General features: G+C 31.2%; 9 protein-coding genes and 5 pseudogenes across 22 annotated transcripts; 6 read left to right on the forward strand and 8 right to left on the reverse strand.

Annotated features, from left to right (window-relative positions):
• Positions 1-15,019: 15,019 nt before the first annotated feature.
• Positions 15,020-21,152, forward strand: LOC113861737 (probable galactinol--sucrose galactosyltransferase 2). The gene is made up of 14 exons (XM_027494739.1): positions 15,020-15,185; positions 16,265-16,472; positions 16,773-17,014; positions 17,348-17,438; positions 17,588-17,636; positions 17,734-17,825; positions 17,940-18,047; positions 18,227-18,349; positions 18,517-19,069; positions 19,190-19,257; positions 19,351-19,485; positions 19,580-19,797; positions 19,988-20,076; positions 20,175-21,152. Exons 2-14 carry the CDS (start codon positions 16,282-16,284, stop codon positions 20,535-20,537), a joined length of 2,322 nt encoding a protein of 773 aa, XP_027350540.1. The 5' UTR covers positions 15,020-15,185; positions 16,265-16,281; the 3' UTR covers positions 20,538-21,152.
• An 8,836-nt stretch (positions 21,153-29,988) lies between these two features.
• Positions 29,989-32,815, forward strand: LOC113863368 (polygalacturonase-like). The gene is made up of 9 exons (XM_027496925.1): positions 29,989-30,270; positions 30,411-30,536; positions 30,682-30,849; positions 30,959-30,979; positions 31,085-31,292; positions 31,891-31,972; positions 32,094-32,202; positions 32,322-32,441; positions 32,530-32,815. The coding sequence occupies exons 1-9, from the start codon at positions 29,989-29,991 to the stop codon at positions 32,809-32,811; spliced, it is 1,398 nt and encodes a 465-aa protein (XP_027352726.1). The 3' UTR covers positions 32,812-32,815.
• A 6,375-nt stretch (positions 32,816-39,190) lies between these two features.
• On the forward strand, positions 39,191-41,456 carry LOC113863774 (annotated as a pseudogene).
• A 2,533-nt stretch (positions 41,457-43,989) lies between these two features.
• On the forward strand, positions 43,990-56,156 carry LOC113862158. The gene is made up of 19 exons (XM_027495287.1): positions 43,990-44,136; positions 44,951-45,025; positions 46,021-46,136; positions 47,547-47,661; positions 47,801-47,929; positions 48,940-48,987; positions 50,707-50,909; positions 51,007-51,203; positions 51,318-51,610; positions 51,807-51,956; positions 52,056-52,481; positions 52,633-52,782; positions 53,558-53,630; positions 54,411-54,538; positions 54,761-54,961; positions 55,056-55,154; positions 55,279-55,407; positions 55,523-55,750; positions 55,992-56,156. Exons 1-19 carry the CDS (start codon positions 43,990-43,992, stop codon positions 56,154-56,156), a joined length of 3,072 nt encoding a protein of 1,023 aa, XP_027351088.1.
• A 2,501-nt stretch (positions 56,157-58,657) lies between these two features.
• Positions 58,658-60,994, forward strand: LOC113863484. The gene is made up of 3 exons (XM_027497083.1): positions 58,658-58,770; positions 60,162-60,269; positions 60,348-60,994. Exons 1-3 carry the CDS (start codon positions 58,662-58,664, stop codon positions 60,491-60,493), a joined length of 363 nt encoding a protein of 120 aa, XP_027352884.1. The 5' UTR covers positions 58,658-58,661; the 3' UTR covers positions 60,494-60,994.
• Positions 60,995-65,085: 4,091 nt separating this feature from the next.
• On the reverse strand, positions 65,086-69,483 carry LOC113861954 (leucine-rich repeat receptor-like tyrosine-protein kinase PXC3). Of its 3 annotated transcripts, none has more exons than XM_027495079.1 (3): positions 69,365-69,483; positions 65,890-68,540; positions 65,086-65,791 (listed from the first exon to the last, which is right to left on the reverse strand). In XM_027495079.1, the coding sequence occupies exons 2-3, from the start codon at positions 68,225-68,227 to the stop codon at positions 65,466-65,468; spliced, it is 2,664 nt and encodes an 887-aa protein (XP_027350880.1). In that variant the 5' UTR covers positions 68,228-68,540; positions 69,365-69,483; the 3' UTR covers positions 65,086-65,465. The 3 variants fall into 3 exon arrangements, with proteins under 3 accessions (XP_027350880.1, XP_027350882.1, XP_027350881.1); XM_027495081.1 differs by lacking the exon at positions 69,365-69,483 and adding an exon at positions 68,933-69,119; XM_027495080.1 differs by lacking the exon at positions 69,365-69,483 and adding an exon at positions 68,789-69,119.
• A 9,462-nt stretch (positions 69,484-78,945) lies between these two features.
• On the reverse strand, positions 78,946-81,511 carry LOC113862159 (annotated as a pseudogene).
• An 18,528-nt stretch (positions 81,512-100,039) lies between these two features.
• Positions 100,040-125,887, forward strand: LOC113861524 (insulin-degrading enzyme-like 1, peroxisomal). Of its 9 annotated transcripts, none has more exons than XM_027494393.1 (27): positions 100,170-100,456; positions 100,569-100,644; positions 101,121-101,188; positions 103,298-103,427; positions 103,682-103,773; positions 103,852-103,925; positions 104,018-104,061; positions 110,375-110,426; positions 111,122-111,244; positions 111,343-111,455; positions 111,546-111,708; positions 113,015-113,107; positions 113,377-113,462; positions 115,243-115,329; positions 115,426-115,529; positions 116,766-116,868; positions 117,034-117,129; positions 117,213-117,402; positions 117,518-117,579; positions 118,228-118,332; positions 120,955-121,156; positions 121,229-121,437; positions 122,099-122,223; positions 122,307-122,358; positions 122,444-122,530; positions 123,470-123,592; positions 123,779-125,887. In XM_027494393.1, the coding sequence occupies exons 6-27, from the start codon at positions 103,880-103,882 to the stop codon at positions 124,019-124,021; spliced, it is 2,508 nt and encodes an 835-aa protein (XP_027350194.1). In that variant the 5' UTR covers positions 100,170-100,456; positions 100,569-100,644; positions 101,121-101,188; positions 103,298-103,427; positions 103,682-103,773; positions 103,852-103,879; the 3' UTR covers positions 124,022-125,887. The 9 variants fall into 9 exon arrangements, with proteins under 9 accessions (XP_027350190.1, XP_027350194.1, XP_027350189.1 ...); XM_027494390.1 differs by lacking the exon at positions 103,298-103,427 and having other exon boundaries at positions 100,173-100,456; positions 123,779-124,035; positions 124,067-124,228; XM_027494394.1 differs by having other exon boundaries at positions 100,343-100,456; positions 103,291-103,427.
• A 1,761-nt stretch (positions 125,888-127,648) lies between these two features.
• LOC113862160 lies at positions 127,649-129,975 on the reverse strand (annotated as a pseudogene).
• LOC113863433 (disease resistance protein RGA2-like) lies at positions 129,549-133,165 on the reverse strand. Of its 4 annotated transcripts, XM_027497014.1 has the most exons (4): positions 130,476-133,141; positions 129,894-130,028; positions 129,739-129,806; positions 129,549-129,635 (listed from the first exon to the last, which is right to left on the reverse strand). In XM_027497014.1, exon 1 carries the CDS (start codon positions 133,139-133,141, stop codon positions 131,903-131,905), a length of 1,239 nt encoding a protein of 412 aa, XP_027352815.1. In that variant the 3' UTR covers positions 129,549-129,635; positions 129,739-129,806; positions 129,894-130,028; positions 130,476-131,902. The 4 variants fall into 4 exon arrangements, with proteins under 4 accessions (XP_027352815.1, XP_027352814.1, XP_027352816.1 ...); XM_027497013.1 differs by lacking the exon at positions 129,739-129,806 and having other exon boundaries at positions 129,577-129,635; XM_027497015.1 differs by having other exon boundaries at positions 129,603-129,635; positions 129,894-133,141.
• LOC113862161 (putative disease resistance protein At3g14460) lies at positions 130,472-131,845 on the reverse strand. Its single transcript, XM_027495288.1, has one exon. It carries the CDS (start codon positions 131,843-131,845, stop codon positions 130,472-130,474), a length of 1,374 nt encoding a protein of 457 aa, XP_027351089.1.
• A 1,006-nt stretch (positions 133,166-134,171) lies between the features above and the next one.
• On the reverse strand, positions 134,172-137,524 carry LOC113863572 (putative disease resistance protein RGA3). Its single transcript, XM_027497202.1, has 2 exons — positions 137,504-137,524; positions 134,172-137,175 (listed from the first exon to the last, which is right to left on the reverse strand). The coding sequence occupies exon 2, from the start codon at positions 136,850-136,852 to the stop codon at positions 134,567-134,569; it is 2,286 nt and encodes a 761-aa protein (XP_027353003.1). The 5' UTR covers positions 136,853-137,175; positions 137,504-137,524; the 3' UTR covers positions 134,172-134,566.
• Positions 137,525-141,522: 3,998 nt separating this feature from the next.
• LOC113862162 lies at positions 141,523-143,255 on the reverse strand (annotated as a pseudogene).
• Positions 143,256-143,842: 587 nt separating this feature from the next.
• Positions 143,843-144,179, reverse strand: part of LOC113862163 — a 2,635-nt pseudogene continuing 2,298 nt past the window's right edge.

A 144,179-nucleotide genomic window follows, 5' to 3' on the forward strand; every position in this document is an offset into this window, starting at 1 on the left:
AGAAAAAAATAAGACAATTGAAAAAGTTTGAGAAACAAAGAAAAAAAAATAAAGAGTCAGAAAATAAAGAAAAAGATGAGGAGAGAGGAAGGAATTAGAGAAAATTAAAGCTTTGAAGATACTTGGAGAGAGAGAGAAGATAGTTGTAGAAGAGCCAACATTATGAAGGTATTAAGAATTTTTAAAGCACATTTTTAAATCAATAAAAAAGAACAAATCTAAAAGATTGAAAAAGAGATCTAATCATGAATTCTAAATCATTATAGGAGTCTTATTATTATTTTTCTTCATTTTTGTTCTTGTTCTTCATTTGTTCATATAGAGATATAACATTTTTTAACCCTAAAAATCAAATCTTTTTTTTTTTAAACCCTAAAAAACTTAATTCAATTAAAATCTTCTCTTTTTTTAAACCCTAAAAGTTCTAATTTTTTCTAACTTAAAAAAAGTCATTGTTTTTTCAAACCTTAAAAAACTTAATTCAATAAAAATCCTTTTTTTTTTGTAAATCTAAAAAATTTTCTAAAAACCTAATTAATGCTAACTCTAAAGGTCTTTTTGTAAACCTAAAAATCTTTCATTTTTTTTGGTAACCTAGAATATCCCTAAAAAACCTAATTAATGCTAACCTTAAAGGTTTTTTTTTACAAACCTAAAAATCTTTCATTTTTCTGCAAACCTAAAAAATCCTTAAAAATCTAATTAATGCTAACTCTAAAAGTATTTTCACAAACCAAAATACCCTAATTTCCTTTTTAATTCTAAAAACTTAGCACTTTTTTAACCCTAAAAGCCCCCCCTTTTTTAGCAAATCCTTACAAACTTAAATTTTTCTAACTCTAAAAATCTTTTCTTTTTATAAAAGAAAAAAATATATGATTCCTTTTTTGTCCATTTTTTTTCTCAAAATATATACATATTTTATATTTTCTTAAGAGAATATTTTAGTCCATGCAATGGTCAAATGATGTTGATAAAGTGGTAAATCCATCTTTAATGTTGTTTGAATCGTAAGATTAATTGAATAACTGTGTGCTAACTTGAATCCTGTGCAAGGATGACTTGATTTTTACAATAAATTTTTTTTTAAATTTTTTGAATCCACAAAGTGACTAAGCAATACTGGCAGAATGATGGATTCATCTTTCACATTGTTTAAATCGTACGAGTTTATTCAAGTTAGCACACAACTACTCAATAAATCCTTATAATTCAAACAATATTGAAGATGAATTGTCTACTCTATCAAAATCGTTTAAAAAAAATGTATATATTTTGAGAAAAAAAATGAACAGAAAAAGAATCATATATTTTTTTAGAAAGAAAATATTTTTAAAGTTAGAAAAATTTAAGTTTTTAAAGATTTGCAAAAAAAGAGAAGTTTTTAAATCCTGAATCTTATTTAATATATATATATATATATATATATATTTATTTATTTATTTTTTAAAATTAGCTCTTATATGTTATCTTAATTTTCTAAAATATTTAATTATTTATTTTAAAAATTTTAAAATTTGTTTTATTATTTTGAAAAGAAACTCAAATAAGATTGATTATTCACAAATATGTAAAATGATTTTTTAACATTTAATAACATGCTTAGTGATAGATAATGATAACTCATTTGATATAAAATAATAAATTTTAATCAATTATGATCAGTATATATATATATATATATATATATATATTATAAAAATTTTAATTATATGACAGGAATTAAGCTGAAAAAATTGTAAAATAAAAAATATTAAAAAAAAGTATTGAAACATAATTGTTACCTAGGACCGCTGCTTGGTCTTCACTATCAAGCGACGTAAGCCGGAACCGGCACCTCAGAGAAAAAAAAAAGTTGATATTACTATCTCTAGACTCTAGTCCTTATTTAATTATTTTATGATAAATTTTTTTTATAATATTTAGTTATTCATAAATTTAAACAATAAATAATAATCATTTTATTAAAGAATATTAATTACACTTTTATATTTTATAAAATAAATATATTTTGATTGATTTTTTTTTTGCTTTTAATTATTTAATCTCCATCCTTAACATTTTTGTTTTAAAAAATATCTAAATATTAATTTATATATTTTTATTTTGTTGATTAATATAATATAATATATTAAAAACAATAAATAAAATTAATAAAGTTTATAATTAAATATGACGAATTTTTATTCAATTAATTAAATTACCTTTCTATCTTTAACATAAGCATACAATAATAGCAATAACAACACCAACAACACTCATAATAATAATATAATATTGTTTAATAAAATAAAAAATTTCAAATTCTCGTACTAAAGGATTCCTATGTTTAAATTAAGAATAGTATTAATTAGGATTTTGTTAATTAGTGTTTTAAAAATAATGTTATAAAACCAATAAATAAATATTTATTAAAATTCAAATGAACACATATTAATCCAAATTTAAAAGTATTTATCGTTGATTTATCTATAATTTAAGAAAACAATCTTTAAAAGTTTTTTTTTCTAAGTTTAAACATAAAAAATTATATTTTATAAAAAAATTATTATATTAAAAATTTAATACATAATTTCTGATTATCATATCTTTATTATTGAATATTTAAGTATTAAACTTTTAAGGTTAATATTTTCTAATTTAAGTTAGAATTGTACTTTCTCAAATCATTATGATCATTTTTATTTTGTTCATCATCAACTTAGGGTTCAACTATCACTCTATTTAATGCTAAATAAGTGAGAAGCATTTTACTTTCGGAGGAAGAAACGTTATCAAATTAATTTATTACATGATACAGAAAAGAATATTATATACATTGTATTGTGAAAAAGAGAAACTAAAACATAATTTTGGCCTTTTATTTAAAAAAAATTATTAAAATAGGTCAAATTCTAAACTAATTTTTTTTAAAGCAAGTATCTCCTCCTACTAAGTAATACTTGATTTGTGCTTCACACATATCTGAATAAGTATTGTTAAGGCAAATTTTTTTAAAGCAGCAACCCTTCATAAAGACGATATTGTCACTCTTATTATTCGTTCTAACAACATTTGGACAACTTATCTTTAAAATAATCTAATTTTTCATTCTTACGTGAAGTATTTGGGTATTAATTATTATTTTGTTCAATAATTTATGACACAAAACAAATTAAAAGTCTTATTCGATTCAATCATCAACTTGTTGATGTGATTTCATTAAACTTTTGTTAGAAACATCACAATTTTTCCAAATACAAGATTAATGTTGGAAGTTCACCATCTTTCGTGAACGTGTTAAAGTACTGTCCTAATACAGCATTATAATTCAAATTTATCTTACTATTAATTATTTTTAACTAATTACAGTACGCTATGTAAACTTAATAATTTGATATCAATATATACAAGTTTGTTCCTTCTATAACATGTAGAGAGAGAGAGAGACATATTCAACATGCTTCACTCTTGCATATTTGACGTATAATTACAAATTAAAAGAATAACACATTTTAAATATTAGTGTAGATGATCATCACTGACTTATCCTTTTAAATGACGCATATTAAAGTTACTTCACTCTAAGTGTGACATGTATATTTTCTAGAGTAAGTGACGCATTTTGGTCTTCATTTTATATGTAAAGCAACATTTCTTTCGTTTAAAATTATACTATTTCAGTAAATTGATTTTAGTTTATACCGGTCAAAAAGTCTCGTTTGTTTAACATTCACTTGTGGAAATAATATGATGCTGTTTACGGTAAAAAAATAATAATTTATAAATAAATAATTCAAGAATGATCTAGATTTAGGTTCTCTTGAATTCTTTTAAGTGTGTTGTTAACGTGATTCTCAAATCGGTGTTGTAAAATAGAGGGTTAAACAGAAATAGTAAATGATAATCACACGGAACTTAATCAAACGTAAAATTCTTTACAAAAATGTGCTTAAACAAGAACTGAAATTGTAGAAACAGAAACAAAAGCAAACAAACAAAGGAAATTGGAATTAAAATGTACAAACGTAAATATGCAGGTAAATAAACGTATGACTTTTCACAATAGCGAATAGCAGTTACCGTGTGTCTCTTAGTAGCTGTGTCTGACATGGTGCAGGGTTTCAACGTAGAGAATTTAGGTGCTGTGTCTGGGTGCAAAAAGTCGTCTATTTAGGCAGAAAGACCACTACCGTTCTCTTTCTTTTGCGGGTACTTCTTAGTAACTTCTTTCAATTGTTATCTATTATCCATGACTGGCTCTAATCGTGCTGTTGATTGTGGTTTCTTTTATAGCCGCTGTTGCCTATGATCTATTGACCTTTTGTCTAGCGGTAACTGCTGGTAACCACTAATAACTGCTTCTGAGCTTTGTGATATCTCTTGAGTCTTTTCATGTCTCTTATGGGTAGAATCTTTTCTTTTGTTTCCTATTTTTTCGATCAGTTTCTAAGAGAATTCTAGAAGGCTTATTTAGTATTATGGTCTTAAAACAATTTTTCCCTCGATATCTATTTTTCGACTAGTTTTGGAGAATTTGAGAGCTCTTTTTAGTCTCGTGGACTTGAAATATTTTCTCTGCTCATTCTTATTTTTCGAGCAATTGTGGAGGGAATCTAGAGCTCAACCAAGTTTGTAGACTTATAATTTTTTCTGACCCCCTTCTTGTTTTTTGAGCGATTTTGGAGAAAATCTAGAGCTTAACCAAGTTTGTGGACTTAGAATATTTTCTGACTACTTCCTATTCTTTGAGCAATTCTGGATGTTAGGAGCTTGAAAGTCTTCTAAAAACGCCTCGAAAGGCCTCTTGTCTTGTGGACTTGGCATAATTTCTTGTCAGTCCTATTTTTCGAGCAGTTTTAGGTGTAAGAGCTCTAAGACGCCTCGAAATACCTCCAGTCTTGTGGATTTAAAATAATTTCTTGTTAGTCTTATTTTGATCTATTTTAGCTATTTTTCGTCTAAGAGCTAAGAAAACCTAAAAAATGTCTCGAAAAGATCTTCAGTTCTATGGACTTAAAATAATTTTTCTACTACTCTTCTGTCTTTCAAGCAGTTTTGTAGGAAATCGGGAGCATAACAAAAACCTTTAAAATCACTCGAAATGTAGCTCTTTTGAACAACTTCTAACATTTCTTGAGTTCGTATCTACTTTTCAATAAAGGGTGAGGCTCCTTCTTTGACCCTACAAAACTTCTCAAAATATTATTTTTTTTGCTATAATTTTATAACTTAGAAAACTTTTTCTTACCCAAAATATATGCAAAATAATATGATAAAATCAATATTTGATCCAACTGAATATGGTACAAATTCGTCACATCATAGCATGAAAAGACAATTCCAAAAAAGTGAGGTAACAATTTTTAGAGAGAACAAAGTGGTTCAGCAAAAACAGGTGCAGGGGTTTACATAAAAAAGTAGTAAACTTCCAATATTATGGTTTATTTTGTTAGAACAAGTATGGACTTTTTAGTATATCTCTACACTAGTATGATATTGTCTACTTTGGACCTAAGTCCTCATAGTTTTGTTTTTGGACACCATCCAAAAGGCCTCATACTAATAGAGATTTACCATACTTATATGCCCTTGATTTTCTCCAATTTTAGTCAATATGAGACTTTGTTTGCACATCCCAATAATCTTCCCCTCGAATGAAGTCTTTTTAATACCGAGTCTCTAACACTAAAGCCCACCTAGGTGCCAAGCACCCTTCGCCCTCGCCGCACCAGGCCCTCCTCTGGCCTTAGTTGGGAGATTCATCACATGGGGTTCACCATCCATGTGGCACTACTTGAGACTGTGCATACTCACATCCGCATGACCACCAACATCCACATCCACATGGTAGTACTTGGGGATCCAGGCTCTGATACCAATTGTTAAAAGCTGAAATATAAAGTAAAGAAATATTGAAGGGAAAGTTCGTCTTATTCAATGGAATAACAATGGCTTATATAGCCTACATGAAATGCAAAAACAATACGTAAAATTTGTAACCCATGTTGCATGGTAACAAACCCCACGCTACATGATAACAAACTGAACAAAAAGGAAATTGATTCTAAAAACCAGGACTTCTTCAAAAACATGTTTAAACAAATTTTGACTTATGCTACTAACATTCCCTCCCTTAAGCTAGATGCATTTGCAGCTAGCTTACTTTAGTTACCTTCATTACTCCAAGCATGCTACGAAGCTTTTCAAACCTCTCAAGTTTTAAAGGTTTTGTCATTATGTCCGCAACTTGGTTCTCAGAACTGCAATAACTTAGTTTCACAACTTCATCCTTTACCAAATCTTTGAGAAAATGAAATCGTACTATAATGTCTTTGCTTTTTCCATGAAAGATTGGATTCTTAGACAGTTGAATAGTAGAATTATTGTCACATAATATCATTGTGTCAATTGCTTCCTTCTCTACAACTCCAAGTTGTTCTAGAATTCCTCTAATCCAAATACATTGGCAAGCACAGGATGCTACAGGAATGTACTCTGCCTCAGTGGTGGATAAGCTTACAATGAGTTTCTTTTTCGAGGCCCATGACACGGCTCCAGACCCAATAACAAGTACTAGACAAGAAGTGCTTTTGCGATCATCCAAGTTTCCTGCATAGTTGCTATTAATATAAGCTATAAGGCTTGCACTTTTTCTTCCAGTTTTGTAGAAAATCCCGTGCTTTGTAGTTCTTTTCACATATCTGAGAAGTCATTTTGTTGCTGCCCAATGAGATTCCTTTGGATTGGCCATTAACCTGCTGATCAAACTGACCCCAAACATTAAGTCAGGGCGAGTTACTGTTAGATACATGAGACTGTCCACTGCTTGTTTGAATTTTGTAGCATTTACTCTAGAGCCATCTTCATCCTTTGATAGATTAGTTCCTGGAACAATTAGGTTTCTTACCCGATTACAATCTGTTATGTTGAACCGTGCTAGTATTTCTTAAGCATATCTTCGCTGAAAGATGAAAATCCTAGCATCACTTTGAATTATGTCTATTCCAAGGAAATGTGTCATCCTTCCCAAATCAGACATATCAAACTCTAACATTATTGAGCCTTTAAATTGTTCACACATTCTCCTATTATTTCCAGTGAAAATCAGATCATCCACATAAAGGCTAACTATCAGAATGTTGCCTTCAATTTTCTTGGTAAACAAAGTATGCTCTATGGGACATTTTTCAAAATTCTCTTTAGCAAAATATGTCTCAATTTTGCTATACCAACCTCTTGGAGCTTGTTTAAGGCTGTGTAGTGCCTTTTTTAATTTGTAGACTTTGCCTTTATTTCCTTCTTTGATAAAACCTTCAGGCTTTTGTATGTATACTTCTTCCTTGAGCTCACCATGGAGAGAGACACTCTTGACGTCAAGTTGAAACACCTCCCATCCATGTTGAGCTGCTAAAGCTAACAATATCTGCACAGTGTCGAGCCTTGCTATTGGGGCAAACACTTCGGTGTACGCCATACTACTGTCCCTTGCCAATCCCAACACTTGTCTTCTTCGAAGATCACATCTTTGCTTATAATAATCCTTTTTGCTATAGGATCAAATAATTTGTTAGCTTTAGATTCATCACTGACTCCTAGAAAGACACATCATTTGCTTTTGCCATCGAGCTTGCTTCTCTTTTGATCTGGTACGTGAGCATGAGCTAAGCATCCAAAGACTCGAAAGTGATCCACCTTTGGCTTTTCACCACTCCATGCTTACTCTGAATTTTTTTGTTCAACTGCTGAAGTTGGACTCCTATTTTGTACATGGATGCACCATTTATCTCCTTCAGGCTAGAATGCTTTGGGGACTTGTCTCTCGTTCAGTGTTGCTCGTACTGCATCCATGAGTGTTTTATTTTTCCGTTTAGCAAACCCATTTTGCTGAGGCGTATAGGCAATGATTAATTGTTTGGAAATTCCTTGATCCCTGTAGAAGTTTTCAAACTCTATTGAGGTAAATTCACCTCCTCGATCGGATCTTAAACAAGTGATGAATGCACCAGCTTTCTTTTCAACGCAGGCTTTGAATCTTTTGAACATAGTAAATGCTTTTGAATTCTCTTGCAAAAAATAGACCCAGGTTTTACGAGAAAAATCATCAATAAAGTTTAATATATACCTCTTATTGTTGTTTGAGGATGGTGTTATGGGACCGCAAATATCAACGTGAATCAACTGAAATTGTCTTGAGGCCCTTCACAAACTTTTCTTTGGTATTGACTCTTGTTGCTGCTTGCCAGTGAGACAGGTAGTGCATATTCCTTTTGAGGACTTTAACAATAGAAGTCCAATGACCATCTTCTTGCATGCAATTGTATTTAGTCCTTTGTAGTTAAGGTGGCCAAAACGGTAGTGCCACAGGTGGGCTTCCTGCTCTGAGGTGGTATCGACTTGCATGCACATGGAATCTTTGGGTGCTGCAGTGGCTGTTACGTAAAATATCTGATTTCCCTTCATATTGGTGTGCATGCCCTTCTCTGGATGAAACACTTTGTAGCTACCATTTTGTATTAAGATGGATAACCCCCTTTTCTTGGAGTTGGCCTAAGCTCAGTAGATTGTTTTTAAGTTCAGGAACAAAGTAGACATCAGATATTACCTGTGTAATGCCATTAATTTGTACACGGATGTTTCCTTTGCCTACAACTGTCATTGTGGTATTGTTTCCAAGTTTCACAGTTCTGCACAATCCTTCTTCTATTTCTGCAAACCATTCCCTGTTTCCTGTCATGTGATTACTGCAGTCAGAGTCCAGGAACCATTCTTCTTCATGGATGGTTTGGTGCAACTCTTCATATGCCACAAGTAAGAGCTCTTTGTCTTCTTCTTCAAGCTCCACATAATTAGCCTTCTTCTCCCAATTTGGGCACTCATATTGAAAGTGACCCAGTTTGTGACACTTAAAGCACTCAATGATTGCTTTATTGAATGGTTGTCTGCCTCTGCCTCTTCCTCCTTTGCTGTTGCTTCCCTCTCTGAATGCACCCCTGCCTCCTCTACCTTTAGGAGGTTAATCATCATCGGTTATCTTCAAGACCTGTTCTTCTGTTTGGAATCCTTGCATGTGTTGCTCATGCACTAGAAGACTGCCATGCAATTCATCAATGCTTAAAATACCCAAATAATTTGATTCTTCTATTGAACATACAACATACTTGAACTTGGGTGTCAAGGATCTGAGTATTTTGCTAACAACTGTGCTTGCCTCCATTGTTTCACCATTTGATTTCATTTTGTTGACCACATGGAGAGTTCTACCCATGTAGTTATAAATGGTCTCCCCTTCTTTCATAGCGAGTGACTCAAGCTCTCGTCTCAGTGCCTAAAGTTGTGCCCGTTTCACCTTTGTGGACACCTGATACTTCCTCTGCATGGAGCTCCATATTGCCTTTAAAGTGCTCTTGTCAAGAATAGTTTCAAGAATTTCTCTGTCAATGGCTTGATACAAGAAATTCTTAACTTTTAGGTCTTTGAGCTTGGTCTCTTCGATACTCTTTCATTGTGCCTCAGTTGTTGTTCCAGTTGCAAGAGTTGGTATACCTTCTTCTATAATATGCCACATTTCTTTGCTTCGTAGGAAGTTCTCCATAGTCATTGACCAAAAGTCATAGTGGCCATCAAACTTTGGAATAGATGGTTGAACAAATTTTTCAGATGCAGACATATTTAACCTTTGAGATATTTCTCAAACTCACTTATGCACTGTGATTACGCAGGTTTCTTTCCTCATACTTGCTGTGCAAATTTTCTCTTCACACTTGCTCTTGCCTCACATGCGTTGAACAAATTTTTCATATGCGGACATATTTAACCTTTGGGATATTCTTCAAGCTCACTTATGCAAGTTGCTCACACTGCTCGGTGTCACACTTGTTCTTGCCTCTCTGCATACTGTATCAGGTTGCTCACATTGCTCGATTTTTTGCTCTTCTCTGCATACTGTATCAAGCCCTTTACAAAGTTCTGATACCACTTGTTAGAACAAGTACGGACTTTTTAGTACATCTACATACTAGTATGATATTGCCCACTTTAGGCCTAAGCTCTCATGATTTTATTTTTGGACACCATCCAAAAGGTATCATACTAATGAAAATCTACCATACTTATATGCTCTTGATCTTTTTCAATTTTAGTTAATGTGAGACTTTGTTCACACATCCTAACAATTTTATGTCGTCAGTTTATTTTAGATATTTACTTATCAATTTTATAAAAACATTAAATAAAATGTTCGACAATTCATGAATTTTGTAAATAAAAATTGTGTGAAAAACAGTGATTTTTATAATTTCTTCCAGTAGAAGTCATTCAAACGGTTAGATACTCGTTTGAATTTTTATTTAAATATTTATTAAATAATTTTTAAATAATAATTTATACAAAAAATTTAACAATAAAATTTCTTTAAAAAAAATTAAAAAATTATAAAAATATAAGCTATTTTTTTAAGTTGTTAAAAACGAATATAAAAAATATTTAAAACGTGTACGGCGTATGAATCACTCGGGTGAGGAGTGCCGTGAACAATGAATTCAACTTTTGTTTTTGGTGTTTTCTTTTTGTCGACGACTTGAACTTTTGATTCAAAGTCGATTTCAAATCAATGAGGTAGCGAAACGTACTGTTAGCCTAATGGGATCCACATAGTCTTTTACCAATTTTGTTTTCTTCTTCTTTACTAACAAACTTGTTCGGTCGTCCTATATATATAAATTTACTTTACTTAGTTATTAATGAAAAATTAATTAATCAATCAAAATATTAATTTTTATATTAAAAAATATTAACATTAATTTTTAAAATTGATTTTAAATATTTAATGATTATAATTTTTATTAAAATATAATAAATATTTTTAAATAAAGTTATGTTATTATTATATCCTTAAATACAACTTTTTTTTCAACAGGGCACACAAGAAAATTATCTAATCATTTTAGAAAGGTAAGAGTATGATTGATTTCATTTTTAAAAATAGTTTTAAGTTTTAAAAATAAAATGTAGATATCAGCAAAGGGAGGAGAGAATCTAAAATAAATTTCTTATCATGGACTTATAATATTCAATTTGTTAAAAAATTTGCATAGTAATTGATTTTCTTAAAAATATAATAAATGCTAACAATTCTAATATATTGAAATAGCTATTTGATCTCTTTAATTATAAGATACAATTTATGGCTATTAAAAATACAAGAACTAATTAAGAGAATAGCTAATTACGAATCTATTTGTACCAAAACTTCCTCAGTTAGAGTATAAACTAGCTTAAGACCTGTTAGAAGAGCCCACAACTCAACATTAATAACAAAATGAATTCAGCAACAAGATTTTCTTTTAATTATCTTGGACCAAACTTTCACAGGCTACCAATTCATTTCCTCCGTGAATAAAGGGGAGATTTCCAATCAACCAAAGTCTCATTCTTACAAGTCCCGTGAATATAAAGAAACAACACAAATTAAGAAATATATTTATATTGACAATTCATCTTTACCAAAATCTGATTTAAATTAGAGTTTTTTTTATTAAGAATCTACTCATTCCTAATTAGCCATAATTATCAAATAATAGTAACAAATTTAATATGCTAATAATTTATCCTGTTTACATGATTCTTCCTAAAATAAAAAATTAATCATTTAATTTAACTCAAGCTGAAGAAAAGAACCTACATATTAGTATTAAATAAACTATTCCAAACCTTAGAAACAAATTCACAACCAGGTATGCATAATAAATTCAAAACCATTATTACACTTCTCACACAAATTAGAATTAAAAATATTTTTTAGTTATGAAAAGCGAGGTGTTAAAAAACTATTTAAATTAATTATTTTTAAAACAACATAAATACTTTTAAATTTTTTAATATTAATTTTTATATAAGAAAATATTAAAAATAATTATCACAGTGAATTAGACTTTTGTTATCTACTTTATTATTTAATATAATTCAGTTCACCGCTAAATTTAAAAAAATAATATTTTTTAGGAAAAAAAAAAACATAACTAAGGCACCGTTGATGATATTGATATTGATATTGATGGTAGGTACACTAGTTGGTAGTTACTAGTGGGTTTGTGTGTTCGAGGACATTGATACTTTGATTCAATGCACTCGCCCACCACTCTTGAAAAGCTTAATAAATGATCGAAAACTAGTTTGTAAAGTTGCATAGCGATCGCACCCAACTTGGAATTCATAACATTCATAACAACAATTCTGAGGCACACTTGCGTCACCCTTTTACTTCAACTTCCCAACGATCTAAGCTTACCCAATAGTTTTGCGTGCCATTTCCTTCGCCTGTGGGTAAGCAAAATAATACCTTCTTATTAAAATAACACTTTTTTAATAAAATTTTTGTTAATATCAGCAGTTAATAATAATAAATTTTTATTAAAAAATATTTATTATATTTTTATAACTTCAATATAATAATTATATATTTTTTATACAATTTTTATTTATAAATACTTAAATTCAATTTTAAAAGTTAAGATTAACAAAATCTTTTTAATAAAATTTATTATATGCAATAGTAGTCGTTAATTGGATTGAGTTTCATTGGTTTTTAAATATATTTACACTGCAACACTAAAATTCAAAATCTATTTACGCCTATTTCCTCGTTATAATAATTGAATCATGTAACAAAGTGTGAAAAAAAAAGTTGTACCATGTGATAAGATTCTGTCAACTAGTCGTTAACAGACTAGGAGAGAAAAAATATTTTCTTTCTCTTTATCTAACTATTTTGTATTTTTTTTTTTAAATAAATCTAATTCTGCTCCATAGGTTCTTCAAATTTTCATTCATTAATAAATAATATGTAGTGTAATAATAAAATAATTTTAAAAAAGAGCAAATTGATATGGTTTTAGTGTGTTGATATATGTTAATCGATCTATTAGTAAAAAATTCTTTTTAAACTAAAAATATTATAAGAAATTATAGTAACAGTGTTTGGTCTTCAGAAATTTATTTAATTTTTAAAATTATGTTTTAAAAAATAATTTTCTAGCAACGTCAAAAATATATCTAGTATATTAAAATATATTATGAAAATATTAATATTTTTAAGAATATTTTTTCAAGTATTCCTTTAGTCTTTATCATAAATGTTAAGTTTTCTGCATTATTGATAATTTGTTTGTTTAAATTTGAGGGGATTTTTTTATTTAAAATTTTAAAAATTAAATTAAAATATAAAATAAACAAATATTAAAAATATTTATAATACAAAAAAATACTTGTGTGAACGGTGGGTTTGTCATACTGCCAGCTAAATTGAAACACGTAAGCAGTAATGAAATTTCAAATATAATAATTCTTCTACTAATATTCTATTCCAATGACAATGAATAAATAAAAGCTTTACATGAATAATGCAATTGTATAAAATAAAGGATAATACAAATTAAATTTAAGATTTAAAACATTAAAATGTATAGATTTTTTTTGTATAATTTTTAATACACTAAAAAGTTACCTTTACAAGGCGTTTGATATGTAGAATTTTTTTGGTTCCTTCCCAAAATTATATTTTATGAGAATTATATTTTTTTTAATAATATTATAAATATGTTTGATATATTTAAGCAAAATTAAAAATATTTTGGTGAGTATGTATAGCTAAAATCATTTCCCTTTTATGGGAATTTTTTGTTACTATTTCTCTTGTAGGAATCTTTTATTGAAAAACATAGTAAAAAAATATTTTGTAAGAATTTTTTTTAGAATATTTCTATTTATATCAAATATAAAATTCTAACATTTTTAACTTAACATTATTAAAATTTTAAAACAATTAATCTACTAAACAACTTCTTTATTTTAAAAAAAATTAAAATCTCACTCCTATAAAAATATTGTATTAAATAAAACTTTATTACATACGTTATTTTTTTAAAATATATTTTTCAAATGTGTATATCAAATATGAGAAATTTTGAATTGTTGCACTTATCGTTCCATACAAATATTTTTCTTTCATTTTAAATAAAACATATAAAAAAATATAATTTTTTTATAAAGTGCTAAGTCCGGCAAATTTATTATTTCCTGTAAATAATTTTAAAAAATGTATAAAAATATCTTTTTACGTAAAAGCATGTTTTTACCATCGATTATTTTCCCATCACATGACTTTTTATTTTCTCTCGTCCAATTTCTCGTCAAACAAAAAGTAAATTCATAATAAATGTACCATAAAGTTACAATTTGATCCATAAATTTCCTATAGCACTAGAAATATCTACAAAGGGAAACAAACAAATAAATAAAGAACATACTCTGACCAATGGAAGCTAAATTAATATAATTCCGATGGAATTTTTTTTCTTTCTTCATGAAACAAATGAATAATATATCCTCTGATACAATTTATGCAGCTCTTTTTTTTAAATGAAAAAAACAATACTAAAATACGAGATTTTTAAAAATTTATCGAAACATAATTTTTTTTTCAAAATTTTCAATAAAATTTTTTTATTTATGATGTTTTGTGATTTAAATTTTTTATTAATTTTTAAAAATTATCATTGATAATTTTTATTTTAAACCTTTATATTATTTTAAAAATGGTTAATAATTTTTAATTTTTTAAAAAACTTATTATAATATCTTATATTTTTTTGTAGTTGTTATACCTCTGTATTTATGTTTTTGTAATTTTTTAAAAATCTTATATTTTAGTATATATTATTTTTAAAATACATAATTAATTAGATAAAATCCATTTAATTTTGGTTCAACCTGTGGCATTTATGACAGAATTATCCTGATTTATTGAATGTTCCAAGAAACAAGCTTCAGCACTGACAACAACATGACAGTCACATGTACATTTTCAGAAAGATTTTCCTTATTCCGTGCCATTAGGTACAATAATTTAGGCCGGTGAAGGATCCATCGGCTGGCCACACTCCACGTGTCATAATCCAGAGGCACTGGAAGCCCGAAACTTGCTCGAGGTTTACCATCGGACACGCTATAAAACCCACCTTTCTGCGTTTCTTCCATTTCTCACACCAAAATTTCGTAATCGTAATCTTCAGCTTTGAGCGAAGTGTGTGTTGCTTCGTGCTTCCACCTTCCATTGGAGGACCATTTCCTCCTGGAATACACTTTTCTCGCTTCTAAATTACACTCTTTTCGTTCTCTCTCTCTCTCTCTCTCTGTTACGCGTCACGGTAAGTTCAGTTTCTCGCCGGTAGTAATTTTATGTTAAAACATTGTGGAGGAGAACAATAACAGAGTCGGGGACCGACATCTCTGGTGTTTTTCTTTTAAGTTGTTTTTTCGGTGCGTTTCAAGAGAAACTAACTACATACACGTTCCTCCCACTGCTCCCACATGATTTCTGATGTTACTAAGCACGAATTTTTCGGTCTTTAATATTGCTAACATATTAAATTTCATGATATTATGTTATATTTAATAAAAAAATGTTATACATATATTCTGAAAAGTCGTACTATTGACGAGTTTCTTTGGAGGCAACAAAACTTTCTGGAAAAACGTGAAAAGGAAACAGCACCGATTATGAAGTGGAGCCTATTGTAATAATATCATAAACGTACTTAACTCGATACATATTTTCGAATTTTTTTTAATTTAGATTTTGAAATCTATGTCGTAACTTTTTAAGAAACGCTCCTTCTCAAACTTTACAAGATTTTATTTCACGTGATTTTTCTTAAAAAATATATTCTTCCCTTTATTTCATATCTTGTACCCTTTATTTCATTGTAATGCAAAATTTCAGTTATTAACCAAAAGCAAGACTGGAACTGGGAAGAAGGGTCTCGTTACAAATGAAAGTAATAGTAATACAACAAACCACAAGGAAAAAACCAATAAGTTTATAGGTGGTGGTTTTTTTTTTTTTCCAATCTGGGGTAGGTTAAAACGATAATGCTAAGGACAACATCAACACAGTCATTAACGTGGATTCCTCCCTCCCGTGAACCACATCGCAGTCAATCTAACGTGTGCTTAACCTTTAGCATCCATCATCATAAGTCCCTAGGTCCATATTAAGAAACTCCTTAACAATTTTAGCCACTTTTCCCGTGATGTAATAATAACTTACACCTGTAGAAAAATTCGAAATTTACTTTCGAGTGTGTTTTGTTGCATTTTGAGTCTTAAAAACTTTCAGTAGTTGTAATATTTCATTACTATAGTTCAATGATACAGTGAATTTTATTGATTTATGATAACAGTAATAACTAATAACAAGTTTGTCTTGTTTGCTCTGATAACACAGCGGTGAAGTGTTCAAAGATGACGGTCACACCTAAGATCTCCGTTAACGATGGAAAGCTGGTTGTTCATGGCAAGACCATACTTACTGGAGTTCCTGACAACGTTGTGCTGAGTCCAGGATCAGGAAACGGCCTTGTGACTGGTGCTTTCGTTGGTGCCACAGCTTCCCACAGCAAAAGTCTCCACGTATTTCCTATGGGTGCCTTAGAGTAAGTTCTTCTAACTTTTACAGCGTCACATGCATTTTATTCTTATGTACCATGTTTTATTGTCATAGAAACTAATCAAATTGCTTTAATATACTATCCTAAGTTTATTTTACTGCTAAAGTTTAAATTATAGTTCTTTCAGCTTGCTCAAGTATATAATCTTAAAATTTGACTGTAGCAATGTGTTGATTTGTAAGCATGAGCATGAATAAGCTAAACAATGATTTCTTATGCAACTTAATTAGACTATTGGCTTGATGAATTGGTGTTTTTGTAATTTGTGATATACCTTATGAACAGGGGGCTCCGGTTCATGTGTTGTTTCCGGTTCAAGTTATGGTGGATGACTCAGAGAATGGGAACTTGTGGGAGGGATGTTCCTTTGGAGACCCAATTCATGCTTATAGAGAGCAAAGACAGTGAACTTGATGGGGAGAATTCTCCAACCATCTACACTGTCTTGCTTCCACTCCTAGAAGGTCAATTCCGAGCTGTTCTACAAGGCAATGACAAAAACGAGATAGAGATTTGCCTCGAGAGTGGTGAGTAACTCTTGGCCATGCAAAATGGTTTGGTGGTGAAGGCTACACATGAAAGTCTGCTATTATGTCTTAATTTAGTGGTGTGTCTGCTGTTAATTCAGTTCCTTCCCTTCAGCCGAATTTTGAAGGTCTTAACACCTGGTATTATGGGGTGGAGCTGTCATTATTGTGGATAGAATTGAGCTGGATTAAAACTCTCGATCACTATCAATCAATTTGAATCAAACAAATGGAGTTTATAGCTTTGGTCCTTTGGAGAAAATATTTATGTAGGTGGAGTCACAAAAAACCGAAACGACCCTTTTCCTTTTGGTATGTGGTTTGGTTTTGCAGGGGATAATGCTGTTGAGACTAACCAAGGCCTTCACCTAGTCTACATGCATGCTGGGACCAATCCCTTTGAAGTCATCAATCAAGCTGTCAAGTAAGGCACCCCCAATTCGAAACTGTTGAAAATAATATGTAAACTGACCTTTTTTGGATTATAGCAAAATTTATTTTTCATTTGGTGGACATTTGAATCTGTATATTGACAATTATAGTTTTACTGATTCCTTTTTCTGCTTTCTTCAGGGCTGTAGAAAAACACATGCAAACTTTTCTTCATCGTGAGAAGAAAAGAGTAAGAGTCACCCTCTTCCTTGTGGTGTTACCTATGGCTCTAAAAATATGACAAGTTCTAATGGGTCTTGTAACCTTGTTTTGTTTGTTTTATGCAGTTGCCATCTTTTCTAGACTGGTTTGGTTGGTGCACTTGGGATGCTTTTTATACTGATGTCACAGCTGAGGGTGTTGAGGAAGGCCTGAAAAGGTAATTAGTGTGAGAAATTGTGTATTGTGTTTCTGGTGAATTAAGATGACATGAATTTGGAAGATGATGTTTATTGTTTATCTAGACACTGAAATTTGTTCAATATAATTTCAGTCTATCAGAGGGAGGTGCTCCTCCTCGGTTCCTCATCATAGATGATGGTTGGCAACAGATTGAAAACAAATCAAAGGATGCTGATTGTGTTGTACAAGAAGGAGCACAGTAAGATTTCTCTATTTCTATAATTACTAACAACAAGTAACAGTTTGCCATTTTCAATTTTATATCTACTTCTCAATTAAGAATTCTAATACTCATATTCAGGAGAGTACTTTCTTTTTTGGTAATTAGTCTGATTAAAGAACTCATTCATGATATATACAAAATTGTGATGATTGCAGGTTTGCTACTAGGTTAACCGGTATTAAAGAGAATACTAAATTTCAAAAGAAATTACTGAACGACGAAAAGATGTCAGGTCTGAAGCATCTTGTAGATGGAGCAAAGCAACATCACAATGTGAAGTATGGCCATAGATCCTTAAATTTATTAATAAACGTTGTGCATTTCCTCCTCTTATGAGTGCTCTGTTCTATCTGAATTTGCATGACAGAAGCAATGTTTGAGAAGTAGCTGACCTAGTTAACTTTCTGAATTCTTAATGAATGATGATAATTCTGTTGATGGACAGAAATGTTTATGTATGGCATGCACTAGCTGGTTATTGGGGTGGTGTTAAGCCAGCAGCAACAGGCATGGAACATTATGACACTGCCTTGGCATACCCAGTGCAGTCACCAGGTGTACTAGGAAACCAACCAGACATTGTCATGGATAGCTTGGCTGTACATGGCCTTGGCCTAGTGCACCCAAAGAAGGTTTTCAATTTCTACAATGAGCTCCATGCTTACTTAGCTTCATGTGGAGTAGATGGAGTGAAGGTTGATGTGCAGAACATTATTGAGACCCTCGGCGCTGGACACGGTGGCAGAGTCTCACTCACACGCAGCTATCATCATGCGCTTGAGGCTTCCATTGCTCGTAACTTTACTGACAATGGATGCATTGCATGTATGTGTCACAACACTGACGGGCTTTATAGTGCTAAACAGACTGCTGTTGTGAGAGCATCTGATGATTTTTACCCTCGTGATCCTGCTTCCCACACCATCCATATTTCATCTGTTGCATACAACTCACTTTTCCTTGGAGAATTCATGCAACCTGACTGGGACATGTTTCATGTGAGTGGCAATGTCAATTGCTCTCCATTTATAATTTAGTTAGTGCCTGCGTTTACCCTTGGAAATTTTCAAGAGCTATAAATTTTCTCCATGTTAACAAAATGCTCTCTGTAATTTCAGAGTTTACACCCAGCAGCAGATTATCATGCTGCAGCTCGTGCAATTGGTGGATGTCCAATTTATGTTAGGTATAATGATGTTCAATGCAATTTTTTTCTTAGACATATACATAAAATTGGTACAACTGTGATGTGTACTTGGTATTTATGATGTTTTAATAGTGACAAGCCGGGCAACCACAATTTTGATCTTCTTAAGAAGCTGGTTCTCCCTGATGGTTCAGTTCTCCGTGCTCAGCTACCGGGCAGGCCCACTCGAGATTCTCTCTTTGCAGATCCAGCAAGAGACGGAACTAGGTTCTTTTACTTAAATCTAAAATCTGTGTTCTTTTTAAGGTTTTGTTCCATAGACATAAATTGACGACTCATTTAACTAAATTATAATTTTCAGCTTGCTCAAAATATGGAACCTAAACAAATGCGCTGGAGTAGTTGGTGTATTTAACTGCCAAGGTGCTGGGTGGTGCAAGAGAGAGAAGAAAACCCGCATCCATGATGCATCTCCTGGTACACTCACTACCTCTGTCTGTGCCTCTGATGTCGACCTCATCAGCCAAGTAGCAGGAGCTAAATGGCTTGGTGAGACCATTGTTTATGGTTACAGATCAGGTACTATTAATATTCTTTATGGCAATCAATTACCATTAGTTTTAATATGTGGAAGAGGATATGTAAAACAACATGAATTCATTTCTGACTTTCAATAAGTTAATATCTCTACTAGTTATAATATAATTTTGTTGGAGTTGACATTAGTACATGAAACGATGGTAAAATAACCCCCTCCTCCATATCTCAGGTGAGGTGATTCGGCTACCAAAAGGGGTTTCAGTTCCTGTGACACTAAAAGTTCTGGAGTATGAACTTTTCCATTTCTGTCCAATCCATGTAAGGATCCACTATAAGCTAATATGTTATTTAATTGGTTTTCATCTTTTCTGCCTTTGGTGTATACTTAACCACTGGTTTTCATATTTACTGGACAGGAAATAGCACCGACTATTTCATTTGCAGCAATAGGGCTACTGGATATGTTCAACATTGGAGGAGCTGTGGAGCAGGTTGAAATTCATAGTGCCTCTAACAACAAACCAGAATTATTTGATGGTGAGGTGGTGTCAGAGTTGACCACTTCACTCAGTTCTAACAGAGCAGCAACAGCAACTATTGCTTTGAGAGTCAGGGGAAGTGGGAGGTTTGGGGTGTACTCCTCACAGCACCCACTGAAGTGTGTGATAGATGGCAATGAAACTGACTTCTACTATAACTCGGAGACTGGTTTGACAACCCTCTCCATCCCAGTTCCTCAAGAGGAGATGTATAGATGGTCTATAGAGATCCAAGTTTGAGTCATTAAGACTTGGCATTCAATGAATTGTTGGGTCAGGAGAGGGGTTTTGTTGTAATTAACATTGGCGTTAAGGGAATTGTGGGGTCAAGCAGAGGTGTTTTTGTTGCAATAAGTACACACCTGGTAGTAGTATTGAGGGGAGGAGAAAATGGGTTTATGGTAATAACTAAAATAGACCATCTTGTAGTAGTGGGCATGGGGTTGGGGAAGAGGGTTTTGTTGTAATGCAAGTATTTGAGACTTGAGAGTAGCATGTCATCAGTGTGGGAGAGGAATGCTGTTCTCTGCCCTCGGATATTACATGTTTGTTTCTCGGAATAAAAAGTTTACATCTGTTTGAAAAATCTCTAGTGAATTTATCTCATTTCTTTAACTGGTATAATAATTAAGTTTTCGATATGTGTACTGTAATTGAAAAAATCATTGAGCAAGTGTGTGTATATCCAGTGTAGACATGTTACCATTCTAACTTTTAGATCCAGCAAGATGATGCTTTGTGGCTATATCCAGTTTAATGAAGTTGAAAGTCCTCAATTTGGACAGATTATCGGGGGAAAGGGAATTGATTTTCATCATGTACAAAATAACTAACAGAATAGTTTGTTTATTAGTGAAGCTAAATAGTTCACCTTTGAAAGACTAAATACATAGTCATGTTCATGTTGACAGATAACATTACTTAAATTTTATATTGTTATTTAATCATATTTTTATCACTTTACGTGTCTAACTACTATAATTATTACTATTATTATCCAAGTAATCTAATGATTTTTAAAATGTTACCGTGCATAATTTTATAAGACAACGGATCAAATAGAAATTTTTTTACAAAATATAACTATGTTAAGGTTTTTCTCCCCCTTCTATTGACACTCCCTTGCTCTTAAGCTCAAATTCACTAATGCATTTTGCCTGTGATGTTTAAACATTGCTACATGTACTAGGTAAAACTAACTTAATACCTGAGTAGACATTAGTTCCACTCAGAAAAAATGGCTAAGACCTTATCCAGCATACTGTTGAATGCTTTGGGGGTGGGGCTGCTGTTATATAAAGGGCCCAAACCAAGCTTGGCCCAATAATTAAGTGATCCAGCTCGAACTTCTATACTTTTTGGGTTAAGGATCTATACCCAGTTATCGTAGGTTTTTTCTATCACTTTTTCAAAAATTAATTTTGAAATTTTATTTTCAAAATTAATTAATATTTTATAATCTTTTTTGGAAAAAGACGGCAAGATTAAAAAGAAAATGGGAGTACATAAAGTAAAAACCGTTATCATATTATATGAGACCAAGATAGAAAAAGTTGGAAAGTTGGGACAAACACGTTACACCACCACCGCTACTTTTCTTCCCTTTCCACACAACAAACCAAAGAAAATAAGGTAATTGCAAGTAAATTATATTATTTTTATTTTAAAAATTACTTTCCTTAGGAAAATAGTGTTTTATTTTAGTCTATTTTAACGTGAATGAGTCTAATGATAATGAGCAATTACAAATGAATTCCCTATAGATGTTTTATTTTATCATAAAGTTCTAAGTACATCAACACTTGTATTATCATTTGATCAACAAGTGTATTATATCGACTTCGAAACTTTGCTCAAACTCTCGTTTTATCTTCGTAAGTTTTAAATTAGATAATAGAAAAAACTTATCAACAGAGGTTGATATGAATGTATGAATGGCAAGTGACTCAATATTATTTAATTAATATTTTGTATTCAAGTCCTTCTATATAAAAAAAGTGCTTGCTCTAGTGCTCTCACATTTAAAGTTATTAGATGTCTCTCTTATGTGACTTAATTTTATTGATTTAATTAAACTATAACTTATTTTTATTATATTTATTTTTTATTATAAAAAAATCTTTTAATATTTTTTTTATTATAGATATGTCTTTAAAGAAATAACAGAGAACTTAGAACTACTATTCTGTTCTTCTCTTTTCATTCAAGCTTTTGAATAAGTTTTTTTTTCTTTTTTATTATTGATTTTCTAGTTAAATTTCTTAAAGATGTTAAAATATAACTTAATTTTGTTGTTGCGCGGGTTTGGATTCGAAGTTTAAAGAGTCAAAAACTAAAAATGGAGAATAGGGTAATACCTTCAATGGTTTCTGCAAAACTTAATCCTTACAAAAGGTAAGTATTAATCAAAGCTTCAAAATTTTTCATAGTTTCAAGGATGAGAGGTTTTTGAATGAGGAACAATATGAGTGAGTCAAGGATTATTTCTATTTTTACCACCTCATTCAACCCTATCTCATGCCCCATTCTTTCTATATGCATTATGTGTTGAAATTGGAGAGCACCATAATAGAAAATATGCGTTGAAAGAGTTCCCTAGAAATGGAACTTTCCTCAAGAAAGTTGTGTATTATAAGTGCCGATTGTATAGAGTTAATTACAAGGATGGTGATTCTAAGGATTTAGATAGTAGTGAGATTCATGAGATTCTCCTCAATGATGATGATTTCAATATTAATTTAGTAAAGAGGAGAGTTAAATTGGAGGAATTAGTATCACAAAATAATGCGAAAGTCAAAGATGTTTCAGAGAAGGACTTTGCTGAAGTGAATTAGGAGGAATTTGTGGTTGATGTGTCTGTTTCAAGTGAATTGAATGATGAGTCATTAGGTAAAAATGATGAGGAAGAGAGAGACGATGATGGCATGGATGCTGATTCTTTGGGTGACTCCAGTGCAGGTTTTAGGGATAGGAATTCTAGGTCTAATGCTGAGACACTTCAACCTTTGCTTCCACCATTATAGTTGCCGTCGTCGTCTGTAACCATTGGTGTGCCTGAGCCATGTGTTTTACACCTATTTGCTGTTTATAGATTTTTGAGATCATTTAGCATTCGCTTGTTTCTACTACCTTTTATTTTGGATGAGTTTGTTGGTTGCCTTAATTATCAAATTTCAAACACTTTGTTTGATGCCATTCACGTTTCGCTATTACAGGCATTGCGACATTATTTTGAAACCATCTCGTCTAAAGGCTCTAAGCTTGCATCACAATGTCTTAGGTACTTATATTTATTCCTGTGTTGCTATAGGATTGTGTGAATAAGTAATTTGTTTATACTTAATTGTATTAATCTTTTTCAACAAGATCATTTATAGTTAAAATATATTATAGCTGATGTATTTGTAGGTGCAATGATTGGAGCTAGCTTGATACATTGACATGACCTATTTTTGTGATTCAAAATTTAGTAGTTAATGGATACAAATAGACCTGATTGAAAAAGATTTTATAATAGAGTTTTTAATGGCGAGTATTATTTGAATAAATTTGCCTTGTTACAAATAAATGTTTTAATTTTATATTTTTAATTTCTTTACCTTTAACTATTCTTTCAGCCGTAACTTTTTTTACAAATATAATTTTTGGCTGATTCCAATTACATTAGATTCTACACATCTAGGACTTCAAAATGCTTATATGAATAATTGGATTTAGAGTTATTTTTTATTTTTTATGATTTTTTGAATTTGAAGCAAATTTGTGAATATTGTTGCGAGATTGCATTTAGACCCTTTGTTATTAGATAATTGTATTTGGGCTATTTAGTTTACCCTAATCAGAATTTATAAATAAACTAATAAGATTCTGAATTAGGGTGTAATGAGACACTTGAAATTTTTGTGATTTGGCCATAATAAGAATCCTTATTTTTACCTTCTCTTAAATTCTCTTATTCTTCTCTCATTCTCACTTGGATTAAGTGCTTTGATGGAATGATAAACTTTTCATTCAATCCGCGGAATCCAGATGCTGTAAATTTGATTTGAGTTTTGGGTCGAATTACTCCGATTTTGTTCTTTTTTTTTTTAATATCAGATTTGTGTATTGCGATCGTGATTAAATTTTCTATGGTTAGAATTTAAATTAGGATTCGATTGATATTCTAATTTGATAATTAATTTGAGTTAGATTAAATGATAATTTGATTTAATCTATGATCTAGTTCAATTAGGTTATTCCATTGAATTTATAATTGAATTGAGTAATCATTCAAACATATATTAAAATCTTTAGACCTGTGATAATTGGAGTTACACGCATTTAGTATTATGTGAATTGATATTTTTTTAATCTATTTTTACTGAATTTAATTTTTATCATAATTTAATTTAATTAATTTAAAATTTTCAACTCTCCAAAATTCACTTTTAAAGAATCTAAAATTGACTTTTACTAAAAATATATCTCTATGAATCGGCCTAAATGGAGTTCTATACTTTAAAACTCTTAAAAAAATTTAATTTTTTTTACAGCGACTCAATATCTTCTGTCAACCACGCACAAACTAAATTCAATTTACATTCTTGGTTACATTCTTAGAACTCTTAATTCTATAAACTAATGACTTGTCAAGGGCAAACTCCTGTTATAGTTTGTTTAATGAGAAATTATAGATATATATTAGTAGAATCATGTAATTAATATATTAATAGTTAGTTTTATTAGTATGAAAAATTAACATATACCGTTTAGACATCGTATTGTTAATATATATTCATGGTATCTGTGTTATCTGTTTGATTCTCTTTAAATAAAGTTTATATCAACGAGAATAAACCAAACAACTAGCCGCCAGTTTAATCCATATATTTATCAACTACATCTAATATTATCTTTGTGGTGATTTATCTTAATTATTTCATTATTAATCAGTGAGGTGTGAATTGACAATTATCATTTGACAATAATTTGATACCACCATGTAATTATTGATAAATTTAGAAATTACAACGAAAAGAAAACCCATTTCTTCCAAACTCTTTCTGAAAAAAGAAATTAATGAATACCACTTAATAATCGGAATCTCAGCATTAATTAACTACGGGTATTCCTTAGTTGGATTAGTAATGCTACTCATTGTTAAAGTAAAATAGTCAACTATAACTAGACAAGGCTTTAAAAGCGATTGCTGGATGGATAAGAGCCCATGTCAAAAGAATATCAAATTAATCTTTTTTTCAAGAAATCTGACAAAATTATTCTTATTTTGAACAATTTTCTTAAAATATTTAGTTCCGTTTAAATAAATCATTTAATTTTAAAGCTTTCTACTTTTTAGCCCTGGCAGTTCATCGATGGGTTTAACCAAGGAGATCAGACAGCTGTTCTTCCTTTTTTCCGTTTTTGTATGAATAGCTTTGGGTTCTATATCTTGGTTTTTATATCCCCATGATCAGATTGTTACAAAAGAAAAAATAAAAATGATATTGTTGCACTTAGATTTAGAAAGCATTAAGAAAAACTTATGAAAATGACTTGTCAAATAAATTTTTATGAGTAAAAAGCAGCTTATGTTTGCCCAATCTTGGATGAATGATATACGATTTCTTGTAGAATTAAGCATACTTTAATGTCTTTGTGTACACAATAATAATATATAAAGTAATTTAGAATTCATGGCACGAAACGAATACGTTACAATAATGATAAAGTACGCTAAAAAGATATCTAATAAAACATTGTGAAAGGTGGATAACTTTCTGACCTTAGTTATGTTATGTTGCCAAATAAATGGTAAGGTGGTTAGCATGAAATGATGACATGTCTTGTGCTCCATACCTTGATCAGTTGATGTTCTCTAACAATCCAAAACATTTAATGATGATCTTATGCATCTCTCAGATCCACAACAATGGGATTCATTGGAGATGACGTTAAAGGGCACCAACAAAATCCCTACACGTAACCATGCATGGGGCACTAAAGTCCTTATCTTAGGCTTACTAATGATGATTATGCTTTTCACTGTACAGATATTTTTTAAAATATAATTAACTATCAATATTTGCATTATTAATAATAATTTTATTATATTCAATATAATAAAATTAAAAGTGATAGGACTCTAAAATTAAGAAAAATTATAAAAATAAATTATTTAAATAAAGACATATTTTTTTATTGATATGATGTATTAAATTTTTAGAATATAATTTAAATTAAGATTAATGAAAATGATAAAACTCTTAAATTTTAGTTTATTTTAAAAAGAAACATATCTTTAATTTATATTGTATTAAGTTTTAAATATAAAATTTAATTTAAGAGTAGTATTTGAAAAAAAAAACGTATAAATAAAATTAAATACAAAATATAAGAAATTTTAAATAATTTTAGAAAACATAGCTCTTAAAATACTTTCAATCAATAATGGTAACTTGTAATTATTATACAGAAGTAATTATTAAATTTTAAAAAAATAAATATGAATTTATTAACTATAATTAGCCCTTGGATAATAAAAATAAGAGTTAATTTTTTACTAAAAATTATATATTTCTCATCTTATATGATTCTATCATACTTTCTTAATTAGTAATTACATTGTTTACGTTATTAGTTGACTTTTCTCCTTAATAATTAGTAAAAAAATTAATTCACATTCTCAATTACAGAAGATAATTTGACTCTTTTTCAAATGCATGTTACGTAAAATAATGTTAATAATTTTAGGGACTATTGCGTTAGTGGAAATATTTTTTTTTAAAATTAAAATCAATAAAATTTTACTTAAAATCAATTACGTGTCCATAAAAATTAAATATATTATAATAATTATATATATATATATATATATATATATATATATATATATATATATCAAAAGGTTAAAAAAGCTAACTTTAAATAAAAGTATAATATTTTTAAAAAATTTATTTTGGGCCTAAATAAACATTGGACTGAATCCTTCATGAGTCCCTTGCAGTAGATGGATTACTTGTTCTGCAACTCTTACCAAACCCTTTCATACATTAATAGTTTGTTGAGACGGCTTTGCCACAAAGAAGATTAACAATTTGCTCATACTTTTGTCCGCTGAATAGAAGAGAGACGAAATTTCAAGAGCCACTTCAGGTCTAACATTTCATCATGACATACATACATACATATATATATATACACTCAGAAAAGCTTCTTTTAGCTTAAAAGTGACCAAATGAATGTCTTCTACTCCAAAGCCATCCAAACACCCATCTTCTTCAGCATTTTACGACAGCTAGAGCTATTTTGTGATAAGATTGCTAACAAATATTCAATGGCATGAACAAAACCTTAATCACACGCTTGAGGTGTGTTGCTAATTCATAAAGACTGAACCAATAGTGACAAGGGTTATATATATAAAAGTAAGATGTATTAACACTAATTCTCAAATTTAAAAATTTGTATCATTAATAACTTTTCATGAAACACATGATTAACTAATTTAACTGTTTATTTAAAAGTTTTTATCAAGTAGATAAATTTTATAAATATATGCAACTTGACTGCCCAAATGCACACGATAAAAACTATTTGATAAGAAAGAAAAACAAATAAAAAAATTGCATTCATGCTGTTCCAAGTTGTCATAATTCCTAGCATGATCATCTGAAGAGAGAGTGCAGAATTTCCCAACAAATGCAATGAATCAGATATGAAGTCTAATGTGACAATTACTGGTACGCAATGGTGTAAAAGAATGTCTCTCTAGCTGAGAATAAAATTTAAGACAATAGATAAAAGATTCAAACTCACGCAACACTGGTAACCGTTTAAAACTAAAAATGATTAGGCGGAGAAAAGAGGTTGGAATATTAAAATATTTCAAAATGAGTACTCATTATGTTTTATCTTAATACGCAAAGAGTGGTGTGGGCTCATATGCATGAATTTATTTATCAATATTTTACATAATCCTTAGGAATAATCCAAAAAATGGGGTGTATAGGGTAAACCGACATACACGTCAAATTCTCTTTAAAATGAATGAAGATGAGCTAATAGAACAAATAACTATTCTTGTTGAATAAATCAATTTGTGATGGAAATAACATTTTTTTAACCAATGTTTTAAAGAAATTTAAATAAAATAACTCTAAATAAAAACTATTCATAAAACATCTTCCTTATCCCTACCCCCATTTATATTACATATTTAGATGTAATAGTCTACCTATAAATGTTCTAGTTTTCCCTTGAAACATTTCTTAAGATAATGCTCCCCTTTTATAGAATAAAGCTTTGATTATATTCTTTAGTTTTTATTTGTCATGTTTTCAAATTAAATAATTAAACTTGACTTTTTTTTTAACATTAAATAGTGTCTATTGATAACACATATGTTACAAAATTAAAATAAAATACATGTCATCATTTGACTCTTGATGATAAAAATACAAGAAACTTGATCGAAAATTTTGTATATTCATTATGTGCCTAAGCCTTTAATTTAGGAATCACATTTTATATTTGATTAGTTTAAATTAAGCATTAACTTATTTAAGGGGTAAAACCCTTTTAAGCCTATTTTTTTTTTTTTTAAATTCAAATCTAAATTTTGATTTAAGGAGAATACATCATCTTAATTTTTTACAACTTAAAATAATAAATCTCTATATATAACATTGGAATTCTATCACTAAAGTTATTAAATAACATTTTTATTTTTTAAAACTATTTTAATATTAATTATTTCATTTATTTTATGTATAAATTCTTGATTTTTTTCTAACATTTCAGCAGTTTTTTTAAAAAATTATGAAGTTATTTTTTAAGCTGGAAATTGAAAGTACATTAATTTCTAATAAATTAGACATACATACTCACACATATAAATCTTAAACATAGAAAAATTTAAAAAATATATTTTTATATAATTTTTATTGATTATTACTCTTTTACTTATTTATAAATTTTATTTTCTTTTAATCTTTCTCATATAATATTTGAATTTATCTTTCAATTTTTTATGTTATAAAAAAATAAAAGTATTAAATAAAAAATAAAATGATAAAACATTAAGAAATATATACATAAAAATGATAAATTGAAATAAATTTTCATAAATTTTTTAATAAAAATATATATTGTAGATAAATATAAATAAATTATAATTAAAAATATTAGATTAAAAGATATAACTTAGACCATGCATTACATAAATATAAATGAGGAGAGTGTTAGGAATATGCTCTGCAATACACTCTTTATTATTAATTAAAATTTATTATATAAATACTTTTGTTAATAATAGGCGATTGGAGGAGAGGGAGATGGATATGTACGTGTAAATATATTTGCACACTTGTTTTTAACATAAGTTGAAGGACGTACATAAAATACAGAAATGACAGATTCGTGAACGTTTAGTTACAATGTATGGAGCAAAAATCAGAGGTTCTGGACTAACCATTTCGTCTCAATCTCTCATTCTAAGTCATATATATCCTTCCATACAGTTATATGGTCATATGTAGATGAAGAACAAACGCTAACATCTTTTATTACTATTATTATTATTATTTCTTTGTCTTTAAATACGCAAGCTCCCCTTACTATCCATTCTCATCAAACAAAAATTCCAAACCTTTCAAATTAGAGCATCTATTTTCTCGTACAATATACAAAAAGAAACTATATAATTATAATGGCCCTCCTCAAGCATCTCCTCGTCTCATTCACCATCATAATCTCTTTTGTTGCTTGCTATAGTTCCTTGCAAGAGGACCCACTTAATGGCATTTATGTTGATAACTCACCTTCCATTGATGATATTGGTGGGACATTTAAGAACCCAATCAAGCAAAGCACAGACATCATTTCTAGTTTATACAGGTTTCTAGATTTGGGTGGCACTTCCAGTTCGATTAAAATGGTTAATGTCAATGATTATGGAGCGAAAGGGAATGGTGGTGAAGATGACACAGAAGTACTCACTCACCTACTCCAAAATATCATTTTCTTCTTCTTCTTTTCCTTTTGCTAGCAACACGTGTAATTAATGTGATTTTTTCATAATTGGAAAAATGACACTATTTTTCATATTGTTGGCTATGTGGGCTATTTTAGGCTTTCAAGAAGGCTTGGCAAGTAGTATGTTCCTCTGGGGAAGCAAATCTTGTGGTGCCTCAAGAAAATTATCTACTCAAACCAATAAGATTCTCTGGTCCTTGCAAACCTAACATTGCGGTCCAGGTTAGTTACACTGAAAATTAAATTAAGCTAATGATTAATTCATCATTTTTAATGCTTCAAATCTAAAGCAAAAAATATGATTAATATCTCTAACAATAACTTAATTTGTTGACAACCATGTGCAATTTGTGAAAAAATTTGTCAGATTTCTGGAACTCTTGAAGCATCAAATGATCCATCAGATTATAGCGAAGACAACAGACACTGGCTTGTATTTGACAATATTCAAAAACTTTTAGTTCATGGTGGTGGAACCATCAATGGAAACGGCAACATATGGTGGCAAAACTCATGCAAAAGGAACAAAAAGCGCGTAAGATATTTCATAAGCCCAATATTATATTTTAATCTGTTTAATACTATATATGTAAATCATATTGAAACATTTACCAATAATCACATTTATTTTCTCTCTTTTGCAGCCTTGCAAGGATGCCCCAACAGTACGTGTATCTCTGCCAATACAATCAAGAAAGTTGGGTTGAATAAATATGAACATTATAAGAAATAATTGCTAATTATATATGGTTTTTTGTTTGCTTTTGTAGGCTCTGACTTTCTATAATTGCGAGGAGTTGATAGTTGAGAATTTGAGGGTAGAAAATGCACAACAAATCCACGTTTCATTCCAGAACTCTGTGAATGTTAAGGTTTCTGGTCTCAATGTGACCGCACCAAAGGATAGTCCTAACACCGATGGGATTCATGTCACCAATACGCAAAACATTCAAATCTCAAGCTCTGTCATAGGAACTGGTATTTATAACTAAATAACCCATATTTTCAAAACAAAAAGTAATGAAGCATTATAATCACCAATCCAGGATAACCCTCACTATGGGTAGATTTGGGATTGGGTTTAGAGAGCTAAGAGAAAAAATAATTTTATCTCCATCGAATTTGAGAAAATTTATAAATAATCATCTAACTATTTTTTATTTAGTTCATATATATATATATATATATATATATAATGAATAAATTATATATTAATGATATTAAGAATCTTAAAAAAAGATGCCCAAGAACTAAATTATATATAGAAGTATTAAAAAAATTGTATATTAAGAAAAGCTTCTTACCCAAAAAAATTTAACAAAAATGTATAATTTTAAATTTATTATATTCATTCATTATTATAATTTATATTATTTAATATTATATTGAAAAATTTGTGCTTAAATATTGATAAAAAAAAGTATCTTTCTAATTGTTATGAATAACGAGATAGACACACAAAAAATTACATAACCAGATTATGTGAAAATTGAAGATAGCTTATATTTTTACGTAGTATCTTAGTATCTCGGCATTTTCTTTGCGATCACCTTGATTTGATTTCAATTTGTTTCAGGTGATGACTGTATATCAATCGTACATGGCTCAAGAAATGTAGTAGCCACGGACATAATCTGCGGACCCGGCCATGGTATTAGGTAATTAATTAGCTTCAGTAACATGTGTCACTTTAAAAACTATATCAAAATCTTTATCAACGTTATTTTGTATTAATTGTATAATTTGTATGCGAATTTTATTTGCAATGACTTATTTCAGTATTGGAAGCTTAGGAGCCGGAAAATCCCAGGAATTTGTTTCTGGAATATTAGTGAATAGAGCTAAGATTTCTGGAACTACAAATGGAGTTAGGATTAAGACATGGCAGGTAATTTGAATTTTGAACTTTATAATTTATTGTATATGTGCCAATTGAAAATAATGAATTGTATAATCCAATAATTGGTAACAACTCTACAAATATGTTTTGGTCTACGGTATATATAGGGAGGCTCAGGAAGTGCTAGCAACATCCAATTTCAGAACATTGAAATGGACAATGTCACCAATCCCATAATAATAGATCAGAATTACTGTGACAAGAAAAACAAACCATGCAAAAAAGAGGTAAAAAATATAAACAACTCTCCTACTATTGAAACCAATTTATATCACTAGTGAATATTTAATTAATTGGTCTAGCTAGCTCTTGCAGAACTCAGCGGTTCAAATTAAGAATGTGTTGTACGAGAACATAATTGGGACAAGTTCTTCTGATATAGCTGTGAAGTTTGATTGTAGTGAGAGTTTTCCATGCGAGGAGATAGTATTGCATAACATTGATCTCCAATGTGAAGGAGGATATGCTGCTGAGGCTTTATGTAACAATGTACAAGTGTCTTACTTGGGACATGTTAGCCCTCGTTGCAACACACAAAAAGAGAGAAAGACATCTACCACTACCTCCTTATGGAAAGACTCATGGTATATAATATGAACCACACAACAATGCAAACAAGAAACACATAATGTACATTGCTGTGTATTGTTGATACCTCATTAATTAATTAATTTGTAGTAAATAATGTGATTCTTTAAACAATGATTGTGATAAACAGATATTGCCATTATTAGTCACTTGTTTAATCAATAAAATTTAATTATTTAATCACGTGACTTTCAAAATTTTATGCTAGGGTTTGTATGTGTTCTCCACTGTCAAAAGTTATATGGTCCCTTTAGCTCTTGGGTAATTTAAAATCTGCATTAAGGAGAAAATAGGTAAAGATTTATTCAATTTGATAAAATATTTTCTTGTTTTATTATTTAGTTTTATAAATAATTGTAAAATTTTTGTTTTAAAACTAAAATTTTTGTAATTATTAATGAAAATAAATAATTAAAACCGAACAAACTTAATTTATTGCAATATTTTCCATATATATGAGGTTTATGTTTAATTAATAGAAAAAACACCTTTTTTTTTATGTATTTAATTGAAGTGCAATGACATAGTAAATATTTTTATCCTCTTATTTAATCATGGGTTGACATGTTATTCAAAATTATTAATTTTTATAATTGTTAATTAGCAAACATATTTATAGTGTTTTTTAATTAGCTGAGGATGCAAAAAGTTTTATACTGATGATGTATTACAATAATTAAACACTTCTTTTATATTCCCTTTTATAAAGTTTTGAATTTAGTTGGAAAATTATTTTTAATTGCTTAATGTTATTGCATTAAATCAGTATAACTTTCAATGAAGGGATAAATGAAACCACCCTATAAAGTGTACAGTGATATTCAAATATGTCCATAAGCAGATCGTTTGGAGGCCAAGAGACAGACAGAAAATGAAAGTTTCCACTAACCTTTATTAATGATATATCATATATGTCATAATTTTGGCATTTCCTTTTGCAAATACATTTTTTTAATCTCTCTATGTTTTAAAAGAAAAAAAGAGGATGCAGTGGACTTTTCTAATAAGAAAATTGATTGAAAGAAAAATCACGTGATTTGAATGTGGCAATATTTTTGTAAGCTTGAAAGAAAATTAACAGAAATTGGAAACACACTTGTTGTAAAGTTTAGGAATCGCATCACAATTTCTAGGTTTAAAGACTAAACTGCATGACTTTCTTGATTCTTCTTTTCTTTTGACCCTAAATCTGTTTCTTTCTTGATAGCATTTTTTTTATTTGGGAACCAGAGCCAAATTTTTGGAGGTAAGTTGGTATGTCCCGCGAATCGAATCCATAGTTATTTAAATATGAAAAGCTCTTACCTGCTAGTTTCACCTCAATTTATACATGTAACATGTCCATCTTGATTGCTATTATAACTTGAAAATATTAAATTTTGTAAGTCTTTGAGGCATGATGGGTGGAATAAGTAGTAACAATTTTTTTTTTCACTTTTCTTAATTTAATTTTGATGAAATATCTTAAATTTGAGTTAAATTAAATTTAAAAGCTGCTTCTTAAATTTTTGATAATTAAATTACCTTTTATAAACTCTTGTGTAATAATATTTATAGTCGACGTGCAATTTTAACACACCCTTTCATGCTCAATATTTGACATTTAGAGCATGAAAATGTGAAAAAAAAATTATAACATCACATTAATTATATTGAAAATTTTTTATGGAAACAATTTCTTTTTTCAAGTCAAGATTCATCTAATATCAAATTTAATAGGGTTTGATATCATATTAAATTTGAGCTTAAGTATAATTAAATAAATATGCAAACAAAAGTCTTTTATATTATTACTTTATCTCACTTTGCCATGCCAATAGAAAGGTTTAGTTCTCACAATAAATGTAACACTCACTTTTAAATAGTGAATCAAAATAAAAGATTATTTTAAAGTGGGTGCAATTAGCAATAGCAACGGTAAAATTCCAATAGGGAAATGAAAGAAAGCTTGGAAACTTTGTTTGGCTTTTTAATAGCATTAGGCAACGGGTTGGAGAGCTTTCGCTTTGTACTGTTAAAATGCAATTTCGGCCATGATGTTGGTAGCATCTTTAAACATACATTTCAGATTCCATGCCAAAAGTTAAGCCTAAGGGCCCCAAAGTAATCGCCAAAAATTTTTTGGGACACAAATTAGGCCTTGTCATGATAAGTGGCTCCACTCGCATTCTGACAAAACAATTGGACCCTTTTTGAAAAATGAATCTCATGTAATGGTAGATCATTGAAATTTTAATGTTGAGACTGAGTACATATTTTGTTAAAACCATCGCCTCAACGATTTTTCATCTAAGATAAACTACAAAAAAAATGACTTGAATTCAATGAACTGCTAAATTCCATAAAACAAATTTCATATGTAATTTCGTTTGTTAAAAACTGAAAATTTATGCTATTCTTTTCTGTGAATCTCCAGGTAGCTTGAGCATCATACATCTACAAATGTTGGAACATGTTTAGTTTGAAGAAACTGAAATATGCTATGTCTCTAGAACAATGATGCTTAAGAAGCAATGAATGGCCAACATAGTAAAACTGAAACAGAAAGTCCAATCAATAGCAGCAACTAGTAGAGTCTAACATCAACGTTTTTAAGTTCTAAAACTAACACATTGCTACTCTATACATTGATAAGTTAAGGCTCTGTAAACACTTTCCCCAACCCTTGTATTTGTATCACATGGCATTTCCTTGGCTAGCCTAAACATAGCATTCATAAAGTTCTATAGTGACTTACTGTGTTTATGTAAGAATAGAATGCATCTTAGCCTTTCCTTTTTCTTCTCATTTAGTTGCATCACTTGATGCTGGTGCTGGCTTTGGTTCTTCAGGTGGAGGTGGAAGTCCTCCATCAATGCAACTTCTACACTTCTTTTCAACCCAACCTTCTATGTCGTTCTCCCCATTGCCCCCAAAGTGCCTTCCACCACACAACCGAGCTATCATTCCTGCAATGACACCCACTATTGTGATCACTGCTATGACCACCACAAGGGTCTCAATTGATCTATGTGAGTAACGGTTTGGCTCAGCCACTTTGGGCGGTGTCTCAAGAAAAGGTTGCATTTCACTCCCCATATTCCTTCCATCCATGGTTCTGCTGAACACAGCCTTGAAAATGAATCTGATTTCTTTGAGTGGCCTAGTCAACACACTCTTCTGTTTTGGTACTGTGTAGTCAAAGTACTAATAAGGCAACATAAACAGATGGTAATGACCAACAAGAGAGGAAAACTACAGAGAATAGATGAAATGGATGAGCATTTATGGCCTATGATTTATTGAAGGACAGGTAAGTTAACAAATAAGAGCAAAATGGGGAAATGAGACTGCACAAAGCTTGGTTTCTGAATATAGATTATAGAGTACACAGTAAGTGTGTGAAAGTGAGTTGGGTATCATTAACTACTACTGATAAGTGAAAAATATTGTAGCTATAAAATAGGATTCCAATGGTTATTATGAATATATGTCATTTTTGTCTTTGTTGCTTTGGTCCTTTTATGTTATAATGTTGCATTTCTTTTTGTTAGTGTGCTTTATTTGACTGATTTTTCCTTTTAAAACAAAAGCAGGTGTGACTTTTGAGATGCAAACTGCAAAACATAGATGAAGGCCAAAAGCTTCTGACTACCCATTAACTTAATAATAATATATAGTTGAAATAGGACTTGTAACATGTCAGTGGGAGTCTTGGATTACATTGCAGCCTAACCCTCAAATATTTGATTTCTCCTCCCAAGTTTGTCCTTTATGATGTCACATGTTAGTGTTCAATATGTGAGTCTGTGACCCCCCAAAGAACCTGGTGATATTGTTTTGTTTTTCCTCTTGATTTTTTCTGACTGCTACCATGTCTTTTATATGTCTTTAGCAATTTGAGAGTTATGAGCTCTGCATTCCTCTGTGTTTCAAATTGGTTGGTTTGTCAACTTGTAGAAACTTTAATGAGTACGAATCACCTGAACACTGAAGACTAGTTCATACTTAAAAGACTTGGGTCATCCTTCAAAGTGACTCATCAAACACACCACATCCTATCAGCTGCCACCTCCAAAGCTTGGACCATAGACTATCATAATTTGATTTAATGAGAAATATCTGTGGAGTATTCAAGATAAAAAAATATGCCCAGAAAGAAAATTTAAAAATTAACCGTATATTTTGTAAGAGGAATAGAGGATATGGTAGAGGACACTTATATTCTATTTTATTCTGGGTCTCATGTTATCAGACATTAGTATGTGCATGTTGACAAGTTATATTTTGTTGATCTATATATTGTCTCGGTTAGGGAAAATTGGCTGTCTATGGGGCTTAGAGGCAGGCTTTGAAAATAGAGACAATGGTACTTATCACTTAACCAATTTATGATATTTAATTGGTCTTAGAGTGACATCAAACTAGTCTTTTTTATGAAATTGATGTCATTGAAAAACCCATTTAAATGTATTTATTAATATAAAACCAACCTGATTTGAGAATATATATATATATATTAAAGAATCAAATTATATCGAATATTGTTCTCAATAACTAGTTTGATGTATTTATAAATTAAGATTTGAAAGTTGTGTTATAATATATTAAACTGTCATCTGCGAACTCAACAAACAATAAATCAAACAAATGAAAGATTAGTTGTGTTCCTTTGTTTCAATTAATACATGTTTTTTTTTAAAATAATGTCTTTAAAGTACTAGTTAGTTAATATTCATTTTAATTATTTATTTATTCATAAGGGGAATTCAATTAAAGAATCCATAAAAAAAATAACACACATCACTCTTTAGAGTAAAGTATGAACTAATAGACAAAAAATTGAGTTAAGTTTAATAAAATATACTCATGCTAAAAATTAGGTTGCATTTAATGTATTGGCTTGAAAATTCAATATATTCCGACAGCTATAAACTTGAATCGGGAACAATCACTGCAAAAGTTTCACCTGGCAAAATAAGTTGTTATCGTAATTAATAAATCATGAAAATAAAATTTAGAAAGAACGTAATGTAATGGTTTTCTTTTATTTTGAAAAGATGAAATTATGAATTAGAATCCATTCACAGAAGCTTCTAGACAAGTATTTAAAGAAAAAAAATAATAAATAAATAAATATATTTTATAAATTAAAAATAATTATGTTTTAAACTTTTTAAAGAAGTTATATAAATTTTAAAAATATAAAAAGACAAATTAATTTTAATTTATAAAAAATATTTTATTTATTAGTTAATTTTTAAGTTTTAAAAAACTTTATTAAAAATATATCCAAAGTTCCAACTTCTAGCTTCTACGTACACGGTGACGATGACGGAGTCCAAACGGCAAATCAAAGTTAATTCCAACAGTAAGTTTGAATTTGCTCTCAATAAACATTAATTTATATTTATTTTAATATTGTTAATTATAAGTGTTTTTATTATATACTTGGCATATTATAAGAAAGAATAAAAATGAGGGTATTTTTAGGGTTATTTTTTTAAAATTAATTTCTACATATAACTTGTAAATATTAATTTTCAAATAAAAAATATTTTTAAGAGTTTTTTAATTGAATCAATTTTAAAAATTAATTATTTTTCATATTATGTAATTAATATTTTATTTAAATTTAATATAAATTCAAATTTAAAATTTTTATAATTTAGTTTGATTTAAAAATTTATCTTTCTATTTAATTTTATTTAATATAACAAAACATTTGTTACTAGTAATTATAATATTTATTCTTTTAAATCTACAAAATTTATAAATAATCATACTATATGTTTTGAATTATTTATTTAAAATTATTTTAATTTAATAATACTCATGCAGTGTATTAAAACGTTTTAATTTTAATTCATTTTTAATAATCTGTAATAATATTAAATATTTTATTAATTTAAAAATATAAATTTTCTTAAAAAATATCATTGTAAGTATTTATGAAAATATACTTAAATTTTGCTTTATAAAAAAATAGTGATCTTAATTTTAAGGCTGTTTTTAAAAGTAACTAAAGTGATAAAATTTTATTAAAAAAATTAGTTATTACGATTACAGAATTTAATAAAAATAAATTTACGATAACAATTTAATATTTTTAGATATTGAACACCAATCCTTAATTGTCGTAATCGTACACCATATTATTGTAATTCTAATTAATAAAATAACTTAAATTATTATGAGTGCCAATTTGATTATTAGAAGAGTAATTTCCGACTCCCTCCCTTTCCTGGATCTCTGGTTGGTTGAGCCATCCCTTTCTTTTCTTCGCTATATCCGCGGAAATTCAGATTCTCTCTCCACATTCACATCCATTTTCCAAATCCAATTCAATTCCCAGAGAGAGGAAATTCGTTTCCTCTCCTTTGTGTTGGGTGGGTCCCGCTCAATTTCAATGGGGACTCCCCAATTCCCAGATCTCGGCCAGCATTGTTGCGTTTCTCATTGCAAGCAGCTTGATTTCTTGCCCTTCACATGCGATCGCTGTAATCAGGTTTTTCAATTCTATCTCCCATTTTTTTTCATTAATTTTTTTGGTTATATATAGCGTAGCAATTTGTATCTGCCATTGCGTTGTATTCCGCGTGCATTGCTTTTGAATCTTCCCGTTCTACATTTTCTTCGTTAACAGAAACGTTATTGAGTTGAAATCCAAATTAGGTACCGTCTTTCCATTTTATTTCGGGAAGGGTAATTGTCCTACGAAGACATGAGAACATGGATATTGAACTCATATACTGAAAAGTTGGTAGTGTCCTTTCGCGGGTGATATTGATTACTGAATAGAAGATTTTAATCTTTAGGTTAAGTATTGAGTTATGCAGTAGTTGAATTTTTATTCAATTAGTTTATATTGTGATAAAATAAATATAAAAAGTATAATTTGGAGGCTCCCTATCTTCTATTTTATGTTTCATCATAGTTTCTTTTAATGCTTTCCTAATCAGCTGTCAAACAATTTTGAAGTTACGAAGGCCAACATCACTATGCACTGTTTTTTTCTCTTTGTTGCACGTTCTTCTCCTATGTTTCAATATTTTTATTAAAATATCCTTAGAATGTATTGAAATTATGGTAGGTGTACATTAAACATTCTCTTGTTACTTACAAATCGTTCTAATTATTAAATACAAAATTTAAATATTTATTTTGTACCTCGTTGAAATGCATTTTTTCATTAAAGAGTTGCTTTATGAAGCAGTAAAAAAGTATAAAGAGGATAAATAGAGAAATATAACAAAACTCTTTAAAACAACGTTCTAATGTTGCTACTTGCTAGGACGGCATTTAAGTGCTTGATTTATATTTGAAAGTAGATCAATATAATAGGTTTTCTTAGGCAAGGACACATTGGATTGAAGTTTCTATTAAGTTGAGTACTTACTGCAAAACCTTGTCAGATTGCTGCACTTGAATAGCCCCAACCCCTCTCCTGAGGCTGCATGTACATCAAAGAGAAAGAAAGATGCAGGATTCATGTAGGTCTCACCAGACATGTGGGTCCTACTCGGACCCTATTTTTCTCCCTTTGTACAGAGAGGGTCCGGGTCCACTTGAACATGGATATAAAGCTTTGACAAGTTATGGTTTTTACGTTTGGTTAAGAAGTATTAGGAATATACTCTGTTTTCCCAGAATTAGAATTATTAAATTAGAAGTAAAATTTATATAATTTTTATGATTGTGAACAAATTTTAGCCAATAATAAAAAATATATTGCTAGCATTTCTCTTATGTACTTAGAGTCACTTTTCTTACTTTCAATAAGCATTTTGACATCTCTTACGGCGTTTCAAATATTTAGTGATTATCCATCGATTTCTTGAGTAGTAGCGGTATGGAATTGTGGATTAATTTTGAGTAATTTATTACTAATTCATATGTGCTCCATCTCTTGCAGGTATATTGTTTGGAACACCGGAGTTATATTAAACATCAGTGCACAAAACCCAACAAACAAGATGTCACTGTTGTTATATGTCCTCTTTGTGCCAAAGGAGTTCGCCTGATTCCGGATCAAGATCCAAACATAACTTGGGAGAATCATGTTAACAATGACTGCGACCCATCCAATTATGAGAAAGTCACAAAGAAGAGAAAATGCCCTGCCCCCGGATGCAGAGAGGTCTTGGTATTCTCAAACACAATCAAGTGCAGGGACTGCATGATAGATCATTGTTTGAAGCATCGGTTTGGCCCTGATCACAAATGCTCTGGTCCCAGAAAGTTGGAAACAAGCTTTTCATTTATGAGTGTTTTGAATATGACTAGAAAAGAAGAGTCAAAGCCCAATTTAACTTCAACCACGTCATCTAAATGGACTACAGGCCTTCTCAGCGTGGCTTCTAATATTCGAGCTTCTGCTGAAGCGAGCATGTCAAAATTGAGTGATGAAATTAGCCAAGCCTGGTAGTGCACAGAGCAGTGGCAGTGGAAATAGAAATGATCAAGTGGAACAATGCCCTCATTGTGGTGCTAAGTTTTCCTCGGTCACTGCTTTGGTGGATCATGTGCAAAAAGTTCATGAAAGGAATGGCAACCGATTAGGGGTAAAAAAGGTTACCATTGATGCATGTCCTAAGTGTAGTAGAGGATTTCTAGACCCGGTGTCCCTTGTGAAGCATGTTGAGAGCGATCACGGTGGCAGTTCTGGAGCTTAGCTGTGGAGTTAAAAGAAAATGAAATTCTAACTTGGGGAAATTGCATTTTTTCAAATGGATACACACAAACACCATTTTGTCCTATTTTATAACAAAAATTGTGAATACGAAATTGAAAATGGTATTAGATATATCACAACAGTCGTGTAATTGTATTATCATTTGGAGGGGATACACTTCATTTCTTTCTTACATCTTCCTTCATGCTTAGCATCAACCCAACTGCTTGAATTGTCTTTCATATCAGCTTAGGACTAGGCTGTTTCCCGATCGTTGCATATTCTGCTAGAATCTCCAGTTTGCCATTGATTTGCGAGCTTAATTCAAACAATGGTGGATATTAATTCAGTTGCATAAGTAAAAAAGATGATTAAATATGATGGTTTTTGTTACGTAAATCTTGGAGTGACCCTCCATGTTGGATGTGCCTCAATTTCTTTAGGATTACAATACACAATTTTAAAATTACTCACACTGCTTATGGATCATTTTCTAGAATGTCCAGTGCTTTGTTGTACTTCTAAAAACCCCAACATGACCCCATGGAAGGTGAAAGAAAATAAGAGTAGAAAAAAAATCTCTCTAGGGATTACAATATGGTTAATAATAACTATATTAACTGATTTCCTGTTGTTGATCAACTGTCAATTTGTCACCCAATTTTTTTTACATATTATTTTATCTTTTGTTACCAAATAATTAATAAAGAAATTTGACTATTACTACTCTTGACAAAAGATAAACTCTTTTAATAATGCACGAACATATTGGGTTTGTTTGTAAAATGCTTTCGGCTAAAAATAAAATAGTGATTTGAATTCTCTCTAGCAGTGATGTAGCAGAGAAATTACGGGTTGTACTATATATATAACAACCGCATGGATTCCTGAGGGGTGTGTGCGGCATGCTGATTATGCCATGTTCAATTGAGGAATTGCCTCATCATGATTTAACGTGTGCCTAAAGAAATGCATTAAATTTATTAAATACACTTTATAAATATTTTAAACTATCATAAAAATATGTTTTTTTTTATTTATAATTTTAAGATAATAAAACTTCGCTATTCTAAATAGTCAAATTGTAGAAGCAATTCTTTTAACTTCTTTTGGTAAACATTAAATTATTCACAACACTTAAGAAGTTTTTTTTTTAAAAAAAAACTAATAAATATCCCATACAGTACATACATATTTTAAATTTAGGTGAAATTTGATAATATTAATTTAAAATAATGAACTATTTAAACTTACAAAGAATATATGCATAATTAATTCACATATGATTTTAAAAATATAAATTAAAAGAAAAATATTAATTTATAAATATATGAATAATTATTTCAAAATTAAAATTTTAAAAATAGATAAAAAAAAACTTGTGTCGTTCGATTCTTTGAGGTATAATAAATTGAAAGATTGAGTGAATCTGAAGATTGTGCTCTACTTTAATATAAACAAATATAACAATTGAGATTTGAGAAAAATAACAAATTTAAATATAAAATGATATTTAAAAATTTAATTTAAGTGATGAATCCATGATATCTATATATAATTAAAATAAAATTACATGCCTTAAAAATACCACATCTAATTTAGTAATTCTACTAATTAATGTCTTTAAAGTACTTGTTTAAAAATTAACAAATATTAAATTTTATTATAAATTACATTAAAAATATATATTGAAACTGTTATTATATTTTTAATAAAAATTTATTTTAATTACTGATTAACATTTATCATAAAAACTAGAGCATTGAAGAAATTGATTAGACAGGTTTTTTTGGTCGTTATTAGACAGGTTGAATAGAAAGCTAGTGCACTATTTCTAAGGTAAGGGGCCCTTGATGCATTAGCATTAGCATATATACCTTGTAAATCATAATAATCAATCAACAAATAAATAGTACAAACCATAGAGGAAGAGGAAGAGGAAAAGGAAAAGGAAAAGGAGGGAGATGGGTCCCCCAGAAACCGTTACATCCTGTTGCAATTTTCCCTTTCCTCCATGGTTCCACCTTTTCTTCATTGCAAATGTTTCTCTCTCCGACAGCCCCACGCGACAAAGCACATAAATTCTTAACATCACCTTCATCAAATCTTGCCACCTTTTTATATGTTTTTTCTTTTGGTGGGTACTCTCATTTCATGATTTTCTCATATTGATACACCACAGCACAAACATTGTTCCGTGTCTTAAGGGATTCCCCACACCATCCTCTTGCAACATTGAGAATGCTAAAATTTGAGATTAGAAATGTTTTATGACAATTTGACGATAAATTGTGATGCTAAAATTTCCCATTTCAGGCCTAGCTTGATCATCTTCAAATTAAACTATTTGCAGGCTGGTGGTTGAATTTGAGAGATGCCCAGTTGATATTATAGCTTTTCTTTCCCTTATTCGCGTTCAAAATAGGATTTTTAGGATTGGTGCACAAGGGAAAGAGAGCACAATTTCAAGCCAACCTTATTAAAATTTTGTATTTTCCTTCACCTAATTTCTTGGTGATTTTGGAATTGTAAAGATGAGTTTGGTCTCTGGTGTTATTTCCCGCCAAGTTTTGCCCGCTTGTGGCACTCTTTGTTTCTTCTGCCCTTCCATGAGGCCAAGGTCCAGACAACCTGTCAAGAGATATAAGAAGCTCATTGCTGAGATTTTCCCTCGTAACCAGGTCTGTTGTTTCTGTTTTTGGGCTTATTCATTTTTTCTTTTGTTTTTTTGAGACTTGTCAACCAATGTATTAAGGACACTGGTTAAGGAATCGGTGATAGAAAGACTTTATTAAAAATCATGTGGGAGTGCGTAGGAAATCATGGTGGGAGTGTGTTAACACTTTTTAAGAAAAACTTGTTACTTTTGATTCCTTAGGTGCGTTGATGAGTATTTTCCCCTTTAGGTTCCATGCCTCTCTCTAATCGTGGCATATTGTCATTGCAAAGCAGTTGCTTGTGCAGCTCTTGTTATGTAATGGAATGCAGCCATGCAGGAGGAGATACCTAGTGCACTGAATTGTTATTCATGTTAGTTTAACGTTCAATTGTGGTATTTAAGTAGGTCAGTGAAGTTGAAGCCAAGCGAACATTTCTGTTTAAGTAATGCAAATGATATATACTAACTCAAAGATCCATGGTTGCGTGATAGTGGCGTTTACCTGGATGCAACATATAAATTAAGGGTGCATTTGGGAACACAAGTTAATTAAATGCTTATTCAATAAATTCTCTTTACATGTGAGCAACCTATAAATTTGACCATAAAACTTCTTAAAATAAGATGAAAAGAACTTCTTCTGATAAGCTATATTGAAAAGTTTATTGAGATAAACTAAAAAGAGTTTATGAAAGCTAGAAGTTGTTTCCATAAGTTCTTCCAAATGCCCCCGTATGTCTTTTTCATTGACCTATTTACTCTTTTTGCACTTCTCATTTGTCTTGCAAAATGCCTACTGTATTGATTTTCTTTTTATTTTATTTTTGAGTTAACAGGAGGAAGGGGCAAATGATAGGAAAATAGGAAAATTATGTGATTATGCTTCAAAAAATCCTTTACGCATTCCAAAGGTATGGAATCTTTTAACAAAAGCTCAAATAAATTTTGATTTATTCTATTTTATGAATCAAGGGTGTATTGGATTTTGGTATATGTTTACTTATATGAAGTTCTACAAAATGAAATCGTATATCTTGTTTCATATGATAATTTATGAGAGAGGAGAAAATTTCAAAACAAAATGAGCAAGAATCTTTGGACAGAAAAAGGAACAAGTGGAAAAAAGGAAATTAAAAAATCAGCGTAGAGCTCTTCATTCTCAGTGCATACCTAACACAGAAATGGAAAATTCCATTAAAAAATTACTAGTGATTAAATGGGCATAGAACTATCCTATCCCAAAGATGATTCACTAGCTGCAGCTAAAGACTGAAATTCTAGAATTTTCCTCTAATCATTGCTCCATAAGCCTGCAAAAGGTGCACAAGTTTGCAACACATTGTTATCCTTTCTCCTCTCTTGGAATCCATTTTCATTTGGGTGACCTATTGTTCATATACCTCAACCAGCCACAACATTCCTGCTTTCTGCAACGTTGACTTTTTAATCATGAATTTGACTCTATTATATTTCAGACATCAAATCCTTGCCAAGCTTTCTCTTAATCATCAATTTAAAAAGAAAAATGCTAGTCAGTATATCTTTAGGATATTAGTTAAGGATCAAAGAGTAGAATTTTTTTTATTGGAAAACATAAAAAGGTAGTCACGTCCATGATTTCCAATAAAAGTTTACTATTTATTGATTCCTTAACCAATTCCCTAAGGATCCTAGTTAGCAAGATCCAAAAAAAAAAAAGGAGCTTCAGTGGAAATCAGAAAAGTTATTTTTGTATCCTTTCTTCCGGATGTATCCTGCTTTGATTTTTTTAATATAATGATTTTCGTATATTTTTTTCAGTGACAAGATTATAAAATTGTTTTGGTTATTTATCAAGAAAAGCTCAAATTTCTAAATTCATAAAGGCTGTTGCTGTCCTCACTAAAGTTATATACTTGGTGATCAGATTGTGAATGCCCTTGAGAGAAGGTGTTACAGGGAGCTACGAAATGAGAATTTCCGTTCAACCAAAATTGTCATGTGCATTTACAAGAAATTTCTGTTTTCTTGTAAAGAACAAATGTGAGTTCATATCATTCTTATCTTTATGCTTGTAACATGTGGCTTTTAGATGTTTGTTAGAATATCTTAGGCATTATGGTAGTATAACATGTATATATGGTAGAATCAATAAGCAACAATCTTATGAACTAATTTAGGATTGGATATCTGAAATTACAATTGACATTGTAATTAGTATTTAAACTAATAAATATTAAGACCTCAGGTGGACTGTTCATACGCAATTTATCCCTTATCAGATTGTTCTTAGAATTCCTAAGGGTGTCTTTTGAGAAATTTTGTGCTAATAAGTAATAATGCCTGCATCATTTGTTGTTTGTCCAAAGACTGGTACATTTTAACTTGTCTCCTGCCCTATCCACGTCCCTCTCTATCATCATTGAAAAACTGATTTTCTCCTTTCTTGCGATCGACTGTTTCAAATATTTCATTTTTGATGTCCTAGGGAAATTTATTTGAAGAGGGGGAGGGTGCATACTGCTGTGGAAAGTAACAGGGAATGCGAAGGACATAGGTGCTGATTTTATGATAGTTAAGCATAAACTAAGGTGTTTTTGTGATGTGAACGCAGAGAGTTTAAGTGGGTTAAGATAACTGAATGGGTCAAAATAATTATGTAGATGGTCTCAGTATATGCGTTGTGCGTATTTTTTGGATTATTCCCCTTGACATTTTCTGAAATAATTTTAATGATCATGAAATGCATTTAAAAGAAAAGAAACTACGATATCAGGCTGCAGGTTTATAATCATAACCCATTCATACTAAGCATTCTTCGAATTTCGACAGACTAAAATCTCATATTGCTTTTGCTTCTTTATGATCTCATACATGGAATTATACCGAAACTTTGGAAGATTCAAGATTGCAATACTTTCCTCACTGAGATACAATACAGAAATACTCTTCTAAGAGTATGTTTGATTTCTCTTTTAAAAAGAATTTTCTGTTTTTATTTCTAAATATATAAATTTATACTACGTTTAGAAAAAAAAATAAAAAATTCTTTTTAAAAGAGAAATCAAACTTACTCTAAATTTTCTGGCGTACAATATTTAAATTTTTCCATTGAGCATCTGCAGGAACTGGTGATGAATCTCATTGCAAAACATTTGGTTCTTAAATTCATGGTCTATCATTACACGTTATGAAAACTAGAAGGCAAGGAAAGCATAATCACCTTCTTATGTTACAATTCATTTATATGTAGTTTGAATTGATTTATGTGAGGCTTATATATTTATTTCTTCCTACTTGACTTGTTGATGCTTGCTAGCTTGCAGCAATTCTTCTATTTTGGGTTGTAATAGCTGTTAATTTTACAGTTCTTTTTCTGATTGTTGCTTAACCTCCTCGAATTAAGTGATTTAAAATAAGTGGTGCATTTATTATTTCTATGTTTGTTGATAGGCCACTATTTGCAAGTAGCTTGCTAAGTATTATTCATACGCTGCTGGATCAAACACGGCAGGATGAAATGAGAACTTTAGGATGTCAAATTCTTTTTGATTTTGTAAATAATCAGGTTGGTTTCATTGGTGTTTCTGTTGTCAAGTTTTTAGTTCATTGGATTTAAAATATAAATATCAGCAGGGATTTCTTGTCATCCATATAAGTTTTGACTGGAAATAAATATACTTGCAGTCATGTTTTAAATTTTGCAGATTGATGGAAGTTACCTATTCAACTTAGAAGCTCTTATCCCGAAGCTCTGTCAATTTTCTCAAGAAACAGGAGAAGATGAAAGAGCAAGAATAAGTCGTTCGGCTGGTTTGAAAGCCCTTTCATCAATGGTATTTATTTTATGATTCCACCATTGTTTTTAACATTTAGATTGCATTGATCTTGCACATGTTGCTTATCAGTTTGAATGTCTGAAAAGAGTGATTTAAGGAAAACAGTTTTTGACACAGCTGGTAATTGTTCTCAACATTGGAAATCAGTACTAATAGGCTAAAAGCAGTGGGGGACATTTAATGCTGATGGGAAGAATTGAGAGTACTAGACTTTGAAGAAATAGGTTAATCACGTATGTTTAGTTATGGAGAAATTGGTGTTTTCTTGAAGTTGCCCTAGTTCTAATTTAATGCCTAATGCACAACTACAGAGTTTTTCCATATTTTTAAATAATGTTTATGGTTGATTTGCATATTTATGGACATGTTTAGGTAGACGAATATATTTTAGCACCTTAGTTGTTCTTTACATTTTTTTTTATGATTAGAAGTTCTTGCTTTTACACCATCGCTTTATTTTTTCAATCAAAAAGCCTAAGTCAAATATTTTGTCTTAAATTTATGGTAATTTGTTAAATTTTAGTTTTTTTTTTTTTTAATCATTTACTTGATTTGAGACTCAGGCCGGCCTAAGGCCAGGCAGGTAAGACAAGGGCTTTAGGCTCCTTAAATTTTTTTTGTTTTAATATATTATTAAAAATTAAAAAATTAAAAAATTAAATTTAAAAATATTTTTTAATTTAAATATTTAATTTAATTATTAAATTTTTATTATTATTATAAATAATATTTAATGAGCTGTAATTCACAACTAATAATAATAAATTATTTTATTAATAAAAAAGTTTCATTTTTAAATTTACTTTAGGCCCTAAAAATTATTCAACTGCAAGTGTTGAGATTGCATGCTTTTTGAGTTTTACTCACCACGTGAAGACGTTGGAGAGAATTCAGTCAACAAACTCTGTTGTTTTCCTGCTTTCTTAATGATGTTGTCTCCTTTTCTCGAGGGCAGTATAATGTATATGCTAATCTTTCATAATTAAATGGATGATTTTTCTTTGTAGGTTCGGTTTATGGGGGAACACTCTCACATATCACTTGAATTTGATAATGTAAGTGGACTCTTTTGCTTCAATTCTATGAATACTGACATAGTTTTTTCATGTCTTGATGATGGCTTTTGTGCCTTTTTCATTTTAGAGAGAACTTATATTTTAAGTGTTTGCATCAACTCTTGAACATACTTTTCTGTGTAGTCTGCTAAAGAGTGAAATGGTATTGGACGACATAAGGGTAGAGCTCAAAGAGATTTAATACAAAACACTCTTTGAAGAATTGTAGCCTTGCTTGGGAATTGAAAATGATATTCATTTTAATGGATATGTTAAAGAAATAATAATAAAGATTATGAGCATAGTCCTCAGAGGGGGTTGATACATGAGCATATTTTAACAACCGTACTTTTTTTTTGGAATTAAAAATAACCTTTACTTTTTACTTTTGGAAATGTGAAGATAGTTTAATAAAAAAATGCCATTCAATGCTTTGTCTAATATGCACCAGTCTCATCTGTGTGGCCATTTTTGTTAAAATGTCATTACATTTGCTTGCACTCCATAAAATTTATAGGCTTAAATTGATAAAATATTTTGCAATGTCCTTCTAAAGAGTAAACCTTTGTCCAATTAACATTACAATTTTTAAAGAACACATGCATATTAAAATTGATTTTTATTATTTATTTTTCTTTAAAAATTGTATAAATTGTGAAATAAGTTAGCAAAATAAAAAATGTGATCACGTGTAATTAAAATAATATTATACAAGCACTTCATGATATTATATATTTTTTCATATATTTTAAGAATATTTTTATTCAAATAAATTTTTAATCTTCTGTTTTTTTTTTTACATAAGTGTTATTTTTTTTATGAAATTCATGTAGTTTTAAGTTTTTAAAATAAGTTCTTAGTTATTTACTAAAGATGACTATTAACCTTTATTAAATCACCAAGATTTATTAAAAAATGATAATTTAAAAATTTATTCAATAAGTCATTATAAATTTAACAAAGTTATTTTTTATAATTTTTAAAATAAATCTTTATAGGTTAACAAGGATTAGCAATCGTCATAGTAAATAGCAATTCACTTAAAAAAATAAAAACTATAAGACCTATCAAAAACTGAAGTGAAATAATAGATTGTTATAAAATAAATTGATATATTAAATGTTTGTAATAGTATCATACATTTGTATTATGTGATATTTTTTTAATTATACAAGATTAATTTTTTTTTATTTTGTTAAAGTTTAATACAATTTTTTTATGAGAAAAAATATTAGAATTCAATTTTAATGTGTATGTATTGTGCAATAGAACATAATTTTTTAAATATAATGCTGTTATGCATATTTAGTATAATTAATATTAAAACATTTTTTTTTGTATGCACCCTCAATATATATATATATATATATATATATATATATATAATATTAAAACATAATGTGTGTGTGTGTTTATAACATTTTAACCAATGACAATAAATTGACTAATGAGGGAGTAAGCATTAATTTTACTATTATTAATGTATATTTAATATTAAAAAAAAAGTAATATAGCAAGGTAGTGATGTGATAATACAACAAAGTACAAGGAAATATATAGTATCAAATTCAATTGTAGCATAGGGGTTAAAGTGTTTTTGAATCAAACAACAGGGAGTTAAGATATAATTTACCTTATGAATTTTATATCAGTGTTAATAAAAAAATATTAAATATGTTGTTTGATCTATGGTGAAAGTTTCTCTCCGTTTCATTATAGATTGTTTCTGCTGTCTTGGAAAGCTATGAAGTTCCTAAAAATAATTCAGAAAGCCTTGATCATTATGAACAAGGTTCTGAGAGTGGGTGGGTCCAAGATAATGCAGCCACTGAGGGTCAAATCTCTCCTTTGCTGGATGTCAAAAGGAGAAACCCATCCTGGAGGAAAATTGTTAATGACAAAGGCGAAGTGATTGTAGCAATGTAATTATTTCTATCAGCAGAAAATCTTTGAAATGGATTTGGTCTATCTTCTATGTATTTCATCACCTTTATGACAATGTTTCATAAATTCATGCAGGGAGGATGACCAGAAACCCTCTTTTTGGTCCGGGGTTTGCCTACATAATATGGCCAACTTAGCCAAGGAGGGGAGTACCATACGCCGTGTAATGGAATCTTTATTCAGATACTTTGATAATGGAAATTTATGGTCTATAAACCATGGTCTTGCCTTTGCTGTTTTAAAGGATATGCTATTTTTGATGGATGATTCTGGTAACTTTATTTATTTCATTTTTTATTATAAAGTTCTCTTGTATTATAAACTTTTGTTAACACTCCTGCTCTTCTGTGTTCTCTTTCATTTTTACCTCCATCCAATTGTTGCAGAGAAAAACACACATGTTTTGCTGTCAATGTTAATTAAGCATCTGGATCATAAACTTGTCCTTAAAGAACCCAACATGCAGCTTGACATTGTTGAGGTGACCACTTCACTTGCGCAATATGCAAAGGTCCAACCTTCTGTATCAATAGTTAGTGCAATAAGTGACATGATGAGACACTTGCGCAAAAGTATACACTGTTCCATAGATAACCCAGATATGGCCACTGATGTAATTAGTTGGAACAAAAATTTCAGAAAAGTTGTGGATAAGTGCCTTGTACAGTTATCAATTAAGGTGCCCCACTTTTCCTACTGCTTTCAATCAAGTTCATACCTAAACTTTCCGAATAAGTGAACCATAAATGCTGTGAATTATTAATTTGAGGTGTTTTTGCTGTTTTCCATAGTCCATACTATAAAGTATAGTATATAAAGCTGCCGTTGATTAATAGATGTAAAGGAAGAGAATCTAAGTTGCTATTCATGAACAGGTTGGTGAAGCAGACCCAATTCTTGATGTTATGGCTGTGATGTTAGAGAATATCTCAACTACTACCATGACATCCAGCACAACAGTCCAAGCTGTCTATCGGACTGCTCAAATTGTAGCCTCCTTACCAAATTTGTATTATCAAAACAAGGCAAGGAGTGAATATTCTTGGTTTAGTTCCTTACTCTTTGGTTTGCTACTTTGAGTTTCATGGATAACTTTGTCACTAAACCCCTAGTTTCCTCTTCAGGCATTCCCTGAGGCATTGTTTCATCAACTACTTCTGGCTATGGCCCATCCAGATCATGAAACGCGAGTGGTAGCTCACCGCATCTTTTCTGTCATTGCTGTGCCAACTTCTATTTTCCCTTGTCTAAGCATGTCTGCATCTAACCGCAAGGCATCAAACGTTCCACGATCACTCTCAAGAGCAGTCTCTGTTTTTTCCTCTTCAGCTTCCTTATTTGAGAAGCTAAGACTGGAGAAACGTTCTTCAAGTGAAAAATTTAGTCAATGTAACCAAGAAAATATTGCTGGAGAGATTGAACCAGCTAATAGCAATGATGGGATTCAAAACAAATTAAAGTCAACCTATAGTCGGGTGTCTAGTTTGAACAACCCATCTTTGCTGATGGAAGTGGATGAAATTACTGCAAACAATGATAATCAGAACATGGTGAGTCTCACATTGATGAGTATCACTAAGGATTTTATATGGTTCTACAGTTGTTTCTGCATTCAACTTACCGGAAACACAAATTTTCTGTTGGATTGAGTTTGATGTTATCATGGTTAACATTGCTGATCAGCTTTTCACTTGTACACAGGAGGCTGCTTCCCTCAAGCTAAGTAAGCATCAGATATATAGATTACTATCGTCAATTTGGGCACAGTCTATATCTCCTGGAAATATGCCTGCAAATTATGAAGCAATTGCTCATACATACACTTTGGTGTTGCTTGTTTCTAGAGCTAAGGTAATAACTGGATTCATGATTCATGATTGTACTCTTTCTTCTTATATGATCTCAAAATGATTGTACTTGTTGAAAGCTCCCTTCTCTTTATATGATGCTATTTTGCTTTTTTCTCTCTCTTTTTCATGATAATATCTATTGAAGGGGTACCTTCAAGACTGTTACATTATTATTTTTGCTTGATCTTTGAGTATTCCAATGTTTCAAATTTCTCATAGCATGAAAAAAGGGGCAAAAATAAGAAAAAGGGAAAACATGGACAAGTCAATAGCCAATTGTGAATCAATGAAATTACGTTAATCATAACTCTTCTTTGGCTGATAAAATAAAAGGTTAACTGTAACTATGAATCTATGATATTGGCTGTTGTTTTTGGTGCTGCGCTAGTATTACAGCATGTTTTGTGTATTGGTTATTGATGACGTTAAGGTATGTTGCAGGAACTTTATAATGATTTTTATAATTGTAATACTACTCTATTCATCTATTGCCTCAAAACTGTCTACTAAACTCAATTCTGCTGCTACAAATATTTATATTTCCTTAGCAACTGGAATGCTGTGATGAACTTTCATATTATACCTAAATGTATCATGGAATGTTGACATACATGGTCTGAACTCAGATCAAGTATGTCAGTTTGCATTTTTTTGAGATCATAATGCTAAAATAGAGAAAATGTTTATGGCTGTCTACTATCTCCCCCCTTCCCCCCTTAAATGAAGGGGATTTTTTTCCTTTAAAATAATTTTCCAAAATTACTTTGCCTTTGCAGAATTCTTTTCATGAGGTACTAATTCGGAGTTTTCAGCTTGCGTTCTCTTTATGGAATATGTCTCTTAAAGAAGGTGAGGTATCAGTCACAGTTAACTTAAATTTGATTGTCCTTAGCAGAGAATGGAATCTAACACTGAATGAGACGTGATTGGATTTTTCCATGGCCTTTTAATAGTAGGCATGACTTACCCAACATATCCTATGTTGGTATTGGAAAACCCTATCATTCTTGTTTCCTCTTCCTCAGATTATTTGGACTATAGCACACAATCTCCCTGTATTAATTGATCATTTGCCGTTCAGAAGACCTTATAAGCTCCTCCTGCATATTGTGTTAACTGTACTGTGCATGTGAGGGACATTGGTCAATAGTTTATACACTGTTGAAAGGCTTGGAATTTGTAGGTTTCATTGTAGGTTACGTGGTACTTTTTAGGAAGTTCAAATTGAGCATGTCCTTCTCCATTGAACTATTTCTTGATAAATTTCTCAAGAAACAGGGACAACGAGATGTGTTGTTTTCTTTCTTTTTTATTGTATCAAAAAACTTGAAGCCAAAAGGATGTGAATTGGATGGACATTCAGTTGAAAGTGAAATGGTGAATTGTGATTGATAAGAAACCAGTATTTTCAATGAATCAGACAAGTTATTCCCCAAACTACTCTTTTCATTGTAAAATAAAATAGCATATGAAAAATACTCTTGAATCTTTATCGACATTTTATTATAAAACAAATACATTTCCATTGGGAGTGGAAGTGGGTGTAAAAATGAGGCCAGGAAAGAACAAAATTACTTGGTCATTGGAATGTCAGTCCTTTAAGCTCTTATTTCCTATTTTCTGTTGTAGGGCCATTGCCACCATCTCGTCGGAGATCACTCTTTACTTTGGCAACTTCAATGATTGTGTTTTCTTCAAAATCATACAGTATTGACACTCTAGTCAATAGTGCCAAGGCGGTGCTTACAGAGAGAAAGGTGAGACACATATGAAGGTTTCCTGCATCTTATGCCTCATCATGTGCCATTATCGATGTGTGTAAACCATATTCAGTTACTTATGGGCACAATATTTTAATGACTTGAATTTTTTTCTAGTTTCTTCCACGATCCTTTACTTCTCTTTCATTTTGTTTTTCATGGAGTTCTTGAAAGTAAGGCATCATATACCCCCTTAATGTTTTCATATTCTGGACTCAGGTTGATCCCTTCCTTCAGTTGATTGAAGATCACAAGTTGCAGGTTGTCAGCTTTGCACCAGACAATCTAACCATCAGCTATGGATCCAAAGAAGATGATGACAGGGCCTTAGACACACTTTCAGAGTTATTGAGTAACATACACCAAACACGGGAACTCTTTGCTTCTGAAATTATTAGGAGCTTGGAACTTCTGGCAAAAGTAATGCTTTGACTTCTTCACTCTGTTTTGGGTTGTCAGAAGATAAAATATATTTGCATTTCTAGACATTATGAACCGTTGGTCTTTTATGCAGGCTGAACTATCATCAATAAAGGGACAACTACTAGAAGAATTCGCACCAGATAATATGTGTGAACTTGGATCTCAATTGACCATGGATATTCCCAGAAGGGTGTGTCAAATGTATTTCTGAAGAACTGATTTTGTTTGGAATGAATAACAGTCTATTTTTCCTTGTTTATTTTGTTTATGCTAGCAAGTTATGACTGATATAATTACTTTTTCACATATTACAGGATGCTTCAGTAGTTTCAAATTCAATTGATGACGACTTTATTTTTGAATCAATTGAAAGTCAAATAAAACACAATGGATTGTCCATGGAGGCCCCTAGTCTTTTGAGTGCTAATCAACTTTTAGAATTAGTAAGTGACACATTTCCTGCCCATTTTCCTTCATACATCTTTGTGTTCTTTAACTTGTGTTTTAAGCTCCTGTCATGTCAATAACACAGAAATTGACATTGCACTTTGAGTGTAGGTTTGGGACACATCTCATCCAACTGGGAGGATTTCTGTTTCAACTTCATTTAACATGCCATACAAGGATATGGCTGATAAATGTGAGGTGCTTTTGATGGAAAAGCAGAAGATGTCCAAATTGATGAGTACCCAACAGAAGCAAGAATATTTAGTGTACTCACTTTTACCAAATCATGACAATGAATTGAAAAAGGTGGATTCCTCTTCCTATCCGGATCTTTTGACGGTAAATCCATTTTTTAAAATTCCATGCTTACATTAAATATTTCACAAAGATATATTCACATTTAGTATCCATATTTGTTTCTGTTCCAATTAAGGTTATTAAATTATCTAGATCAAAATGTATGTATGTGTAGAGTGTAAGCTATGACTAATACATTTTCTATGCCCATCAACTTTGTAACATTATTATCTACATATACAAATTTTCAATGGAGTATCTAATTAAGTTATATAAGATGCAGGTGTGTAATCCTCCCTTTGATAACAGTACTGCTGTGGATTTGTTCAAACCAACTTCTGGCCCTCTTCCAATGCTATGTGCAACTGAATATCAGAATCATCCTCCCCTTTTCAAATTGCCAGCAGCAAGTCCCTATGATAACTTTCTGAAAGCTGCAGGGTGTTGATCATATAGTTGTACTGAATTAAATGCCTTATCAGGAAATTTTGAAAAATCGTAATTAAGTGCGTGGTGGATCTTAAGGGGAAGGCTTCTAAGCACTGTAACTTCACTGATGCACAAAGCCAATATCTATCTAATCATAATATTGGTGGTGTTGTTTTGATCATGATATGCTGTGTTTCTAAGTTTGATATTCCAGTCTTTATTATTTTCTTCACTTAACATTGCATGTGACTGCTGGGAAAGGCTACATGCTATGCAAGTTCGCAATGCTTGTAGAGTATAATTCATTGTCATTGGCATTCTGTTTATAGAAATTGCAGGTTTTTCTACATAGTATAATATTTACGAAAATGAATTTTAATTAAATATATATGACAAGTTCTGTTTTCTGCTTTTGATATTGAACTATAATCCCCTTGTATTTTTATTGGTAGATCTGCCTTTTAAAGTACCGTGACTTATGATATCAGAGTTTGATAAAAAAATAATGTAATCCACCCAAAAAGAAAACGTTCAAGGAATTTCTATTATGAATTCTAACAAAAATTATAGATTGAGATTACCAAAATAGAATATATCAATGCTATGTTTGATATTGTAATCGATGCAAATAGGAAATTCCCGTTTTTCAACCTCAGAAAGCACAAATTAGCCATCTTGATAAATAGTACATTTTTGTGATTGCAATCTAACCATAAAGTGTTAGTTTATAAGATTTTAGTAATAAAAGTACATAAACAATCGTATAATTCTTTGCAGGTCGAGTTAGACATGAAAATCTTCAGTGTTATTTATTTTATATTTTGTTTGTTTTATTCCTTTCAAACACTCTCACTCAAGTTAAATTTCAATTACATTGTTTTTATTTAAATTTTAAATCGATATATGAAGCAATATATTAAATTTAATATTCTTTTAAATAAACTAAACTTTAATGTTATTTTAATTTTAGTCAATTATTATTGGAATTTAATTTTTAAAATTTAAAATTGACACATTAATATAGATGAATGTCTTAATTCGAATAATTTTATTTCATAATTTATCCCTCAATTTTAATTTTTTAATTTATAAATCTACCTCTATATATAAAATATAAGTCTTAGTTCTTAAATGAGAATATTTTAGAAATCATTTTAAACAAGAGAGTTTTTAAGAATTAGTTCTCTTTCACATTATGTCATATGACTGTTCTATATTGGGCATTTATTTTTCAATTCAATCTTAATTTTAATTTAATTTTTTAATTAAAAATCTACCGCTTTAATAAAATTTATTAAATTAAAAAATAATAGCACTGTATATCTCTGGTTTATATTTTAAAAAATTATTTTAATTTAGTAATATCCATCCGTGCATAACTCTGGTATTGTATTTTATACTTAGATAGATTGGGATAATTCAAACTCGATTAGAGAAAACGCCTAAATCACAAAATTAATTCAACCGCAAAACACTTACAAAATGAAAGATGCTAGATTACAAGAGCAGTACAATAATACACATAACGAAAACCTAATATAACCTTACATGCATGCTCAAATTTTTACATAGAATTTTGCAAAATTAAGGTTTTAGAAAACAAATTTAAAATTAATAGTTAAGTACTAAGAAAATACAATTTCTCAGTGCAGATGGACTTTGAAAGAGCCACAGAATGTTAAAAAAAAAAAGCTTCCCCAGTCATCTTTTATCATAACAAATATGTAATGTAGCAATGTAGTGCTTCAATGATAAGAATAATTAGTGTTCCAAAAGAACGTGAATCCCTTTCAACAGCCTCTGCAGCAGAGATTGTTGCCGTTCAACTTACAATGGTTAAATTAAAATTCGATAAACATAAAATTAAAATTTGTTAAAGTTTTTTACGTTGGAAAGGTAGCACGAAGGATCAAATTTGATTTCAGAAGCCCACAAAAAAAGTAGGGGTTTGCATATAATTTTTTTATTATTTTCTTCATTTTTGTTTAAATGAATTGCTTAAGTGAAAATAAATTTGGACTTCAAATTCTGCTAGAACGAGAGAAGATGCGAATTCCTTTATTTTTGCCTCCATCAAGATAATTCAATGTTATTGATGTGATTGACCCACTTGACTGAGTGACATGAATGTAATAAAACAAAATTAAAACTCAACTTCTATATATTTATAAACTTAATTGGGTTAGATCAAATCAAATACATACGATCATTGGATATATAAAAAAATTATAATACAATTATAAGTTATTTAGTAAATAATTTGTGTAATAAGGCAAAGTCATCTAAATGTAACCCTTATAGAATGTGCATTAAAAGTTGTAACACAAACTTAAAAAAAAGGTAGAACAACATTTTAAAAAACCAAGTAATATCTTTTTTCCTGCGCACCTATATATGGAAGATGGGACTTTTGTTTTTGGCAATTTTTTGGTCAGTGATTTGTTTGGACATTAAATGTTGTCTGAAGCATAATAATGGGCCAAGTGGGGAAAGAAGCCCAAATTGGTTTATAGAAGAAAGCAGAATGTACGTAGAAACGTTTCTGGTTCTCTCTTGTCTGACACTTTTTTGTATTGTTGCCTCTCTCTGGCTCTTCCATTTCGCACTTTCGCCCAATAGATCTCAACCTTCAGGTACGAACCCTAACCCAAACCCTAGCCTCTCTCTCCCATGTTTTTCTCTCAAATATCCGATTATGTTGCCGTTCGAATAGGCTCCCATTTTAACTGTCCCTCATAATTTCTTAGTTTCGTTATTTTTTTTTTCTTATTTTCTTTTTGTTTCTGTTTGATTAATTCAACTTATTAATCGTGCGTGTCGTGGTTGTGTATTGGATTTTGTGCAACTTTGATTTCCTTTCCAAAATTTGCCCTAAAATTCATCTAATCTTCTATAACATGTTTTATGCATAATACATATCCTTTGTGGCAATGCCTTACCTTGTCTATTCTTTCTATACCCTGTGGATCCAATGAAACAAGGATTTTGGATTCTTGTAATGGCTTTTATTTTGTGAATCTCATGATTTTTATAACTGATACCCGTTAGGTGGTGTCAACAGAGATTTTGGGAGTTGGGTTTTGGATGGGAAGGGAGAAGAAGGTAAATATTAAAAAGTAATAATAACTAAAGAATTATATAATATTTATAAATGTAAATAAAAGATGAACACATTAAGTTTATACTAATCTATCATTTTATGGATTTTATTTAAAAAAATTATGAAATTAGGGAATGCTAATTGGAAATAATCCTCCAACCTGTAGGCATGTTAATGTTTTGGATGGCGTATAGGGATTTTGTATTGTCTGTGGAAGACTTGAATTATCGACTATCTGTTACTGCTTTTCTGCAGTCAATCATGTTAAACCTAAGCAATATCTCCTGAAGCACGTTGGGTTTATTTATATTTGTTCATGAGTGAGCGGAATCTAGTATCCTTGTGCCTCCAGTTGTTAGGACATTTAAATTGTGTTTGGATAGAGGAATTCTGAATTCCTATATTACATATATTTGGATAGTAAAAAGAGTATTTTTAGGATACTTTAGAATTTTAGTTAGAGAATTTTTATGTCAATTACAAGGAATTTTAAATGTCATGTCTTTAGAGAGAATTTTAAAAGTCCTCTATTTTGCTTAACTTTTTGTAATTATCATTCATAATTCTTCTCATACTTGATTCACATTTTAAACATCACTTATTATTGATGTCGAATTCTCCATCTGAACACAAGTTACACAACATTAGCGTTCAACCAGTGTGGAGTTTTTGTCTAAGAGGGATTTCCATTGTTATGTTCACAGATAAGTAGGGCTGTAGGAATTTAGTTGCCTTGTCAAACTGACTGTTTTGATTCCATGCTTTTAGTGCCTATGCAGTTTAGTGTGAAATGAACCCTGATTGTTGATTTTTCCAGTTTTCTTGTCATATCCTTTTTTGTTTGGATAGAATGTCTCTGTCATGTAGTCCTTTTCTTTATCTTTTTGAATTTTGGTTGTTATTTATGTTTTTGTTCGTGTACAGCATACTCTGTAATCATGTCAGGCAAGTATATCATATCTGCTGTACTTGGATCATTTGGAGTTGCTTGGCTTTGTGATCATGTTATTGCAGACAAAAAGATATTTGGAGGTTAGATGTATTTTCCGCAGGAATTGATTTGCTTTGTAGATTTTCCTGCAGTACGTAATTGTTATCTTCTTTCTTCAGGAACTACCCCTGGCACTGTTTCAAACAATGGGTGGTGGGAAGAGACTGACAAAAAATTCCAGTCATGGCCTCGTACTGCCGGTCCACCAGTGGTCATGAATCCTATAAGTCGCCAAAATTTCATTGTGAAGTCTCGCCCAGAGTAAATTTTGTTTATTGATTTTGAGCTAATTGGTGCACCTTGGTCATGGGATGTCTCCATAAATGGTAGTCATGTTTGAGGTGAAACTCTTGCTGTTCAATTAGTGTTTGGACGTTTTACCTTGTGAATGTTTTCCTTGTCTAAATAAAATGTTACTTTCACAATAATTGATTGATTGATGCATATTGTTGTATTCAAAGTCTATATTTAGTCTTACCTTGAAATGGATGGGAATGAATGCCTAAAGGCTAAAAATCTAAAATTATGTTTAGCAGACGTGTTTGCTAAAAATATTATGAGTAGTTTATGGTGTGATTCTTTCTCTGCAGCAATTGTCTCTGCTACTATATTGGTTACCTTTAGATAGTGTCATTTAGCAAGAGAATCCTACTTGGGATTATCTTCTACTCTTGCTGTTAAATTCTGAGTGGTGTTGAATCTATTTTAACAATTTCTGAAGTAATCCTGAATTCATTGATACAAATTTGGAATTCAAATTTTATAGCATACTTGATTGATGTTTGTGTGCGAGATATATTGCAATCAATTGGTTTGCATCATGCCTCATTCTCAGCACCAATTTGTGAATGTGCATATCAAGGGGAGAGAACTGTGAGTGCGAAGGTGTCAGCTTAGCATGATTTCCTCCATTGAAAGCTCGTGTTCTTAATATGTATGGTTATATTGAAAGAAATTTCCTGTTTTGTTTGAGTTGAGCCCGTTTCTACTCAGTTTAGAAATTATGTAATCGGAGTTGCTGCTGGAGAGCATACTTTGACGGCTTTAGTAAAGCCACTTCGATTTTTTGTTAGTAACTAAACATATTATTTAGTAAAATTGTTAAACTTATGACTGCTAGCAATGAATTGGAACATACCAAATTGATAAGAAAGCATTATTGCGCCATATTTAGCCCTCGCTTCATTTTGTGGTTTAACAAAAATGAAACAAAACCTAATGAGAACATGACAAATAGTTTATAATTTGAGAGTTAACCTCGGGAGTTTTATAACCTTCGATTAGTGGTGCGTTTTGCTTAGTTATAGATAGCGATTCTAAATCAAGCTTCCGTTGCAATCGCAAGCAATGATATATACATCACCTGAGTGCGTTTTTGAATTTAGAAATGTGTAATGGTTAATTAGCAGTTAATTTTTAGATATCTATTAATAACGGGAGTACTGTAATTTTAAGATATTAATTTATTGATTTTATTGGTTCCATATTTAATGAAATAAAGACATAAAATTAATATGGACTTAATATATCATCAGTTAATTTAGGAGAGTTAAAAATAATTAAAAAATATTAATTGATTATGTTTATTGATTTTTTATGACAACAGTAATACTTCAATATGAATATCATTTTAGATATTTCAAACCTATTTAAAAGTATATATTTGATTGGTTATTTATTTAATTGTTTAATAAAAAAAATTGACTCAAAAACTTGGAGGAAAAGATTGAAACTAGGGGAGCATTTGATTGAGGTGCTTACCAGGGAATATTGTATACTTTTTTTAATTGAGTTGTGATTCTTTTAATATCTTAAAAATTAAAAGATATTTATATTTTTTAAAATAAATAACTAATCCAAAAATTAATGGTCACAATTGTTTCAAATAAGAGAGTATAGAATACCCTCTCATTTACCAAAATATTGTAGAATTTGCTTTTGATTAATTGTGGTATAAGAAGTAAAATATTGAAGATGATGAAATGTTTGAATTGAAAATTAGCGCAATACTCTTAAAAAAATTTACAAATAAAGGACAAACAAAAACCATAAAAAATGGAGAATAAATTGGAAGAAAGGGGAAAAAAGAAAAAAAAAAAAAAGAAGCTTTTGTTAAAAGGGTTAAAGAAGATTAGAGGTCTCATAAATAGCCCCTCAATTTCATAGAAAATAAAGCTAGTGAGATGGGTTAGTATGAAATTACATCACAAAATGTAGGATTTAAGTTTTAAAATTTGAAATTGAATTAAATATATTTTTTTAGTTTTATCCGATTAATCTAAATAAGGGCTTACTCTCAAAATGTGAAAAAGAAAACTTTTGTTTAGTTTAGGTATCACTCAACGAGCTCCTCTATCCATCAAAACCCACCATTATAAATAACCCATTTTATTAGGTTTAATAGAAAAGAAAAATCAACCACAAAAAAAAAAAGAACAATCAAAAGATAAAAAATTAATTTTAATACTTATTTCATAAGTATAACTTAATTTTTGGACAAACAAAATTTAACATAATGAGTTACCTCAAAGTTATACCAAGTAATAATCTTTCTTGTTCACAAAAGCTGAAGAAATAATAATAATAAAAAAAAGTATTGTGAATAGGATTGGGTAAAAAAATTCATATATAAAGACCCACGTTATCACCAAAGTTAAAATGGTTCAAATTGATAACGACCACCTGAAAAAAGAGAGGAGTAAAGATGAGCTATCTAAATTGAAAAGTTCAGAGACTCTAACCTTTGCAACATAAGATGTAAAAAGTTGAAAGGGATAAAAAATTTTAATTTAAAAATAAATATTTTTCTAATAACACAATCATCCTCAGTATCATTAAAATATAAAATCCATTTAGTTGAGGAGATATTGATAAGTAATAAATGTAAAATATAAAATGAAAATGAGAAAAATAAATAAATAAATTACATAAAACTTTCTACATATTTCGTTGTATAGGAAGAAATTTTAAAATTTCATCTAAAGTTCAGTTGAGTCTAATAAAAAAATAGAATATTTTAATTTTTTTTAATTTTTATTTATCGATCTATATATTATTAACGAGGATTTACTGTTTAGAAAATGAAAAACTACTCTTTTTCTTACTTTGTCACATGTAAATTTTAAGATTAAATTTAATTCAGAATAATATGTAAATTACATTTACTATAATAGTTTTACTTTTTATCTACATATTTGTTAAGTGTGTTTTAAATTTTAGAGATTAAAATTATTACTTAATTTTTTTCATTACTTTAGATAAATTTTTATATTCTTTTGTAAATACTTAATTTTATATTTATAAAAATTATCTTAATTTTTTTCTGTTTTTAAAATTTAGATTTTCTTTATAAGAATCTTATCTTTTGAATTTATAGTTATTAATATATATTAATTATTGACATTTAATTAATTTTTTTGGACACTATGATAGAAATATTATTTTAAAGTAAATTATATTTTAAAATTATTTAATTTTATTAAATATTTATCATTTTAATACATACTATTTGTAGTTATAAAGTTAAATCAAAATATTTTATTAAAAATTATTATTTAAAATAATTTTATTACATATAATTTATAGAATTGAGTCAATTTATAAAAACTTCGTTTGAAAAATTAACAGAAAATTAAAAAAATAGGAACACAAACAAAAAAAAAAGTTAATAATTAGAAATGATACAAAATAAACTTATCGATTTTGGCGGTGTGAAAAGCACTTAACTTAAAAATATTGCCACTGCAAGATAATACTCTTCAATTTGGTTTATTAACATTATATTTGAAATAATAAGAAGTCGTGAATAACTTTTAGAGAATTGAAAGAAACCAAATTAAGTTAATAAAAATTATAGTAGTATTTTTCTGGTATGTTTCTCTCAAAACCCATCAAACTACATGTTTTTATACGCATTTATGGTAAAACATACATATGTACGGCTATTGAGAGTAACCTGTTGCAATTTGGAAAAGAAGCTATCCTAAAATATTGCCAATTTATAGCATTAAATTGTTGAAACTAGAGCAACAAGCATGTACACCTTTCAGAATGAGTTGCCAAGTGAATAAACATGTTTCAACGTCTACACATTTGGAGAGAAGTGAAAATCACTTTTGACAGCGAAGTTAAACAAGTGAATAAACAAGTGAACAATCGTATCTTTGATAACAAGAAAATATAATTGTAATTCATAACAATTTATACTTTTTTTTTCCTCTCATAATCTTTCTTTTCATTTTCACCCAAACCAAACAATGCGTAATTAAGATAACTTATGTTTGGTTTGTTATTTTATTATGCATTAGATATAAAATAAAATAAAAATGCATCCTACTCTTATTCTATCTTAATTTTATTCAACTCTCTTTTTATTCTTTTAAATCCTATTCATATTCAACAGAGTTCTAAAGGAGAAAAGGAAAACGTAGTTTTCTTCCTCCACTTGAGTTGTATCATCATCAACCACACACAAGATAGTCTTTAACTTATTTTCCTTTCCTTTGTGGATCAGGTGTAAATTTGTGACAATAATTCCTTTTTCATCTTCCTTCAGATTTGGAGATAATATTCTCTCTTGCTTTTAGACTATTTTCATCCTAATTTCCTAAGATTTGGGAATAGAGGTTCAACCATTCATTAAAGAACAACGTTATTTTCAAGTAGGTTACACATTTTAGGATATATTTTTATAATATTTTGGGCAATGAAAGTGGTTGTGATGCATGTCTAAACAGAAACACATCCAGTAGAAGGTACAGCATGCATGTACACAATTACATGTACAGTCTGGGATCTCAACAAAAGTAAACTAGAACTTTCAGTTTCAATGGGAATAGACTGGTGGATAGATGGATACATCTCCCAAACGAGTAAAATACAGTATGAAAACTTTGGACTTAGCTTATAAGCAATAGGAACTGGCATATCCTGTTTCAAGGCCTCTTCTTGCATTTATCCTCCCCCAACCTAGTAAAGCATCCAAGTCAAATAGATAAGCTGCAATTTCACAACTTACCCTTGGACAAACTAGAAAGGTGAGGATCTATCAAAGCTAATGGTCTTGAATTTACTTTAACACACCACTTTCACCATGTAAAATAATTCCTGATACAAGTCTACTATTTAAAGTTGTAAGTTGTAACTCATCAGTTCCTCTGTATCCACGAGAGTTTCACATACATCAAATCTTCAATGGTGTAGACCACAGCACAGAATACTCAATTGGCTCCCTGTTCTCAGTTTTGCTTTATCTCTCGAAGCATTTCAACAACGTTCTTCATCTTTGGTCGTTTGGCTGGTGTATTGTCGGTGCACAGCAATGCGACCTTTAGAGCAGCAAGCATTTCTTTCCTCCAACCAAAGGAAACTGTGCTAAGCCTAGCATCCAATATCTGCTCCGGAGTTTCCCCTCTTACTGGAGCACTATGAACCCACTTCACCAAATCTACACCTTCACCAAAATCCTCATCAACAGGTAGTCTAGTTGTAAGGATTTCCAACAGAACTACACCATAGCTATAAACATTTCCTGGTGCTGTGACTTGCATAGTATATGCATATTCTGCATTACAGGAGAAATGTGACATGAAGCATGCTAAACACCAGAAAAAGTTAATAGGAATAATATATGGGAAAATTGCATGCCAGAAAATACTATACCTGGTGGTATGTAACCGAAGGAACCAGCAACCGCACTAATACTAGCGGTGCCTTTGGTTGGATCCAGAAGTTTTGAAATCTCGATCTCCCCCACCAGTGGCTTGAAATTTGCATCCAAGAGAACATTGCCAGAAGAAATGTCAAGATGGATGATTGCCACATGATGAAGGAAGGCCAAACCTTCTGCCACGCCAATGGCAATGGATAATCTGGCAGGCCAATCAGGCTGATATTCAGGTTTCCTGGTAGATTCATGAAGAAGCTGTGCCAATGTTCCATTTGGAAAATAATGATGCAAGAGAAGAGCAACATCTTCATAAATAACATAGCCAATTGGTCGCACAAGATTATCGTGACAAACTTTGCCTAGCCTTTCAAGTTCTCTAATCATCTTGTTCTGATGGTGGATTATTGTCTTGTCTACGGACTTCAGTCTCCTAACAGACAAGACCACCCCAGAAGGCATGATTGCCTTGTAAACTGTGCTGAAAGTTCCACTGCTGAGCTTATTAGTGTCTTTCAGTGTTGCTTTAACAACGGCATCAAGGTCCACTGCTTGTTTTAGATTATCAACAAAAACACTACCTGCTATTATGGTTGGGTTTTCATTGGTTCCATCATCAACAATACCAGCATCTTTTGCTACTTTTTCTTGCCTCTCTCTGATCATAAACAGCAAGACAACTATAGTTACTGACATAAAAACTGCCAAACCAGAACCAATTACAGCCAGTATGATTCTGTAAGAAACCCTGTGATGGTAACTCTTGTGATCATCATACAGGTCTCTGCATGAAGAGTTCAATGGCTCTCCACAAAGCCCTTTATTGCCCAAAAAACTTGAACTAGGACTCTTCTGGAATGGTACAAATGTTGGTACAGGGCCTCCAAACTGATTATTTGAGAAGTTTACCTCTATCAAGCTCAGCATTCCCTTCAGCTCAGGTGGGATATTACCAGATAGCCGATTGTTTGATACATCCAGAGAAACAAGTTTGTCCAGTTTTCCTAATTCCGGGGGCAGTGGTCCATGAAGATGATTGAAGCTCAAATTTAAAGCTATCTGTAAGTTCCTAATGTGACCAATCTCTGGAGGAATAATTCCAGTTAAATAGTTACTGCCCAGTTGTAATTCAAGAAGTTTTGCACAATTTCCAATTTCATGAGGGATCTCTCCTCGTATGGAATTCTGATCCAATAGCAAGTACTGCAACCGAGAGATATTGCAGATTTCATTCGGTATAGTCCCATTGAATCTGTTGTTGCTAATATCAAGCTTGTTAAGACTTTTGCAACTCAGAATTGATATTGGAATATCGCCAAATAAGCTATTTCCAGAAAGAATTAATTCCTGAAGGTTCATAAGTTGTCCAAATTCTTGTGGAATTGTTCCAGTAAATCCATTTGAAGCTAAATTCAGTAGGGTGAGATTAGAACACTGAGCAAATTCAGACACTAACTCACCAGAAAGATTGTTATTATCAGCTTCAAAGTACGTTAGGCTACTAAGATTTCCAATGGTCTTAGGAATACTGCCGACTAGATGGTTGTTTCCAATACGAATGCTGGAAAGGGCTTTGCAATTCCCAATTTCCTCAGGAAGATCACCACTAAAATTATTCTGGGTGAGGACCAGAACTTCTAGCTTCCCTGGAGTAAAAATGCTTGCTGGTATTGGACCTTCAAGCTGGTTAGAGTGCAGGTTAAGTATTTGAAGCTCAGGAATCAAGCCTAGATTATCTGGAATCTTGCCATCTAAACGATTCTCATAAGCAGTGAAAAGTCTCAGATTGGTTAAATTGCCAACCCAAGAAGGTAAATAACCACTCAAATGATTACTAGAAATTTGAAAGTCCTGCAATTTCTCTAGGCCATGAAGTTCCATAGGTATTTCTCCCACAAGCAAATTATTGGAAAGGTTTAATGATTTGAGGCTTCTGAGACCACCCAATTCAGGTGGAATTGAACCTTGAAACTTATTTGAAGACAAATCTAGAACTTCCAGATCAGATAAAATTCCAAAACCAGAAGGAATCAATCCATCAAAGTTATTATTAGAAAGATCAAGCCGCTTCAAAGCTTTGAGCTCAGACATTAAAGTCACATTACCTCGAAGATTCCTGTGAGACAGATCAAGGCTCTCCACCATTGTGTGGTTACCACAGCTCACTCCTTGCCAAGTGCAGTAGTCTGAATTGTTGCTATCCCCCCATCCAGGAACTTTAAGCTCTTCATTGATGGCTTGTAATATAGCTTGGTCTTGTAGCTCAGCGCCCACAAGCTCAGAACTTGACAAAAACCAAGCTAGCAGAATATGCAACAAGCATAGAATTTCCATCAGTGTACACTCTTCTCTGCTCTGCTGAAGTGAAGTGTTAGTGCCTCCACTCCACTCTCAACAGTTTTCTTCTCCAGGAGCAAAAACTGTTATCAAACACTGTCCAACAGCATCAATACCTTTTGCTCCTTGTTCTTTTTACTAAAAAGTTCAACTTTCCCCTCTTCTTTATCTTGCAAATGTGAGGATTTGGGACCAAGTATCACCTTGAATTTCTTCCTCAGAGAGATGCTGCTGCTTCTTGCATCACTTGCTTCAACCAAGATGCAGAATTTCAAGGGAAAATATTTAGAATCTTTCACTAGGAATGGCCCTGAAATGCAACCACCCCAGATCACATATCAATATTATGAAGAAAACCCATTTGAGATTTGTCTAAAATGTATAAGTTATGTGCTACTCCTCAGTTCTAAAGACAAAGAAAGTAAATGGAAAAAGAAAAGAAGAGGAAAAAAAAAACTTCCATTTTCACAGGAAGAAAACAAAAAGGATAAATGAAACAAAAGGATGATGATGCATTATGAACCGTGGGTTGCACATGAAACATGCCATACTTTGTACTTTGTAGCAGAAGAGAGAACTGCGGAAGCAAACAGTGAAAGTGACTGCAGCAATGCAGAGGAAAACGTCTTCACTCTTCAGTGAACAGAAGTGATGAAATGAGAGAAGAAGAGTTGAATGCTTTTGGGTACAGAGTTCACGGACCAGGTGTTTTCTTGTGTCTCAGAGAGGAGAGAGAGAGAGAGATTTGTGTGAGTGAGAAAGATTGGGAAAGAAATTCTTTCCCATGTATGCATCACGAGAAATGGGCAGTGATCAGTGAATGAAAGCTGCATAAAACTCCTGTCTCATTGCATGTGGGGCACAGTTTAACACACTGTTTGTGTTTGGGAGCATAATGCATTGGGCGCCATCAATTCTCATCGTCAAAAATCAAATCTTTATTTTCTGAAGTTCTGGTTTTGTATTGGTGAAAAAAGAAAACAGTAACCCCAAATGAAATTTATATAGAAAAATGCATTTTTCATTTATAATAAAGTAAAAAAGTTCAGTTGTTTTGAAAAATAATGATAGAGGGCTTCTATGTTTTCAGTTTTGTGAAACACTCAATCTGTAACATTTATTTGCTGTCAGTACCTAGCAAAAAAGGGATAGTGGATTGATGTCAGTAGCTAGCAAAGGTTTTGTTGGTCATACAAGGGGGAAGGATAATGGCCCTGATAGGAAATCAATTTGGAATGCCCTATACCCTCTTCTGAAAATTATCATCGATTTGAGTTTGGGAAGGTAAAAAAGTTGTCTTGCAAAGATCATCACAATACCTAATCCTAGGATTCCCTCAATGTAGGCTTATTTTATATAGGGCATTAGACTTGCCTTTTTCCAGAAGATATTTCAATATATTTTGTTAAATAAATATACCTAATATATTTCTGTAGAAGGCAGAAGTTCTGGATTTCTGGGAGCTGTTCCTTTTTTTACCTTCCCCCTTATCTGTTGTCTCATTCATGGCGCTCGCTTTTGGGTTAAGAAAATCTTTAGTTACTAAATAGTTTAATAAAAAAGAGACATTTACATTGTGAGTCTTGCATATACCGTGAAGCTTATAAAATTGATGTGTCATTTTTTCTTCTATTGAATCATCTAATAACAACTGAAGAAGATTTTTTCCCTCACTTTCACCTACATCTTCAAAATTTTCTAATTAACTACAGCACGTTACTCACTGGTCTGCGTTTCTTGCATTCATGAATCCAGCATGATGCAATCATGAAAGGGAAGTTTTAGCAAGTATGCATAAAAGGGATTTGATGTATGTTAAATCAGAAAGATAATTAGTAATACTCGGTTTATATCTCAGTTAAAGTACATCATATAATAGAACCATGCTGATTCCATCACCAAGTTACAATGTCAATTATATGGTACTTGGATGTATTTTGAACTTACCTTAATTCCTATATGTAACTTCTAATTTTATTAATCCTAATATTCAAACTTCAAAGTTTATATATAATATAGAATGTCAATTATAAGGTACTTAGATGTATTTGCTACCTACCTAATCTTTATTTGTTGAGAGGGCATATGCATGATTGAGTAATCAAAGTATCAAAACAGTGCTTGATTTCCACCCTCACCTTCATGCTAGGAGCCGAGGCTTATCTTTATTCTTGAAGACAACACTGAACATATAACTCTAATAGGTAACAGCTTATTGGATACTATGCAATGTTGCCATTGGGAAAGCCAAATCTCTTGAAAGGGGTGAATAAAAGGGTCTGTAACGTATAAAAATAAAGAAGAAGAATATCACAGTGACATGGCTGTGCAAAGCAGTGAGACAAACCATTTGCATTCTAACAAGTGGCATTATTTTAAGATATACCTTCTTTCTGTGTGGTTTTAAAATCATAGATAATACATCACATTAGCTAGGTACAACATTTTACAAATCGTGTTTAGAAAAATCAGTTAGTGTCAAAAAGCTTACTTAAGAAAGCATATTTTGTCCTTTAATTGTTCCCTCTTTGTTACCATTGCCACCATTAATTACTACACAAGTTACGGCTACATACTTTTATGCTAGGCTACTGTATTATAATATAGAGGTAAGTAGGCAAAAGATTTTCTTCAAAGTCAATCTCAATTAACATAATTGTGGACCATATGCCTGCAAAGAAAGCGGATAAAGGGGAAAGTGTTACTGTTTTCTCTTGCAAAGCATGATAACGACGAACGATTACATTCACTAGGGAAATCATAGGCCTGGATTTGAATTTCAACAAAGGCATGGGAAAAGTGAAGAGAAAAAAATAAGCGATACAATCATATTAAAAATCCTTGGAATAGGACGAAGAAAGCAATGTTATATGAGTATAAGTAACAATTAAACTGTTTATGATGTTACATGTCTATTTATCCTTAAGAATTTAAAGTATTTGCTCCTCGATCTAGGCTTATTATTATTGTTGTTATTGTAAATATAATTTTATATTGTGAGGTGTCACTTCATTTTTAATCTCAAATAACTGAATGAAAAACAATTATCTAAATTGCATTTCAATGTACATAAAGAAAAAAGCTTTGATATAATCAATTAGTTTTTTAAGTATTTCAAACCCAATAAAACATGCACCACATTTTTTCTTTTCAATACGTTTCTTCGGTGGTAATGTGGTATTAATGGAGAAATGAAATTACATATTAATTTCTCTCATAATAAAAATTTATTTTATTAACCTTAATTTTTAAACTTGTGTTTAAATTATTAAAAAATACAGTATTTATTATATATTTTTGTTTCTAAGGCGATAAATAATTTTTAAATAAAAATAATTTTTTATTACTTTTAATTATTTATTTTTAACTCTTAAAAGTTTATACTATGTATGAGAGAGAGAGAGAGAATCTCTCACTATTAAGGACTAAGGTTGAGCCATTAATATTGAACCCAAGTGGCTATCGCTAACACTAGTTAAAACTAATGGTACGTGTTTGTACTCATCCCTACTCAATACCCATAATTTGGAGAAAATTTTATATGATTCGGGATCAAGTAATCTGGCTAATTACGATGTAATATGCATATACATTTTATAGTATATAAAAAGAATAACATGTATTCTGTCAAGTATGATTTATATCAACCCAGTACGATTATATCATACTCCTTTACGTTACAGGGATCCAAAAAATTTACATAATCAAGACATGTTCACGTTTATAAATGGAAGAGGGTATATCAGAAAATAAGTCATTATAGTCATAATGTTGATTGGCCAAAACACTCATCAATCATCAGAAAGGCAAAATGAGAACACTCTCAATCATCAAATTTATTCTAATATCATATCAATTATGAAGTTAGTGAAAAGGAAAAGAAAATAGTATTTGAAATCCACTAATGTGTAGCATTGGAATAAATAGGAAGTGACAAGTATAATTAAATAGAAAAGAAAAATGGAATTATTTGATATGGTGAGTGGGGGCAAAGGAGAAGAGGCATCTTGGAGACAGGTAGGTCCAAATCACGTCCGTATGACAGTAGGGTGGCCACCACTATACATTATCATCGTTATGATATAGAAAGAAACTTTAAAACAATGTTGCAAAATTCACATTCTTCCTTGACAAAGTTTCCCCCTACATTAACTTTCCTTGATAAAAGGCAAGGACAGCATCATGAATCTTGTACCACAATTATTTTTTTCTATTTTTATTTACTTTTCTTTATTTGGGCGCCATTGTACTTTTCTATTTGGATCCCCCAACATTTCAGAGTGAAATCAATATACCTGTTATTAATTGCAATTTTTATGCTTTCTTTTTTAATTCTTTGTTAGAAGCTAATTCCTTTTATGATCTTTACACATTAAAAACGTCTTTTATAATAAGAATGATGGACAGAAAATGACACTTTCAGTCTTGTTTAGCACAAGACCACTAATGTACAAATTTAGTACACGTTTAGGATAGATTGTTTTTTAAAAAATATACTTACTTTTTTATTTTTTTTAAAAGTAATTATAAGACAAGTTAAACAAGAAAAACACACATAAAGTATATGTAACATATGTGAATAATGAGCTTTTTCCTTTCACATCATGAGTGTAAAAGCAAAAAAATGAGAAGGAAGGATGATACATAGTACGGCAGAATTTAAGCAGGCTCACCTTTGCAGTTGGCGTGAGGTTTCAAAATAGAACAACATTCATCTCAATTTTATTATTCAACTGGCAAGTATTCCGGTATTGCATCTGTATCTATTTTATAAATACTGATAAAGTATATTTTTTAAAATGTATTATTTCATTAATACTAAAAATTATATATTAATAAAAGCCAAAACATCATACATTTTTAATTTTAAGTATTTTTTAAAACTAATACACTTGATATAATATTGCTCTAATAATAATTTGTAAATGTTTTGTTACATTTAATATGTGAAATTTTATAGTTGTTAAAGAGAAAAATATTAATTTGATCTAATGTCACAAAAAAATGTTACAGAATAAAAAGTATCTGAATAAATATTAAAGTTCTATTTGAAAGTTCTGTTTAAAAAGTATTTTTTTTTTTCTTCTTCATTTTGACTGGTTTTTATCCAGGTTTTGATTGATCCTATGCTTGACCAATTTTTGGACTGGCCAAATTTATCGGTTTAGTCCGAATTTAATAACAATGCTATAAAGTATTTTAAATTATTTAAAAAAAAAACATGGCTCATATAATGCATTAGCAAAAAAAAAAAAAGTATCCAATGTTTTTTGTGTTTTGATTATAATAAACATAACTTTTCAACAAACAATTTACTTTAAATTTTTATTAAGTGTTCATCTATATATAATAGACAATCTCATTAAAGTTATACAAACTATTTGGCTGTGTAGAAAAAAAAAAAGATTATTTATGTATTGCCAACAATTAAAAGCGCAATTGTCATATAGTGTAATACCCTGTACATTATAATAATACCCCCTCATTCCACATATACTTCATGAATCAATCAGCAATTGATCAATTTCTGGAACGAATGGTAGTTTATTGCATCTTGCATCTGCTAAACAATCATGCACTACCATAAAAGGCCTAAAATATGGTTTCAATTTACATTGAAATATCGTACAAGAGTGGAATGCTAGTAGTGTATTACTTTTTTTGTTTTAATAAAATATAATTCTACTATGATTCGTACCAGTCGCTTCTTTGTCTTATTTTATTGAATTTCATGAATGATTAACACTTCAGTTTGTAGAGTGGACAATTATTTAATGGTTAAACAGGATTACTTTTAAGAAGAAAAGTCATTAGAGAAAATAAAAATGTGGAAAGCAAAATTAAGGGCATGATTATGAGTAAAACGGGTGTGAACTTGCAATAATGAGAGTCTTAATAGAAATAGGAAACAATGAGGGACCCTACTTGTTAGCCACCGGCATTGACATAAGCCATTGAAAACGTTTGATGAATCAAGTACAACTAAAGAATGGATGTAATCCAAACACACCCCAAAACCCAAAACCTATCCCTTTTAACTTTCTAAAGACATGACTCCACTCCCCCACCTTCTACCAATTGCATGTGCATGGATGATGGGTGTGAGGGAAAGTGATTTGGGTGATTATCGTCCATATGACCCCAACATCCAAAAGCAATGAAAAAGCATATGGGATTTCACTGTGGAATCTCTACTGATTGAGACCGGCCTCTATCTTTAGTAGACATGCATCATGAACCTTGTATCATTTCTTGTCTCACCCCCCTACTGCATCAAACCACTTTCTCTGTCTCCCCCATCTATGCTTTCCCATTTGGATTTTTCTTAGCTTCCCCCACCAAATTACCTATTACCTTAGCTTATATATATCATTTATTGCCAGCAAGATATGCAAACATGAATAAACATTTATAAAATGTCATACTAACAGGCGTTTAAAAAGAAAACAGTAACCAATGAGCAGAGTTATCATATTATATGTGAAAATAAATCACGTCTGAAAATTAATCATGATCTTACATTATCTGATGCATAATATCCTTTTGAGTACATCTCCCCTTTATTTCTTTTTTACCACGGTGGAAAATTACATGCTTTTGCTATTTTAGATTTGATTAGGAAGAAAAAATAATGTTTTCAGTAGGCCATTGCCCGTTTGTGTAAATTTTTAAAAGATTAATTGTAAGGTATATTTTTAAGAAGTTGTTTTGCCTTAAAAAAAAGTACTAAAACTACGGGTTATTATTTTAAAAGATTGATGATAAGGTTGTAATTAGATCCTATTTTACAGTCCATGTATTTATATTTGACTTTTATTTTATTTGAGGTTTACACTAATTTATATATTAATTATGCAATTTGATATAAAGATACCGCAAGTAAACTTTGGGTGCGTTTTGGGCCCAAATTAATGAAAGATTAGAGTTTCGCATCATTCAGCATGCCTAGACCCTTTAAACAAACACGGGATGTTTCGATGCTATGCACAGTCATACTTAAGGCCTTGCACGACCATGCTCATATGTGGGAAGTCTAATTATGAAGAGTCTTTCGGGTTTTCAAACCATTAAAAAGGAAACCTCAAGCATCGGAGAAGACTGTTTTACACCTTGACTTTTACTCTTTTACCTCATCTCTCTTCTGGATCGGGATCCTCTTATTTTTTAGCACAAACATGACCCTCATGTGCCGCTATTTTTGCATTTTCACTTAAGCAAAAAATAATTCGCTTAAGCGAAAATGAAAAAATACAGAACAGGAGGGTCATGTTACAAGAGAGGATCCTGATCCCTCTCTTATAGGAGGATTTTGGCATATTCTTAGCGAGACTTAGAGCTTTGAGCAATCGTACTTGAAGATTGAGAACTCATCTAATTCTAGTTTGCTTTTCTTTATAACTTTATTTATCATTGTTTTTAGTTCTTTTCTTTAGCATGAGTAACTAAGTTCATAGCTAGGGCTATGAGAACTATCGTTCATAAATTTATAAGTTTTGATATTTGAATCTAAATTTGATTTCCGTTTTGTGATTAGATTTTATCTTATTGCGCTTCTTTCTTAATCTTAAATTAATTATATTGTCAAACGACTGTATCTCAGTTAATTAATAGATCTATAGAGTAAAACGAGATAAAGGATTTGGTGGACCAAATTAATATTTCTCTTCTATTCGTTATTAAATTAATAAGTTTATAGGTTCCTTAAATTTTCTTAAATTGATGTCTTGCATGATCATTGGAAATGTTAATTTGGAGAAAAGAATATTAATATTGCATGACTATTGAGTATTAATAGTATTCGTATGAATGATTGGTAATTACAAGAAAATTGAATTTAGAGTTAAATAAAGAAATAACATAAAAGATTAAATGAGAAAACTCATATACCCTAAATTCCTCTTTAATAAATTTAATCAAGACGTGCATTGTATTCCTTACTCTTAATTTTATAAATTCTTATTTTAATTAATCTCGTATCTTTGAAACTTAAACAATTGAATTAGGAAATTCTTAGTAATTGAAAATCAATTCTTGTGGAACAATATTTCGAAAACTTAATTTAAGAACCCTTTATTACTTATCGATGGATACACTTGTCCTCCGAACAATTGATAATATAATTGTTGAATATTTATTTAATTTAAATATTTATAAATACGTTATTTAAAATTTAATATTTATTTATATTTTTAAAACATATTATTTGTTAAAATAAAATAATGTAATTAAGTATTTATTAATTTTATTTTTGTATTAACTTTTGTAAAATTGATATGTTAAATAAGAACTTTCAAACCACTAATGCAATTAGTTAATTTTACATGTTATTAAATAATATAAGTATTTAAATTTAAAGCTCGATACAATCATATCTTTATATATTAAATAAAAAGAATAATCACTGTGAAAAAATAATTTTGGCCCAATCAACTCGGTTTGATGTGATTCAGTCAGATTCAGGAATTTAAAATTTGAGTCTTAACAAGTGAGTAAAATAGATTTTAGATGGTAAAGTGTTCTAATAATTATGAATTAAAAAATAATAATTAAGATTATCACTAATTTTAAAGTTCGTTATTTATACATTAACTCAATTTTTATCATAATCGCACCTATGAAATTTTTAATTAACGGTTGTAAATTTATTTTATCCTCTAAAATACACATACACTTCACTCTGAAGGAATCGGATCCATTTTGATTGTTTCAGATTGAAAAGAAGAGTCTTAAGTCTTTAATTTGGTGCTAGGCGGGGCAAAAAGAATAACTAATAAGATGACATCTGACAGGTTAGTTTAAATAACTCAACGAAGTGTGTGTGGGTTGGACTAAAATTGAAAAAACCCTAATAATATCAAACTTGGAATCCTGGTTTGACAACTTTGTGCTATAGCATGTCATACCAGAATTTCATGTTTATTAGGATTTCATATCAAACTGCTATCAAGCAGACAAGATTTGAAGATAATGAGATCTTAGCTGTTTTGTAACACTTGAGATCAGCATTCCATGCTGGCAGAGTTTGTACACAGTGGGGCACATCCCAAGCCATTCTTAGATTCACTTTAATCTTAAACAATGGCATAAATAATCATAATACATGGATATGTGGAAATATTATAGAGGCTTCTTAGGCTATGGTTTTAGAAATGACGGTTTCGTTCATTCTGAAATGGACCCTACAAGTACACAGAAAAAACACAAAATCCCGAATGTTTACAGATATATCAATTGAATCTATTCAATTTCTGAATAATGGAAAACAATGCTATCTCATCATTTTGATTTTTAAGACGTATTTACTAGTATTCTCATTTTATGCAGCTGGGGTAGTTGTGCAATAAGCTGAAAGAGTTGGAAGGGACCAGAAACAAGGACCAAGTCCATAAATAATACAGATTCTTTTGTAGTCATTAATGCCACAATAATTCTAATTCCTAAATTGTACAACTTAAATTAGAAAGGCTAATAACATACAATGAATGGACTGATTCGTATTCCTAATAAAGATACAACATACAATAGGAAAAAATGATATGAAGAAATAATAACTATAAATGGACTGATTTCTATTCCTAATGTATACAACATATAATGGAAAATAATAATTATAATTATAACTGAATCCCTTATTGACAAGGGTTTGATCCTGGAAGCAGAGAGATTAGAACTTCTGAGAACAGACCTGCAAGACTAAGACAAACAAAGCAATCTTGGTATTTACATACTTGTCAGATCAGCTGATGCACAAAAATCCTCAGAATGGGTTCCCGCCAATGTATTTATGGGGATGCCGTAGGCTGCAAATTGAAAAATTAATAAAGCTTAGGCAGCAAGCAAAGCTACATAGCTTCATGAATGCTTATTCATGGTTTGGTTCGGAAGAGAATGAAAAAACAAAACAACAATTCACTCTCTTTAGGCAAAGAAAGCCAAAAAAGGATAAACCTCCAACAACATTTATCTATGTTACCAAACCTAATTGCATAAAAAACTTCAACCAAATTAATTTGGTTTCCAGTAACGTGGTGGAAATAATTACCAAAGTCAGGTCAAATGACATCTGTGAAAAATTGAAAATGATGTCGCAAGTTTCTCAAAATTGAAATGCTGCATGTAGAACTGTTGGCAGGTGCAGAACTAAAACAAGTACATTCAGTAATCACTCTTTTATAATCTCCTCCTACAATTTACCATTCTAGGGATACTCAGCATATAAAAATGAAATATTTCAAAATTGGGATGTTTAGGTGGCAAGGACACTTCATAATTATGTCCAAATTAGAGCCTACTCAGTAATCCTTATTGAATTTCTCTAATCTGTGGAACAGAAAGGCTTTGCTGGCTGTGCATTGATTGAGAATTTTATTCATGCAACTTTTTTTGTGGGCGTGTTTCTGTTTGTGCTTTTTAAATGGAAATCAATTCCATCATTTAGCCCATAATTCAAGCCTTATAATTTAGCGGACTTAAACGGGTCAGCCCATTTTGCGGCTGGTGGGCTGTCTGAATTCCCAGTTATATTCTCTTGTTCAACTCAAATAAATAATCCCAGTTCATTTTCTAATGAAGAGGGATGATCATTAAGGGCATTGTTATATGCAGATTAAAGAAGACCTCAAGAACAACAACATACATGATGGAAACCCAAAAGAAAAAACAAAAACCTTCAACAAAATTTATGTATTATTAAAGCTTACCTCTGCTTTTTGCTCTTACTCCAATTCTTCTTCCTCTTCCTCCAGTTCTTCTGGTTCATCAACGCTTAAGTGTGCATACAATTCAGGATAAGCATCAATTTCAAATCGTTCAAGGGTGGCGAGGCGATGGATGTTATTGGGGAGAGACAACATATTAGTACAATTTGTGACACATAATGTTTTCAGACAATTCATAGCTGAAAGCCATTCAGGAAGCCCCGTAAGATTGTTACAGCTTGAAATTAACAAGTATTGCAATGTTTTCACTGACCCTTGAAGCCAATAAGGCAAGGTAACCAACTGTGGCAATGAAACCAAATTTACAATCTTTAACCTCAAGCTGGAGTTTCGGTCCTTTTGTTCTTCTGAAATAGTCTCTAATTCCAACATGTCGCAGTTGTCAACTAACAAAGTCTCTAATTCAGGAAAATGTTCAAAATCAAGTGGCAAACACTTTAGACTCTTGCAATTGGCAATACCCAATACTTTAAGAGTAGGCAGTTTTATCCCTCCAAACAACGACTCGACATAGTTGCAAAATTCAATTCTGAGAGTCCTAAGAGAACTCAAGTTTGCAATCTCAACCTCTGGTAATACATGTAGCTTTGTGGTTATCTCCAAATGATGAAGACTGATCAGTTTCCTTAAGCCTTTAGGCAGTGTTACAAGTTCTGTACAACCACTAAGTATCAAAACTTCCAGCTTTATGAGGTTGCATACAGAATGAGGAAGTGTCTTTAACTTGTTATTATTCTCAAGACTGAGATATCTTAAATGTTTCAACTTTCCAATGTACCAAGGCAAAGTCTCATACATCACTTAAATCCAAAAATCGCAAGTGTTTGTACCTTGATATGCATGCATTCAAGAAAACTTCACTGTTTGCTCCAACTCCAGAAGTAGGAAATAGTATGGTTCTCACACCTACAAATTTTTGGACAGGAAACTTTTCAATCTCAACGTTTTCGGGAAAAGATAGATGCCTGACATTCTTGTGTATGGTTTCAAACTCAAAGGGGTATTTAACAATAATGGCATCTCCTTCTGCCAAATACCGCGTAATATCATGCACTAAATCATGTATTTTAAACGCAAAACCAATCCCATAATCCACAAAATCCTGCAGAAAAGACCTTGACAATAGTTCATACAAATATTGATTGGCACCATGTTTCAACATTTGATTTCTGTTTGGTGATGGAAGGAGACCAAGTGCCCCCCAAAGTGATGTTACATCAAAACTATCAAATGTATAATCCAATGGGTAAAGGTTGAACAAAGCAAAGCACTGTCTCAAATTAGATGGCAATTGATTAAAGCTTAATTTAAGTGCAGGCCAAATAGCAGTCTCAGTTTTTATTGAATTTCAAATTTCATTGTCCCTCACAAATTCCCATTCTTCTCTACTAACTTTTGAAAACAGTAAACTCCCTAATGTTCTCACTGCCAAAGGAACCCCTTTGCATTTTTTCACAATTTCTCTCCCAATATTTACCAAATATAGATACTTTTTCTCTTCTCCTTCTTTAAATGCCCATTTGACAAACAAAAACAATGAATCTTCTTGAGAAAGACCTTCTAGAATGTATGATGGAATGGTTCCCATCATGGAAGCAGTTGTGTGACTACGTGTAGTCACTAGAATTTTACTTCCGACGGCACCAACTTGCATTAAATCCTTCAATTCAACCCATTTAACACGATCTTCGTTCCATACATCATCCAAGACAAGTAGGAACTTTTGACCGGTAAGTTTGTTTCTTAGTTTATTTTGCAGTTGCTCCAAATCCAACATGTTTAAATTCTGTTGGCGATCAGGAGCAAAATCATTAGCAGAATTGATGATTTTAATAATCACTTGCTTAATGTCAAAGTCATCAAAAACACACACCCACATCTTCAGTTGGAAACAATCACATATCCTCATATCATTAAACACAAACTTTGCTAGTGTGGTCTTTCCCAAACCGCCAATCCCCACAATGGGTATAACAGAGAGAATTTTATCATCATCATTAGGATTGTGCTGCATCAAAAGCTCTATGATCCTTTCTTTATCATGTTCCCTTCCTATTACATCAGAATCAACAACATAGGAGTATGTCATATCCCTCCTATGCACAACACGTGTATCGACATCAATTGTTACAAGACCAAAATTATGTCTATCTGCTGCAACCTTATCTAATCTCTTCTTTATTTTTTTTATTTGTTGAGTCATTCTATAACTAAAAACAAGTGGATTAGAACTTGAGAAAAAATGGGCTACCTTAGTTGTGGTGCTTCCTTGAGTTTTTACCACTTGCTTTCGTAATGTTTCACACTCAAATTCATCCAACACATTTTCTGCATCAGAGAAGACACGTTTGATCTGCCTCAGCCATTCTCGTAGCTCATAATTCTGTTGCTGCTTTTCCTCAGCATCTAATAGCACAGCTTTAACTAATAAGAGTGTGTGTGTAAACTCTTGAAGATGGTTGTGTGAACCCAGAACGTGAGAAGCTTCTTGATATGCCCACGAAGTAAGCTTAGCTATGAGTGACTCCGCGACACTAAAGAGAAATAACTCAGCCATGGCTATCAGGGTATTGCAACAGCGTATTTTTGGAATTATTACTTAGCATATCACATATTCTGGTGGAAACTTTATACTTAAAACAGTTATACCGCGTGTTTTTGGGGAACAAGAAAAATAACAAAATGATTAACTGTTTCTGTGTTAATTTTTTTTTTATAATTTTTTAACTTAACGCATAATTTATAATTTATGACACTTACTCACTTGAATTTATAATCAAAATGATTCAGACCTATCAAACATGTTAACATGATAGCCTGGATTGTTGTTGTTGAGGGCCATAAATAATTTTTATAACTTCGTACACGACTATATGTTCAACTAGAGAGTAAATTAAAAATTGTAATCTTAATTGACGACAAATTGGAAAGTTAAAAAAAAAAGGGATAAATATGTATTTTAGGAATTGTACAATTTATAACATAAAAATTGAAAACAAAAACATTTTAAATGAATGTCATGTATTGTTTTTAAAAGCTAATACAAATTTTTTTCATTGTATATCCCTCTTTTTTTTAATACAATTTTTTTTTTTAAAAAAGAATTGCACTTCATTTTAAAATTTTAAAAAATCATCAAATCTGAAGAGCTTTTTTTGGTAAAGAAATCTAAAATGCGTTTATAAATACTTTTATTACCTCATTTAAAACAAATCATACAAGACTCTACCTTGCTTTAACAAACCCTTAAAAGTTTTTTTATAAATAACTCTACTGCATTATTTGGATTAGCTAAAAGAAAATAAATGCATTAATTTTAAGATTAGATAGGCTTTTACGTTGTTTGCTGATGTGGTCGTTTGGCAGAAGGAATTAAATCGGAACGGAGGAAGTCAAGGTCAAGATAAAACTTTCATTAATTGACAAAAATGACATGTGTTTGAAAAAAATGCTTTGCACCATAATGAAGCGGTAAATGTCTTTTTCTTGTTTATTCATCATCTCTTTGTGAATACACATTTTTTTCATTATTTTAACTAAATAATAATAAATAAAAAAAGGCTCCGTCAAATAAGAACAAGCATCCTGCTCCCGCTTGTAAAAATACCTCTCGCCGTCCGCAAAAATCCCATTAAAAATAAAATTGCACAAAACAGGAATAACATGTATGAACAAAAAAGAAAGGATTATGAATCATGTGTAAAAATAAACATACCGATATATGAAAAGAGAGATAACAGAATGGAAAAAAGAGAGAAGATAGAGAGAGCAATCAGAGCAAGAATACGAAAAAGGGGACTTGGAGAAGAAGAAGAAGAGAGGTTTCGTTTTAGAGAAAGAAAAACATGAAAAAGGGGAACCAAAAAAGAGAAAAGATAAATCTTTTTAAACGAAAGAAGAGAGAAGCTAAAAGGAAAAGAACCAACCAGAGAAGCCAACTATTCGAAAACCAACATTTAGAAGGATAGTATCAGAGAAAGAACAAGAAGAGAGATCCGAATAAAAGGAAACCAAAAGATAATAGCGGAGAACGAGCAAGTATTTTTTAGCTATCATTTTTTGTATTCTATTTTTTCTTACAAATGAATCGGTAAAATGTTTCTTATTTTTATTTTTATTTTTATTCTTGAACCTGTCACCAATTTCAATCCATCGTGTCGTTGTAGCTTGTCTTTCTTTTTTTTCGTTGCCTTACACTTATGACATAATAATGAAATACTATTCATATCACGTCCTAATAATGCCTTTTTCTTTCTTTGTACCTTTTATGAATTAGTGATACAGCATCGTATAACATTCAACTTTCATTTGGTTTGATTTATTTATGTTAGTTTGCTCTCCTGCATATGTACATATATTTAAATAAAGAGCTCTTTTACTTTTTTAGTTTAGTTTATTTAATTTATTATTTATTCTATTTGAATAGCAATGATAATGTCTAATAATAAAAAAAATGAAAAAGATGTTAAGAGTAAAATGTCATATTAATTTTATTGTTATTATATCTTTGTTGTTATTGTAATTCATATAAATATTATTATTTAAAGTGTTCTTAAATTTTGTAAAAACAATAATAAAAAAGATAAAATTTATATATCATCATCTCATTTTTAGTATTTATTTTATTTTTATTTTATCACCTATGTTTAATTTTATTATAATTATTATATTATTTTTGCGTAATATGTATGTTTATCATCTCTTTATTTCATGTTATTAAACTATATTTTCTTCTAAAAATATTCATCAACAACAACATAATAAAGACAAAATATATAAGACAATTTATAATACTAATGTGTAGTTTATCTACCTTTATATATTATAAATTGTTGAAGTTAATGTATACTTACGTTACCGTTAATTTCATGCAACATATATTTGTTAAGTTAAATAATATTTTTAGTAATTATTTCACCTTTCTAAACTACATTGTTTCAAATATTTTATTTTAATAATCAAATGACCAATTCGTTAATTAAGTTAATGATAATAATAATTTTATTGATACATTAATTTATAAATTGATTAATTAAAACACATTCCTTTAAAAAACATTTTTTTTACTCTTAATCAACAAATAATTAAGGAATTAATTTATGAACTAATTTAATTTAGCCGTTTATAACGTTATCATGTAGCGTCTCTACCTTTATACGTTTTAAATTGTTGAGACCTTTGTATACCAACGTTATATTGGTTTCACGCAATATAAACCTATTAAAAATATATTTTAAGTTCCCTCAAATAAACGTCTATCTTTATTAATCAATTTAAATATATTAATTTATTCTCTTTAAATATTTTTAAAATTGATTTCATATTTAAAAATTTTAAATCATGTTTCTATCTTGAAGATAATATTTTTACTAAATTTTAACAAAATGTTCTGCGATATAGATGTGCAATTTATATTACCTTCGATTAACAAATAAATCATGAGATATTTATGTATAGCATACGCTATCTTAAATTTCTTTAAATATTAATTTTTTTAATTAAATTATATATTAAAAATACTTTTTCATAAATTAAAATATTAGATTTTAAATACCACAATTTTTACAATGACTTATAACATAGATGTGTGATTTCCCTTCGCTTTTTGTATTGTTTCTCTAGGTACATGTATAACTACGTTATCTTTTTTTTTTTTTTATAGGCAAAACAAATCTTATTAAAAAGAGTTCAAGGGGAACTCAAAATCCATATACACAAAACTACTTACTCAGAGAAATAAAAAGCAAAAATATACTTATACAAAATTAAGACAGATGCAATTTCGTGGGTTCAAATACTAATCAGCTAACATAATAGCTTCTCCCTTACTAACAAGTGATAACCATTTCCAGGATCTCAGAATAATAGAATCTAGGACTTCCCTCTCATCCAAAACACCATTGGAAAATATAATTCTATTTCTATGCAACCATAAAGACCACACTGTACTTACCTAAATAATTAATAAGCATATTCCTTCTCTTTTACTACAGCCAACACCAACCCAAGAAAGCAAGTGAGTCGATAAATCTGAAGGCAGAACCAGTGAGAATCCAAGCCAACGTGCAGTAAAGTACCAGATTTGAGATGAAACTGAGCACGTTAAAAATAAATGAGTTGGAAGTTCCTCCAAATCATGACAGAAGCAACAAGTTATATCATCAATTTGAACACCACGATCAATCAGTAAACCTTTACAAGGAAGTGCATTCAACAACAATTGCCAAGAAAAAACCAGACACTTAAGAGGAACCTTCCCTCTCCATAGCCTTTGCAAGGCATCTGCCGTACACTAATCTACACTATTAGGATCACCAAAAAGTTCAAATAGCCATGAATACGCAGATTGCACTGAATAACAACCTGAAGAATCTGCCCTCCATACTCATTTATCTTCTTGTAGTAACTTAATAGAAACTCCATCCACAAGCTCCAACAAAAGATTAAAGCTCAAGATCTCATGTTAAAAGAGTCCTCTTCGCCAACTAACATTCCAAACTCATCTAGTGCCATCATGAAAACCATTCTCCAATACACATGATTCAGCATTTCTTGCCACTGCAAATAATCGCGGAAATGCTTCACACAATCGCACCCCTCCTACCCACTTATCTCTCCAAAAGAGAGTGTGAAAACCTGCACCCACACTTCTATCAAACTTCTCATCCAGCCATGAATTCCCTTGATGAATAACCTCCAGCAAATCACGCCACCACAAAGAACATCTGTTGTGAACTGATGAACGCTGAAGAGAAGAAGCTAATCTTCCATATCTAGATTCCAACACCCGCACCCACAATGAACTAGAACAGTTAACACCTCGCCACAACCATTTACCAAGAAGCGCCCAATTAAACCACTGCACATTCCTAATGCCCAAGCCACCATTCTTCCGCGGTCTACATACAGTTTTCCATTTCACCCAGGGGATTTTAGATCCATCCTTAACACCCTTCCATAAAAAATTCCGTTGGATAGTGACAATTTCCTTTATTACCGACTTCGGCACCTTAAAAAAGGATAACGAGTGCAATGGCATAGAATTAAGAACATTATAATTTTCTCAAACTAATTTTAATTTTAAAAAATAAATTTTCTTTTTACAGAACTTAATTTTAACCAACCAATTTCGTAATTTTTATATAGAACTACGTGACTTTGAGTTTTCCATTGCACTTGAAGATACGTAAGAGTTGAATCATATCTGTCGAGTCAAAACAATTTTTTAAAATATTTTTTCTTTTCTAAGATATAACTTAATATTTTTAATAAATAGATATTCTTTCTTTAAAAATAAAAATAGCAACATTCTTTTTAGGGTTAAATAAATACTTTTCAAAATTATAATAAATTTTTGCAATTAATTTAAGATAACCGTTATTTAAATACGGACGTTGTAGGGTGCTAAAATCTTCCCTGCACGTTTTATTTCAAATATTAAAATTTTAAGTTTTTCTAAATTTTTCTTTAATAAATCTTGGTGGCGACTCTACTGATTTTTCTTAAAAACATTTTTTGCCGTTGCGACCACCTAGTTGCTTACACTGTTTTAAATTAAATTCAAGAAAAGAAATTATATATATTTTTAGTTGTGAAATAACTAATAATTTTTATTTTTTTTTCTTTTCTTTTTTTCATCTGATCATCCAAATAAATCTTAAATATGAATTGCTGGATGGAATATAACTGTCAGCAACGATGGTTTTGCATCATTTGATAACAAAGGTATCGTGAATTGTCAAAAGATTGGTGCTTAAAACAATATATTAGGTTGCCATAATCTGTGTGCATTTTATCTTATTCAGATTCAGTATACTCAAATACTCACGACATTTGTCTTGATATGATATCCTATGGTGGCTTCCCTCTACAGATTTTTGTTACCTATTCATATCAATAAGGATGTGTTTCGTTGGATACAACCAAAGAAAAAGGAACTCCGAAGGAAAGAAGTGTGTGTTTGGTTGACCACAAAAGGCGATATAGGATTTTTTTTTTTATATGAATTTCGCCGGTATTTTTATTTTATTATTAAAATTATTAAATATTTCTTATATAATATCAAAAAAATTATTAATTAAAATATTTTATGATAAAAGTTAAAATATAAATTTACTCTTTATAATTAATATTTATTTATAAATTATGTTCTATATTAAAAATATATATTTTAATATTATAAATAGTGTTTTTTTTTATATATTTTGATTCTCGTAGTTATAAATGAAGTATCAATTGCAAGAATTTAACGTGTATTTTACACAAAACTATATCATGTATTATAATTTACTATTATTTTAAGAACACATTTCATTTTTAACTAATAATTTTTTATTTTATATTTTTATCTTTTATCCAACTACTAAAGAACTGAATTAAATATGTATTTAATATTTTTATTATAATTTTTTAATATATAACTATCTCAATTATATATAATATACTTTCATATATAATTATAAATTTTTACAAAATTATAATTTTTTATAAAAATAAAATATTTATTCTTTTTGAAATATAAATTATACCATTACTTAAAACTTTAGAGAATAAACTTTATTATATAAGTTAATTTCTAACTTTTTTTTATCATGATATAAATAAATAATACTTATTCTTTATCTATTTTTTTATTAATTAGATATTTTATCCATAAAAAATATTCTAAACATGTTTAGTTTTTTTTAATAATGAGAAAAAGTCTTTATCATTTTGAATTTTTCTTAACATTTTATTATTATAGTTATAATTTTTTTTTATTAATCTATCTATTCATTAAATCTATGAAAGTTCTATCTATAAATATGTATGGTCTTGGATCATAAATAATAATTTTTAGTTTAAATACATAAGTTTTTAGTCTCTTAATAATTTGTAATTTTTTTATTTGGTACTTTACTTTTAATTATTTTAAACAAATACATAATTTTTTAATATATTTTCAGTTAAAGTTTACATTTAATCTCTACAGTTGATACTTATTTATAAATTATTTCATACACTTAAGAAAAATATTTTAGTTCTGAATGTTTTGTTACATTTTTTTTGTAAGCACAAAAGTTGCATTAATTAAGTATCACATGTGCTTTGTCTCAGTCCCTTTTTATAAGGATTAATAACATTCTAAATTATTATTCTCAATTTAGTTTGATTTATGAGTTAATATAGATATATTATAAATAGTATAATTTTCTAAAAAAAAAAATTGAGTTTAACATTCAAATCAACAGATTAATAAAAAAAAGTTTCAAAAATATTTTACATATCATAAAGATAACATAAGAATATGTATATAATTACAACAATGGTTTCAAATAGAGCTCATAATACAAAATCTTTGCATAATAGTTACATCAAAATCTTAGATTTGTAATCAAGTGACTTAGGTTCACACTAAAACTTAAACTACTAAAACTAAAATACATATTCCAAAATCTTCAGCTCAGAGAACTCTTTAGCTAGACTCCCCAACAGATAAATTAGACACTCCACCTATCACTCCTGTTCACATACCATAGTACGATTATTGCAACACACACAACAACAACACAAACAAATGCAAGGGTGAGCTTATTTAATTAAAAATCATAATTATAGAGTATGAATATATTAAAATCATATAATTTACAACAATCAGCACAACAACTTCAATCAATTTATGCAGTATGTTCAGCCTATTCCCAACCAATCTATTGTAAATGCAGCGTTTCAATTTACATTTGATTTCATAGCCTAAGTAATATAGAGGAACTGTTCCGGTTTAGGAGCGACTCATCTTGATATCTGGATCCAGACAAGTACAACTCAATGTTCTATGCAGCTCTAGAATGATGAAAATGAATGTGATGCAGCACAGTTAAATCAACATAATACAGCAGAGTTAAATCTAATCTCAGCTTCATTAATACAACAATGCATACATTTTCATCTACCATTGACAGCACAATCATATATATATATTCTCACGGCAAAACTAAGCATTTTGCAATATTATTTAAGCATTTCAATACATATTATATAATGAAACTAAACAACTCAAAACATAACCTAAATGTTTTTGCATATATTAAAATATTTGGCATATATAACACAGCATTACAGAACATCATATTCCACCATAGCATTCCAAACAATTATCATACAGTAGAGAATATACTCATAAATTTAGGTTTTACTTTAAAGCTTGTTCATACACCAACTCATTGTCAACTTAAACAAAATTATCTATCACTTGAACCAAATCAGCTTAGTTAAACTTCCTTTACTTGGAATGAGTTTCAAGATCTTACTCCTAATAAGCCCCGAAGAGATAGACCAAGCGTTTGAGTACGAAATACAATTTGAATGGTTTAGAATTTCCAAAATTTGATGATACCAACCCTCTTGATTGGTTTTTTTGCACAGAGCAATATTTTGTCTATTATAACACTTTGGACACGGATCGTTTAACGATCGCCGCAGTTCATTTTCAAGGGTTGTTTATTCCATTGTTCCAAATGCTCCAACGAGCGAACCAACTGCAGTTATGGGCTACTTTGGCCACTACCATTGAATCATAGTTTGGTCTTTCGTGTTTGATAGTGCCCATCCTAAGCTTTTTAAATTGGCTCATACTTCTTCCATCTCTGATTACTACAATGAATTCATGATAGTCGCTAACCGTAGTGAAGGACTCATCGATGGAGCATTACTTGATTGTTTCCTAAGTGGGTTGAAGGACCTGATTCGGCAGAAGGTCATCGCCTAGGCACCTTTAGATTTGCTTAAGGCAGTTGCTCTAGCTTGTTTGTTTGATGAACAAGATACTGTGGGCTTTTCAGTTCCGACCTTAAAATCTACTTTTGTGCGGTCCAACCTAAATCTGGCTCCTTCTTCATCTACTAAGGGGCCCTCTTCTTCATCGACGACTCCTCCTTCTGTTTTACCACAGCTTTTACCCATGCCGCCTGTCAAGTCGTGACATCCTGTTCACCGTATGTCATCAACCAAACAACAATTACGTTGGGAAAAGGGACCCTGTTTTACATATGACGAAAAATATACTTGGAATCATTGGTGTCCAAATAAACGGTATTTACTATTCGAGCTTGAAGAGGATCTGCCCTCGCCACAGCCTCCCGATGATTCTCCAGATACTGAGGCCACCCTTCACCATCTTTCCTTGAATGCTTTTCGAGGTTCTCCTAGTAAGGCAACCCTTTATTTTCAGGGCGCAATTTCAAGTAAGCCTGTTCGCTTACTACTCGATGGAGGTAGTTTTGACAGTTTCATTCATCCGCGCTTGGTGCATTCATTATGTCTTCCGGTGCAACCTTTGCCTCCCCTGAAGGTCATGATGGGTGATGGGTCTTTTCTGCAAACTGAGGGTTATATCCCTGCTTTATCTATTTCAATTTCAGGTCATACTATTACTACTCCCGTTTATGTCTTGGCGGTGAGTGGCTCTGAAGTTGTCATTGGTGCTTCTTGGTTGGCCACTCTAGGTCCTCATATTGTGGATTATAGTACTAGCTGCATTAAAATTTTCTGTGGTGGTGAGTTTGTAACCTTATTGGGGGACACTTCCTCAACGCCTCAATATACTCATTTCAATCATTTGCAGCGCTATCATTCTTCTGCTCAGATTTTGGAATTGTATCTTTTGCATTGTGCTCTCCTGAACAACAAGTTACAGATGAAAATCTTTTTTCTCTGAACTTGCCTCCTGATTTATTATCTGTCCTGCACCAGTTTACTTATGTATTCCACTTGCCCAAAGGTTTGCCTCCTGCCTATCCTCAGGATCATGCAATTCCTCTTCAGGATGGGGTCATTGCGGTTAAAGTAAAATCGTATCGTTACCCATTTGCACAAAATGCGGAGATTGAATGCATGGTGAATGAAATGCTTCTTTAGGGGACAATTACACCCCAATACTTCTCCTTTCTCTGCCCCAATTTTATTGGTCAAGAAACATGATGGTTCTTGGAGATATTGTACCGACTATCAAGCTTTGAATGCAGTTACGGTCAAAGACTCATTTCCAATTCCCACGGTTGATGAACTTTTGGATAAGTTGCGCGGTTCTGTGTTCTTCTCAAAATTGGATCTTCAATCCAGGAACCATTAAATTCTAGTTCATCCGAAGATTGCCACAAAACTGCTTTTTGTACTCATAATGGTTTGTATGAATGGCTTGTAATGCCATTTGTCCTCACCAATGTTCTGGCCACTTTTCAAGTAGTTATGAATGATCTCTTCTGACCTTTCTTGCGTAAATTTGTTCTCATTTTCTTCGATGACATTCTCATCTATAGTCCTACTTGGTCCTTTCACTTGGAACACTTATCAATGGTTCTGCGTTGTTTGCAGCAACATCAGTTTTATGCTAAGCTCTCTAAGTGTTCTTTCGAGCAAACTTAGGTGGATTATTTAGGCCACCTTGTGTCTCAACATGATGTTGAAATAGATCCCTCTAAACTGAGTGCAGGGCGTGATTTGCCTACTTCGGCTACAGTTACTCAATTATATGCTTTTTTTAGCTTGTTTGGTTATTACCGCTGCTTTATTAAGCAGTATGCTAAGATTGTTATACGTTGGCAGATTTGCTACAAAAGGACTGCTTTGCTTGGTCTTCGAGTGCACAAACAACTTTTGATTACATTAAGGTTGCTTTGTTGGAGGCACCTATACTTGCTCTTCCTGATTTTTCCAAGCCATTTGTCTTGGAAACGGATGCCTCGGGTCAGGGAATAGGTGCAGTGTTGGTGCAAGAAGGACATCCAATTGCTTACTTCTCTAAGAAGCTCTCTTCTTGTATGCAAAACCAGTCGACTTACGTTTAAAAACTTTATGTGATTACTGAAGACAAATGCAGTCGCTGATGCTTTATCCCATTCATTCTTGATGGCATTGTCCCTTTCGCAATCGTCACTCCTTGATAACATTCATGCCACTATCGCTCTATCATCTAAATTGCAGCAACTGATTTCAAAATTTATGTCGAATCCTTTGGCATTTTCGCAATACTTTATGCGGGATGGTTTGTTATTTTACAAGAACCGCGTCGTCATTCTATCTGCAGACTGTTCGCTTGTCAACCTTATTTTACAGGAATCCCATTCATTGAGATTGGGTGGCCATGCTGGGTTCTTAAGCACTTTTTATCGTGTTACCGATCACTTTTATTAGGATCAAATGTGTTCTAACATTCGAGACTTTGTGTGAACTTGTCAAGTATGTCAATGTGCAAAACATGTTCAAACCTCTCTAGCTGGATTACTTAGTCCTTTACCTGTTCCGTCCCAAGTTTGGGAAGATATTGCAATGGATTTTATCATCGGGTTGCCCGCATCTCATGGTTACATTGTTATCTTTGTGGTGGTCTATCGTCTATCCAAATATACTCACTTTGCCCTTTTGCATTCTAATTTTAATGTTGTTTAGGTGGTTGATGTTTTTTTGTCTACTGTGGTCAAATTGCATGGTCTTCTGAGCTCCATTATATCAGATAGGGACAAGGTGTTCACTAGCTTTTTTTGGCAACACCTCTTTAAGCTTCAAGGTACATCCCTTAAAATGAGTTCTGCATACCATCCACAGACGTATGGTCAATCCGAAGCTGTGAACAAATGCCTGGAGATGTATTTGCGTTGTTTTGTCTCAGATTACCCCCATAAATGGGTTTCTTATTTGCCTTGGACTGAGTTTTGGTACAATACGACTTTTCAAAGTTTAATTGGCATGACACCTTTCAAGGTACTATATGGTCGCGACCTTCCTAGCATCATTCTTCTGTTTTTTCATGATAGTACTCCTCTGAATATTCAAACTCAACTCCAGTAGCGTGATTTGCTACTTTCAGAACTCAAAGGCAACCTTCTCAAAGCACAAAATTGCATGAAACTTTACGTTGATTGCCACTGTACTAAACTTCAATTTAATGTGGGTGATTTTCTTTGTCAAGTTCCAGCCATATCGTCAACATACAGTTTGTTTACAATGCCAACAAAAATTAGGGATGCGTTATTTTGGTCCCTTTAAAGTTTTATCTTGCATTGGTATTATTGCTTATCATCTCGAGCTCCTTTCTTATGCCAAAATACACCTCGTTTTCCATATCTCACTGTGAAAGCCTTGTCGTGGTGATCTTACTCATCACATCATTTCGTTGTCGTTGATTGCTCCAATTGACCTTGTGGACAAGTTCCAACTTAAAGGGGGGGGTAATGTAAAGGTGGAGGATAGTGGACAGAATAATGCGATTAGGCATAGCAAACATGTAACTCGGGTTCCTTTGCGGATTAGGGATAGTTAATAATAATATATGTGTAGTGGGCGAAGAGTTTTAGGAAGTAGGTTGTTTTGGTGAACCTTTTTTCTCTCTCTGTTTGTCTCTAACTTATCTCTTCTTCTTTTATTTGTAATTTTCTAAATTCTGTACTGCACTTTCTTGCTTTTCTGGTGTAATTCCTCACAACGGGATTAACAATTACCATTGAATATAAATTAACTAGCAAAATTCTTCACTTATATGCTTTCTACGTATTCACACTCTATCAATAGAAATTGAATTTATGAGAACCATTACAACTCCTTACATTCCTTAACAATTACATTATGTGACAATCTTGAAATGCTTCCTGAATGGTTGTTAACTTTGACTAATCTGAAAAAGCTTGTTATAATAAACTGTCCAAAGCTTTTGTCTCTCCCGGTTAACATGCAAGGCCTCACCACACTTGAAAGTTTGACTATTGATGGTTGTCCTGAATTATGTAGAAAATGTCAACCCCATGTTGGAGTGTATTGACCCAAAATATCACATGTCTAGGCCTGGTTCTAAGGGTAGTTTGAGAGTGCGATCACCAAGGGCCCAGACCTAAAAGAGGCCCAAAATAAAAATTATATTATGCTTTTATGTAAGGAAAAAAATAATACTTAATTGTAATTTGCAGTTGAAAAAATAGAAAAATAAAGAAAACTTTTCAATTTCTTACACAATCACACTTTGCTTGCTAAAAATGTAATTACCCCTTCAACTTCTCCAGACCTTTTAACAGTGTCGTGTGCAATTTTGCATTTTATCATAATCAAAAAGATAAAACCCACTATTGTTGCAGGTATTTCTTTCCTCCTCACTCTTATTTCTTTTTTCTTTCCTCCTCCCTGTTCCTCATTCGGGAAATGTTAAAAAAATCGTTTACCTAAAAAATTGATTTTGTTATTTACTATGTACAAATAAACCATATTTGTTCCAAGTACATCTTTGCTTTTCTTTTTAGTGGGAAACGTAAGGGAGCTAAAAGAGTTGTTCTGCAATTCAAACCCAGTTCGGTGTTTCACGTTTAGAAGGTGATTAATTCGCTATTCATATAAATGCTTTAGTAGGAATATTTATATTATGAATAGGGAGTGCCATTTTTATTTTTCTTTTGGTTTATTAATTATGTTCCATCTCCTGTTACAGTAGTGTGGAAAATATATTGCAGAATTTGTGCTGGTTGCAATGCCATGACTGGATGTGTAATATTTTTTAGTTTCCTGGAACTGTTTGACATCCAAAACTAGCGACTACTGTAATTAAGAATAATTAGGATGTGTAATATTTTTGAGTTTCCTGTAACTAGCGACTTTTTAATGAATTACAAAATGTTCTAAAGTTTTTGGATCTTAATGTTAATGATGTAAGGGGTCAAGGTTATGATAATGGTTCCAATATGAAAGGGAAGCATCATGATGTGCAAAAGCGATTTCTTGAAATAAACCTGAGAGCATTATATATACCTTGTGCTTGTCATAGTCTAAATCTTACTCTTAGCGACATGGCACATTCTTGCACTAGAGGTATTTCATTTTTTGGAATTGTTCAACGCATATATACATTATTTTCAGATTCTACAAAAAGATGAAAAATTTTGCTTGACAATGTCCCTGAATTAACTGTGAAATGTTTATCTAACACTCGTTGGGAGAGTCGAATTAAAAGTGTTAAAGCTATTAGATTTCAAACTCCCCAATTAAGATTGACTTTGTCAGAATTATATGAATCTTGTGAAAATGCAAAGTCAAAGAGTGAAGCGGAAAGTTTATATAATGCACTTGGGAGTTTTAAGTTTTTGCTTGGTATGGTTATTTGGCATAAAATTTTATTTACTATAAATATGGTGAGCAAGAAATTGCAATCTAAATCTATATGCATTGACACCACTATAAAACAATTAGAAGGTATATTGTCATACTTTGAAAAATATAGAGATCAAGGCTATACTTCTAGTATGAATATTGCTAAAAGTATTGCACTTAGTATGGATGTAGAGCCTACCCTTCTGACAAAGCGTCGTGTTATTAGGAAAAAACAATTTGATAAAAATAATCAAGAGGATGAAGAAATTCAATCGGCTGAAGAATTATTTAGAGTTGAATATTTTTTGGTTGTTGTGGACATAGCAATTACTTCTTTGAAAAGCTGATTTGAGCAATTAAAAACTTTTGAAAGTATTTTTGAGTTTCTGTTTGATTCAAACAAGTTAAAGTCATTGGATGAAAAGGAATTGAAAGAATGTTGTGCTATTTTTCACTATACTTTTTCTCATGGTGATTCATCATATGTTGATTTAAATGATTTTTACTCAAAATTGAAAATGTTACAATTTACTTTACCAAATGAATTAATGTCAGCTACTAAAATTCTTTAGTTTGTCAAATCTGTAAATTGTTATCCAAATATTTCAATTGCTTATAGAATTTTTTTGACAGTTCCAGTAACTGTGCATTAGCTGAAAGAAGTTTTCAAAGTTAAAGTTAATCAAAACCTACTTGAGGTCATCAATGTCACAAGAATGGTTGAACGGTCTTGCAATTTTATCGATCGAGAAGGAATTTTTAAAAAACATTGATACGGATGTTATTATTAATGATTTTACATCTCAAAATATTCGTAGAACTCATTTTTTATAATTTTTTGTATTTTTGTAGTTGATGATGACATAAGAATTGTTTGAATGGATTGTTTTTTTTTGTAATTTTATTAGAAAAAATTCTATTTACTTAAAAAACATATTATTTTAATAGAATTATGCTTTTATTTTGTTGTATTATGTCATATAATTTTTTTTGAAAGGGCTCCCATTTAGTATTTTGCCTAGGGCTCCAAAAAAGTCAAGAACATGCCTGCACATGTCAAATACGTTTTCATTGGAACACCTGGAGGAAGAAAAATTAGATTAGAGCAAGAGCAAGATAAAGAGGAAAGTTTTAATAACACATAAGTGTTAGACTATACCCTTCACGAGTATTGTTCTTGGATCATTTGTTTGATGTTGCCCACTTTGATTATATCTCCTTTTTCTTTTGTGCAAATAAATTAGTTTCTAGGGAAGGAATTTCAATTCAGAAACTCCATGATTGTTGTGCAAGACTCCAATATTTGTTTAGTTTTGGTAATTTTAACCATGCTCTTACTTTCATTTGTATTATTGATATATACAAATGCAATTTCATGCGTTTCATTTATACTGATATTACGATGGTGACTTTTGCAAACGTCACGACGAGGGACGGCGAATTGAAAAATCGATAAAAAAAAAAGAAGAAGAAAAAGAAATGAGTTGTCATCAAAATGTGTTTTAAGAATTTAGAAACTTTCAAAATGAAAAATGAGAGTGTAGGTAATCAGATCATATTCAAGAGTCTATTTGGTAGGCAAAAGGTATTAGCATATCGTGAAAAATAGTTACATTCTTACTCTTGGAGTCTTGGGGTTTTATAATACATGAACGGACTAAAAATTTATATATCATAAGTACAAAATTGTTGAATGAATAAATTATTTTTATTTTTCCTTAAAAATATGATGACAGTACGTGAATAGATATTTTTAATACAATAAAAGACAAATATAAGAAAATTCATATGCACAAGACACAACATAAACACACATGCATGATATATATTTTATTTTTCTATGAAACATATTGAAAAAACTTTTTTTAAATTTTATTTAAACAAATCGATAAAGGAGGAACTAACATAATTTTAAATTTATTGTTCAAGAGACAGAATTAATTTTATTTTTCTCATACAAATACAAGAAAAACTAAAGTACAAATAAATTACTTTATATAAAGAAGAAGAATAACATAAAATAATAAAAAAAATCACAGAATAACAATATATGAACAATAATGATAAGAAAAAAATTAAAAATTAATATAGTTTTTTTTTTTCATCTAAAGTATTTCTAATAGTTTAATACAGTTGCATTTGTGAGACTCAAGTTAAAATAAAACAATTTCATGCTAATTGATTCACATACTCAGTAATAAAAATTAACACAATTTAAATCATTATATATGATTATCTCATTAATTATTATAGTTATTGATTTGTTACTAAATAACGCTACGTGATTTATATAGCTGAGCCTACCAACTTTCCCGGTCGAATCAAACCCCAATGCTAGCCCAAAACACAGATAAGCTCGAAACAACCTAACCAAAGCCCAAGTCACATTTTGATTTTCAGAACTTTCATCGTGGTTCGTTGAGTTCATGATATCAAAGGAGTTGATGTTATAGCAGATAGATGAGGTTCCTCTCATGGATTTAGTGGTTTTCATGGTGGGTCACGAATATGTGGGAGAGAAGAGTTTTAGTAATATATATTTTTTCAATACGCTCTTGATTATTATAAAAAAAATTATTTTATAAAAGTTAAAGTAAGCAAACTTTATTGAATTAATTTTTTGAAATAGTCCTAGTTATTTATTAGAATTTATTAAAAATATAAATAAATAAAATTAAATAAGAAATATGAATCATTAAATTAATAATCATATTTTTTAATTTTCAATAAATTTTAGTTAATAATTAAGAGTATAGTAAACAAACTATGTTAAAAAATATATTAAAAACATTTATCTTGTGAGAAAAGAAGGAAATTTTGTGTTATGAGAGAATGACGAGAGATGAATGGAAAAAGAAATGATGAACGAATCTAAAGAAAAAAAAAAAGGACGAAGGATGGCTTTGTTACGAGAGAATGACGAGAAATAAATGGTGAATGAAAAAAAAAAAAGGAAGGATGGCTGTAATCAGGTGTTTGGAAAAATGTTTTTGAATCAAATTTAATTTTGCAAAATTAATTTTAATTAAAAGTGAATTTAGAGTAAAATAATTTATATTTTTAATTTTTAAAATAATTTTATAATAAAAATTATTATACAATTTTAAACTTAACATAAAAATTGTAATTTTTTTAATATTAATTTAAATGTAAATTTGAAAATAAAATAATTTTTAATATAAAACTATTAAATATATTTACACAAAGTTTGAATTATTTGTATTTTCAAACATGACTTTTGGTGGTTTGAACGTTGGTCTAATTATGCCATTAATTGAAAAAAAATGTCATGAGACAAAATGGAGGGTTAGGATCAATGAAGACATAAATCTTACACTCATTAAATTAACGGTTAATAGTGTTGCTATCAACTAATTTAGTGTATAAATATATAGTGATGTTAAAAAGGATCAAAGTTCTGGGACTAGACCTACCCAACCCTAAAATAATTTATAAAGTACTACTTTAATATTAGTTAAAATAATTTAATTTGATTCTAAATTTTTTAGCTTATAATATATGAGGTCAGAGTAGGAATACTCATAGGTTGACTCTGACCCAAGAAATACTTTCAAATTTTGTTCAACAAACTCTAATTTCAATTTTTTTAACATTCTTAATTATTTACAAAATTACTTACACTTTTTTTTACTTTTATATATTCCTTCTTTTTTCGTTAGAGTCAACTTTTAATACAATCACTTACCATCTTCATTGAGATTACCTGAATTCTTTTTTCCATTGTCACGTTGGTGAGCTTTTTTTCTTCATTATTTTTCTTTCTTTCCATTCTCGAAATTTCTCATTACCATCTCATACATTGTTATATTTATGCTCAGTAGATTCTGCTTTTGTTGAGAAAATAAGCATTACGTTTTTCTTTTCTATCTTATCTTCAAGTTAATGTATTGATTAATCCTTCTATTTTATGCTTAGTTGATTGATTGCAAGAGATAGTGGTATAATCTGTTAATTTAACTGTAATTAAGACTTTTGTTGTTATTATAATTATTTAACCGTGAAAGTGGCTTTCAAAGAGAAAAGAAAATATGAACAATATATTAGGATCAAGCTAATTAGGCTTTTTACAGCTAGATAGATATATATAAATACTAAATTTGTTTGGTAGAAAATTAGCATCGTATAAAACACATCCCGGGATAAGAGTTAGGATTGATAACAATCCAACTTAGACTTAATAAATATCCTACTTGTAATTATTAGATTTTTATCTATTAAATAAATTTAGGTTTAAAACTATTCACAAATATGAGCATATTTAATGATTGAAATTGAAAATAATTTTAATTGGATTAAACAATATCTTTATAAATTTTATAATTAGAAATTGAATTGTCTTTAGATATTTTTTTCAACTGAGTTATACACTAAACTTTTAATCAATGTATTTTTTATTTCTTTTATCGTTAATATTAATATTATAATAATATTTATATTTTATTAATTTATCAAATAATTGCGTTACGATAAATCATATTCAAATTAATTAAAATCTAAATGATAAGTTCCAATATATATATATATATATATATATATATATATATATATATATATAACCAATGAATAAAAATATTAGAAATTCTGCCAACTTAAATTCGAGTTGAGATATAAATATTTCTTCCAAATACGATGATGATATCATATTTGATCCAATCCATTCTTATCTCGAAACGGTGTCGTAATGGTTTTTTGATATTTATTACTCATTTATTATGGACAACAACAGAAAGTGGGGACTGAGGATAGTTATCATTAAAAAAAAGATATACTTGTGTATTTACGAGTGCATTTTAATTAAATGTTTTTATATAAAAGTTTATATTAAAAATTTGATGATAAAGTTTAAATAAATAAATAAAATTATCCGGAATATTGTACAAAATAAAGAGTTTTGTGTCTAATTTTCAATCTAGTTATTGGATACACTGTTTACTTACACGGCAAGGAGCAGACGCTACTGCACTCCACATGCAACTAGTCTAAGCCATAGAAAAAAATACCTGTACCTCACACTCAGCATAGAAAGAAAACGAAATAGAGAAGGGAGACTTGGAAAAAAAATAAATAATAAAACAAGAAAAAGGAAGAAACGAAACAGAGTCGTTGTCTGGCTTTTTCTGTGTTTCCACAAAATATCAATATTCTTCAACGCCCTTATCTTCTTCTCTCAAATCGAGTTGCTAGTGCAAGGAACAGAATAAATAAAGCATTACCTTCCAACACTCGTAAGCCATAATAAGAACACATTAGGGTTGTGAAGATGGCAGTGGGGAAAGAAGACGTTGAGATCGTTAAAGCTCGCATCGATAAGAGGGACTACAGAAGGATCGTGCTTAGCAATTCTCTCCAAGTGCTTCTCATTAGCGATCCCGATACCGATAAGGTTAATTTTAATTTTCTCTTTGATCTTTGCTTCCGATTCTCTTTTCCATTTCACTTTGGTTCTCTTCAGTTTCTGTGTTTCGCTCTCTGATTAGTGATTTTGTTCGTTGCAGTGTGCTGCTTCCATGGACGTTGGCGTCGGTTCCTTCAGTGACCCTGCTGGCCTTGAAGGCCTTGCTCATTTTCTAGGTATTTCACTTTCCATGCATTGCATCCAAACCTGTCGTGGATATATTTCAATTTGTATAGGATTCCTTGTTCGAACATTGATGTGCGCTTATGATCATAATCTGGTTTATATTGTAGGACAGGGAAAGTTGAGTCTATAGATCAGTGATAGTGTAAAACTCTTGACAAAAATTAGTTATCAGAAGATAAGATAGAATGTAGACATTGAAAAGAGGAGCTAATTGTTGGGGCATTTGCTACTTTATTTGTTTGTATTGACGCTTTAAGGTACAGCCTCTATGTGGTGCTGTTCGGTACACAAAATGAAAAATAGAATGTACTTAATTCTGGCATCTGGACATTATTATTTATGCCAAGAGCTATATTTTGATAGCTTAATGGGTGGGGTGGAGTAAATTTATTTATTTCATTTACCTTCACGGTTTGAAATCCATTTCAATAATTTTATTCTGGTCATTTGTGTTTTTGGTTGACAGAGCACATGCTGTTTTATGCCAGTGAAAAATACCCAATGGAAGATAGCTACTCCAAATATATTGCTGAGGTGCCAATACCATAGTGTTTGGATGTCTGCTCCTTTTAACCTGTGAAAGATGCAATGAAATTTTCTTACCACTCCTTGTGGAAAGAGTGCACAGAAATTTTAACCCTTTTCTTCCTATATATTTCAGTACCTTGATTTTATTTATCCATAAGTTTATGAAATGATAAAGTTGAAGGAAATATCTAATCCATGTTGACATCTATCCTAATTTTATTGATACTTATCAGTAGAATGTTAGTCACTGTTGAAATTTTGTTGAAAGCATTACCTGAAAAGGGGCAAAAGAATTCTGAATTGCATGAGGAACCTCAGCATGATTGAATATATATAACATGATTTGCAATCACTAATTTCAGGAAACTAGGAAAGCTGGAAAATAATTCAGAAAATATTCCAATCAAATCCTAATTCTTTACGAGAGAGATTGCAAAATAATTGAATGCAATTCTTTTATTATGTTTGCAGAAATCAGAAACTTTGAAAGGGGAGGAGGGTGAGGTAAAAAATTGCATATATTAACTGACAAAAAAATAATTATAATTAGAGAGAGAATTTGCAGACATGCAAAATGGACTCAAAAGAAATTCTAGCACTAAAATAACACGAAATAGGAAACTGCCTGTAAAAACTAAAACCATCTAAATTTTAAAATGAGTAAAATATTCCAGTATTCCTTTTATTTTGCTGAAATTCAATGCTCAGCCCCTATATCTAAAACTGATTGATACCTTGCTTGGAAGTTGAGTTCATGCTACTTCTATGTACATTCTATGTATATATGTTAACTGTTTATTTAATAAGAAAATGATCTAAACCTCTTAGAATCAACGTCCAACCTTATGGGATATTTCCAGGTCTGACAATTGATGATTATAATTTATTAGATGAGTTAATTTGATATTTTATGTAGTTTTGATCATTGTCTAGCTATGTTAATAAGTTTTTAATAGATTACAAGGATGTTTGTACTCAAATTTTCTGGAGAACTTAGTATAGCTTTAAGAAACAGGTGTGTTTCCAGTGTACATGTTATTTATAAGGGACTTAGTATTTTTTTTTTACTTCTCTTTTACTTAATTAAAATTGGTTTAAGTAATGTTTTGGTCCCTATATTTGACTTGGATTTGTAAGTTAATCTCTACATGTAAAAAATCTGTAAATCAGTCCTCATACGTACATTTATTTTCGATTTAGTCCCTACTGGCTGCTGTTAAGTTTAGACTTTAGAATAAACAATGTTAAATAAATAAAAGACTAAATTGAAAATAAATGTAGTATGAGGACGAATTTACAAATTTTTTACATGTAAGGACTAACTTACAAAATTTTATATATAGAGACTAACTTACAAATCTTAGTCAATAGTATTTTTGTAAATTTGTGATACACCTTTGATTTGTATATTGATTTTGATGGTGTTAAGGGAGTGGATAAAGACGTAGATGAATGCATTGGTAAATTTGTTGTTAACAACATCGATAAGGGTGCATTTGAGGACGGAAAAGATTTTGATGAGGGATTGAGGTTTGGGGTAGGTGGGTGTGGGTGAGAGTGAGGGTGAAGATGAAGTGGTTGAAAAGAGAAGAGAATTCAGTGAGATTGTTAAGAGTTAATTGAGTTTTGGGGATGAAAAAATAAAAGAAAAAAAGACTTTGGCCTCCATTGAAGTTATGCAAAGGAAGAAAGAATGAAGATAATGGAATTAAGGTGGAGGTAAAGGGGAGGGTATGAGTGAATTACAAAATCAAGATACAAAACAAAGGTGTATTGCAAATTTATAAAAATAAAATCTGTAAGTTAGTCCCTACATGTAAAAAAATTATAAATTAGTCTTCATACTACATTTATTCTCAGTTTAATCCCCTATTTATTTAACATCATTTACATATAGGGACTAACTTACAAATCCGAGTCAAGTGAGTCAAGTATAGGAATCACAACATTATTTAAACCATTAAAATTTTATGGATCACACTTGCTGAACAAAACCACAAATTTAGCACATTTCTAGGTCAAAACGAACTGCGTAGATACTATATCTTTTTAACTTGATTTTGCCATGTCTTCACTATTTTGATTTTTCCATGTTTTCAAATTTGGAGGGTTTAGGACTCAAGACCTGGATTTTGTTTCTTGCGGGGAGGGGGTAGGAATGTGATCTCTTGGGCTCATAAGTTTTTCCAAGGGCTTGTTTGGGAGAAAGGGAAGGGGAAAGGAATGGAGGGAAAGCCTTATAACTGTAAGACTTTATGATCATTTTATTACTGTGTGTTTTGAACTTAAATTATGTTATGCTTTGGCTTTCATACATCAGCCTCTCACTCTGCAAGTATCTATATAGATGCAGCTTGTATTTTTAAGAGTTTCTATTTTTTTTATGTTGTATCAAATATCATTATATCAAAATCAATTAAGGATTGAAAATCTGAATGATTCCATTGTATTATTATTTAATAACTTTTGTTTGGTTTCATTGCTGTTGTTCTGACACAGCATGGAGGAAGCACCAACGCTTTTACATCTTCTGATCACACCAACTATTATTTTGATGTTAATACAGAGGGCTTTGAAGAGGCTCTGGACAGGTAAATCTTACTTTTATGGTTTTTTTTTTTTTTTTCCCTTGTAAAAATTCTTAGCTTGGTGTATGGTTTTTCCTCCAGATTTGCTCAATTCTTCACTAAACCATTGATGTCTGCTGATGCCACCATGAGGGAAATTAAAGCTGTTGACTCTGGTTAGCTAACCTTTTTTGTTTTATTTGACGTCTTTTGTTTTATTTCTCCCTTTTCTTACCTGTATACTTTTCCTCTTCTCTCTTTCTTACAGAAAACCAGAAGAATTTGTTATCTGATGCATGGAGAATGAACCAGGTATCAACTATGCTTTTAAATCGTTTCTAGGGGGTTATGCAGTACTGTTGGATGCTTGAGCTGAGAATTCAATATTCTTGTTTCAAAACAGATTTTTCAGTAGTATTAACAAGGAGAAAATGCCCTTTATTTTGTTTAGGATGGAATGTAGTTTTAATATTCATATATAGTTATCAATAGCCTGTTGTAGTGGTGTGGAATGGGCCATGGCCATGGGCTGCAACAAAGTTTGAAGCTTTTTGGAAGAGTGATTGTAGCACCCACAAGTGTGGCCATAGTAGAGCTAGAATGAGGATTTTGGAAAGCCCATTTTTTGCCCTGGAAATGTCCCCGTAACACTGTTTGACCAACACCCACCCACCTCTAGTGACTGTCGACATTTCCAACGATACCCACCCTGTATTCTTCTTTTTTCTCTAAACTCTCATCATCCTTTGTTTTGAACTCTGAACCCTCAACCTCCTCTGTTCTTTTCTCTAACACCCACCCCCACTTTTTTATCGAATGTTTAAGATGTCTTGTATTTGAAATATTATTTTGTTTCCTTGACCTTTATATTGTTATTTACTTTCTTAAAACCTATGACCTTCCATTGTTAATAATAAATGTCATGAATTTGAGTTTTTTTTTGTAAATTTTATTTTAGAGCATTTATTTGTATATAAAAATTCAGAATAGCGACCATCCTACTATGTGGTGTAGAGCTATAATATGTTTTGGTTGGCCACTACCTGCCACTATCCAAGATTGATAAATATGATATTCAAGATGATTTCTGTGTCCATGCAGCTTTTCACAACAGTTAGATGCTAAATTGGTCTAAGATGCTCTAGATTAAGTTTTAAAGCTGTAAGTAGCTTATTTATTGTAGTCTGGTGCTGAACATGGTTATCCAGTATATGTGTCTGCATGCATACACTTTTCTGTCACTTGTGCTGCATTATTTAGACCACTCAGGAGGACAGTTATAATTTTTTTTTCATATATTGTTACTGTTAAAAGAGAAAAAAGTGAAGAGACTTGTGGATGAACCTATGTGTTTCAAGTTTCAACTACACAACGAAGCATATATTTATATTGCTAATAACAATAATTATAGAATATTTAATTACTTAATTAACATAATTATAAAGATAAACTTACCTTATTAATATAATTACATATATTTAACACTTCCCCTCAAGCAGGAGTATATAGGTCATATGTACCAAGTTTGTCATATATATAACTAATATGAGAAGCTCTCAATGATTTGGGTTAAGATATTTGCCACTTAATCATCTAAATTGATAAAGTTAGTGATGATGTCTTCAGATAATATTTTCTCCTTAATGAAATGATAATATATCTCAATATGCTTTGTTCTTTCATAGAACACTAGATTTGAGGCAATATTTAGGGTTTTCTTGATTATCACAAATGAGTGTTATTTTCATACCCTTTCCAAATCTCAATTTTTTAAACAATTGTTTCAATTAGATATGTTCACATGTAGCTAAGACCATAACTTGATATTTTGTTTCTACAATTGAACATGAAACTATAATTTGTTTTTTACTCTTCCAAGAAATCAAATTACCATCCATAATAGCTAGAAATTGATCTCCTATTGGTAGGGGAGCCTGCCCAATTTGCATTAGAATAACCTACAATTTGAGTGTGACCTTTATCTTCACACAAGTTTTTTTGCATAGCTCTTTTGATATAGTTTAAAATGCAAATTATTGCGTCTTAATCTCCTTCACTAGGGGAGATAAAAAACTGACTTACCACATTGACTGCAAAAGAGATATTTGGATGAGTGACAGTGAGATAGTTTAGCTTCCCAATAAGCTTTCTATACCTCTTTAAATCAAAAAAAGGCTCGCCTTAATTTGGTAGAAGTTTGGAATTAGGAGCTATAGGAGTGTTTACAAGCTTGGCATCCATCAATCCCGCTTCTTCTAAAATATCCAATGCATACTTCCTTTGAGAGATTACAATGCCATTTTGAGATTTTGTCACCTCTATTCTCAAGAAGTATCGAAGTCTATCAAGATTTTTTGTTTGAAAATGGTGACATAAATGTTGCTTTATATGTGTAATACCATGATGATCGCAACTTTAATAACAATGTTGTCGATATAAACAATAAAATAAATGCATCTTGAGGTAGAATGGCGACAAGAAATTGAGTGATCAACTTCACATCGAGTTATTCCAACTTCTTGGACCAATGTACTAAAGCGACCAAATCATGCTCTAGGAGATTGTTTTAAGTCTATAAAAGGATTTTCGAAGACGGTAGACTAATTTGAAAGACTTCCTTTAAGCAACAAATTCAAGATATTGCTCTCTAATTTTTTTCCCATGAGATCACTATAGAGAAAAACATTCTTGATATCAAGCGTATAATACGGATTGCAACCATGGGCAAGAGTAGACGAGAAGAGGCCATTTTAGCTACTGGAGAGAATATATCACCATAATCTAAACCAAAGACTTGTGTAAGCCTTTGGTCACCATATGAGCCTAAAGATGATCAATATTACCATCAGGGTCAACGTTGATGATATAAATCTATTTGTATCCAATAATAGACTTCTTTGAAGGATGAGAAACTAGGTCCTAAGTACTTTGAAGTGCATGCATTTCATTGATCATGGCCTTTCGCCAATCAAGATGGGATAGAGCTTTACCTATATTTTTAGAAATAGAAATGGAAATAGAAGGCATCAAGGAAAGACAAGTATAATGCGAAGGGGACAAACAATGATATATTAAAGTAACATGATGAGGAGAGGGATTATGAGTGAGTGAAGCGTATATCCTTTCAAAGAGCAATAGAAAGATTAGGCTCAAAAGGCAAGGCCATAGGAGGCTGAAGAGTTGGTGTTGAAGGTAAGTCAAAAGGAGGCTCATCATTAGCTGGAGGTGCCAAAGAGAATATATGATTTTGTCTATGGTATTCTTGCAAAAGACATTGAAGGAGAATATCTGAAATAGGAGGAAGAGACAAGGGACGTGTGGCAAACTCACACTCAGGTTCAAAAGGTGAAGGAGGAGAAGGAGAAGACTCAAAAAATGGATTCAACTTGAAAAGGTAACATTAGTTGAGACGAACGAGATAATGATGAAGAGTTAGGTAGTAACACTTATAACCTTTCTGAGATTGAGCATAACTAAGAAAGATGCATTTGTGAGCATGAGCCTAACTTGTTAATCCTTGAACTAGGATTATGAACAACGCAAGTGGACCTGAAGACACAAGGAAGGAGAGGAAGTAAATATTGATGAAAAAATAAGAAAAGTGGGTTATTTGGTTGTTAAGGATGAACAAAGGCATCCAATTAATAAAGTAGTAAGCTTTGATAAGAAGATTATGATTAATTTTAATAAGGTGTTTATTTTTTCTTTCAATAATTTCATTTTGTTGAGGGTTATGAGTATAAGAAGTTTTATGAAGAATACCATTAGAAGTAATAAAAATTTGAAGAGTGGGAGACAAATATTCATGAGTATTACTTTGCAAGGTGTGAATAGGAACACCAAATTAATTTTTAATTCGTGATAAAATTGTTTAAATGTAGAAAATAACTCTAATTGAGTTTTCAAGTGCAACGAGAATAATCATTAATAAAAGTAATAAAATACTTACATCCTAATGTAGACATCATATGACTTGGACTCCAAACAACAATGGCCCAACGAAGCAAGAACAAGGAGAAGAGAGTCCACCACTGAACCAACTTGAGCTGAGGGATATAGATGATAATGTCCTTGTGACTCAAATCTGGTACCAATCATTTTTCCTGAACTCTGATTTTGTAGAAACAGTCTGTAGTAAATGATACAATGCAATTAAGAGAACGAGGTAAACGATTGATAAATAACGAATTAAAGGGACATTTAAGAACATACAAAATCAGAATTAAAGGGACATTATTAACAAATAGTGACAAAATGGGATGAACATTAGCAAGACCCTGATATTGTGTTTGAGACCCTTTGACTATAGTAATTGATGGTAAATAAATAGAAGTAGAAAGAGATGAGAAAAAAATACTTGCTATAGGTGATGTGATCAATAGCCCTAGAATCAAGGACCCGTGAGGCAGGAGAGGGAGAGAGAGAGATACTGATGGAGGATTTGCTAGTGTGTGCAATAGAGGTAGTGGAAGTCACTGTAGGGGGAGGAGGAGCAAAGGTTGAGGGCACAACAGAAGCCATAAACTCAGAAGGAGCAAATGAAATTTCCTGGGCCATGGGACAGTGCAGAAGCAAGGCAAACTGATGTGAAAAGTGTAAAAAATGCCAAACAGCGGCTATAGAAGAAAAAACAAGCAAACCAAATGCAGACTGGAAGGAGAGGGGAATCACGTCACATTGGTGTTGACAACTGTCGGAGAAATGGTGTCACACGCTGCCATGTGTGGTTACTGGACAATTGGATGTGCTGTGGTGTTGCAGCGTGTGAGTGCATGTTAGAGCTCTGATCAACATGGGTCCAGCTGGGTTGAGTTGCGCACGAAGAGATGGTTCAGATCACACAGTTGCCAGTAGAAAGGTTCTGGAAAAATTTCTGGAACAGTGCAATGGTGGTGAACAGTACCAAAGAAGACTGGAAACCAGAGATGAAGTTGGTTTCTGGTAAAAAAATTTACCCATGGTCGGTGGACCCACTAAAGATGTACGGATTAAAGTTAGTTTCTTGTTAGGCTCTAGATACTATGTTAAAAGAGAAAAAAGTGAGAGAACATGTGGATGAATCTGCATGTTTTAACTTCACAATGAAGCATATATTTATATTGATAATAACAATAATTACAAGATATTTACAGAATATTCAATTACTTAATTAGTATAATTACAAAGATAACTCAAGTCTATCCTGGATAGTGGCATAGAGCGGCCAACTTTAAAAATGCTATAGCGGGGATAGTGGTAGCTTTATGACTGCTATTCTGAAATTTTAATACACACGTACATGTTGAAAAATATAAAACTAATATACAAATTTGTAACAAAACGAAAAAGGAAAACTCAAATTAGAGAAGGAAATAAATAACAAAAAGCAAAGGGTGCAGGAGTAGCCATTGCTTCTACTTGAAGCTTTGAAGTTTGAAACAAAACAAAGTAGGGGAATCAAAACAAAGAAGGAAATAAAAAAATAGAGAAGAAAATAGAAAAAAAAAAGATTCAATCATCGGAAAATGTGCAGTTCGCCAGAAAGTTTGCCGGAGATAGAGAAGATGACTGGAAAGTGTTTGGGTGATGTTAGAATCTTCGTTGACCTTAAACAAGACGACAATAGATGAAGAAAATGACTCAAAATAATTTGGGTCACATTAGAGGCTTCATCGGAGACGAAGAAGATGACCGAAAAACGTTCCTTTCTTGTTAGAAGCCTCGCCGGAGAGGAAGGCCTCACTCTAGCAGTGGAAACAAAGAGAAAAGAGATGAAATGAAAGGAGAAATGAGAAGAGAGTTGAAAGGTGAGTTGAGGGGTTAGGGTTTGTGAGAGGGAGGGAGAAGATTTAGAAAATAAAGGGGAGTCGAAATCCTAATATTGTGCCCCCCCCCTAAAAGCCCAAATGTTAAAAAAATAGAGGGTAGATTCGGAATTTTTAGGAAGAACATCATAGCGGCTGCTATAGCCACGATTTCTGGCCGCTATTTGTGGGGCGACACTGAACCGCGACGCTACAGGGTCGCCATAGCGGAACTACGCCACGATAGCGGCCACTATTGATAACTATGGATAACTTACTTTATTACTATAATTACAATTACTTTAATCCACTTTGTTGAATTAGTTAGTCTTGTCCTTTTTTTTTTCATTTTCGGATGTTTTGTGTAGCTTTTACTAATGGTGGTGAGTTGTTGAGAGTGGTGAAACTCACTGAATGACAGTTTGTTAATTACTGATGCTTGAGGCCAGGGTCTTATGAAAATACTTGGACTGACAATTCATACATGGACATAGAAATATGGTAGAATTATTTTTGCTCCTCCAGCTGGATCAAATTGATAACAAAGCTGATGAAAGGGCAGTAGGATCGCCTGTCTCTTCTCTCTAGTCCCAAAGCATAGAAAAGATTGATGATTTATTTGTTATTCAAAGTTGGACTGGTTTGTTGCATTTGTAGTTCTTCATCTGTTTTTCTTCCTTATCCCTTTTGTTCATCCTCTCTATCTACTTGTGGTTTCTCTCTTCCGATATTATTTGGGTCTTTGGGTGCTTTACAGACATTAAAAATTATGTTTTTAAGCCTTTCATGGAGAAATATTAATAATCTTTCTCTCCCCTGGTGAAACATTCCAATCTATACAGCTTCATAAACATCTCAGTGATGAAGATCATCCGTATCATAAATTTAGCACAGGTCAGTGATTGTTTTAATTTTTTTTTTTTTTAAATTAAACAGCTAAACTTTGAATTTTTGTACCATATTACTTTCATTTTTTTAAACTTATTCTTCCTTTTATTTTGCATGTGTGCAGAGCTAAATGGTTCTTTTCATTAATCTTGTGTTAACTGTTAAAGTTTTTTGTTGTTTATTTAGTCAAAAATTGGTACTGAGCGGTGCTTTGCTTATGTGTCCAAATTCTTTAAAACATTGTGATGTCGATGTTTCTTTCCTAATTAATATTTTATTATTGAAAACAATTGGCTGCTTGACAAATATGGTAATGGACGTTAAGAGCTAGATTTTATGTTTTGTCAAGTTTTCTTTTTGCCTTGTGAGAGAATGAAGACGTGTGGAATTTTCTTCTGTGCAGACAAAACATTTACCTGCTTTCTTCCTTGTCCAAGTTCATTAGCTTTAAGAATCTCTCTCTCTCCTTAGTTCAATTGATTTAAATGCATGAGTATTATGTCACTGATATGATTCTGCATATAACCTGCTCAGGTGATTAGTGCTTTAAACTAAATAAGTATGCTTAACTTCATTATAATTTGTTCTGAAAGAAATATGTTTGTCCCAATCAAGCTGGAATATTTGCAGTTTTTTCATGGTTGAAATAGTCTTCTCATCATAGATATTACTACATTGCTCTAAAATAGCTGTTTTGTTAGGGAACTGGGACACTTTGGAAGTTAGACCCAAAGCAAAAGGATTAGACACAAGGATGGAGCTTCTCAAATTCTATGAAGAAAACTATTCTGCTAATATAATGCATCTAGTTATATACACAAATGGTAACAGATATTTTGCTTACAATTTACAAGTTTAGTTGTTTATTTTTTTACTTTTTTGAGTAGTTACAGTTCAATTGTTTGTGTGTGGATATTTTCAGAAAGTCTTGATAAAATTCAAAACATTGTGGAGGTGAAGTTCCAGGATATTAGAAACACCAACAAAAGTTGTTTCCATGCTCGTGGTCAGCCATGCAAATCTGAGCATTTGCAGGTGCACATTTTCCATGTCTTAAAGGTAAAATATAACAAATTTCTTCAGCATTGATTCTAATATATTTCCTGCTTTGGCTTTCTGTTTTAGATTCTTGTCAAGACTGTTCCAATAAAACAAGGTCATAAATTGAGAATTGTATGGCCAGTAACCCCTGAAATTCATCATTACACTGAAGGACCATGCAGGTATCTGGGTCATCTCATTGGCCATGAAGGAGAAGGGTCTTTATATTACATCTTGAAAAAACTGGGTGGGTATTCTATCTCTGCATATTTCATTGTTAGTTATCTTGGAATTGTCTAATTTAAAATCTGATCCTTCTATTTTATATGAGATCTTTCCTATGAAAGGGGTGACCGAGTGTGCGAGGATCCCACCAAGTGTGGCCTAGGGAGGGTATATGTACAAAGCCTTAACTTTGCAAGCGATTTCTATGATTTGAACCCATGGCTTCCAAGTTACAAGGCTGCAACCATGCTGTTGCACCAAGGCTTGTCAGATCTTGCCTATATTAATGAAAATTTAAAAAATATCCACATTTCAAAATGTTACTTTCTCCCCCCAGTCCTCTCTAATTTCAAGTGTGTTAACACTGGTTTTGAAGCAAATTAAAGGAGGATGGATGATTTTTTTTTTTCTCAAAATAGTTTTCTGTAAACCTTTTTCTTTCTCAGTTTTGTAATTTCTAAGCATGAAACATGCTTTTGTTCCTTTCCTATTTTTTTAGTGATCCCTTGTTTTCTTCTCTCCAGTTCTTTTTAACAAACTTTTTGATATCCTTTATGAAGTTTCTACAACTCTTGTTCATTTCCTATAAGTTGCAGCTTTTGTGATATATTGAAGTTATTCGTTATCCGATTTTGGTTTTATTACACATTACTGGCCCTGTGGTAATTTTGATTTCATCATGAAATTGGGGGTATGGTATGTGTTTGTGTCTTGGAGTTGATTGTTAGAAATGACAAGTAGCTTCAACCATGTTAAGAAAAAGGCATATCACAAGCTTTGGAGGAGAGTGCTTTGTTTGATTAGTGAAACTACTATGATCGTTAACATTAATATTGATACTGCCAACCATATGAAAGGAGTTAGGTTTCCTCCTCCTTTGGGGAATGAGTAAGAAATTGAAAGGTGTTACGGGTATTATTTCACCTAAATATAGGTTGGTAAGAAAGAACAAGAAAGCTCTATGTAAGTTTATATGTTTGTTGGGTTTTTGGCTTCAAAGCTTGTATTATGTGTAAGTGCTACTCAATTTGCAGTGTAAATGGATAGTTAGCTGAGCCTAATAGTTGAGTTTGTGCTTCCAGAACAAATCATTTTTCTCTTGCACCTTCTTTCTCCCTCAGTCCCTTTCTTTCTACATGGAATTGGAGTCAGTTGAAGATCCACTATTCTTAACATACCTTTTGGGTTTCTTTACCTTCGTCATGGATATACATATGATCCTCTGGAGTTTGGATCAATGCTTTTCTGATAAATTCTTATAGACATATTCTAGTTTCTACATATTATGTGGTCTCATTTCACACCATAGGAAAAAATTCCATTTGCAGGATGGGCTACCGGCTTGTCTGCAGGTGAATCTGATTCGAGCTTGGAGTTTTCTTTCTTTAAAGTTGTTATTGATCTTACTGATGCTGGTCATGGTTAGATTTCTCTGTCTCTTCTGTATCATTTTCTCATTTGTTGTACATATCACTCTTTCAAAAAATTTAAAAATATTACCATCATACCATGTTAACTTCTAATCATGAAGCATGCTCTTCATGGCAGAAATAATGCAATGATTAATTCTACTACTACTACCAATAGTACAACTAATAATAATAATAGTTCTTTTACTAAATTCAAGGTCTGTTATCTATTCTTTATTGATTCTGTAATCTCATTTTGTACTTTTTGCTTGGATTGGTAGAGCACATACAAGATATCATAGGGTTATTGTTCAAATACATTGATCTTCTACAACAGTCTGGTGTTTGCAAATGGATATTTGAAGAGGTATGTATATAGGTTATGTATTGATTGAATATACCCTCTGCTTTGTTTTGTTTTTTTGGTAGTCTAACAAATCTTTACTACATGATAGGCTTTTTGCAAACAAATTTTTATTACTATTATGATAGCCTAACAAATCTTTATTCAATGATGAATTTGTTTTTAATTTAATGTCAAGTGTCTCTATGTAACTTTCTCTACTACTTTTGTCAAGAAGTATTTCTTGCCACCTCATCCTCTTATCCTGTAATCATCTCTCCCTCTTCTGTTTTTTTCTAACATATTTTTTCACAAAAAGAAAAGTGTATAACCAATCAGCAAAAGAAGGAACAAAGTTAGAAAGTGACATGAAGGGGTTTGTGGCATGAAGTTTTTTATTTCTGATACAAAATTTATTTTGTCCATATGCACTAAAGCCCTCTGGAACACATCCGACTATTAGTTGTGCTTCAGAGGTTTTTCTGATTGATGTGATTAATGTGGATCTGTCAAATTGAAAACAAGATAAGCTTTAATTATATGAATAGCTTGTAGTCTAAACTAATGAGTTGCTCTCCAATGTCTCTGTCTACAACATGACAGCTATTAACCAGTGATTTTTCAGTTGTTTAGTGTCATTCTTTACATCCTAAGAATGGTCAATGGTCTCATTTAAATGTGTACATTAATTTTTTGTTGAAATTATAGGGATATAGTTGGTAGAGGAAATGGGAGGACAAATTCTGAATAATAGAATATTGATTTATGGTGTGAAATGCTGTGTTTTCAAATTAACCCGTATTTATAATAGTACTTGACTCTTAACCAAATAAGGTACAACACATGAAATATATTGGAATATGAAAAATACTTCTAAGAGATTATTTAAGATACTCTTTAATATTCTTAAGATATAAAACTGATATTATGATATGAGATATTTTCTAGATATATATTTTTTTACTCTCCTCAAGCTGAAACTTACAAAGCTTTGTTAGAATTACACACAGAAAAATAAACTGAAAATATGAGGTAATACTGAGGACTAGAAATGGGGGGACAAACTGCATTTGGCACTGGCGATGAGACCAAATTTCAAGCTGTATGATCTTCTATAGCCTGTCTTCACACTATTTCACTGCAGAAATTTTGGAAAGTTTGGAAGCTTTTGTTTTGCTTCCTTGGCTTGCAGTTTTTCAATGTTCCCTAGTCATATATGACATGTTATATCTCTCCCTCCCTCCCTCCCTCCCTTCCCATCAGGTTGGGCATGTTTGGACTGTTTCTTGGTACTATCTGTGGTTTTAATCAAGGAAACAATCATGAAATGTAAGGAAATATGAAAAACAATCCTAAGAAAATCTATGATACTCTCAATATTATAAGAAGTAATAATGATTTGAGATATTTGTTAGATATTTGCTTTTACAATTTTAATACTTGAACAATTTTATGAATCATCTTGAGTTTTTTTCTTCTCTCTTATTATTGAAATATCATTTTCAAATTAAAAAATTGTTAATAATTACTAGAAATAAATGATTACAGAGATTCTTAAGTATTTTCGATTGAAGTATTAAAGTCGCTTGTATTTAATTGGGCTTCAAAGCTGAACAGCTGATACTACTTACAATTGCAATCTGTGTTGATGATAGTGAATTTCATCAATGCTTCACTTGTGGTAGTAAGCCAATAGTTTGCTTAGACTGTTGAACCACATTAAATTTGGTATCAAATTCTCTTTTCTTTCTGTTTGCCCACCTGGTTTAAATAGCTTCTAATTCAATTTTCCATGTTCATGAAGCTTTCAGCAGTCTGTGAGACCAAGTTTCATTATCAAGACAAAATTCCTCCTAGTGATTATGTTGTTAATATTGCATCAAATATGCAGGTACTCCATATTTCTTTTGATATAGAAGTATATAACTTCACAGTGGAGCCTTCTTGATGGAAATCTTATTATTAATGGATCTTTGTTATTTTTCAGTTTTATCCTCCTAAAGATTGGTTGACAGGATCATCCTTACCTTCTAAATTTAGCCCAAGTGTGATCCAAATGGTACTAGATCAGCTTTCTCCAAACAATGTTCGGTAGGTGTACTAAAATCAAATCTGTAAATTTATATTAATCATGTGAAGAAACTACTCTCCTAAAAGTTTAAGCCATTATTTCACCCCAAAAAAAGGGATTAAAGTGTTTGTGGAGGTTCATAATTTGTTATATATCTAACAAAATATATTGTACATGAATACATGAATGTACTATTATTATGACTTGTGTGCCAGCAAATTTTTCATTTGATTGAATCTGATCATGAAAACAAGTCTAATTCATTTTTTCTCACACAAGCGGATTGTGTTAGGACTTTATGTAATGATGCACATTCTACAAATCCACTCAAATGTTTTAAAGATCAGTAATAAATGTTTACTTGGTAAAAATATGAAAACTTAGTCATCAATTATGTCCCATCTGTTGGGTACTGTCTTGCCCTTGTTTATATCTTTAAGAAAACTTATGAAAGCAAAGGTTGTACGCTTGTTTGCATGATTGAACTTAGTTTTATCAATATAAGAGGAGAAATGCTAGTAACATACTCTTAATTATTCACTAAAATTTAATAAAATCTACAATAATCACGTGGGTCTATGATTCTCTTTTCATATTATTATAGTTTTTAATAAATTTTAATTAACAATTTGAAGTGTGTTCCTAGCACTCCTCATATATAAGATGTATCTAGTGAGAAAATCATTTTTATGAGTGTTAATTGTAGGAATCAAATGTGTTTTTTAACTGTCAGAATTTAATGTTAATTAAAGTTGCATGATCAATTTTATAAGACTTGACTTTAAAAGTGTCGCAAGACTTTTATGTGTTTAATCCTGATTATTCATGATAAGATCTATTTGCTAAGATTTGTTTATATATATATGACTCAATAGACCAATTTAGGAACTTAGAAAGTAAATTATACAATTTAATTAGCTTTCATTGTGAAGATTGGCTAATTTTTGGCAGTATGAATTTGATAATGGCAGATTAAGCACGTCATATGCATTGCGCCTTTCTTTTGTAGGCCACTAAATCCTTGTTGAATTTAATGTACTTGTAGAGAAATTTATCTTGTATTTGGAGCATCAGAATCCTTTCAACTAGTAGTACCTGGAGTTCAAATGACAGTTTTATTGATTGTTTCTATTACTTGCAGATGGTTATCTTTGCTTTTTTACTTTTCTGCTATTTGTTTTTGTTGATTGAGCTTTTGTATGAAAGGAATTGTGACTTTGTTATGATTAGATTTAAGCTAACTCATTCCCGTGCAGAATCTTTTGGGATTCTAAAAATTTTGAAGGGCTTACTGATAAGGTGGAGCCATGGTATGGAACTGCATATTCTGTTGAAAAGATCACTGGCTCTGTGATTCAGGTCTATATTTTTATGAATAATTATGCTTGATTTTTGGATTGGATTATGAATTCAAATTATTTTTCTTTTTTCCTAATGGGTTCACTATGTCTTTTGTCTAGTTATATAGTGAGATTGTCATGAAAGAATGGAACTTGATAGTCCTATATACACCTGTATTTTCAGGAGTGGGTGCGTTCTGCTCCTGATGAAAATATGCATCTTCCAGCTCCTAACAAATTCATTCCAACTGACCTGTCACTTAAAAGTGTGCAAGAAAAAGTATGGCATTTTTGCAATTATTTATATCTATCTATGATTTTTATTGTTGATATCTTGATTAAATTTTTAATATTTTGAAACAGGTAAAGTTTCCAGTTTTGTTAAGAAGGTCATCTAAGTCAGCCTTATGGTATAAGCCAGATACAGTATTTTTGACACCCAAGGCTTATGTGAAGATTGATTTCAATTGCCCATATGCTGGAAACTCTCCCGAGGCTGAAGTTTTGACGACTATTTTCACACAGTTATTGATGGATTACTTGAATGAATATGGTAGGTTTAGTTTTACTTGCATGGACTTTACTTTGTACAAAGTCATTTCTATTTTAGTGTGTCTAGTCAGTTGCTAAATACAAGTTGGAGGAGGTCTTACTGGATTCTTTTTCAGCTTATTATGCTCAGGTTGCTGGTTTATATTACGGCCTAAATCACATAGATGGTGGTTTCCAGGTACTGTGTTTAATGTACTTTGGTTTGAAAAGTTGCAATTTCCGTACTAGATCATTAAATAATAGTCAATAATCAATCTAGGAATGCTGGCAAAACACTTTTTAACACATTCTTTTCAACAAATCATTATTAGATTAATTTACTATTGTAAGTACTAGATAGGGAGTAGGGCCTATTATAAGGGAGTGAGACTCACATCATTTAGTGACTCATGTTTTTCATCCAACAATAAATGATATACTGCAATTTCAAAATGTGATTCATAAAAATGTACTTATAAGTTTAATTATATATTTTTTATGAATACGATTATTAAGACAGCAGACATTATGCAAAGGTTCACAATTGGGATCCTAACGATTATAAAGTTGAAACCAAAATAACATACTAAAATTGATTAATATATCAAGAAGGGACAACATTGACATATTTGGAAGGGGTCTTCTACTCATTATAATGACGGAGTTTTATTTATCTATCAACTTTTTTCGTATCTTAATTAAACCTTCAAGCAGCTGTTATTATTATGTTTTGGCTGCTTTGTATGATGAAATTTGTGTGGAAATATAAATGAAAATAGAAAACAGAGGAACTCTGCACTCCTCTGCCTAACTTTGAATAAATGTGTTACTTTCTTTTATTTTTCAGGTGACTCTCATTGGCTATAATCACAAGTTAAGGATTTTGCTTGAAACTATTGTTGAAAAGATTGCGAAATTCGTAGTGAAAGCTGACAGGTTTTCAGTTATAAAGGTACTGTATCAGGCTATTCTGACACAGCATTTAGTTCACTTGTCTTTTTGTGATTAAATTGATTTTTTATATTGTGCAACATGGGTTATGGAAGATTCTTTGGTGGTTTCTTCTCTTCTCTTCTGTCTTTTTCCATAAAAGATTGGCAATTAAATTTTTCCTTTTAAGTTGTAAAATTCATTATTATCCATTAATAATGGAAATGACATTACATGCTGTGTGGCAATTCGTGGTTGTAATTAATGATCAATGGGTCTAGCTCATTTTATATAGTTTCTTTGGCAATTTCATTTGTCTGAGATGTACCTTTGGTGCCTCATGTTGGTTCTCTTATTGATCATTGAACTTTCACTGGATAGTTTTGTCCTTTCGAGTTCTTGCCTGGTGGGCCCCCTCAGAATGATTTACATTAGGAAAGTGTTATGGCACTTCTAGTGAAAAAAATTTGCCAAACGCTGCTGCTATTTATGTTAAGCAGTGGTATTTTTAAATTAGAAATAATTATCAAATAATTTGAGACCACTCAATTTGTTTTCATATGAAATAACCTTTTATAGCTTGGACTCAACATTATAGTTCAAAATTTAACTATTCTATTGAAATATATTAATAATGTTTTTTCAAAAAGAATAATTATCTGGTTTTCGAGTGTAACCTTCCCTCTATTTTAAAATGTTTTACTTTGTATTTTTTAATATTTCTCATTTTTTTAACACAACAATTGACCCACTAGATGGGTTAGTTACAATAACAATAATCGACTCTTATCTTAGTAGGTGAGGTCGGCTACATAAATAATATGACATCATTGAATTTGATTAAAAACAAAAATTTTTAATATATTATTTATCATTAGATTTCTTTTAAATATGTTTTGATAAGTTTTATGTTGGTTTTTAAAGGCTTAACACAACCATCCTCCTTCACCTCGACTTGGGACTAGCTATGGGACCATAGGTGGAGTTGATGGTTAGTTACATGTGATCAAAATATGCTATTGTAATCTACTTTAAAAAACTGGAGTATTCAAAGAGGTAATTTTGATTCTTTTCCTTTTTAATACTTTCATTTGGAGTTATTCTTGGCCTTTCTCTGCCTACACAATTGGGCTATCCACCACCTGAGTAACTCTAAATTCTAGCTTATTATCCTCATCTCAAATACTCAAACCATCTTAAGTAATTCTATCACCTTTCCCTCATTAGTGTTATTCCTACTTTCTTTTTATTCATTCTTGATCTTATCTATTCTTGCTTATCTGCTTATTTGCAAGACTTGGCTTTCCTGTTGGCACTATGCTTGCTTGCCCAACTTTAAATGTCATTTGATTTTTGGAGGATTTGTTCATAATTTGTAATTGGGTCCTTGTCATCAGAATAATTTAATGAATTTTTAATGGTTGGTTGAAATTAAGGACCTAATTAGAATTTTTTAAACTAGAACTCAGTTTGTAATTTGGTTCATGTAGTTTTAAGGTCCTTACTCCTTTGTGTCTCTGAATCCAACATACTGTTAAGACCATTTGGAAAATAATAGACTTAGCTACAAAGTTTCAAAATATAAAATTTGTTTAAAAATTTAATTTTTTTTAATTCTCTATAGATTTAAAATTAAGTTAATCTAACACAAATATAAAATATAACAAGAAAAACGTGGTAATGTTTAAATTCTTACAGTTTTTACAAGCATTAAGTTCGTGAAATTCCCAGAGCCATATCCTACTCTATATCATATAATAAAATATGCTAACAAAATAGTATGAATCATAGTAGACATAGTTAATAGCGTGCAATAGCAGTGTTCTTGCTGCAAAGCAAATGTATCAGCTCCCTACCGTGATGCAAAGCAAATAGTGTCATGGTTTTTGTAGCAGGAAGAGCAGCGCAAATTGCAGCCGCAAACTTATGCAGGGCTTAACTTTCAACTTTACTGTTTCTTTCTGAATGTTGGAAGGCATCTAAGGGGGCAATCCTGGGATTTTGCCCCCTTTTACATTGCTGTTTTCTATACATTGCTCAGAGCCTCCTCGAACAACCATGTAGTTGAACCCTAGTGCTCTGTGCTCCATCTCCGAAAACATCTGCTTTGTGCTGTGCACTTTGTAGTGGCTGACATGATTTTTTGGCCAAAATCTGGTGAGTCACCATTTCAGGCCAAGTTCTAGTCTTCTTCATCTTTGGCAAAACCCACTCATTCCTGATGTGACCCATCTGTATTAGGGGATGTTTTCAGGCCAAAATCTGGTTGTTGTTTACTATTTCCAGCTCAGTTTCACACGTTTTCCAGTAGTACCCACACATTTTCCGCTGAGAGAGCCTTTTTCCGATGAAAGACCACTCTGTTTCTGTTTCTTCTTTGTTCTTTTCTGTTTTTCGTCTCTGAACCCCTCCAAAATAGGTCTAGCATAATCTATTTTAGGTGTATTTCAAATCTTTAAAATAACGGTCATCCTGCTATAGCGTTTTTGAGATTAGCCACTTCACATTGCTATTTGGAATTAACTACTATGGTATAAATTCATGTTCAATATTTGATTTATAATTTGTGCATGTCAACTTTTTAAAAATAAAAAGTTGTTTTGGCTTTTAATTTAATGTCATATTTATTTATTTATTTTATCAGGAAATGGTAACCAAGGATTACCAGAATTTCAAGTACCAACAACCCTATCAGCAGGCTATGTACTATTGCTCTTTGTTACTACATGATCAAACTTGGCCTTGGATAGAACAGCTAGAATTACTTCCTGCTCTTCAAGTTGAAGATCTTGCTAAATTTGTGCCGGCAATGCTTTCCAGGACCTTTTTAGAGTGTTATATAGCAGGTTCTTAATCCTTTCTCTCTCTTTTTGGTTGGTGAGTTACTTTTATCAACTGCAGTGAAATTTTCTTGACAGGGAACATTGAAAGCCACGAAGCAGAGTCAATGGTTAGGCACATAGAAGATGTTCTCTTTAATTGTTCAAAACCTCTATGCAAGCCTTTATTCTCATCTCAACATTTGACAAATCGGATTGTTAAACTTGAAAGTGGCATTAATTACTTCTACCCTTCAGAATGTCTTAATCCTGACGATGAGAATTCTGCTCTTGTGCACTATATACAGGTAAATTTGTTCTAATAGTTGTTTATTGATCATTTGTATTAAAGATGAGTTTGAATGTCAGATTGGTATGCATCAAACCATCCAAACATTATCAGTTTGGACAAAAGCTATTTATCATATTATGCCTGGTTTTATGTAATCTTTTTTGGCTGTGAACAGAGTTCCAAGTTCATGCCAACAATCTCGGCATGACTTTGGTGAACCCTGCTTCAATTAGTTTCTTTAGTCTAGTCATGAAATGGACTCTGGTTGAAAATCGTGTTGAGGGGAACCTTCACCTTTATATTAGTTCTTCATGTTAATTACATCCAAGTGTTGGCATTGCACCCAGTGCCTCTATCCAGGATCATATATATCTGAAATTTTTTTGTCATTCCTTGTTATCTTCCTTAACCGTGTTCCGTGTTATGCATTTTTAGGTCTTTTTAGCGTTTCCAATGTGAAATAATCCTTGCTGCTGACTTGTTGAAGTGTTGAATTTCTTACTAATTTTATTTTATAAAGATCTTATTTAGGCCACCAAAGTTCTCTGTTTTTCTGTCTATATTTTTAAACTTGTATTTTTTCCCTACCTTTTGGTCTACTCATTTGATTTGATGAATTGTTTTTCATTGTATATTTTAAGACATTGTTGCTTATAACCCACCTATTAAATTTGTAGGTTGGTCGAGATGACTTCAAGCTGAATGTTAAACTTCAGCTTTTTGCACTTGTTGCAAAGCAACCAACCTTTCATCAGCTACGATCAGTTGAGCAGCTGGGGTACATTACTGTGCTCATGCAGAGGTATGTCAATCTGTAGCATTAGGATGTATACAGCTTGAAAGAATTACCCTTGTTTTTAACTCTAGTTTTTTAAACACATGTAGGAATAATTGTGGTATACGTGGACTACAGTTTATTATCCAATCCACCGTAAAGGTATTTTCCCTATTTGAAACTATTCTTAAATAATTTTTTTACTTTATGACCTATGTTCGAGCCCAGTATTTTATTTGCTTCTCAGTCTCCTGGATACATTGAGCAAAGGGTCGAGACATTTCTCAAGATGTTTGAGACCAAACTTAATGAGATGACAAATGATGAATTCAAGGTTTGATAGTTCCATTAATATTTTACTTAGTTGTTTTCTGGAATCGTTGTTCTCTAATCATGATTGAATAAAGAATGTTTCTTCCCCACATGTTTGGTAGATATGCCTGACCTACTACTTGTGTGAGTTTTGAATTAACGTCTAACTGGAAGCAGTACTAGTATAGATCATATAAGGGATATCTACATGTTTACTTAATGTGCATGTGCACATGTATGTACATAGAATATAGGAGTTTATGTGCATCATCGTTTATAATTAAGGATAATGATATTTACCCATCATTTGTAGTGTAGCACATTCGGGACTGATTAAAACAATCACAAGATGTGAAAAAAGAAAGGGATAATTTTCCTTAAATAAGCTAAACCAAACACACCTCACTTCAGTTTTTGACTATTTCAATCAATGTACAAGGGACTTGGGACTCTATTAGAGGAAGTCAATGCATTAAATTATGATATTCTTAAGAGCCATATATTATTATACTGAAACTATACTTGAATGTGTTGCAAATTTGCATCTGGAACAATGTATATCTAATTTATGGTGACAAACATTCTGATATTTTGCTATTCTTTTATGATTGATAGATCGGTTTAGGAGTAGAGTCAGTCTAAAAGAAATGAGTTAATGCCCACTGACTGTGACTCAGTCGGATTATGCTTTGTTTAGGCATGAATCTGGGGCTTAGGAAGCAAAGGTGCCACAGGGAAAGAAATGGCTTTGTCAATATATTTAATTCAGTCATCATTTTCTTATGTATCAACTTGGCTATGGCATATAGCTGGGATTGGACTTCTATTGCTAATTGAAAAGCAATTTTGATTCTTGAGCCTTTACATAACAGTTTAAGCTTAACAAATCATTATAATATGTGTTGGTAATTGTGTTCTATGTACCAGTTAATCAGCTGACTTCTGAACTGCTTGCATGCAGAGTAATGTAAATGCTTTGATAGATATGAAGCTGGAGAAACACAAAAATTTGAGAGAAGAATCAGCATTTTTCTGGCGAGAGATTAATGACGGTACTTTGAGGTTTGATAGGAGAGACTATGAGGTATGTCCACAGACTTCTTTTATTTTTTTTGGGGTGTGTATCCCCCTACTTTTTTTATTCTGGATATATGGGTGAAGTGCAGAAGTTCATTACACAGGAGAATTTAGAACTTAAAAGTTGGATGAATTGACTTGAAAATTAAAATAAATGTAGAAACTCAGAATATGTTGTATGGCTTTGGAATAGGTTGAAGCATTAAGGCAGCTCACGCTTCAAGAATTGATAGATTTCTTCAATGAATATGTCAAAGTTGGTGCACCTCGAAAGAAAACTCTGAGTGTACGAGTTCATGGGAACCGCCATTCTTCTGAATACAAAGCAGAAGCCTCAGAACCACATTTGTCTAAAATAGATAATGTTTTCGCTTTTAGAAGATCACAGCCTCTTTATGGTTCATTTAAAGGACTTTCTGGGCAGATGAAACTGTAGCGAGTGGATCCTCCCGATTTATGAACGTTTTCTCCTTAAAGAAATACTTAATTTTAAAACACCTGTAATATTGGGCACTCTCACATTAGCTTGGCCAAAATGTTACCTTTTCAATTCACCAACATGCTATGTGCTATTAATTTGGATTTAAATCCAGTGATAACTGTTGACCAAAAAATAGAAACAATCGAGTGATAAATTACACGATCTCAAATATATGAATTACATTTCAGTCTCAAAATGGTTTAATCAAATCAAATTACACATAACAGTCTATTCTTGATATATTGACATTTTATAATTTTTTTTAGAATAGTTTGTTTTCATGTATTTAAAACTTTTGGACAATAATATCTCTCTCTTGCTTTCTACTTTGCTTTCTTTTATAGTGTTTTCTTTCTTTTCTCTGACTATTGTTATAATGACATTCATATTGCTAAGATTTTTTGTCTCGTGTTTTTTCATTTGAATCACTAGATTCAAGTTTTGCGTTTTAGAAGTTCTGATGAAAGTTTGAAATAGATTGAATGAGGAAAGAGACGCGATAGGAATGGTAGCATTGGAGAGGTCGAGTGGGGAGTGGGATTTGAGGGAGTGTGGGATGGAGTAGGTTGGCGAAAATATTAAATTTGAATGTAATTTTTGGTAGGTTTGGCGGTAGATAGATAGAGAGAAAGGAGGCTGAGGGATGAGGTTTGAGTTGGTGAAAATTTGAGCTTGTTGAGTTGTATTTGAGAGAGAAAAGATGAGAGAAGAAGCGTAAGATTGTGGTGGTGGAAGAAGGCAAAACAAACATCATAAAAGAAAGGACGAGTGATTGAAGGAGGAGAAAAAAACAAGAAGACAAGAGGTAATAAGGACTTTTTTGCTAAAAAATTTCATAAGTCAAAAATATAAAAAATCTATTTCTCAAAGATTCTTAAGGGACATCATTTTGTTATATAATTTTAGTGTCTTTTAAAAATGAAAATTGTTGTGATAGGCAATTGTTAATTTGAGAGAGGAAAATTTTAAAAATTAACTTTAGTGAAGTATTTCAAGAACTTAAGTGAGAGTATGTATGTATATATCTATAATTTACTTTATTAATTTTTCATTTGTTTCATCTTTATATTTGTTAACTTTTTTATATTCTTAGTCTTTTAGTTTTTTTCTTATTATTATATGTTTTATATTTTTTAAATATAAATTGATATCAAGTAATTTTTTTGGTATTAAATAAATAATTTAATATTATTAATAGTATAATACATATGATTAACAGTACATTTATTTGTTAAAAATCTTTCACTAGAAGGGTTTCATGACATTTTTTTGTTATTTTCACAAATAACTCTTTTATAAACAATGAGTATGTTCCCCCTTGAAATCAAATAGTGTAATTCATAACGAAGCATTTTTGTAATTTTGTTTATGTTTGATGTGTAGAAACTATACGTGCGTTGAAAATTTTTTGTCGACAAGACAGAAACATTTCCTTGGACTCTCACGACAAATTTGGTTAAAGTAGAGGATATTCGCCACTAGCCTCAATTCCATTGGTGAAAATAACGTGCTTCTCGATCATTGAAAGTCTATAATAACAGTTATGGCTACTTAAAATTCATCAAATGATAAACACTGAAAGCTGCTTTATCTGCCTGAGTTCCTTCACACTTTGACTCGGCAAATCGTTTATTTATAGGCTTTAAAACTAACTTCATTCCCAATTACAAATTTAACATAGCACTACATTTGTAACTGCTAAAATATCGTAAAAATATTGACATCCGGCAATTTATTTGAAATACCAATGCTTTATAGTACGAAGATGCTTTTCACGAATGCAGTACGAATACACGTGTAGACAGACAAATTATTGGATGAATATTGAAGTAAAAAGAAAAAGAAAAAGAAAATAGGGTTTTTGACAGAAATCAAGGCCAGTTACTGCATGCACAGTTTTCGTATTACATTTTATGTTACACAATTCGTACTGACAAGCATTTTCCTTGAAACATTACCTATCTTAATAACTGCTTGTTACTTCTGGGCTTGGGTCTTCACAATTCCTTCTAGTACAGCCTTCTCTTGAACAATGGATTGGGAAGATTATTTTTTGCACTACCCTTTTTGTTATTTGAACTTTTTTTTTTATTGTCACTTTTGGAATTTAGTTTTTGAAAGTGTGTTTAAAACTTTTCAAAAATTAAATTCCAGAAGTCATTAACAAAATAACTTCAAAATTTAGTTTCTAAAAGGTATTAAAAACACTTCCAGAAATTAAATTACAAAAATCACAATAAGCGAAGTGGTACAAATAACAATTCCCTTAATGTAGTTATATTCCAATTTCTAGTCTCTTATGTGACCATCTGTTCGATCCAGAAAGCTTTCCAGTATTCCATCCAGTTAGACATGGTATCAGAATAAATAAATAAAATTAGTACCAACATATATGCAAAATAAATAAATAAATAACAAATATAATTAATTGAGCAATTAAATATGTGATTGGATTTATGTTTAAATGGCCATATATTCACGTTACTTAAACGCTATTAGTTATAACTTCTATATTAAATCTAGTTTCCAGAGTTTTTAACGTGTTTTCAAATACAAACTAGAATGACATGTTATGGGCAGATGGGTCTCGCATAATGGAAAAATCAACTAAGCAAAACAAAGGATGTGGGGGAGATTTTCAAGATAATTAAATCAATTTAAATCAATGAACAATTAATGTTTTGTTTATAATTTTAAACTTAATAATTAATGTTTGTTTGGTAGAAAATAATAAATAAGTGAGAATATTAATAAAATAGATGAAAAGAATAATAAAAATTTAAGTAATAACTTTTTTATGAAATTTAAAAAAATATTTATTTAAAACCATAAACGTCAAGGAGAAAAAAACAAAACAAAACAAAATAATAGTTTTAGTTCAAAGTACATAGATTTAGCTCAAAGAGGTGGATGGCTTGTCATAAAAATAAAATTTTCATGTTCTTCTCATATTAGAAGTTAAATATTCAAGTGACCAATCATTGATATGCAAACATCTGCTAAGAATGGCTTTACATTAATTTGGATTGTTGTGCTAAGCATACTTTTCTCTTGCTCTATACCAAACAGTAAACAAGGATAAAATCAAAAAGCGTGTCGAAGTTTAGTGACAAAATAAAATTGTTATCATTCTCCTTTAATTTCATTAGAAAGCAGAGAAAATCCATCGTGTCTTGGTTCTCCAATGTAAACACGTTTGATGTGAGCAATCATGGACCAGTATTCACCAGATTGTGGTTGACATCTTCTACACAATTCGGGGACATGGTCAAATCTTCAAGGGCAGTGAGATGATGCATGTCAACGGGGAGATACCACATTTGAGGACAATTAACAATATGAAGCATCTTAAGATGAGTCATTGTTGTAATCCATTCAGGAAGCATCTCAAGATTACGAAATTCAAAATGAACAAACTCTGTAAAGTGTATGCAGCTCCTGCAATCCATTCTGGCAATTTCAGTGGCTCACGAAAATACTCAAGCTGCAAAAATTTCATTCTCAAATCTTGGAAGTTTGTTATTGGACTTTCAAGCATCAGTGACATATCAAGCATGTTACAGTCAATGACTAACAGAAGCTCTAAATCCGCCAGTATTTGTACCTTTATATCCATGTTTCCAAAAGAGTTTCACTGTCAGGACCCACACCTTTGGTAGGAAATAGTATACTTCTCACACTTTTGGAGTTGGGGAACAAAGCATGACCAAGTGAATCGTTTTCAACAATTGATAAATGTCTCACATGCTCAGGTATGCTCAGGTATATTCCGAGCATTGGAATTTACCACTAGAAACTCCTCTTTGGCAACATACAGTGCAAGGTCCTTTGAAGTAGTAAAAGTGGCCAAAGTCCTCAAAATCCTGAAGAAAATATCTTGAATATAGTTCATTTATATATTCCCTTGCAATATCCTCTAGCTTTTCATTTTGATCCTGGGATTGAAGTAACCCAAGTGCCAGCCAAAGATTAGTAGTTTGAGCACTAATGAAACCAAAATCTTTGGGGTAAAGGGAAAAGTAAGCGAAACAATGCCTTAAATGAGATGGCATTTGGTCATAGCTTAATAGCAGGTACAATGTCATCTCTTTTTTGCTTTAAATTCCATATTTCATGGTCTCACAAATTCCCACTTACGTAAATCATATTTTGAGAGAAGGCAACTTCCTAGGGTTCTCACTGCTAGTGGAATCCCTCGAGATTTTTTCACAATTTCTTTTCCTATCTCCACTAAATGTGGATATTTTCTTCTTCACCTTCCTTAAATGCCCATTTGAGAAAAAGAGACAAACAATCCTCTAGAGAAGGCCTTCTTAAACATATGAGGGAACAGTGCCCATCATTGAAGCAAAAGTACGTTGAATTTGTTTAACTTCTTGAAAATTATATATATATATATATATAATTTATTAAAAAAGATATTTGATAAAAATAGTCAAATTGAATATTTAATAGTATTTTAAATAAAAACTTAAAATAAATTAAATTATAAAATATTTTGATTTTTAAAAAATAAAATTATAATATTTTAAAATAAAAAAGACAAGATAATATATGTATATTTAAATGGAGGAGAGTATAGTTTACTCTAAATAATACCGAAGAGAGTACCAATTTTAGCCAAAAGCTAACTATGCATGTGAATGGGCGGGGATTGCTCTTGGGAGGTTAGATCACGTAAGTTTAGGAATCGTATATTACAAAACTGGAAAAAACGGGTTCAGTGGCACTATTTTATAATTACGGTTAGAGTTTTATTTTGACAATTTATATAATAAAGATGAATATAAAAATCAGCATATTAATATTAAAGATTAATATATATGATTTTAAAAATAATGATATATTACTGTATATAATTTTCTTAATCTATATATATGTATATATATATATATATATATATTCACAAATACATGTTAAAATTATTAAATGTATTTTATTAAATGCTTTAAATTATCATTTAAACTATATATTAAATTTTTTTAACTTTGAGACAATAACTTTTAATTTTTAATAAAAAATTATTTTAAACTTCTTAACCTGTGTCCTTGAGCATAATTTTAAAAAATTGTAATATAGTCTAGTTTGAGTAAGTTTATTAGAAGTACTCGTGAGAAAAAATTAATATAAAAGATAAATAAAACTTTGCTCGTAAATTAAAAATAACTTATACTTCTTAAATTTTATAAAAATTAAATGAGAGAACTTCTAAAAATAAAAAAAATACAAGTTATTTTTAATTTACGAGAGAAGTTTAATTTATTTTAAGTAATTTTACTCGTAGAAGTACTTATTGAGAAATTTGTTTAAACTAAACCTATATAAAATGATTTAATTGTAATTATTACTAAATGGATATTATTTTGTATAATATGATTTCTTAAAATGAATATATATGTATAAACTTGTTTTAGAACTCTTAACAAAAATAAGACCATAGACTTGCTTACGTCTTGAGATGGTTCGAGATCTCAATCAAATGCTGAAAATGAAACTTGAAGAATTAAGTAAAAAGAGAAGGTGTCGTGTATGTATACAGTAGCAATTCACTTCTTGAAACTGAACTAATCTGCAGAAATAAGTAATTGGTAAGTAAACATCCTAGGATTGAAGTATTTCTTCTGACTTGGGGACAAAGCATGGCTAAGTGAATCATTAAAGTAGGAGTTTACCACTAGAAACTACTCCTTGGCAACATACAATGCAAGATCATGCACTAGATCGTGTACTTTGAACCATCCTAGGATTGAAGTAATGATTGCACTACATTAGTAACTACTAACATGTCATAAAATATTGACATAAGGAAATATATTTAAAACATTACCTATTCTAATAACTTCTTGTTAACCACTACTGGGAGTCTTCACAATTCCTTTCAATACAGCCTTCTCTTGAACAAAGGACATAGATATATTTCAATTTTTAGACTCCTCCGATTCCATCCATTCGATCCAGAAAACTTCCCAGTATTCCATCCAACAAAAAATGGTATCAAAATTAAAAAAATAATTAGTATAAACAAGCATGCATAAAACAGAATAATAAATAGAATTAATTGAGCAATTGAAATGACACGGTATAGGGTCTAGCACAACACAAAAACTAATAAGCAAAACAAAGGATGAGCGTGAGATTTCCAAGATTAACCTCCAACGTAAAAAGGAAGGGTCAGGAGATAGATTTGTTCAAAGGTGTGGATGACTTATTTTGTCTTCACAAACTAGAAGTTTAAACATTCAACGGGCCAATCTTTGAAATGCAAGTAACTTCTCAGAATGACTTTACAATTTACATTAATCTGGATGATTGTGAAAGCATAATTTATATTGCACTATACTAAATGTTACTAAATGTGGATAAAATTGAAAAGTATGTCAAAGTTTTGACAATTAAACAATATTCTTACCTTTTTTCTTCATCTTCATTGGAGAACATGGAATACCACTCTGGTCCTGGTTCTCCAATGGAAAGGCGTTTGATGTGAGCAATCATGGGCCAGTATTGACCAGATTGTGGCTTACATCTTCTACACAACACAGAGCAACCATCTATAGTCAGATCTTCAAGGGAAGTGAGGCGATGCATGTCACTTGGGAGATAAAACAGTTGAGGACAGTTAACAATATGGAGCATTTTAAGATGAGTCATTGTTGTTAGCCATTCAGGAAGCATCTCAAGATTAGAAAAATTCAAAATTAACAAAGTCTGTAAAGTATATGCAGCTCCTTCAATCCATCTTGGCAATTTATGTGGCTGTTGAAAATACTCAAGATGCAAAAATTTCAAACTCAATCTTTGGACTGGACTTCCAACTTTAGGCCATTCTTCGATTGGGTTTTCATGCATCAGTGACAGATTTAGCATCTTACAGTCCAAGATTAATAGAGCCTCTAATTTAGGGAGAATAGAGAGAGGTAAGGACTTCAGGCTCCTACATGATTGAACAATCAAGGCTTCAAGGGAAGAGAGTTGTTCCACTCCAAACAAAAACTCCAGATTGTAGCAATATTCAAAACTCAAAGTTTGAAGATTACTCAAGCTGCTAATTTCATTATGTGACAGAACAGATTGTTTTGTGGTTATATACAGTTGTCGAAGGCTGATCAGCTTCCCTAATCCTTTAGGCAATGTTTCAAGCTCCATGCATCCTCTAAGTGACAAAACTAGCAAATTTTGGAGTTTGCATATAGAATGAGGAAGCCTTTTGATTTTGCGGTTATTAGAAAGATTCAGAATTCGAAGATGCTCCAATTTATCAGTTGAATTAGGTAGGGTCTGAAATGAAGAATCACTTAAATCTAAAACCCGTAAGTATTTGTACCTTGCTACCCATGTATCCAACAGAGTTTCACTGTCAAGACCCACTCCGTCTATAGGAAAGAGTATACTTCTCACACTTCTGGATTTGGGGAACAAAGTTCGGCCAAGTGAATTATTTTCAACAATTGATAAATGCCTTACATGTTCAGGTATATTCCGAGTATGAGAGTTCACCACTACAAACTCCTCTTTTGCAACATACAGTGCAAGATCATGTACCAAATCATGTACTTTGAAATAGTAAAAGTGGCCAAAGTCCTCAAAATCCTGAAGAAATGATCTTGAACGTAACTCATCTATATATTGCCTTGCAATATTTTCTTGCTTTTGACTACCATCTGAGGATTGGAGTAAACCAAGTGCCACCCAAAGATTAGTAATTTGAGAGCTAGTGAAGCCAGAATCTTTAGGATAAAGGGAGAAGTATGCAAAACAGTGCCTCATATGGGATGGCATTTGGTCATAGCTTAACTTAAGGGCAGGTAAAATGTCATCTCTCTTTTGTTTTAAATTTCATATCTCATGGTCCCTCACAAATTCCCACTTTTCTAAATCAAAAGTTAAAAACAGTGAACTTCCTAAGGTTCTCACTGCTAGTGGAACTCCTCGGCATTTTTTCACAATTTCTTTTCCGATCTCCACTAAATTTGGATGTTTCTTTTCTTCACCTTCCTTGAATGCCCATTTGACAAACAGACACAAACAATGCTCCAGAGAAAGGCCTTCTAAAACATACGAGGAAACAGTGCCCATCATTGAAGCAATTGAGTTACTCCGTGTTGTCACTAATATTTTGCTTCCTACTGCGCCAACATTTATTAAACTTTTCAACTCTACCCATTTTGCATAATCATCATTCCATATATCATCTAACACAAGCAAAAACCTCTGACCAGAAAGCTTACATCTCAGACGACTCTGTAGCTGCTCCATATCTAAGTTGTTAATGTCTTCATGATGAGCATTAGCAATATTTGGAGCTGAAGCTGAAGTAGAGGAAGAAGCAGAGTTGATGATCTTAATAATTATCTGCCTAATATCAAAATCATCAGAGACACAGACCCACATCTTCAATTGGAAAACTTCATCTACCCTCTTATCATTGAACACCAACTTTGCAAGTGTGGTCTTCCCCAAGCCTCCAATACCCACTATGGGAATAACACACAGGCTTTTATCACCACCACCATCAGGGAGAGGTTGCATCAAAAGCTTGAAAATTTCCTCCCTATCATTCTCCCTTCCTATCACATCTGAAGCATCAACATGGGAATAAGTCATTTCCCTCCTTTGCACTACAAGTCTTTGGTCAACATCAACCCTCTCAAGAGCAAACTTGTTCCCGTCAGCAACAACCTTATCCAATCTGTCCCTAACATCTTTGATTTGATGAGCCATCCTAAGACGGAAAACGAGAGGATTAGATGGAGAAAAGAAGTGTCCTACCTTCATCCTTATGCTGCCAGAAGCATTGACAACTTGCTTTCGCAATGTTTGACACTTAAATCCATCCAAAACATCTTCAGCATCAGAGCATACGTTTTGAATCTGCCTCAGCCATTCACGCAAGGCATGATTATGCTCCTTCTTATCCTCAGCATCCAATAGCACACCTTTGACTATTGACAAAGTGTCTTTGATCGCATGCAAATCTTCATAGACACCATAGGCTAGAGAAGCTTCTTCATAAGCCTGAGAAGCAAGCTTCGTTAGCAGTGATTCAGCGATATCGAAGACAAATGATTTGCCCATTTTGTGGTTGGGTGTGTCTATGATTGTGATGGCGATTATGGCTACATCTACATGTCCTTATTTGTTCATATAACAAAGTCCACCGTCAATCTCAAATTCTCAATCCAGCTGTGACGCACCATTTCCTTAACCAAATAATTTAATATTGCTTTACTTCATGCTGTTGTATATTGTAATAACATAGTATGGTCACCGACAACCGGACAGAGACAATTTCAACTATATTTAATTAATGAATGTTATTTTATAAAAAATTATATCTCTCAATGTAACCATATCAAATTAGTAAAGAATACAAGATAAAGTTTAAATTTTGTTTTTCCAATCCTTGTTCTTTGTTGGACTTTTTTTACCGTCCTGGTGCAATTCTATTTTCAAATTGCAAGATTGTCACCAGAATGGTTTTGTAAATCACGTCTTGATGAATACAACAACTTTTTCTTCTCCAAACACGGGCACTGCTCCTCTTTTTTTCTCTTAATATCAACCTTGTAAGAGAAACAAATAACCATGAATGACTATAATATTAAAATGTAAATAAAATTTACAATGCAAACTTAATGCTCTAATCTTCTAATTTTATTCTTTTTTCGGTTTATTTCTCTATTTTCTATTCCATTTTAACCCTATAATTTCACTTTTTGTTTTAGTGTTTCTTTTAATTTTATTTTATTTTAGTTCTTTGAAGCATTAATCAAATATGTCATTTTTTATTAACTATATTTAACATTGTCAATTACTATCTGTGTCCCATTTTTTTCTTAATTATTATCATTATCATTGTGTTCTTTTTTCCTTTTCTTCCTATTTGATTAATGAAATTATGTGTAATTAACCGAAAATGATACATTTAATTGATGTTTGAAAATTAGAGAATTAAAAAATAAGCTAAAAAGTTAACATTTTTTTATAAAATTTGCTTGGCACTAAATATTTCTACTAAAAGAAATAAAGAATTTATTTAAAGAATAAAATTGTAGATAGATAATAAAAATTGATAAGAGATAGATAAGAGAGAAACGGTCAGAGAAATAAAAATTGAGTTAGTACTTTCAAGAGGTACTAAGGGCTCAAATCAGAGTTTCCTCATTTTGAAAATAAGTCACTGCCACTCAATCAGGACTTCAACGATATTGGGAATTTGAATTACATGAAACTCGATTTTGACATATGAACAAACAGGCACTGAAGATGCTCGCTTGTCATAACAAGGTACCATGTCTAATAAAACCAGAATAATGCATAACTTATACACTAATCCACACAGCACTGCCGTGAAATAAACTCAATGTAACATACATAAACCATAATTTGAAAAGGAAGAAAGAAGAGACAAAAAACAAAATTTTGTGCCAGCTTCTGGAATTTCTACTAGGTCAATTTTGTACTAGTAAGTAAATTTTAGCTCTAGAAAATATTCCAATTTTACCAACCGTGCAATCTCAGCCGCAACCGCGATTGCATTCGAAAAAGAAATTTCCCCTCTTGTCTTGGATCTGCAATGGAAACGTGTTTGATGTGAGCAATCAACGGCCAGTACTCACCAGACTGTGGCTGACATTTTCGACACAACTCAGGACAACCATCTATGGTCAAATCTTCAAGGGCAGTGAGGTGTTGCATGTCACTTGGGAGACACGTCAGTTGAGGACAGTTCACAATATGGAGTATCTTAAGATTAGTCATTCTTGTTAGCCACTCAGGAAGCACCTCAAGACTAGGAAAATCTAAAATTAGCAATGTCTTTAGGGTGTCAGAAGCTCCTTGAATCCATTCAGGCAATGCCATCTGCCTTGGAAAATGCTCAAGATGCAGAAATTTCATCCTTAACTTTTGGATTGGGGTTTCGTAGTTCAACGGCAGCTTTAGCATCTCACATCGTATTACTAACAGAACCTCTAATTTAGGAAGAATGTAAAGAGGTAAGGACTCTAGGCTCCCACATGATTGAACAATCAAGGCTTGAAGGGAAGAGAGTTCTGCTACCCCTCTGAACAAAAGCTTCAAATTGTCACAGTATTCAAAACCCAAGTATTCAAGATTACTCAAGCTTGCAAATACATTCTCTGACAGAACAGATTGTTTTGTGGTTATATACAAATGTTGAAGGCTGATTAGATTCCCTAATCCTCTAGGCAATGTTTCAAGCTGCATGCATCCTCTGAGTGATAAAAATTGCAAATTTTGTAGTTTGCAAATAGAACGAGGAAGTCTTTTTATTTTGCAATTATTTGCAAGATCGAGGGATCGCAGATGCTCCAATTTAGCAATTGAATTAGGTAGATTCTCAAAAGAGGAATCACTTAAATCTAAAACCCGTAAGTATTTGTATCTTGATATCCATGTCTCCAAAAGAGCTTCACTGTCAACACCTATTCCATCGATGGGAAATAAAATAGTTCTCACGCGAGACTTGGGGGACAAAGTAGGGCTAAGTGAATCATTTTCAACAATTGATAAATGCATTACTTGATCAAGTATATTGCTTGAACAGGAATTTACCACAAGAAACTCCTCTTTTGCAACATACAGTGCAAGATCATGTACCAAATCATGTACTTTGAAATAGTAAATGTGGCCAAGGTCCTCAAAGTCCTCAAGAAATGATCTTGAATGTAACTCAACAATATATTGCCTTGCAATGTTCTCAGGCTTTTGACTTCCATCTGGAGATTGAAGCAATCCAAGTGCCAGCCAAAGATTACTAGCATGAAAATGAGTTAAGCCAAAATCTTTAGGGAAAAGTGAAAACAAAGCAAAACAGTGCCTCAAATTGGATGGCATTTGATCATAGCTCAGCTTAAGGGCCGGTAAAATGTCACCTTTCTTTTGTTTTAATTTCCAAATTTCATGGTTTCTTACAAATTCCCAACTATCCAACGAAAAATTTGAGAACAGGGAACTTCCTAATGTTTTCACTGCCAATGGAACCCCTCGACATTTTTTCACAATATCCTTTCCAATCTCCACTAGATTTGGATATTTTTTATCTTCTCCTTCCTTGAATGCCCATTTGACAAACAGAGATAAACAATTCTCCAGAGAAAGGCCTGCTAAATTGTAGGAGGGAACAGTGCCCATCATTGAAGCAATTGAGTTACTACGTGTTGTCACCAAGACCTTGCTTCCCACAGCTCCACTGTTTATCAAGTCTTTCAACTCTATCCATTTTGCACGATTATCATTCCATATATCATCTAAGACGAGTAAAAACTTATGACCAACAAGTTTATATCTGAGAATTCTCTGTAGCTGCTCAATGTCTAAGTGGTTGACATTTTCTTGGAGACCAAGAGCAATAGTTGGAGCTGAAGCAGAAGCAGAGTTGATGATTTTAATAATGATCTGCCTAATATCAAAATCATCCGAGACACAGACCCACATCTTTAATTGAAAAACTTCATCCATCCTCCTATCATTGAACACCAACTTCGCAAGTGTGGTCTTCCCCAAGCCACCAATACCGACTATGGGAATAACACACAGGCTTTGATCACAGCCACCATCAGGGAGAGGTTGCAACAAAAGCTTGATAATTTCTTCCCTATCATTCTCCCTTCCTAACACACCAGAAGCATCAACATGGGAATAAGTCATTTCTCTCCTTTGCAGAACTCTTTGGTCAACATCAATCCTCTCAAGGCCAAACTTGTTCCCATCAGCTGCTACCTTATTCAATCTATCCTTAACATCTTTGATTTGACGAGCCATCCTAAGACGGCAAATAAGAGGATTGGACAAAGAAAGGAAGTGGCCTACCTTGATCTTGATGCTGCCAGAAGCTTTGACAACTTGCTTTCGCAATGTTTGGCACTCAAATTCATCAAAGACATCTTCAGCATAGTAGCAGACGCTTTGAATCTGCCTCAGCCATTCACGCAAGCCATGCTTCCGTTCCTTCTTCTCCTCAGCATCCAATAGTACACCTTTCACAATTGACAAGGTGTCTTTGATCCCTTGAAGATCCTCATAGACATGATAGGCTCGAGAAGCTTCTTCATAAACGTGAGAAGCAAGCTTACGTAGCAGTGATTCTGCAATATCGAAGACGAAAAATTCGGCCATGTTCATGAGCGAAGAGCAGAAACAGAGTTCGAATATATTTATCACTTTTGGTGACATTTCTGGTGTTAATTTTTTAATCATTCAAGTCAAGATTCAAAAAATTAGACCATTGAAAAGTAATTGCGTTTTTAAAGTTTTATACTTGTTGAAAGAGAAATTGAATTAATTTTTAAGATATGCATTTCCAAAATTGATACCCTAATAGTATCCGCTGCATTCACATCCAAGGATACAAGTGCTAATCTCTAAAAGAGAGAAATCACAAAGGCTTACAAATCGAAGGCTCTGGAATTGCACCTTGACAAGAGTGAGTTGTTGAAGGGTGGATATACAAGTCAGAAATTGTGTACAGTAATACATAAGGAAAGTTGACCCATCATTTCTTAGGGTTTGTCTATTATTATTTTTTATTTAAGATTTTTTATTTAAATACCATTATTACTATTAATTTAATTAATCAATGAAAAATAAAAAAATTATATAGACATTTTAGTGTAACAATAAACACCTATTTCACGTTGCAAAACTTTTAAAAAATAATTTTTCAATCCTTTAAATATTTTACACATAGGTATATTATGTATTTAATTTAAAGTAAAATCTCTAGAAGAAACAACTAAAGTACCCACGAACGTAAGGAATTCATAGGCATTCTCCATAATTCAGGTTGAAGTCGCTGAACATATTTGTGAAGGATAAAAAGAGCCAACAAAGATTTGCCTATAGCAAGGAACAGATATTCATAAAATTAGATGTTTGAAACCAGGGCTACAATGGTTCTTTTTTCCATTGTTGCATGTAACTATCTATAGGTTTCTTTTTATATATAGATATTATATCTTTTGCATTGACCAACAGTAATATAAAGATGGAAAGAAAGTGAAAGACTGAAAGTGTATAAAATTAACTTCATTCCAGAGATAAAATTTCAAGGCACTGTATTAACTCTATAACTCACATTTCAACTTTTATATATATTCTAATAATTAAATAGTAAATAGATAATAAATCAGCCTAACATGTTTCCAAACTTAAGGCTTGGATCTAATTTATTTACTTAACATAAATGATATTCTTAATATTTAATAACCCAGTTTGACTTAAAAGCTTTTCAAAGCCACGCGGCCAAACCTCAAGCTGCTAGAAGGCAATGATGGATTCAATGTCAATACATGCTTATTTGATAAATCCTTATAATTTAAATAATAGATAAAATAACACATACTTCTCAATCGCCATCCTTATATGTTGCATTCCAATGGTTTGGTATTGTGACTAGTAATGTCCATGTTTTTCAGGACAATAGGTGTACATTTTTTCGAAAATATTCATTATTAAATAATGAATGAAGTTATTTTTCCTTTAGTATCCAATTTATAACTATTTTTAAAGCAAATAATTCTCTTCTACAGTTAGTGGTCTCTGTAATTATGCTGGCTCATTTTAGTAAGACGATCTTCGGTGAAAATTTTAACAAATGCTATACTCTAAATATCCATACAACAAAACTAGATATTTTAGAAAATTCAATATTACAACGTAGAACAAGAGATCAACTTTGAAGTTACAAGAAATTTACAACAATTTGTCAATTTACAAAAACAATAAGCATTACACTTTTGTGCTCTGGATACAATAACATAGATAAATTTACAATTCAGAAGAATATATTTTCAGCTAACTTACAGCAACACTTTTGGATTTCGGCTAATTTATAATAAGAAGTCTTCACTGGAGCTGTTAATCTTGGGGGTGGAATAACTTTCTAGCTCAAATGGATAGGCTTTTAGTGCAAGTAAAGATTATATGTTTCCTTTCTTTGGCCAACAACAATTATATATCAAAAGCATTCTATCGTCAATTTCTATGTCGATGAAATCAAGGTAACATCAACAAAATTTTGAATGACTAATTCTATTGTCAAATTTAGATCTAGTATATATAATTCTTCTCTAATTTTGACTGTCAACATTGGCACCTTTTATTTTTATCTGACTCCATTCTAAATTTGTGCCAAATGTAAATTCATTCTTTGATTTATGAAGTTTTGGAAAAACAACATAAGGAGCAATACAGCGTTAGTCTAATTTTAATGAAAAATAAACAATCACAAGTTGAACCATGTAAGTGAATTAGTATAAATTTGAGCATGGCAATGAGAACAAGACAATAAAAAGAAATAGTCCCAAAAGAATTAATTTCTCCAAAACAAATAACAAATTAAATTTATATAAATTTTGATAAAATTTTCTCCATAACTTTGACATACGAAAATTTGAGAACTCGTCTGGAGGACCGATTTTTAATTTATCAATAACCAAAGGAACATTAGATTTACATGGTATCAACACGAAAGCATCTATTACATATTCAAAATTATATATCCTACTTCCTAAAAGTCCCATGAGCGCCAGAGTGTCACAAAAAGTACAAAGAAACCACCATAACATTGAAAGTCTACCAGTAGATAGTTTTACAATGATGGACTGCAATTCCTGGTAGCCTATAACTTAACCTTTGAATGATCTAAAAATAATAAATAAAAAAAGGAATGAGTCACAGAGACTCACAGAAGATAAAATAATCATTATAAAAAAAATTACGTATGAATGGTTGGTAATAATAGAACATTAAGTATAAATCTCTTAAATAATATAAATGAGTTATTTAATTTTAATTTTAAGAATTTCACCGTATATCAAAAGTTGAGAAACTTACGTAAAAGGAAGATATTTTTTTTAAAAAAAAATCCATAATTAGTATAGTAAAATACATATAGATAAAAATGAAATAACAATTTATCAAAATAATATAAATAAAATGCTTTTAAATTTTTAAAAGGGTCACATATAATAAAATCTTATGCAGCTTCATCCTTCTAATAATTCTCTGCTTTTAGAGGTGATTTATCTTTTACAGATAACTCCATCTAACGAGTCATTTTCTCCTCTCACATATCATAATATCTCATTCCATCACTTTGGGAATAGTTAAAACTATACAGTTTTTATACATTGATAACTTTATCTAATGAATAACTCACTTCTTCTGATATCTATGTAAAGGTATGTTTAGGAAAAAGTTTTTGAAGAGAAGAGAGGAGGGGACTTATTTTTATATTTTAAATAAATATATTTAAAATTAATAATTTTTAAAAATAAAAGATATAAATTAATATAATAACAAAAATTTAATGTATTAATAATATATTTGTCATCCTAAATAATATATAATTCTTTTAATATAAAATTAAAAAATAAGTCCTTCTCTCCATTCCCTTCCAAAAACTCTCTCCCAAACATACCCTAAGTGTACTTAAACCATTACTTTAGGGCTATGATTTTTCAAAATATATATTTTGTAGAAAATTATTTTTAAATGTAAACAAATTTTATTTTCAACATTAAAATCCTCAATTAAATAAATAAAAAAATGTAATCAAATAAATCAAAATAATCTCTTCTTTTTCATTTCACAAATAAACCTATATTATTAAACAAAATTCATATTACAGTAAGTTTTCAAATGATAAAAAATAAATTAAAAAACTTGTTTTCCTAAACAAATAATATTATGAAATAATAACATAATAAATAATTAAAATAATAAATATAAAAAACATATTTATATAATCAACTCACGATAATGATAAAAAAATTTTGTAGCTGACAAGTTTGAACATCAATAAATGTTTAATGCTTTAAAAAAATAATTAAATTTTATAGTAATTTAATAATTTTAAAAATAATAATTAATATGAAATAATTAAATGCATATTACATTGTTATACAGTGATAATATAAATCATTTTAAAAAATTATAAAAAATTAAATTATTAAAAAATTTTGAGACGGTGAATTGAGTTGAATTATAATAATAAAAAGTAAAAGCATATATAAATGAAGAAATTTACATTGGTAGTGGAAGAGAAGTCTTCTCAGGGCTCTCCAATAGAAACGCATTTGATGGTGTCAAACACTCATGAAGCATTGAAAGAGTAGAAAAATTATAAATTACTATTTTCGGTCTTTTTTATAAAAAATAAAATAAATTATTTTTTTATCCTTATTATAAAAAATAAATAATAGATTCAAGAAGTATTAATTATTAAATTTTGTTTATGCCTTTCTTTTATTAATATTATTAATTGTACAGATTATTACTTATAACATTTAATATCATAGATATTTTTGAAATAAAATTTATATTTATAAAAAATATAAGTGACTTAATTATTTTTTTTAATTTAAAAGATTTAATTTTTTATTTTTTATAAAAAGGATCGTATCTAGTTTTTCCAATTGTCAGCAGGACTTTCAAACCATTGAGGCAATGCCATTAGCTTTGGAAAATCTCACATTTCTGGACTTGGGTAACAAAGAATGATCTCAAGTGAATGACTTTCATGCAATTACCAAATGCCTTGCATGCTCTGGTATATTCCTTGTATGAGAATCTACCATCAGAAACTCCTCTTCCGCAACATACAGTACAAGATCATGCACCAAATCGTGTACTTCGAAATAAATGAGATCCCCCAATCATCAAAATCTTGGAGAAACGATCTATGTATTGTCATGCAATATGCTCTGGCTTTTGACTTCCTACTGGGGATTGAAGTAATCCAAGTGCAACCCAAAGAGTAGTAATTTCAAAAATAGAGAAAACATAATCTTTGGGGTAAAGGGAAAGAAAGCAAAACAGACAAACAGTGCCTAACTAAGATGACATTTGATCATAGCTTAACTTAAGCACAGGTAAAAATGTCATCTCTCTTTTGTTTTAAATTCCATAGCTCACGGTCTCTCACAAATTTTCACTTTTCTAAATCAAAAGTTGAGAACAGTGAACTTCCTACAGTTTTCACTGCTAGCGGAACCCCTTAGCATTTCTTCACAATCTCTTTTCCGATCTCCACTAAATTCGGATATTTATTTTCTTCTCCTACTTTGAATGCCCGTATCTGACAAAAGAGACAAACAATCCTCTAGAGAAAGGCCTTCTAAAACATACGAGGGAACAGAACCCATCATTAAAGCAATGGAGTTACTTCGTGTAGTAACTCAGATTTTGCTTCCCAATGCACCAAGTTTTATTAAATATTTTTAATCAATCCACATTGCCCGGTTTTCATTCCATGTATCATCCAACACATTAGAGCTCGTTTACAGTGAATTTTGTAATTCATCCATAAATAAATTTAATTATAAATTCTTTTTAAGTGTGTTGTTAATATGTATTTATGATAAATTTCATAACAAAAACATAAAATAAGAACTGAAAAAAATAGAACGTAGATGAATAATAAAGTTTAAATGCAATAAAACAAATAACTTAATTTGAATAAAAAAAATAAAACGTACAAACTTCAATCAACACCAAGAATTGTTGATCCCTCGTCTGCCGAGTCTAACTAATACTAGAGCTTTGTCTTGTACAGATCTTAAGTGCTAGTAACTAAGATTTTGCTTCCCAATGCACCAACTTTTATTAAATGTTTTTACTCAATCCATTTTGCACGGTTTTCATTCCATGTATCATCTAACACAATAGGAGCTTGTTTACAGTGAATTTTAGATTTCTTTTTTACGAATTCTTTGAAGCGTGTTCTTAATTTACGACAAACTTCGTAAAAAAAGCATAAAATAAGAAAAAAAAACAAGTAGAACGTAGATGAATAATAAAGTTTAAATACAATAAACTAAACAACTTGATTGAATACAAATTACAGATAAATAAAATGTACAACTTCAACAATCAACACTAAGAATTATTGATTTCCCATTTGCCGGATCTAAGTAGTCGTTGAGCTTTGGCTTGTAGAGATCTTAAGAGCTAGTATTTATGTAAAAGTAGCAATTTCTCTAATTGTTTTCTTCCCGCATATACTTTTTTCGTAACTTCCTTCAATACATTCTATGTAACTGCTACTGTTTGTCGTCCATGCTAATTTTTCCTAACAGTTATAACTATTTTGATCTACTGTTTCCAGATATCCACTAAAAATATCTTACCATTTTAGCAATGCAGAAGCATTTTCCTGCAGCATTATACCATTCTTGATTACTGGAACATGGTACAGGCAGACAATAATTGTGGATCACTAATAAGGTATTCCTACTGCTGTGTTTCCTCTCCCAAAATATGAAAAAATAAAAACATGTTGACCTCTGTAATTTATTTGTCTCTCTAATAATTGTTTGCACTATGTCCTTAACATGTTCAGGTAGGTCGAAAACGAGGTGGATCATGTTTTCTGTCTAATTATTTATAGACCAAACGCACTCATGTATATATCTCAACTCCAGAAAGTAAATCGGGAAATGATATATATAATCTTCTATTGTAAAGGTTGATTTGGGACCCCAAAAACCTAAAGCAAAACATCTGTTGTAAAGTGTGGAGATCTCTTCAACGGATAATACGGTGAGTAAATGCATAGCATAGTGCATAACTTATATACTAATCCAAACAGAACTGCCGTGAAATAAACTTAATGTTACATACATAAACCATAATTCGAAAAGGAAGAAAGAAGAGACAAGAAAACAAAATTTTATGTCAGCTTCTGGATTTTCTCCCAAGTCAATTTTGTACTAGTAAGTAAATTCTAGCTCTAGAAATGTTCCATTTTTACTAACGGCGCAATCTCAGCCGCAGCTTCGATTGCATTCGACAAAGAAGTTTCCCCTCTTGTCTTGGATCTGCAATGGAAACGTGTTTGATGTGAGCAATCAAGGGCCAATGCTCACCAGACTGTGGCTGACATTTTCGACACAACTCAGGACAACCATATATGGTCAAATCTTCAAGGGCAGTGAGGTGATGCATGTCACTTGGGAGAGACAACAATTGAGGACAGTTCACAATATGGAGTGTCTTGAGATGAGTCATTCTTGTTAGCCACTCAGGAAGCATCTTAAGACTAGGAAAATCTAAAATTAATAATGTCTTTAGAGTGTCAGTTGCTCCT

This window comes from Abrus precatorius, unplaced genomic scaffold, assembly GCF_003935025.1.
Source record: "Abrus precatorius isolate BTA unplaced genomic scaffold, Abrus_2018 Scaffold3, whole genome shotgun sequence".
In the NCBI taxonomy this organism is placed as follows: domain Eukaryota; kingdom Viridiplantae; phylum Streptophyta; class Magnoliopsida; order Fabales; family Fabaceae; genus Abrus; species Abrus precatorius.

Coding starts and splice junctions, on each gene's coding strand:
- LOC113861954 (XM_027495079.1), bottom strand. CDS start 68,227: ATGGAAATTCTATGCTTGTTGCATATTCTGCTAGCTTGGTTTTTGTCA. Junction 65,792..65,889: donor CTTCGGTTACATACCACCAG/GTATAGTATTTT, acceptor CCTGTAATGCAG/AATATGCATATACTATGCAA.
- LOC113861524 (XM_027494387.1), top strand. CDS start 100,334: ATGGCAGTGGGGAAAGAAGACGTTGAGATCGTTAAAGCTCGCATCGAT. Junction 100,645..101,120: donor AGGCCTTGCTCATTTTCTAG/GTATTTCACTTT, acceptor TTTGGTTGACAG/AGCACATGCTGTTTTATGCC. Junction 113,108..113,376: donor TCTTACTGATGCTGGTCATG/GTTAGATTTCTC, acceptor TTGGATTGGTAG/AGCACATACAAGATATCATA.
- LOC113863484 (XM_027497083.1), top strand. CDS start 58,662: ATGTACGTAGAAACGTTTCTGGTTCTCTCTTGTCTGACACTTTTTTGT. Junction 58,771..60,161: donor CAATAGATCTCAACCTTCAG/GTACGAACCCTA, acceptor GTTCGTGTACAG/CATACTCTGTAATCATGTCA. Junction 60,270..60,347: donor AGACAAAAAGATATTTGGAG/GTTAGATGTATT, acceptor TTCTTTCTTCAG/GAACTACCCCTGGCACTGTT.
- LOC113863433 (XM_027497014.1), bottom strand. CDS start 133,141: ATGGGCAAATCATTTGTCTTCGATATCGCTGAATCACTGCTAACGAAG.
- LOC113861737 (XM_027494739.1), top strand. CDS start 16,282: ATGACGGTCACACCTAAGATCTCCGTTAACGATGGAAAGCTGGTTGTT. Junction 17,826..17,939: donor GTTGAGGAAGGCCTGAAAAG/GTAATTAGTGTG, acceptor ATATAATTTCAG/TCTATCAGAGGGAGGTGCTC. Junction 19,798..19,987: donor TGTTTATGGTTACAGATCAG/GTACTATTAATA, acceptor TCCATATCTCAG/GTGAGGTGATTCGGCTACCA.
- LOC113863572 (XM_027497202.1), bottom strand. CDS start 136,852: ATGGCTCGTCAAATCAAAGATGTTAAGGATAGATTGAATAAGGTAGCA.
- LOC113863368 (XM_027496925.1), top strand. CDS start 29,989: ATGGCCCTCCTCAAGCATCTCCTCGTCTCATTCACCATCATAATCTCT. Junction 30,850..30,958: donor GCAAAAGGAACAAAAAGCGC/GTAAGATATTTC, acceptor TCTCTTTTGCAG/CCTTGCAAGGATGCCCCAAC. Junction 30,980..31,084: donor CTTGCAAGGATGCCCCAACA/GTACGTGTATCT, acceptor TTGCTTTTGTAG/GCTCTGACTTTCTATAATTG.
- LOC113862161 (XM_027495288.1), bottom strand. CDS start 131,845: ATGCCATCCCATATGAGGCACTGTTTTGCATACTTCTCCCTTTATCCT.
- LOC113862158 (XM_027495287.1), top strand. CDS start 43,990: ATGAGTTTGGTCTCTGGTGTTATTTCCCGCCAAGTTTTGCCCGCTTGT. Junction 52,783..53,557: donor TGCTTGTTTCTAGAGCTAAG/GTAATAACTGGA, acceptor TTGCCTTTGCAG/AATTCTTTTCATGAGGTACT. Junction 55,408..55,522: donor CTAATCAACTTTTAGAATTA/GTAAGTGACACA, acceptor CTTTGAGTGTAG/GTTTGGGACACATCTCATCC.